At 36.1% G+C, this 134720-nt stretch overlaps 14 protein-coding genes and 1 pseudogene across 18 annotated transcripts; 6 read left to right on the forward strand and 9 right to left on the reverse strand.

The window, feature by feature from the left end:
• Positions 1-8766: 8766 nt before the first annotated feature.
• Positions 8767-12733, forward strand: LOC132187161 (uncharacterized). The gene is made up of 2 exons (XM_059601363.2): positions 8767-8960; positions 10046-12733. Exons 1-2 carry the CDS (start codon positions 8913-8915, stop codon positions 12314-12316), a joined length of 2319 nt encoding a protein of 772 aa, XP_059457346.2. The 5' UTR covers positions 8767-8912; the 3' UTR covers positions 12317-12733.
• A 767-nt stretch (positions 12734-13500) lies between these two features.
• Positions 13501-19204, reverse strand: PIF3 (phytochrome interacting factor 3). 2 transcript variants are annotated; one of them, XM_059600886.2, is made up of 8 exons: positions 18286-19202; positions 16893-18138; positions 16693-16797; positions 16500-16565; positions 15569-15634; positions 14952-15467; positions 13972-14101; positions 13501-13879 (listed from the first exon to the last, which is right to left on the reverse strand). In XM_059600886.2, the coding sequence occupies exons 1-8, from the start codon at positions 18378-18380 to the stop codon at positions 13869-13871; spliced, it is 2235 nt and encodes a 744-aa protein (XP_059456869.2). In that variant the 5' UTR covers positions 18381-19202; the 3' UTR covers positions 13501-13868. The 2 variants fall into 2 exon arrangements, with proteins under 2 accessions (XP_059456869.2, XP_059456871.2); XM_059600888.2 differs by lacking the exon at positions 13501-13879 and having other exon boundaries at positions 14018-14104; positions 18286-19204.
• Positions 19205-23455: 4251 nt separating this feature from the next.
• On the reverse strand, positions 23456-25728 carry LOC132187738 (pentatricopeptide repeat-containing protein At5g40410, mitochondrial). The gene has a single exon (XM_059602158.2). The coding sequence runs from the start codon at positions 25707-25709 to the stop codon at positions 23571-23573; it is 2139 nt and encodes a 712-aa protein (XP_059458141.2). The 5' UTR covers positions 25710-25728; the 3' UTR covers positions 23456-23570.
• Positions 25729-28687: 2959 nt separating this feature from the next.
• Positions 28688-29842, forward strand: LOC148584755 (hydrophobic protein RCI2B-like). The gene is made up of 3 exons (XM_088517443.1): positions 28688-28892; positions 29036-29131; positions 29565-29842. The coding sequence occupies exons 1-2, from the start codon at positions 28803-28805 to the stop codon at positions 29117-29119; spliced, it is 174 nt and encodes a 57-aa protein (XP_088373569.1). The 5' UTR covers positions 28688-28802; the 3' UTR covers positions 29120-29131; positions 29565-29842.
• A 5430-nt stretch (positions 29843-35272) lies between these two features.
• On the forward strand, positions 35273-36471 carry LOC148584756 (hydrophobic protein RCI2B-like). Its single transcript, XM_088517390.1, has 3 exons — positions 35273-35451; positions 35545-35640; positions 36227-36471. The coding sequence occupies exons 1-2, from the start codon at positions 35362-35364 to the stop codon at positions 35626-35628; spliced, it is 174 nt and encodes a 57-aa protein (XP_088373516.1). The 5' UTR covers positions 35273-35361; the 3' UTR covers positions 35629-35640; positions 36227-36471.
• Positions 36472-45084: 8613 nt separating this feature from the next.
• APC11 (anaphase-promoting complex/cyclosome 11) lies at positions 45085-47434 on the reverse strand. The gene is made up of 3 exons (XM_088517243.1): positions 47333-47434; positions 46804-46954; positions 45085-45590 (listed from the first exon to the last, which is right to left on the reverse strand). The coding sequence occupies exons 1-3, from the start codon at positions 47432-47434 to the stop codon at positions 45475-45477; spliced, it is 369 nt and encodes a 122-aa protein (XP_088373369.1). The 3' UTR covers positions 45085-45474.
• A 5737-nt stretch (positions 47435-53171) lies between these two features.
• On the forward strand, positions 53172-53906 carry LOC132188702 (agamous-like MADS-box protein AGL80). The gene has a single exon (XM_059603232.2). The coding sequence runs from the start codon at positions 53172-53174 to the stop codon at positions 53904-53906; it is 735 nt and encodes a 244-aa protein (XP_059459215.2).
• A 1297-nt stretch (positions 53907-55203) lies between these two features.
• LOC132188787 (receptor-like protein 44) lies at positions 55204-58996 on the reverse strand. Of its 2 annotated transcripts, XR_009440916.2 has the most exons (2): positions 57941-58996; positions 55204-55347 (listed from the first exon to the last, which is right to left on the reverse strand). XR_009440916.2 is itself a non-coding variant. In XM_059603324.2 (1 exon), exon 1 carries the CDS (start codon positions 58815-58817, stop codon positions 58011-58013), a length of 807 nt encoding a protein of 268 aa, XP_059459307.1. In that variant the 5' UTR covers positions 58818-58996; the 3' UTR covers positions 57342-58010. The 2 variants fall into 2 exon arrangements, 1 of the variants encoding a protein (XP_059459307.1); XM_059603324.2 differs by lacking the exon at positions 55204-55347 and having other exon boundaries at positions 57342-58996.
• Positions 58997-67853: 8857 nt separating this feature from the next.
• On the reverse strand, positions 67854-71690 carry ANT (Integrase-type DNA-binding superfamily protein). The gene is made up of 9 exons (XM_059603323.2): positions 70954-71690; positions 70221-70842; positions 69967-70049; positions 69785-69793; positions 69607-69695; positions 69438-69511; positions 69304-69354; positions 69112-69188; positions 67854-68725 (listed from the first exon to the last, which is right to left on the reverse strand). Exons 1-9 carry the CDS (start codon positions 71243-71245, stop codon positions 68100-68102), a joined length of 1923 nt encoding a protein of 640 aa, XP_059459306.2. The 5' UTR covers positions 71246-71690; the 3' UTR covers positions 67854-68099.
• Positions 71691-74489: 2799 nt separating this feature from the next.
• On the reverse strand, positions 74490-75348 carry LOC132186449 (short-chain dehydrogenase ptmH-like; annotated as a pseudogene).
• A 4580-nt stretch (positions 75349-79928) lies between these two features.
• LOC132188789 (Thioredoxin superfamily protein) lies at positions 79929-82588 on the reverse strand. The gene is made up of 7 exons (XM_059603325.2): positions 82251-82588; positions 82099-82145; positions 81886-82000; positions 80701-80745; positions 80545-80604; positions 80356-80451; positions 79929-80244 (listed from the first exon to the last, which is right to left on the reverse strand). The coding sequence occupies exons 1-7, from the start codon at positions 82554-82556 to the stop codon at positions 80125-80127; spliced, it is 789 nt and encodes a 262-aa protein (XP_059459308.2). The 5' UTR covers positions 82557-82588; the 3' UTR covers positions 79929-80124.
• A 3552-nt stretch (positions 82589-86140) lies between these two features.
• On the forward strand, positions 86141-89658 carry LOC132188667 (growth-regulating factor 1). Of its 2 annotated transcripts, none has more exons than XM_059603189.2 (4): positions 86141-86784; positions 87067-87291; positions 87772-88129; positions 88543-89658. In XM_059603189.2, exons 1-4 carry the CDS (start codon positions 86376-86378, stop codon positions 89345-89347), a joined length of 1797 nt encoding a protein of 598 aa, XP_059459172.2. In that variant the 5' UTR covers positions 86141-86375; the 3' UTR covers positions 89348-89658. The 2 variants fall into 2 exon arrangements, with proteins under 2 accessions (XP_059459172.2, XP_088373214.1); XM_088517088.1 differs by having other exon boundaries at positions 86696-86780.
• Positions 89659-99774: 10116 nt separating this feature from the next.
• LOC132188401 (uncharacterized) lies at positions 99775-100771 on the reverse strand. The gene has a single exon (XM_059602840.2). It carries the CDS (start codon positions 100732-100734, stop codon positions 100087-100089), a length of 648 nt encoding a protein of 215 aa, XP_059458823.2. The 5' UTR covers positions 100735-100771; the 3' UTR covers positions 99775-100086.
• An 11415-nt stretch (positions 100772-112186) lies between these two features.
• FATA (fatA acyl-ACP thioesterase) lies at positions 112187-118365 on the forward strand. Its single transcript, XM_059601092.2, has 7 exons — positions 112187-112908; positions 113684-113817; positions 113903-114016; positions 116416-116511; positions 117232-117319; positions 117393-117461; positions 117734-118365. The coding sequence occupies exons 1-7, from the start codon at positions 112573-112575 to the stop codon at positions 118019-118021; spliced, it is 1125 nt and encodes a 374-aa protein (XP_059457075.2). The 5' UTR covers positions 112187-112572; the 3' UTR covers positions 118022-118365.
• Positions 118366-127048: 8683 nt separating this feature from the next.
• LOC132188663 (RING/U-box superfamily protein) lies at positions 127049-133424 on the reverse strand. Of its 2 annotated transcripts, none has more exons than XM_059603184.2 (6): positions 133262-133424; positions 131884-132160; positions 131727-131781; positions 130390-130505; positions 128040-128285; positions 127049-127497 (listed from the first exon to the last, which is right to left on the reverse strand). In XM_059603184.2, exons 2-5 carry the CDS (start codon positions 132121-132123, stop codon positions 128064-128066), a joined length of 633 nt encoding a protein of 210 aa, XP_059459167.1. In that variant the 5' UTR covers positions 132124-132160; positions 133262-133424; the 3' UTR covers positions 127049-127497; positions 128040-128063. The 2 variants fall into 2 exon arrangements, with proteins under 2 accessions (XP_059459167.1, XP_059459166.1); XM_059603183.2 differs by having other exon boundaries at positions 127049-127500; positions 133262-133422.
• Positions 133425-134720: the final 1296 nt, after the last annotated feature.

Raw genomic sequence — 134720 nt, forward strand, 5'->3', positions numbered from 1 at the left:
CAGGTTATATCGACTATCTTTTCCATTGGCTTTTTGAGCAATTTCCCTCAATCATGATCACTTTGAAAAGTTTCATAATTCGGTACAAAGCACATATATTTCGAACATCTTTGTTAAATAAGAGGAATTGTCATTTTTCTTGGTCTTTTAATTTTTTTACTTCATGTAAGTGGCATTATATGTAATTGTGTATTAAAATGCTAAAACAAAATAAAAGAAAGGTAAACTGGCATACTCCTCATATATAAATATATATGACAACCTCAATAATGTAGTCGTCCTTTATTCATTGAGTATGCATGCATTTCCGAAAGTTGAATGGAGACAAAGGTTTGGATGAATTATTACAAGTTTACTGGTATACTCAATCCAACGACATTAATTGCACAATACCACTGATAAATCAGGCTCTTGTGGAGGCCGGTCTGAATTCGTCGAGCATATGGAAATGAATAATGTTATTTAGTAAATTGTTATTAGACTGTTATATAATTGAAATATTATTTAGTAAACTATTGTTTTCAAGGGGTAATTCAATCGGCTTGAGACCACGCCTTATAAAGCGGAAGTTACTAGTTGGAATCCACATGTCCCCTTTCCCTCCCCTTGTGAGAACCAAAAAAAAAAAAAAGATGATATGATAGTGAAAATCACTCATTAAGTCTAATAATGGGTATATTTTGTTGGATAGGGCACACAATGAAACAATGGTATCATGACATTATGGAAGTCATATTGCAAAATAATAGATCAATAAAATATACAGGCCCTTCAATATAAAGTAATATTAGAAATCACACTTTTTATCTTGCTGTTATTCTATATTTTTAATGTGACAATACTAATCAGCCCTTAGATCAACTATTGTTAAACTATAAATTCAAGAATTGATTGGTACTGCCAAGTGCCAAGGTCAATAATACCCATTTCATACCGGTTGATGTAACACATTTAAGTGACTTAAAAATACATAGTCTTATTTTAGAGGGGGATGCAAAGGTGATTATAACGGCCCTGCAAACGGACACCCAGAATACGAGTAGATGCGGCCATCTGGTGGATGAGACTAAGGTACACTTAGGCTCTTTCGTTCGTTGGCAGACTAGTCACGTGTGCAGCACTGTGAATGAAGCCGCCCACCGGCGAGTGAAGTTGGCCACTACATCAGTCATGGATAGATTGTGGAGAGATGAAACTCCTGAATGTATCTTTGATATTGTACAAGTAGAACATAATGTTTCTACTTGACTAATCTTTTGATATTAATGAGAATTGAATTATTATTCAAAAAAAAAAAAAAAAAGTGACTTAAAAATACAATAAAATTCACTTAAAACAAGATACGTCAATTAATGTGAAATGAATGTAAAGCATATCATTTCATTTAGTACAAGGTGGCCTATTACAATTAGGTCATATCAAATATCATTGAGAATATCCAAATTGGTAATTGTCACCGTTGACACATAATCACATTCAAAGGCCATTGCACCAACGGGCCATCAGCACAAGCTTGTTATTACGACTTTTATTATCAAAATGAGTTTTTTAATTCCCTGGCTTGCCTTCAATTTTATCCCCATATCATAAGGACCAGTTACTAGTCACCGACTCTCCATGTAGGGCAAAGGGCAAGCTCATCAAATAAAATAACTGATCCTTGTGATATATATATATATATATATATATATATATATATATATATATATAATTTCAACAAAATGTTAACATATATAGAAAAAGCCAAATGTGCATAAGTTTTAAACATGGCAAAAAGGCTAGTTTTTGTTTTTTGTTTTTAATTATTATTATTAAATATCTCTTGGTGAAGTTATTAAAATACATTTATATTTATAAATTTACCATTTCTTTTTCTTATATAGATCATAAAATATTATAATGTAATCAATAAAGTAATGCATGGCACACAAACATCTAGACTAGTAAATGATTTCGTCAATATTTAATAATTTCCCTGAGCACATCTATGCTTTAGAAAGAAACTTTCACCTCCATCATAATTCCCTTATAATAATTAGAATAAGAATAATAAAGATCATGCCTTTTGATAACCTGTCTCCTTGTTCTGACATTATGAAGCTTCCTTGACCTTAGCCAGTTAGCCATGTCCTAATTCAGACATCCCGTTGGGATATTGAACATTAAATAAGAACACATGAGAAGATGCTTGTGGTATCCATACCTCATCATTCGCTCCTAAGCTTATCTTTTAGCACCAAATGAGCTGTTATGTGAAGTCAACCATCGTTACATGTTTATTCCTAGCTTGCTTCTTTTTCCTTCAGATGTTACTAATTAATATGTTGGCTTTTTGTTTCTTTTCTCTTCTCATCACTTGAACCAATCAATTAAGTGGTGTTTCACCATTAATCCATTAACATGAAAATTAGTTATACATATATATTGTATACTGATTTTTTTGATTTATGCATTGGTTATGGGGAATGAATCTGTGTCTTCCAATGATTAGGAGGTGTGAACATATGATATGATAATTTAAAGTTAAGTTGACCCTGTGAGAGACATGCATATATGTACTGTTCTTTTACCTTGGTCTGTACAGGTGCGCGTCCGGGGCATAATGACAACCAAATTTTACTAAATGGGCCGGATTGTTGTTTTCACTTTCAACACTGTGTACGCATGCATGACCAAACAGCAGTCACCAAGGGTAAGAGGTTGATCGAGGGCTATTCAACACATTTTATAATTACATCCACAAAAGGCTTGGGACAAATTTAATCCTCCAGACTCACTCGTAGGTTCTGGCATGCATTTGTCTCACAAATTGCTGAGCTGGGATTCCTCAGGGAGCTTTAATATTGCTTGAAAGTTGAAACCTATAAAGGGGGATAACAACCCAGAAAAAGTGCTAATTACATCTGCAGTATTATAACTTTAAAAAAATTTGTCAATTTTGAATTCTCCTAAAATTATTTATAAAACCAATTAGTTTCACATAGTAAATAAGCAATGCGAAACTTAGCATTCATAAGTGTCTTTTATACCCAAGAGGTTGACTCAAGTAATACAGGCTTTGGTCTTGATGACATTCCCATTAGGTCTAAGATTCGAATCCCCTTGAATATAAACAATTTTTTGAGGCCAACCCAATGACAAAGTCGGAGTATTGCCCAATTCGTGTGGGAGGCGCTTTGCATGAGTCCGAGGTTTATCCGACATGGATGGGTACACGAAGTGGCTCTGCATTAAAGGGGTTTTTCGTTATCAAAAATAAAAAATAAAAGACAAAAAGTGTTTTTTATAAGTCACTCTTTATACGTAAACTATTCATCTTTTCAATATGGAACATGGGTGTTACAAAGAAGCCTTAATTCCCCAAATTTATCTGTAGCAAGAAACAAATTCAATAGCAATAGCATAAGGGGTTGCCAACTGTAGTATCATGTTATATTACCCCATGTAGACCCACGCCCTTATATCTCTTAGCTATTTAGCTAGATCCAAAGTACATTGATAAAAAAGGAGAGAACCATTTGGGTAGAGTATAGAAAGGCTTCTCTGAAATAAAAGAGTGTTTTCCGAAATCCATCTATAGCATGCCACTGCATTTGGAACCCCTACCAGAAAAAAGAAAAAAAAAAATTGTTTAGGTAACAGGAATGGCCACTTCTATGATTCGTGGACATGGGACTTTATGCAGTTGGTGACGCGGTGAGCATATATCAAGAATTGCAATTTCGGTGATCGAACTTATTATATGCACATGTACCAGATCCTGGAGACTAAAATAGAGATCTACAGAGAGCTCATAGGTAGCAAGCCTTTGCAGCTGGATTTTTAGGTGAACTGTTCAATGAATGTGAATTTAACAGTTCACTGTTATTTGGTTTCTTCTTTGGGGGTTTTTTATTGAACTGCGCGCTGTTGATGATGGCACGTATTCTGCAGAAAGAAGCCTATGTTTCTGATTAAGGTCTATACCTTGAGCAAATTGTGAGCCATCTAGTGGCAGATTTTGCTAACAACTAGCATTATTATAAAAAAAATAAAACGTTTAATTGAATGACAACATCTTAGCAAAGTGAAGCCATAGCTTGCAGCGCTTAAAAAGGCTTATAAATATCTTGTTGATGGGAAACATGTGGATTCAAATTCACGAAGAGAAAGATTTGGAAGATAATAATCAAAAAGTCATTTGAAAGAAAGGGAGACATAATCCATATGCCCTTGAAAAATGGAGATGCCTCTTCCATAATCCTTAAAGGCTAGCTAAAGCCATCTTTTCACTAAGCTGATTCAGAAACAGACAACTAATTGACAAGAAAGAGCAACTGTTACACTATTTAACGGGAAATTAAACACTTAATTGCTTAGTCCTTGTTACCTTTTTTTTTTAAAAAAAATATATATATATATATATATATATATATATATATATATATATATATATATATATATATATATATATATTTATAATTAGCCTTTGTGCTTAGTGCTTGTTACTAAAATCATCTATTGCAATTAAAATTACCATTTTACAGGTAATTGTAAGAATTCTTACCACCAATATTAATTAAGGTTATTCCAATTTGCCTCAACCTAGCTACAGTATCATCTCTTTCTCAAGTACTATATTATATTTAATTATGTCATCTCTAAGAAACTCATGAATGTCTGAAAAAATGGCAAAAGTATTGTTCTGTGATCGATCTTGTGGATTTAATCTTATTTCCTTAATTTGTTATCGTGAAAAGGGAATTAACCACCCGGCCTTCAGTAATCGTCCTAATTTAGATGACTTGGAAGTGCTATTACAGCTATGAAAAACAGAACTTTTGGGAAACACCCCACATTGTTTTGGCTGGATAACTGAAACTAATAGGATTCAGAAAGGTTCCATTTGAGATGACTTTAATGTATCCTAGCTACTCAATTGGCCCATTAACGCTAGGGGGAAACATAAGCACATGGATATCTCATAAGTTTTTGCTAATCACAACTAAGCTTAATTATCGTTTGTCTTGTCAAAGCAATGAGCGATGATGACAGAAACATGAGCATCACTATCATTATTCATGACTTTTGCTTACCATATATGGAAGCTTAAGATCTCAATAACAATCATTATAAGTTAAACACCACTATTCATTCCCCTCTAAGCTCCAGGATTAGTTAATATATATATATATATATATATATATTGGGTTTTGAAGCATGTAAAAATACCTCAAAAAGAGTTGTAGCATTAATTTTGATATTCTGTAGATCGAGTTGAAAATGAGTGGAAGGCCCAAATAACAGTGGAAATTGACTTCAAGAAGAAGGCATCATTATAAGAAGTTCAAAAAACCAATTAAGCCCATCAACAAAAGCTTAAAGCCCTTTAACCCCATCAATTATCAAAAGCTTGTCTGGTTGAAATGCTCCCCTTGTACCCCATCCTTGCATAATTACATTTCTGCTTTTGCTTTGTAGTGGGAAATGATAGTCAACTTTATAGCCACATTTGCATCATTACTTTTCATTTTGGGAGAGAGCTTATGCCCCTAAATGAACTATTCGAGATTCTAATATTGGGGATTGCTATATATCAGCGTTGAGTCTTCTCAGACATTTTGAACTTAGAGCTTGTGTCAAGCTCTCATTGGGGCATGCTTAACAGATTTCCATTAAAGTTGTCTAATCAAATTCACAAAGGAACATGCAAGAAACCCGGTGCAGACACTTTTAACATCAAATAGGTCACCCTTGGGCCAATTAGATGGCCACTCCATAATTCAATTCCTTCGCATACCTCAACAGTCCAAACCTTTTTCTTTTTCTTTTTCTTTTTTTTTTTTTTGTCCAAAAAAGTACCATTAATGTAGTACTGTGTCAAGGAGATCAACACCTAATTAAAAAGTCTTCTAATGAGATTACAATATAACATATTGGGACACCATTCAACTTAAAAGGTAAACTTTAATTTTAGGTTTAGGTATTATATACTATATTAACCACTCATATTTATGACATCTTTCTAACGTGAGACTTAAATATTTTTATATATGGTCTTCCTAAAAAAGAAAAACACTTTATATAAATTATATATATAGACGCGCATACAATTTGCTAGGCTTTGATATCACTTGTTAAGGAGATCAACATTTATGGGCTTTTTCCATTAGACTAAAATATAACATATATATATATATCGGAATGCTTTTGATCAATTCAAAAGTTTAAGTTATAAATTTGAATTAACTATATTATATTAATATAAACTTTATAAATTAATTACATATACGATTTAACCTTACGACATTACTCCTCAACAACCCTTGGGCCTATTAGATGATCACTCTAAAATTCAATTCCTTCACACACCTCAGCCGCCCCAACTTTTGGTCTCCCAAAAATATTATTATTACCTGGTCTGATGTACCCTTGCCATCATGCCATCCTCTTTTAACTCGCATGTTTACTTAAATAATTAAAGACCTAAATCAAAGGGATTATTATTTATGACAATTTTTTTTTTTCCTAACGTTAGGTTTTGTATTCGTGTCGGAAAATCCCAAATATTAATGCATGTCAACATAATTTTCCGACAGGAATACAAAACATAACTAACTTATTTTCATAAAACATATATAACACGTGATAAATTGAAAATTATAATAGAAATAAACTAATATTAAGATTGGCCCATCAAAACACCTTATTTTGTTTAAATAAATGTCTATTTTCTATATATATATATTATAATTTTGTATAATTTTAAATATTTTTTCTTTTCTAGAAAAACACTTGTTGTCTCTTTTGCTTTAAGATTCTTTAAAAAATTTAGAAACTCTCAAATTTGTTTTTGGACCTTTTAATTACGAGAAAAATTTTAAGATTGGCCCATCAAAACCCTCTCCTAATTAACTAGTTTTCTAAATTATAGAGCCCAAAATTCTAAATCGGGCTTACTACCTCGGATCCAATTAGCTATTAACTCCTCTTGGGGCTCATAAGTCATAACCAAATTAAGTCGAATGGATCAATTATGCATGAGTTTCTAAAACATCTTAAAAATGAAACGTACGAGTTGGTGGGCTTCAATAATGAAAGGATCCAAAAACCACTCAGAGTCAGTAGGAGCAATCCATCGGTCCATCTTAATTAGTTGGACTTGAGACTGAGAGCAACAAAAACGACGTCGTCCGCCACTGCATTTTAAATAGCGCCCTAGCTAGCTTCTCCCTCCCACAGAAAGATGGGAAGTGGGAATGTTTGTGTCTTTGTTATTGGTCCACTTGTCCTTTAAATCCAAGCATTGAGAATTTGAGATCCTCTGAAATCTGAATTAAGTCTTTCTGCTTCCTCTGCCAGTTTTATTTCTTTGAAATCATATGAGATCCAATGTGAATGTGATGAATAGAGATTTTCGGCTGTCTTAAACGTCAAATATTTGACCTTTTTTTTAAAAAAAAAAAATTGTTTTTTAAATTGAAGAAGAGAATATTAAAGGGAAATCCAAATTTGAGGTATTAGCACTGAATTTGAGGTGTTAGCACCAAATTTAGGATGATAAAATTCATTTTAGGTGAAATCATCCCTAAAGGGTTAACCTTACACCCTTAGGTTTTAGTTTTAAATCCAAAAATAAATTTTGAGGCATTAGAAACTAAATATTAACTCATAAAAATTTAATAAAAAAAAAAAAGGAAAAACAAAATTTTTTTTATTATTATTATTTTAATATTTGTCCTACGCTAGGCTGCCAAATTTTGGCAGTCGCATAGCAGGACTTGAATGTGATTGCTACAAATAGTTAAGAGTGAGAATCACTGGAATTAATAGTAAGCAAGAAATAAGGGTAGATTCTCTCGAAAAAAAAAAAAAAACACCCTAAAAAAAACTCTCTCATACAAGTAAATACTTAGTAAATTTAAAAACAAAATTTGAGTAAAAAGTAGACTCACCATGGCATTTAGTGTTCCTCTGGCTCCGTTGTTTGAAAGTGACCTTACTCAAAACCATTTAGTGGCTACAAAGGCACCAGCTAGATTTTGCTCACAAAATTATATACTAATATGCTTGCCAACTTTCTAGTGTTACTGTTTATCTCCTAAGTGTAGGTCGAGAATGAGTGAATTTAAGATGAATAACAAAGACAAAATTCAAACTAAGGGACCTTTGCTTTAATATCATGTTTTTTTTTTTTTTTTTTTTTTGACATGTCCGCATAAGAGGGAGAGGAGGCTTCGAATTAGTGACTTCCGCTTCATTAGGCATGATCACAACCGATTGAGCTACCTCTTGGAGACGCTTTAATATCATGTTAAACCATCATTTATTTCAAAAATTTAAACTAATATAAAATAATAAATTTAATCATTTAATACTTACTTTAACGGGAAAAGACTTTTTTTATAATGACATTTTCTAAGTAAGTGATCTGTTTCCTGCCAAGACTAACAGTTTTTGCATTGAAAATTGAGGAAATGAACCATATAATGAGATAAATTAACTCCCCTTCTATTGTACATTAGTGCTATGTATCTTCAATACATCACATATCACACAGCTTTTTATTTGACAAGAGGGCTCAAAAGTTTTTGACCGTTAAATTTAAAAGCCTCTGGTCCCCAGCTCCCCATTAAAGTTTGTCACTTTGCCACAGCAAAATGGTCGCTTTATATATTTTATTTCATTTGTAGAAAAATAATAATGATGGAATCCTAATCCTAATCCTAATCATTCATACCTGACCAGATCATCATGTGACATAGTCTGTCTGTGACACCCTGTTGTCTCTATTTTTGTAGCTCTTTTCTAAAAGTTTCATTGAGCTTTTTTGGGTTGTTGCCAGCCGTATTATTCCTTTCCCTCTTTCCTTATCTTCCTTTTCATTTCAATCTCAAAACAACTTTGAAGTGTCACCTTCTGTTTGAATTCCTATGGCTACTGAGACTGCTATCTCAGATCATACTTCTGCTACTGATGAGGTGAGTTCTTGTGGTTTCTGTTATCTCTTGAATTGTTGTGATCATACTTCTGATTCCACTGACGAATATGTCTACTTACTGGATGTAGAGTTCAAATGATCCATACTTCATAGGTTTCTTAAGTTTAATCTGTATGTCATCTTTTAACAAAACCCACTTGTGCTATTCATCAAAAAACAATTACTTGTGCTTTTGCTTTTATCTCTAAGACTACTAGATGTGAGTAAACTTTGGTCATGATCATGTATTTTTTCCATTGAGATCAGTTAGAATTTGTGGGTTGAGGGTATCTCCTAGAGTTGGTTTTTATTTATTTATTTATTTCTATGACTTCCTTCAAGACATTCTCTAATGGATAAGGATATATCTCCTATCATGACCCACTTGGATAAGGATGTATTCGGTAGCCGATTCACCATCCACTATGTGTAATATTTGGACAGCACCTTTTTTGAGTATCTATCCATAGTCATGCACGCCATGATTCCTGAGGAAACTTAATTTGTTTTTAAGGTGGTCAGAACATGCATCAAAGCACTAAAGCATGTTCGTCAAATGATGAATGCATCAAAGCACTACCTCTTTGTGCTTGTGTATTTTTTTTTCCCAGAAAGTTTAGGATTTCTGTCGGAAAAATGAAACATGTGCTAATGATTAAGATCTGTTTTGAAACCCAATAAAGATGCTAGTAAATTGTGATTATTTTTTCATTAAGCAGCATCAGGATTTGTTATATTAGCTTTAAGGATTCTCTCCAAATACCACAAGTTTTCTAGTTATGAGTTCAAAGAAAACAAACCAACTATTCACATAGAACTCCCTTCTCACTCTGAAGGCTTTGCAATGCTTTTCCTCAGATCTTATAGATCATCTGAACTGGATTTCCAAATTTCTTCTACTTGGGTCACACACACACATACATACATCATCCAATTTTGCCTCTCAAAGTTTTAATTAAACTTAGATGCTACAAATGATGATAAAACAGTGCTATTTACTGCTTTACTGTAGGCATACAGTACTAAGTGTTCAATTCACACCCCTGTTTCGAATTTCCTTCTGTGTGCTCATTCATTTGTTTACAGCAAGTTGAGAAGGTCAATGAAGTAAAAGCCATTGAGCATGATGGTGTGACTTCTTCCAAGGAAAGCGTAGAAGAAGAAAAACCCAAAGTCGAGGGATCGCCAAGTCCAGCAACCCCTGTATCTAAACCTGAAGAAGTGTCAGAGGTTGATAAGCAGATTGAGCCTCCTATGGCTGAGGTTGATAAGACTAATGATGCTCCTGTTTCGGATGTTCCAGTTGAAGACAATACGGAGGAAAAAGACAACATTCCTGAGTCACACACTCCCGCCGTACCACAGCCGGTGGCTGACACTATTAAGGTCCAATCCGAAGAGCAACCAGCTGTGGAGTCTGTTGTTAAAGAAGCACCAGAGCAACTAGCAGTTGCATCTCTCGAGAAAGGGGAAGAGGAGAAAGCAAATATAGTTGATCTTCCTGAACAAATACCCGAAACTCCTGAGAAACTAGAGGAACCAAAGGATGTGCTTCCTGCAAAAGAATCGGAAGTAGTAGGAATAGAAGAGATCAAAAGTTCACACGTGGAGAAACCAGAAGATGCAGCTATTGAAGCAGAAGAAAAGCCAAGAGAACAATCTGAACTTTTTGAAAAAGTTGAGAAAACAGATGAGGAGGTTGACACTAAGGAAAGAATGGAGAAAGCAAAAATAGTTGATGTTCCTGAACAGATACCTGAAATTCCTGAGAAACTAGGGGAACTACTGGAACCAATGGATGTGCTTCCTGCAAAAGAATCGGAAGTAGTAGGATTAGAAGAGATCAAAAGTTCACACGTGGAAAAACCAGAAGCTGCAGCTATTGAAGCAGAAGAAAAGCCAACAGAACAATCTGAACTTTTTGAAAAAGTTGAGAAAACATATGAGGAGGTTGACACTAAGGAAAGAATGGAGAAAACAAAAATAGTTGATGTTCCTGAACAGATACCTGAAACTCCTGAGAAACTAGAGGAACTAATGGATGTGCTTCCTGCAAAAGAATCGGAAGTAGTAGGATTAGAAGAGATCAAAAGTTCACACGTGGAAAAACCAGAAGCTGCAGCTATTGAAGCAGAAGAAAAGCCAAGAGAACAATCTGAACTTTTTGAAAAAGTTGAGAAAACATATGAGGAGGTTGACACTAAGGAAAGAATGGAGAAAACAAAAATAGCTGATGTTCCTGAACAGATACCTGAAACTCCTGAGAAACTAGAGGAACCACTGAATGTGCTTCCTGCAAAAGAATCGGAAGTACTAGGAACAGAAGAGATCAAAAGTTCATACGTGGAGTCCATAAAAGTGGAGAAACCAGAAGCTGCAGCTGTTGAAGCAAAAGAAGAGCCAAGAGAACAATCTGAACTTTTTGAACAAGTTGAGAAAACATATGAGGAGGTGGACTCTAAGGAAAAAGTGGAGGGTGATACAGATAAAGACACTGTGACTTCCGCTGAAAAGGTTGAGAATACCTCTTTTTTGAAGGATAAAGAGGAAGAAGAACCTAGTGTAATCAGAAGTTCTGAGCAAGTTCAGACTAATCAGGAAGCTGTAACTGATCTGAATGAAAATGAAGGGGACTTCTCTCTATCCAGTAATGATCCGGAGAAGGTTGATGCAGAAGAGAAAAAGGAGTTGAGTGGGGCTGATGTGATTGGAGAGCTATCAAAAGAGGCAGTAGTAGAGGCGGGAAAGGTTGCAGAAGAGAATGAGGCAAAGACTCTGGAAACTGAAGAAGGGAATGGAAAAAGAAATGTGAAACCCGAGGAATCAACTCCGCCAGTTAAAGAGAAGGATGCCGATACAGCTGAATTTATCGAAAAATCATTTGAGGGTAGGAGTACTGGCAGAGATGTTGAAGAGGAAAACAAAGGAGAGCAGAATGTAAAAGAAGAGACACCAGCTTTAGGCGGAACCAACAAAGATGAACACGTGGAGGAAAATCAGGCTCAAGTTACTACAGTTACTAGCAAACCAGTTGAAGAACCCAAGGAATCTGAGTTGCAAGAAAGAAATGAGGAAGCTGCAGAAACTGGTAAGGATAAGTTGGATAAAGAAAAAGTTGATGAGATTGAAAAATCTGATGTCCAGAATCTGGAGCCGTCCGTCGATGCTGGTGACGAGACAAAAACATCCCAGGACCTGCCAAAAGAACTTCCAGCCAAGTCCTCTCAAAAGCAATCAAATAACATTATATCAAAGGTAAAACAGTCGCTTGTGAAGGCAAAGAAAGCCATCATTGGGAAATCGCCAAGTTCAAAAACCCTCTCCGGTGAAACCAAGGGTGATATTAAAGTCAAATAATGGAACTCGACTATGGATGCAATTGTATAATTGTCTGCAGAAGTGGTATCTTTTCCTAATTGTTGTGTGCAACATATGTAGCTGTAACTGCTGGGTTCATCTCTGTTGCTGTTCTGTCATTCCTGCTTGCTTGCGTGTTTAATTTGTAAAGGGTGCATATAGAAGGTATAGTCCTTGCCATACTCAATATTATAAAAATTGTAAAGACGTGTTTCTGCTCCTGCCCAATTCTTTGCAGTTGTATGTATTTGTGGAGTTTGTAGTTGATTGTTTGCCAATAATGATCAGGAGATGAGAACTGAGTGCTTGTAAAGGTACTTTTGTTGATACCTCTTTTTTAATTGTTATAGTCGCATCATAAAGATTTCTCATTACTATTTTTAAATGTTCATTTGAAATTAACTTATTTTGGTTACTTATCCCAAGATACGATCAATAATGCCATGGTGAGGATGAAAGCTTACGACTATGTTTCCAGGTTATCATCATCAGAACAGTTTTCACTTCCATTGTTTTCCCCTGTTAGTGTGGATACTCTGAAAATATGGTTGCTCATTGAAAACATCCACATTTTGGTGACTGCAACACTCTGTTCGTCAAAACCGTCCAAAACAAGGGTGCCTGGTAGGGGAAGCTGACACCTTGGGAAAGGAGAGCCCTGGCATGGTAGTTTTCTTTTCTTTTCCACTGGGTGAACTACAGCACTTACAGATATGCAGCGAAACTATCAACAAATAATCACATCCATTTAAGAAATCCTGTTTTTCTTATTCTAATATGATCATTTTATAATGAACTCAATCGAAGTGTGGCAGGATTCATTTCCGCAATCATATCTCCTTTGCATCCAAATTGGAAATGGTTCACTACAAGAATATCCATGATTACACTAATAGAAAGCAGCTAAACTCCAACATGTTGGAAATACAGAATCAAGCAAGCGTGAGCTGTGTGTAAAAGAAACTTCTAAACTCAATAGATCAAAAAATGGGTTTGGCGTCTATAATCAAATACCAAATGCTCTCCCAACCACAACCCTAAGCCATTCTATTTAATAATACCCTATCACACACCAATTATCTAGATTTAGGAAGCAAAAGGAACTAAACTAGCCATCCTAACATCAAGCTTCTTTCTTCAACCAGTCACACTATATTGCATGAGAGAGAGACAGAGAGAGAGAGAATGTGTGTCAAGAGCTTATTGGAATATAATTATCATTTCATTAATTCAAAGAATTATTGTGAAAGGTTTGAAACACATTTTGAATACATAATTCCGAGATAGTTAACTCTTAGACATTGCATTGACTGCATAGGTCACTATTTGAATGTACAACTGCAAGAAAAAGATTTTGAATGATCCCCAAGGTACCAAAATCTGTGCTATTTGTAATTGTACTGTTCTTAAATTAGAATATAGATTGCTATTTAGCCTTCCTAGTTCTTCAATTGAAATTGCCAGGAGCATGAAGAAGCATGAAACAATAGGTTCAATCTCAAAAGGCCATCACAGATTTCTCTTCAATCACAAAGATCATCAGTACCGGTTGTCAATCGTAGCCTGCATGGAGAACCAGTCCTTACTTTTTCAAGCCACCAATAATTAATGTAATATAAAAATTGAAGTAATCCTAATTTCCAATATCCACTTACAAGCTGGTCTTCTACGCACAAGGTCATTTCCGTTTGCAGAGTTAATAGCTGCATTGCCAGTAACTTCTGAGGCTTGACGATTACTTTGCACCAAAGAGGACCGCTCAAATCCTGCATTTGTCGCTGGACGCTACTATTTAAAAAACAATAAAATATTAGGGGATTCTGGCAGACAAGTGGCAGAATTCAACTGAATCAAATAGAGAATAGGAAACGTTGTGTGACAAAGAATTGAAGTTTTGGGTAGTTAATTGAGTCTAATACATTTCTGTCTTGCATTAATTCATATTAACGATTTTTATGAACAAACAAAAAAAGGTGTTCTTTCAGGGCACCCTCTCTCTCTGTTGAAGACAACATCCCATGCATTGAGAACTGCTTGTCTACCAATCTAGCCAAGGATAGCCAAAGTTCAGCATCTTCGTTATGTTTCTTTCATTATCTTTTCGGGCTTTGGCTAGTAGTGCATATATAAAATATTAGGGTCTAAACTATGCCTATAATTGCATTAAAAAAAAAAAAACTATGCCTATAATGTCATCAGAGAAAAGGTAACTGAGTCATTATTTCTTCTCAAGCATCTTCTTTGAAAATAGATGTTACTCGGCAAGTATGAGAAGGTGATGCAGAAAATTTCCAGAGATCATGAACTAAGAAATATGACTGCTTAAAGACCAAAAAAAAAAAAAAACGAAAGGAGAGATAGCAAAAAGCCTCTTGTTTACACTCCTTCATTTTGCTTCTCCAAGAGAGAGAGAGATCTGGCCTCATCTAGGGAAAATTTTGCTAGTGAAATTTATAATCTAACAACTACCATTTAGGGTCTCCTTTCACGTATGTTGTCATAATTTTCTTTAGTGATACATTTAGATTTAACATGCTTAGTCTACCTTGTGGTAGAAATGAAATCCCATTTTCCAAATATCATAGGTTTCACTTTATTCACTAAGAATATGCGACTCCAAAATAAATCCCCAAACCTGACTAGATGTCTCACACATTGAGCTATTGGCACCATTGCTTTGAATCACTTGAGAATTGACATTCTGCATCGGATCCTTTGAGCTTGATGCTGGAACTGAATCAACATTTTCCAAAGGACCTACAACCCCACAGGCATTCAGTCCCATGGCTGACTTCATAAGAGGCCCTCCCGACAAAGGAATTAAGGGTGCACGTGGCATCGACATGAGAAGTCCTTGACCAGGAAGCCCAAACATCTGAAGGTTAGATCCTGCCATCCCATGCAAAGCAGTGTGTCCTGACATATGCGGCCCAGGGAAATGTGCTCCTTGCATGGGGGGCACCTGAATCATAGGGTAACCCGAAGATCCACCATTAATGTCAGGCATACCCATCCCATAACCCATTCCCAGTCCCACTCCCATTCCAACACCCATTGGAGAGAAATGGGCCATGTGAGGTGCACCCATGTGTTGCATTCCTGTTGGTAGCATCATTGGTGACATATACAAACCAGCTCCCATGGACATAATCTGCATAACAATGGGAAATAATGCCATGTTGTAATTGGATTATCCAAATTTTGTGAAAATAAGAAAAATAATTTGTGGGAGAAAGAGAAGAGAATATTTACTTGCACTTGAAGTTGAAGTGTCTTAAGATACTCAATGGCCTCATCGAGCATTGAAGCTTTGTCCACCTTATAATGCCAAAATGTGAAAGTCAGCAGAAACAACAATGCAGAAAATATCAAGATTTTTACTTGGTTATATTCAAGGTTACAAATTCTATAAGATCCATCACTGTCAAGGATTAATTAGATTGGTTAAGAAAATAAATTGATCAGAGACAAATTTTGAAAACTTGCATATGTATGAGCTTTTAGCTTTAGACCTTCATAAACATAGATACACTTTCACAAAGTCATTCCACTTCTATAAGATCAAACTTGAAGCCTAGGTTTAAGTCTTCTATTAGAATATCAATTAAATGATTAAATTCACTTTTTTCCTATGAACTTAATCTTTTGGGATAAGAGGTGATTTAATATAGTATCAGACTATGAAGTCCTAAGTTTGAACTTTATTTCCATAATTCATCTCTTATTTCAACTAAATATTCTACGCGTTGGGCTTCATTTATTAAGGGAGAGTTTGAACCCACACATGATAGAGAGTGTTAAAATATTAATTAAATGATTAAATTTTCACTATTTACTATTAGCTTAAGCTTTTGGGACAATTTGAGATTTAACATGGTATCAGAGTAGAAATCTTGATTTTGAACCTCGATTCCATAATTTACCCCTATTTTAATTAAATATTCCACATGTTAAGTCTCACTTATTGATAAAGAGTTTGATCTCACACTTGAAGGGGAGTATTAGAATATTAATTAAATTATTAAATTCACAATTTTCTATTCGCTTAAGTTTTTTGGATAAGTTGTGACAATATCTTTGATTGAAAAACTTATCAAAAACATCTTTGATTCAATTACAAAGTTAAAACAATACATGAAGTGCATCAAGCAAATCTAACAAAACTGTAATTGAAAATGTCAACCTTATTGCAGTTTGGTATGAGTTCTTGTAAAGCACGCATCTTCTCATTGATCCTATCTCTTCGCCTCTGTTCATAAAAGTCCAAAATGAGTACCAGCTAAGACCTTATAATTCAGAAACAAAGTAGTGCAGAACCATAGAAGAAACAAAGATGATCTTTATTGCAAACACTAGTCTTGAATGTTGTTGTTCACCCTTTCAGATAAGTTATGCACTTCTGCCGCTCGGCTTCTCTTAGAACCCACACCCCCTCGGGCAGGAACTGCTTTTTTCGTACCCATTGATTCCTCCTCAACATCCTGCACATGATAGTGTTTTCTTGGTAAATGGAGGAAACAGATAAAGGGAAGACCAACAAACATTGAGAAGATGTAATACCAATACTTGAACTTACTTCACTATGGCATTCAGATTCTTCAGTGTCACGATATTTTCTCTTCAAACTATGTGTTGGATCATCTGAAGCTCTCTCCACACTATTGCCTGAGCAAACAGAAGAAGAAGCAACTACAGGCTCTATGGGCTTCTCACCATCTGGCAGTCCTTTAGTTGCACTTTCACCAAGGACTTGATTAAAGCTTTTGTCATTCTTACAGGCATCCCCTTGACAAACAGCCTCAGATTGTTTAGTGGCAATTGGTTCCTCCACAGGCTTCTCCCCCAAGGGTTTTAAATCAACCTTCAATGGCACTGCAACTGGTTGGCAATGGGAACTTGATTCTCTCCGTAAACCACTACTTGAAGTGACAAGTGTTGATTCAGGAGGGTTTTCACTACTTGCAGCAGAACCTTTCTCCTTACTTGCCATCCTTTCCATGCTTGATAGACCTGAAGCAGCCATTAGGCCAATGTTCTCAAGATTAGCTTTCACAAGAGCAGCAGGTCGTGAGAAATGAGAGAAATTCATCAGATTGGAGTTACTGCTAGGCGGCATTGGATCTTTCTTCTGCATCTTTATGGTAGGAAATCCACCAGCAGCAGATGTAACCCGTGTTGAATCCCCACAAACAGCATGGTGCATTGCATTGCTCATATTATTGCCAGTGACATCCGAAACCCTTGATCTAAGGGATGGCAATGATGTTTGGCATTGCTGTGAAGACGATGGGTATAAGGGAAAACTACTGTTTCTAGGTCTTGTGGCCTCACCACCACCGACTGAAGAAACCTTTGACACATCCCCATGCCCATGTCTTAAACTCACACCATCATTTACAGAATCAGTATGGCAATCCCTATACACCATATTACAACTACTTCTTTTGTCAATAGATGCCAAATTATTCTGGGCAGATAGTTCAATTACAGTCACCCCAGATAATTCAGGCAAGAAATCAGAACAATACTCATGTTGCAAAGGTTCATCAATTGGATAATTCAACCAAGGCATCATGTCATCATCTTGACTCAAATCCATTTCATCTGATGGCACCGACATTGGGATTTCATCCAATATAGAGTCCATTCCCCCAAACTTTCCCATCTTTGAACTGGTGCCATTTCCTATATCTTTATCTCTTGTCTTAGGGGTGTGAGATGGTAAGCTGTTAGTAGTTGGGATCTTTCTAGGTCTACTGGACTGACCTTGCTTCAAAATCTGACCATTTTCCCACACCAGCTCAAAAAGGTCATCCTCAGGACTGCATTATAAACCACAAGAAAAAAGAATAATAATAACAAAAATACCTAAAAGACTCAATGGGATAATAAAACCCAACTTGATGGCATGAACCAAGAGAGCTAAGAGTGTAAAGATTCTAAAATAAAATGAGTGAAACTGAACTTACAGAAAAGATAGATCAGTCGAACATGTGGTGTTCTTCTCTCGAATAGAATCAAGCTTCCCTTTAGCCATTCGATACAGCTCGGACAGAGGCATCATGAGAAGGTGGGAAGCACTGATTGCTCCTCAGAAATGCCCCAGATTCAAGCACTCAGCCATTTTTGGTAGCATCCACACACTAGTTTTAACTTTCAAAGAAACCAAACATATAGAAATTCAACAAGGTCTTAAGACACAAGCCTGTCCAAAAACGCCACCGTAAGACAATCCCAGCCGAACTTATAGGGGGAGTAAAGGAAACGGTACTGGCACTGCTTTAAGCCTTTAACAGTCATAATTTACAGAATAAAATCTTTTTTTTAATACTAAAGTCTTTGTCAGGGAGGTACATACTATATAAAATTACAAAATTTGATTAAGAATAAAGTATCAGTCAAACCAATTCTTTAATGGCTCCAATGATACAAAAACCCTCCAAATTAAGTATAAAAATTCGATCTTTTCCACTTTCTAATCATTAAACAGCAACCCCAGAAAACCAGCAGATCGTTTAATCAAAAAGCTCGTACAAACACCGTTAATTTTCACTTAAAAACGGGGGAAAGCCATGTAACTTGTAGACCAGCTCAAAGACCTCAATTCTCGATTTTCAACATGAAAGAACTCCCGCATGATTCATTAGAAAGAAACAAGAAATCTTCGGAAACTCTGAGATCCTCGAGCCAGTCAAACTTTGCTGATCCATATGCATTAAAAACGTGAAATTTGATAGTAAATCAGAATCACTGTTTCCAGAAGTGTGAGCTTTTAAGAGTTTGTGGCTGAGAGAGGGAGAGAATCCAAGTGGACGTAGAAGACGGCGAAAGGCTTGCAGAGTTGCAGTGGACGAAGGCACAGAGAGGAAGAGAGAGAGAGAGAGAGAGAGAGAGAGAGTAATGAGCTTAACCACAGTTAAGCTTATCATCGTGGTTAGCTTCTTTTTCTCAAGGGTGTGGGCCCATGTTTCGGGTAAATTGTCCAATTCTAATCCAATAGCTGCTTGTGATTTGCTTAGAGGGAGCAATTTGTGCTGGAACTTAAAGATTTGGGTCTGATCGGAAAATAAATATAAAATTATATGGATCAATTTTAATTAAATTTATTTAACTAAATTAGTTAAATTTTGTTGAGTTTACGTTGAGTTTGCGAGTGGTATATATATATATAAAATTAACACAATTTATTTAATTAAATGAGTCAAATTTATCGATTCTAACATGTTAGATTTTATATTGAATCCGTTTCGATTTCAGTTTCACAGAAGTGATATAAAAAAATAAATAAAAGGAAATTGACAGCCATAAATTAGTTTGCCAAACTCATCTGATTTGATTATCAAACTCATTAGGTCCACCATTTATTTCACGCGCAGCGTGGTGGGGCTGTGCTGGTAAGATAGGCGCAGCGCAGCGTCCCTATTCTATGCATTTGAATAGAACAAATATATATATATTATCCTTTGGTATTATATGTTATCTTTATCAAATTAATTGGCTGTGGATTGGACTTTGTAGTTGTGCGTTGTATGGATTCAGCCATAAATCATAATGGAACACAACAATATAATGTCAATTGTCAAGGTCACTGTAATATATGCTGGAGGGTCTCTCTCCCTTTTTTCAACTTATATAATTATACTTAGCTTTGAAGATTGTGGGTTATGGGATTAATGAAGCCATTGACTTGCCCTTAATGGGTTTTGTTTTTTCTTTAAAAATGATCTTCCCCTTCATTTTTTGAGAGACTTTATGCAAATCTAAAGTCTATAGACAATAGATAATAGGCTCAATCCATGAGATCATCAATTCATCATGTTATAATCGGCTTGTTTATTTCTCCCTATGATTAAGGCAAACGAAATGTCGTCCTTGCCTATCATGTTAAGGACTTCAACATACTATCTCAAGGTCCTAATTGTCTTTTTCTTTTGCTGATAGATGTAATTTTGTTGAAAGCTACGACTCTTTAGGACTCATTAGAGCCACAAATCACTTACTTTAGATTGTTAGGACAGATGTAGGACTAGGGCCCACTAAAATAGCATGGGAAAAGTGATTAATTTAGTGGGAGATAATTCAATAAAAAGGGGAAGAATCAGAATGGGATTAGATTCGGAGCCAAGTAGATGATCAGCAGCGATTGGGTGTCTGTCTGTCTGTCTTTTATGAAGAGGATGGATTTGAGAGGCTACTCCTAATTTGTCCCAGATTTTAGAATCGGGATTAGGATTCAATGTGTACCCCCCAACAAGCCTAGACGATTGAATGAACATTGTCCACGTGGAGTAAGGGATTTGACACCATACATGCGGGGCCCCACCGTTCATTCTAGCGTCTTCTCTCTCATCCCATCCCATAAGCCATAAGGTGCATGCATGTACTGATAAACCATTAACAATTTAACATGAACATTGAGACTAGGGGGACGTGACATGGACCATGGTGTACTTTATCACTCGGAGGAAATTTTGAGGTCCCAACTAATATCGACCCATCGGCCATCAGTGAGCGAGCGGATTCTACAAGTGAAAAATTGAGTGCGACTTTTTTTTGTGTGAAGTTCACGTGACTCCTCTCTGTTTTTGTGCTCAAGGACCAGGGTGTTTACCCAATAACAAAAAATTACCTGAGCCCAGCAGGCCGGTGATTGCATCCTATGCCTACATCCCATCTATCTATTTCACTAGGCTAAATGTACGTTGGCATACTTACACTGTTTTATTCGTTGTCTTTCTTCTCTTCTCCAATCAGCAACAAACTAACAAACCATATATAGTACCGACATTAATTAATAAATATTCTTCTTCGGCTCGGCAGTAATATGACTTCATTTGGCTCCAAATTGTGTTAAAGCTAAGCTAGCCTGATTAACAACCTTAAAACATTATGAGTGGCACCATTATTATTAACCTAAAACAGCATGTCATGTAGATTAGAATATTCAATAGTGTCTAAGCATGCATGTTGGCAAGGACCTGAAGATCCCAAGTAAAATTATCAGAAACACAGATCAGATACCAGAATAAATAAAACACAGTGTCTGATACACAGAGAGAGAGAGAGAGAGAGAGAGATGTGGGAAGAACAGAGGATAATGTAAACTATTCATAGCGAACCTCCTTGGGACAATAGAGGTGGGACGGACCTCGTATAAAATAATGCCTTCTTGGCTGCGGAGCCTCATAAGTTGGACCCAAACATGAAATGTGCTCACTCCGTGTGCTAACAGTTTTTGCAGGCCATTGTCTCTGCTTCCCTGCAATCTGCACATGACCACTAGACCCATCTAACACGCGCGCACACATATTTTTATGAAGCTGAATCTTAAAATCGCTGCGTAAGAGCAGAAGCACAGAGCCAGGGTACTGTGAACAACCACCAGCCTGTTTTTATCTTTTTTCTTGTCTATAGGTGCCACCAATATCAAGTGTGTGTGTGTGTGTGTATATATATATATATATATATAAAATAAGACAAGCATTAGTATATTATTCTTTTTACTACAAGTTGGGAAAACGCCTAGAATACCACCATTTAAAAACATTTTTCTCTTTCCATTTTTTTTTTCTTCCCCCTACTCTTATTTTTGCGTGCATAGGGCATATATAGTTCAAAACATGAAGGTGTCGCAGGCATCTAAGAGTAGAAAGCGCATATAGAGGCAGCCATTATCTTTAAGATATTATAAAGACGTATATATCAGTTGCTCAGGTTTCTGAAGGGACCAAGTACTGTTTTTGTTATATTATCCCTGCCCATGACGTTCTGCAGTTGAGGATTAAAATAAGTCAACTCAGATGGTATAACCTGACAGGACAACTGTAAAAATATCATTTCATGGAACTTACAATGTCACCTGAACATTTTATGAGCAGCAAAGATGAATGATGAATGATGTGATGTGAATAAATTTCTCTGGACGTTTTTCTCAGGACCCCAAAAATAGTTAATGCGGTGGTTCTTGACATATTTCTCATTAACTTAAAGGTTGCGACCTAAACCAACCCAGAGATGCGATATATACTCCGATCCACTGTTTGATAATAATACACTTGCAATGCTTTCTTGGTTAGAACAGTAATTCTCTCTTCACTGGAAGGGTTTTATATTCTACCACTTACGTCTACAGGCTATCTATAGGTTGTATTCTAAAGGACATGAGTCATAAAGGTACTGCTACCTGCTTCTGTCACTCATCAGTACTACCAATGAGATTGTGTATAATACAATATGAATTAATTCAAAGAGATAAGACAAGTTAATGGAGTGGATGAGGTACCGTTACAGATATATGCTAGAATAGTCTTTCGATGCAACTTGATCACATGATGTTATGGCAGGTCAGAGACAAATCAAAGCATCAAATCAGGAACTACTCCAGATTTGCTAATGCAACTTGCTTTGAAAGCACAAATTCCTTCATGATTCAACGAGTATAAATGGGCTATTATTCTTTGTGTAAGGTGGAAAGTTGATTACCCTTGATTAAGTGTAATTTGTCTTCCATGTTCTCAGCATTATAAAAGTCGGTAACAAGAGACCTCCTATCTTCTGCTTCTTTTCTTCAATGAGAGCGTTCCTTGCGGCACTCCTTAGCCTGCTGGCATCATCTGGGCAGATCAAAAGAGAAATACAAAGGCACAAAAGGAGATCAGTAGGAAACAGCTAGCTTTTCGTAGATTCTAACATAATTGCTGGATAACAATATAATTACCAGCACACAACACTCTTTTTGCACATCCTCATTACAGTGTAGAAGGCTATCTATAAACTTCAAGCCTTATCACACAATGTCCTCAACGTACAGGCCTTTCTAGTCTACCAGAATGCTACGTATTTATTGAGATGAGAGAAATCATGAATAATATTTCAACCTCAAATTAGCAAATAAAAGATAGCACATACACCAAAGTGGTTTCTGATGTTTTACAGTCATTATCTGTTTAATCATGACTGCATATTCAGGGTTGAAAATGAACATACTCAAGACAAAGTAGTCCACCAAGGAATTGCAATACACGAGTGGATAAAAAGGTTTTAATAGTGAGAAATGAATTTACTTAGGCAAAACAAATCAGAAATAGATATTGTAGGTGAACGCCATAAAGAATTAAAATTTATCATTCCGAAGCTGAAATTAGCTTTTTCTGTTGCAGAAAAATTTAATAAAAATATTTTTTTTCAAAAAGGGGAAAAAGGGGGTAAAGACAAAAGATGATGTTTCTGTCGCTTCAAATTCTACAAAATCCAGTCACCAGTAATCTCTGCAGGAACACAAACCATTAGTGAACCGGTGAAACCTATTGATATCTCTTACAATAATCTCTCTCTCAAATATATCTGAAGCAAGCTTCATAACTGTATGACAATCGCCGCAAGTCCTCAGATTCTTCTTTATCCTAATTGGAGCCCCAACAGGAAGGGTCAGTAGCCCAAATGCAAGGGCTAGTTTCTCACTGTGATACCATAAGCTTTGTTCTTTGAACCCTTCCACACTGTTAATTGCAAATTGCGTTCCAGGCTCATACCCTTTCCTCTTCACCAACTCCTCCAACTTCCTCAACATCTTATAAATCTCATCCGTCCTAGGATGTGACCTGTCATGCACTGTAAACACAAAGGTGGTGTTCTTAACATCAATCCAGCTACATCCAGCTTCCTTCCTTACCCCATTGACTCCCATCAACCTTCTAACCTCATCAGCTTCCTTCAACATCCCATTACGTGCATACATGTTAGAAAGCAGCACATAATTCCCCGGATTGTCCGGTTCTAACTCATAAAGTCTCTCTGCAATCTCTCTTCCCATTTCCAGATTGCCATAATTCCTACAAGCCCCAAGCAAAGCTCCCCAAACTGTTGAGTCAGGCTTGATTGGCATTGACTCAATAAACCTCTTAGCTTCATCCAATCGACCGATGCGACCAAGCAAGTCAACCATGCAAGCATAGTGTTCAGGCCCAGGACTCATGCCATGCACCTTAGTCATGGAACGAAAGTAAACAAATCCTTCTTCAACATGCCCAGCGTGGCTACAAGCTGATAGAACAGAAACAAATGTAATGTGATCAGGGTTAATCCCCTCGCCAAGCATTTCCTCAAACAATACAATGGCTTGGTTTGCACAGCCATGTTGTTGGCAAGCTGCAATCATTGCTGTCCAACAAACCACATTTCGATCCTCAATCTCTTCAAACACCCGATGAGCATCAATCAGGCTCCCACTTTTTGCATACATTGTGATCAATGAACTTGCAACACATGCATTCTTTACAAAACCAGTTTTTATAATCTGATCATGGATCAAAATGCCTTGATTTAGTGCTGCAAGACTAGCAGAAGCATGAAGGACAGAAGAGTATGAAGCCTCATCAGGTGATATGCCTTCCCTCCTCATGACCCAAAAATAATTGCAAGCTTCCTCAAAGTTATCACTATGGACACACCCCATTATCATAACATTCCATGCAACAACATCTGTATCTCCTATGGCCTTGAACAACTTAACAGCATCACCAAGCATTCCACACTTAGAATACATGCCCATCAAAGAGTTCTTCACATAAACCAATGCTACCAGACCATGCTTAAGAGCAACTCCATGAACTTGTCTCCCAAATTCCAAGCAACCCATATTGGCACAGGCACTTAACGCACCTGAGCAACTCACTTCATCAGGACTATCCAAACTCTCACTAAGAACCTCCCTGAAAACTCCAACAGCCCGATCATAGAACTTGTTCTGCCCGAAACCCACAATCATAGAATTCCAAGAAACAAGGCTTCTATTGGGCATTTCATCAAACACTCTCTCCGCCAAGCTCATATCAGCGCACTTTGCATACATGTCAGCCAATGCACTGCCAACAAAGACATCCGTTTTGAACCCATGTTTCCAAATCAAACAATGCATTTGTTCACCGTGTGTAACTGTCATGGTGCCTGCACAAGCAGGCAAAATAGCAGAGAAGGTAAAGTCGTTTGGATAAATACCAGTGCTCCTCATTTTGTTAAAAAATGCCAAGGCCTCAAAGGGTCTGTTAAATTGGGATAATTGGTTGATAAGAGAGGTCCAAGTGACAATGTTCCTAAATCCATCATGGTTAGTTGAGAACAGTAGTAAGCTTCGGTCGACATTGCCACATTTAGCATACGAATTGAGAAGGCTGGTGAAGAGGAAAAGGAGAGAAGTGTAGTTGTTTGTGATGATTTGGGCGTGAACTTGGGCGACAAGTTTGAGGTTCTTGGTGCGGAGGAGATTGTTAAGATGGGTGGGAGTATGAGGAGATGATATTTGGTGGTATGATTTGCGAAAGAGGTTGAGAAGAGATGAAGTAGAGTGAAAGGTTGGTTTACACAGGTGAGATTTTAGAGGGTGGGGAAATTTCATAATAATACTAAAAAGTTGAGGGGGGCAGACCGGCAGAGGGAGGGAGGGCTGCTTTGTACGAGATATAGTGCCCTGGACTATGATGATTGCAGGCATTTATGCAAGTTTCTTATTGTGGTTGTCCATGTTTTTGAGTGCCTACATATTTTTAATTTTTTTTTTCTTTTTTCTTTTTTCTTTTAAAGAGTTTTGTTACAAACCCTGTTGGAGAAATTTCATGTAATTCATATTATAAAATTATCATGTATCATTTAATATGAGAGAAGTACTTGTTACTTAATATCATACAATATATATATATATATATATATATATATATATATATACAACAATTGTATAAACTAAATTAAAGAAAATTCTCACATTACAGTCTTAAAAAATAAAACAAAAAAGCTCTTTATCTTTTCATCGTTGGTTTCCCTATCAAATGGAAGTAGCCAAGTAGGAGACCATTTGCCAAGTCTCTTTGTAAAGTTTTTTTTTTTTTTTTTTTTTTTTTTTGTTGACATGTTCACACAAGAGAGGGGATGGGCGATTTGAACTAGTAACCAACGCTTCATAAGGTGCAGTCTCTAACCGATTGAGCTACCTCATAGGGACCTTTGTAAAGTATCTTTTACTCCAAACGAGAAGTGATGCCAGGCTCTGGTCAAGAAGTTAACTTATTGGGCCAACCCTAGGCAGCAATAACAGGGCAGAAGTTGGGTCGGCCACCATCATGACGTCAGGCCCATGGCCACACAAGGGGCCATGTAAAACGGCCCAATATATCGCTAGAAAGAACTACAGCACGTCTAAATGGTCTCTAATTCCCTGTTAGAATAAGTGTGCCTTATTTGTTAATGATATGCATCCCTTCTTGCTCCCAATGATTGTGATATGATCTCCATTATGCATAGTTTTTTATTTATTTATTTATTTGGCTGGGCAAATAGTGTAATGAGAAGATCCCAACAAACAAAGCAACCAGACAAAAGAGAAAAACAAAAGAAAAAGGAGCAACAACAAGGGGCCCTATCAAATAATATTGTTGCATGCCAATACTCTTGCTGATCCATATGATTTCGGTCTATCAACAATAAAACAGCCAAGTTTTTCTATGCTCATGCTTTCGTGTAAAGTTGCTTTACTTGGATAACAATATTTGATATCATATTTCAACAACGATAACACCAAATCTTCCCTTACGCCTAACATTGGTTGGGATCTTTTTTTCTCTTCGGACAACATATATTTCTCTAATATATATATTTGGATACCACCTAACCTAAAAATTTAAATATATTAATTATTCTTTTTCTCTATAAAGCAACTCATTAACAAACAGTCAATGTGTGACACAACTCATCAATAAAGAAAATATTAATATACATATCTGAATCTCTTCAATCAAAAAGTTTGAGTTAATGGGTTTGAATCTACTAAAAAAGTTCGATTCAACAAATGATATCAGAGCCAAGGTCATAGGTTCGAGTCGCAAGAGCGTCATGTTAAGGGAGTGATTGTTAAGGTTCAATAATGCCGCTATGCTCACTTAGACGGTTCTTAAAACATGTCTTGCTGTGTGCAATTTCAAATGTCATAAAAAGTTTTGACTTTATTCATTGGAGACCAATTAATTTTTAAATGAGACAGTCAAAGACTCGATGCTCTCCCATCCAATTTGTCTTAGTCTCACAAATTCAATGATAGATTTATAATTTGCAAGAGTTGAGCTAGGAGAAAAATAATCATTTACCTGCTAAGATATATTAACTATTTTTTTTTTCTTCATACTTTTATCATTTATAATAAATTATTGCATTATTTCAATGCTAATAATTAATTATTATTATTTTTTATTTCTCTGAGAAAATCAATTACTTACTTAAGAAGCAAAATAGACCTATCTGGCACACGTGGAAGGACGGCTGGAGATCAGAGATGGGCGGTTACATCACGTGCACTGTGCGTACAGTTGGGTTGGTCCTATTGGCTTCGAAGCCTCCATCGCCGCCGTTATTTATGTGGAACGCGGCATCCTATTAGCCGTCAGATTATTTCACACTCTGAAGTACTCTGGTCGGTTTGATAATTAGTTGAGCCTACAACTTACGCGCTTTATCATGGAAGTGGGAAAAAAGTCCACCCACTCTCCAGTAGCCAACCGGTAGGAATGGAGGACTTTGAAATCGATCAGTGTCTTTTCCTACATTGTTAATTTTTATATGTATAATTTTTGTAAATTTCAGATTAGTCTGCATGGGACTCATGTTTGATTGATATGGGTCACATTTTTCTTCTAAAAACCTGTAATATAAATGAGATTTTTTGAGTGAAAAATGCCATGTGCATATCAGTAAATATTATAACCACAGCAGTCACTAAATCATTAATCATTTATACCGAAATCCAATAGAAAATTAATGAAATTAAAATGAATTCATATAATCTTATACTTAATTATATCTCAAATCTAAACCAAATCTATAGGCAAACAAGTCTTTAAGTTTTAGACTTTAATTAGTTTCTAAGTAACGTCGTAAAAATATAAACCAATAAAAAGAAAAAAAGAAAATGAAGAATAAATAGTGGCCATGAAGGGGCACAAAGGGAATGGTCCTCCACTTAACTGAAAAAAAGTGGTCTAGGTACGTAAACATGTCCACACACAAGTTTAGGATTCTGAAGGCGCGTGGAGAAGATGGTGCATATGCGAAGTGGAAGGCAACAGATTTATAAATAAATAAAAGAGAAATGATAAAATGAAAATGTGCTGGCATGGCAATGGCATGTGTGTATATGTTGGCCCGATCTGAAGAAAGGGGCACATGGGAAGCCGTGTTACCCATTTATGATACTGAGCTGTTCGATTCTCAGAAAATCAAAAGGAACCGTGAATAATACGCAGTATTGCATGTATCCAATACGTGGACCACGCGTGGGGTAGCATTGGGGACTCTATATATCTACCTATCGTCCTAGCAGTTTCTCTCACACATTTTTATCTTCAGTTACGTTTACTTCTTTCCGGTTCTCAAACTCAGAAAGGCTCTACAATTTACAAACGGCTTATTAATCTTCTCTTTCAACAAAAAGTGAAGGAATAGAAAGATGGCGGACGAAGGGACAGCTAACTGCATAGACATCATCTTGGCCATCATCTTGCCTCCTCTGGGTGTCTTTCTCAAGTTTGGTTGCAAGGTTCGTGATGCGAAATCTATCTGTGTACAACAACATATATATATATATATTATTAGTATTTTATAATTTCTATATACATCCTTCCTTTGTAATTTCTCTTTCATGTCTTTGTTAATTTGATTTGGGGTGTGATTCATGATCAGGTGGAGTTTTGGATCTGTTTGTTGCTCACCCTTTTCGGCTACATTCCTGGGATTATTTATGCTGTCTATGCCATCACCAAGTGAAGTTAAATTTTTGTAAGCACCCCCGGCCCCCACATGGATCATCTCTCTTCTTATCTCTCCCTCGCTCCCCATTTTATTTTCTTTAATTTCAAAACCATTTTTCTCTACTTTTTTCTTTTCTTTTCTTTTTTCTGTCTGTTGATTTAATTTTAGAATAACAAACATGCTATATATATTCTGAGAGATTGTGGTAGCATATATCTAGATGAACAAATTATTTGTAAAGACGGGTATTGTTTTTCAAAAAAAAAAAAAAAAAGATATGACAGCGTGGTGATTCGGATAGACACTAGAAAGTGGAAACAGCCGATGATGTATGGGGTCCCGCCGATCCGCGTGACCCTGGGCGTGAACTCCGCTAATCGTGCCTTTCATATATTTTAGTGGAGTGGCAGCTTTTTCTCTAATTAATTAATTATGAATTTATCTTTTGTTTTTGAAACAGATGGATGGAGGTGTGTGAAGGGCATATATATGTCCTTTGGTTTCTGATTTCCATAACCGTTGGATGGACAGTTAATGCTTCGTTGAGACGTTCTTTTGTGTAATTTGGTTTTATCCTTTTCCCCTCTATTTTTTTTTTTATATGCTGTAAAGGTCGTGGAGTATTTGTTTTGTGGCTAAGAAAGACTATGATGATGGGTGTGAATTGTCATGTATCTTAGAACTTGTTATTTAATGTGATTGCGTTATTGTTGCTCCAAATCATCTGTGGAGGCATGATCTGTAATTGTAAGTGCTCTCTGTCGGCTGTCATTGTTATACACTGTATTCTTAGTTAGCTGAAGAACTAATCTCTCAACTTTTCTTACGTTCTCGCGTAACAAGTTTATGAACTAAGAATTTACTAGGATCATTCTTCCTCAACTTCTTTATTGTAGAAAAATTAATAAGAAAACAATTCTAATCGTAGGATTTTCGAGAAATCCTGACATCCTTTGGTTGAGCAATTAGAGAAAACAAAGACTTCTATTTAACTCCTAATTAAACACAAACTTACTTTAACATAAAGTAATTCTAATAAAAAAAGCAAACACAGAAAGAAACATAGTAAATGCAACGACAATACTCTTTATTGTTCACATTCACCTCTCCATCACTCAACTTTTAAGTGGTCTCCATCTCCACACGTAACACTCTATCCTCCTTAGGATTGTCATTGTCCTCAAGGTCAAGGATAAAATAAGGAAAACGTTCTTGAATGAGATATCCCATGTTGCATCAGGTGGAGAAAGACCCTCCCAATGGTTTAAAACCTCAACAACGCCCTTGTTAATTCGATTTTTCAGTGCAGTTTTAGGCCTTGGCAGCATATACACAACCACATTATCAACAGAGGCGGATACACACCCTTGGCAATATATATATATATATATATATATATATATATTAATTTTTCTAAAATTTTTAATTTTTAATTTTTAAATTAAAAAAAAAATTTAAATAAATTTTTTTTTTATGCCCAAATTTTCTACTAGCTCCTATAAAATAAACCCAAATTTAATATCTTTGACACTTTTAACCCTTATAAAACTCAACCCAACCCAAAGATTAGAGTAAACTGAAGGGGATCGGAGAATGTTTTACACTACTTTTTACCTACTAGGCTACCACTATTTTTTTTTTTTTTGCTTGTTCATTGTTGTTGGCTGCTACTACGCTGTGATTTTGTTTTGTAAAACAAGTGATGAAAGTTCTCCTATTTGAGCAGTGAGTCATCTTTCGCAAGCTACAACTTCATTATATTTTATTATTTTATTTATGCCCCTATTAAGATAAATTTCTGGATTTGCCACTAATTATCAACATTTGACAAGATGTTGCATTTATCATTTTTAGGCTCAGTTTGTTTTTGGCGTTAAATGATTTCTTGAAAACGTTTTCCGTATTTTCTAGTGTTTGGTGCGACGAAAATAATAGTCAATGAAAAATATTTTTCGAGTTGACCGAAAAAGCCTCTTTAATTTGGAAAATGTTTTTTATTTTTGAAAATCATAAACCATTTTTCAAGTTTGAGCATTTCATTCTCAAATTGACAGACTCCGCCAAGACTTTGTCGGGACACTGCCAGGACGTTGTCGAGACCCAAAGGGGACCCTATTAGAACACCATCAAGACCCGACCAGGAGCTCACCGAGACACTAATGGGACTTGATTAGGACAACTCGGGACTCGGTCGAGACCCAACCTTGACACCGCTAGGATTTGGTCAGGACTTGCCGGAACCCAATTAGGACATCGCAAGGACTCGGTACACTGTCAAGACTCGGAACTTAGTTGAGACATTTTCATAATTTAAAGTTTACTATCATTGAATAAAGAAATGTTTTTTTTAATAAAACAATTGTAATTTTCTGTACGTTGAAAACTTTTTTTCTTTTTCTTTTTCTTTTTTTTTTTTTTTTTTGACAAAAATGACAGAAACGAAGCCTTAGTGTTAGATGTCCTTTCCCAATTCAACAAACCTAATTCCACAAATCTGATAACGTCCTTACCTCTTTATGCACAACTACTTACATAAATTTTTACTTAATCATTGCAACAATTTAGAAAGGGAACAACTTAACACAAGCTTTCATCTTCATAATTTATATTTTTTCCAACCCTAGACCTCACATAGACAACTAAAAAGCACTATGTCTTGCGATATATATAGCAGAAGTTAGTATGTATGAGGAAGTTGAAAGCCTATTTTCTAATTGAAATCTCAAATTCACCTTTTTGCTTAATATATAGGTTGTAAGATTACGGTGTTAGTTGTATATATATTCTTCCTTCAATTATATTGTTTATTCTGGCGTCAAAGTTAAATCATTTCCTCTTTTATCGTCCAAATTTGGAATTATATATATTGGCACAGTATTGTCTAGCTAGTTGATCTTTTTTAATGATTATCAGTTGCAACAAGCTGCTTTTCGTGCAACTATATATATATATATATATACATGTTTCAAATATTCCATTTCTATGGAGAATTCCTCAACTCCATGAAGTAGGACAAATTACCCTGATCCTTTATTTAATTTATAGCCCACTGCCTACTGACTACTGGACATTAATTTCAAGAGTAATTTCAAACTTACAATTACAGTACTATTAATGTCAAAATTAAATTATGCAGATATTTTAAAGGGTTAAAGACATTTTTTTCGTACATGGAGTTTAAAGACTTTATTTTTGTGCAACTCAATGCCTACCCCTCTCCCATGGCTTAGTGATATTATTTAAAAGTTGAAAACATAAACATAAAAAAAAAAAAAAAAAAAAAAAAATAATTAATTAATTAAAAATTGAAACACTAAAAGCCGAGAGGACGATCATGGCCATTGCGGCCGAAAGAAGTCGGAGAAGCTCATAAGCAGAGCATCACCATTTCACCATGTAAATCCCCCTCCGCTTCTTCTTCTTTGACTTGGCCGTACGTGTCCTATTCAGGTTCCGGTCCAGAGGGGACCCGATTTGCTAGAATATATGGGTACGTGGAGTGTCTTCTTTAATTTGTTGAAGATGAGATCGAGCAAGTGTGGGAGTGATCGGAGAAATTGAAGTTAAAGATTGTGGTGAGAGTGAGTGGGACTGTTGAAAAGTTGGCTACTTTGGGTGTTGAGACGAATGGTTTAGGCGGCAAAGTTGTGTCAAAGAATGGAATGCAGAAGAGAAGGGATATGGGGGAGGAATTCTTTTTCCAATCGATGAGGGTCAATGCGGGTGGGCATGAGTTTCAGCCTCGATATATGGTTGCGGTAGAGAAGCACATTTAATCTCAAGCTTCAAATTACAGCCAAAACAATTGCACCAGACCCTCTCATTTGTGTGATACCCATTACCCACTCTCGAAAAACAACATAGATGATCAGATTTTAAACAAGATTCAGCACCGCCATTGGCATCAGATGATCTAATACAAGCTAGCTAGGAGAGGAAGAAGAATAGGACGAGCCACGAATAAGGAGATCGAAGGACCGATTGGCCATATCGACCCAACTACTATCCGACATGTCATCATCCACCTCTCTCTCTCTCTCTCTCTCATCCCCAGCCACCACTCCAATCTCTCTCTATATCGCTTCCCATGGCGATCAACGGCTTGATCCTTCGCCAAACTGCTACACTGTGAACGCGTCACTCACAGCACAAGCGATTGGTTTACCAATAGTTGAGAAGAGCGGTTTCGGGGTGGTGGGTGGTTCGACCAACCAGGGTTGGCCATCGAACCACCCCACAGCACCCGAACTTTTTTTTTTTTCTTCAGTTTTTCAAAATTTTTAATTTTTAATTTTTTTTAATGTTTAATTTTTAGTTTTAAAATTTTTAATGAGAAATATGGCCATGTGGCTATTTCTGATTGGGTTGACATGTACTTCCATCAACTTTATTGACAGAAAAGAACCATATTCGTTTTGAGGAGTGCTATACATCCAAATTTTCTTTTCAAAAGTTAGTTTCTAAATGATGTGTCACCATCTCATGAGATTTATTATTCGGGAAAGTGTGTCACTAACTCATGGGATGATGACACATCATTTGGAAAGAAAATTTGAGATATATAGCATTTCTCATTTGTTTTTAGTAAAAAACAAAGCATAAACGAATTGAAACCTAGGTGAGCATTTAACCCTACTTGAAATTACTTTAGGTTTTAATTGTTATTATTATTTTTAATATATATTATATTATAAAAAATGGTTATCGATTACCCAGTTATTAACTACTTTTGTCAATCCTATAACCACAATCGACATGAATGGTTATTTGGTTGTGATTATTTGCAATTATGCCGTTAAAGGTTATTAGCGATTAATAATTGTTCTGTTTGCATACACTTAGAGCATTCCCAATGGAAGAGCTAAATGTTACTTTTATCTAAAATAGCTTCTCAAATGTTTAAAAAACCTCTTACATTGGATTAGCCAAAAGAAAATGTAAAATAGATATTTGATTGGAAGAGCTAAAAAAAAAAGTTAAATATAGCAGCACTTTTCAAGGGAGCTATTTTATTTTTCCCTGTTTATCTCACCTATTTCTCTTTTTCCCAAATCTTTTTCTACTTTTTCTCGGCATGTTATCTTTTTCCTAAAACTTTTCCTATTTTTCCTCTCACATGTTCTTTTTTTTCCAAAACTTTTATTGCTTTTAATAATATTTTAACATAATAGATAGAAATATAGCTAATCGGATGTAGAGACATTTAAAAATGGCTTAACTAAACTAGATAAAAGTAAGTTTTGAGAAGTCATTTTACATAAAAATATGGCTCATCCATTGAGAATGCTCTTACTGGGTTGGTTGTATTGGCTTTAACACCTCCATCACCGCTGTTATTCTTGTGGAACACGACATTTTATATTGACCTATATAGTCTTATACACATGTTTCGACATAATCCAAACTCGACACAAAATTTAGGGTTAACAATTTTTTACACGACCTACAAACCTAACAAAAAATTGACGTGTTAAGGTTGATGGGTTTAACCCGTACTCTAAATTAATTAAATGAGTAATGCTACGCAAGACCTTTATCCCCGTTTTATTTCTCAAAGTTAATGTGTCTTTTAAAATTATTAATTGATCAAAATTCAATAGTAATTTATCTAAAATTTAATAGTGATTTTAAAAGTCATATAAATTTTTGCGAATAAAGGTGTTGTGTATCTCTTACATAAATTGTTGGAGTTAAAAATAGCATATACAACCTTATATTCATGTATAGACATAATTTAAATCGGAGATGCAAATACAGATTAACGCCTATAGAGCGAACGAGAAATTGAAGAATAAATAGTACTGGGCATGGAGGGGCAGAAGCAGAAGGGCAGAGTATATGTTGTAATTTGTAAACTTGTAATAGCAAATAGGAAATTGGAAATAGGAATAGGAGGGTATGGTCGTCCTTGCCTACAAAAAGTCGTCTGTCAACGTGGCCTGTCCATAAGTTTAGGATTCTGGAGGCGCGTGGAGGTAAGATGGGATGGTGTGCGGAGTGGAAGCCAAGAGGTTTTTAAAGAAGAATACACTTTAAAAAAAAAAAATGAAGTGATTGGCCAATTGGAAGAAAGGAGAACATGGGAAGGCTTTGATGAGATCGAGTGGACAACGCGTGGGGTTGCATGGTGATGGGGGGGGACTCTATAAATATCTACCTACCGTGCTTGCAGTTTCTCGCACACTCACACTCATTAATTGAACTCACAAAGCTAGGCTCTTCGATCAGTTTAATCAGAAAAAGAAAGTTATAGAAACATGACGCGTTCAGGCACAGCTGACTGCCTAGACATCATTTTGGCGATCATCTTGCCTCCTCTGGGTGTCTTTCTCAAGTTTGGTTGCAACGTACGTACGAGTAACATAATAGTATATTTTTTTCCCTTTGTAATTTCTGTTAATTTCATGTCTTTGTTAATTTGATTTGGGGTGATTCATCAGGTGGAGTTCTGGATCTGTTTGTTGCTCACCATTTTCGGGTACCTCCCTGGGATTATTTATGCTGTCTATATCATCACCAAGTGAAGTTCAATTTTGGTAAGCACCCACATGGATCTCTCTTCTAATTATCTTTGCCGGGTTGAGATTTTATTTTCTTTAATTTTAAAACCATTTTCCACTACTTTTTTTTTTTTCTTTGTCTGTTGATTTAATTTTAGAATAACAAACATGTTATATGCTGATGCTAGGCTATGTTTATATAAATTTTTTGTTTTCTGTTGTGAAAAAACAAACACTAACAAACAATCAAAACACAACAAACTTTTATTCAAAAAAAAAAAAAAAAAAACCTTTTATAATGAGACACTTAATATTAAACAAAGCTTCGATCCGTAGAAAGATAATGGTTTAAGTCCGGTATGAATGAATTATTATTATTTATTATAAAATAAACATGATAAATGCCGGTTTGTAAAAGTTTCTCTAAGAATAACATGGAATACTCATTTGAAAATGCTTTTTAAGTAATTAATTGTTTTCGAAGAACTTGATTCCCTTTATAAGATCTATATAAATTTGTAAACTCCGCTAATTCGTGCTTTTCATCTTTATAATTTTTTTTTTTTTATTATTATTAGTATTATCTAATTATGAAATATCTTATTGCTTTTAAATTGAACAGGTGGATGTGGAGGTGTGTGAAGATTCCATGTGTCTTTTGGTGTCTGATTTCAATTACCGATGGGTGGACAGTTGATGCTTCGTAAAATGTCTTTTGTGTATTTGGCTTATCCTTTTCCCCTCTATTTTATTATATGCTGTAAAGGTTGAATATTAGTTTTTTAAAGACTTATGATGACGGGCATCAATTGTCATTTATCTTACAACTTTGTTATTTTAATCTGATTGCGTTGTTCTTGCTCTAAATCGTCTGAGTGGAGGGCATGGTTTGTAATTGTAAGTTCTCCCTGTCGGCTGTCACTCCTGGGCCAACCACGTATTATTGTATATCGTATTATATCATTTTAACCGTTAGATGTGACAAACTTATCTTCTTGGTGGATATTTCTAGAGAGCTTTTTTTTCTTGAAATGGCCTTTTATATATATATCCTTAGGATCAGAACTTTAAGCCGCTGCCTTAACTGTCAAGCATATCATATGGCCCAGCTGGCCATCTTAGCGTAGGCTTAGTTATCCTCGAGAAGACATCATGACAACGATGTTTTTGGACAGAGAGCTGAAAGAGCAGAATAGAACAAGAAGGAAGGAAGGAAGATGCCATGCACCTCATCTAAAGCACTTTTTTAGACATGCTTTTGGTCTTTTCCTTCCTTTAGTACCTACCAGCTCTCAACCTTCAATAAATTCTGCTGCTGGCCAACGGCCTCAATCTATTGTTTAGGTATCACATATGTCATCATTCATCAAAGTAAAATTACCAATTCAAGTCTGGTTCTTCATTTTGCTCAGACTTCCCAGATGAGTGCAAATGCAGTATTTATGGTCTTAGAGCATTCACAATAAGCTTTTCAAAATTTCTCTAAATTTAAAGAAAAACATATTCGGCTTTCCTCTTTCCTTTCCCTTTAGAAGGCCTTTCAACTTTGACAGTTCTTCTTCTCGGAAGCTCAGCAGGCTCGGCAGTCGGTCTTCTCAGCACCTCGGTAGATGGTATTCTCGGTGGAGTAGCTTCTACTAACCTCGCAGGTGCAGGAGTCCACACATATAGTCTTATGTTTTCTTCGGTCATGACAGCATCGTAATCCATTTCTAATTGATTAAGCTCGGCATACCGCAAGACATCCCTTACGGTCATGACAGCATCGTAATCCATTTCTAATTGATTAAGCTCGGCATACCGCAAGACATCCCTTACGTGTGTCGTCTCTTCCCTGGTTAAGGTCGGTTCTTGTTGACCTGAAAATATACATCAAAGATTAGCTTTACTGCAAAGAAGAAAAGGGAAGAATAGATAAGTACTACGTTCGGTTTATACCTTGGTCTGAAGGGGCAATTGTTTCCCGATGGACACTCGGGTCTCTAATTACTTCAGAAGGTGAAAACTCCCAATCACCTTGAACGAAGAAAAATTCATCTTTTCACCCCTTGTTGCTGGTATAAGTGCTCCGAAAGGTGAGGAGCTTTAATTTCTTTTGGGTTTGGAAGGTGAACAGATACTCGGTCCTCGGACATTTGGTTAACCGGTAAATTTTCAAAAAATCCACTACAGTAAGGGGGTGGTCTGCCCCGAGAATCTTTGGCCAAACAACCATATAGGCGAAGAAAGTTCTCCAGCTGTTCGGCAACAGTTGGTGAGGAGCTATCCAAATGTAACTCAACAGCTCTTAGACTATCCTAAAAAACGGAAGCCTCAAACCTATCCGAAACATCTCCATGTAAACGCAGACTTCATTACTGTCGACGTCCACCACAGCTCCGACTCTCTCGTTATCAAAGCATAATCGAATCGAATCGGGAAGCTGATAGATTCGACGAATTTCAGATTCGTCATCATCTGACAGATTCGATTCCAATGTCACTAGGTGTAAAGCACCCAACGCACCAGGGGCGGCCTCGACTCTGCAACTCATTAGGTATTGGAATTCAGGGATTAGTTGGCAAGGAATGGAAGGCAGATCTTGCCGAATTAGAATGTGGGTAACACTCAAGCGAAGGTGATTGACAGGGGGTTCAATCAGGGGAAGAAGAAAGTCTAAATAGTGAAGTATGGGGCAATTGGGATGAACGAAAGGCTCGGCTGAAGGAACAGACTCAATCGAGATTCTGAAATACACTGCTCTTAAGAAGAAATACCGAGCGGAAAAGTCCGAAAGAAGGAGTGCCAGTTTTGAAAAAATCAACAAAGGCTTAAAAAGGAACACAACAATGGCTTCTGTTGGAGAAATGATGGGGGTTAACGAAGAGGGAGGCGTCTTAAAAAGACTTTCAGAAGGGGAAACCGAAGCAGCGCAATTAAAACCTTAGAGGCTAGGGTTCCTCGGAAAAGCGCCCTTTTGGTTGGTATTCTCCATGCAGGCATTGACACATGGCCTCCTAAAATTTTGACCGCAGGAAACCCAACATGTGGTCCTCAAAAGGCGGAGGAAATCATTTATCGCTCCAACAATATTTTCTTTTGAAATTCAAAATTTTAGAAATTTGAGTTTTAAGAGCCAACTCGCCTTATTTCCCCAAAACAGTACCAAACTTATAAAAGCTGACCCATTCTCAGAAATATGAAATTTTCATAATCTATTAGATTAGGAAATTGGGGGGTACTGTTGGGTCATGGATCAGCTGAGTTGGGCCCGGTAAACGAGCTGCTGGCCCATCCCTAAAGCTCGGTCAATTTTATTGTTCATTAAATTTATGCTCGGTTAATTTACGCATGCCTAAGCCCAGTACACACAATTAGGGGTGGGCAAATTAACCGGTTACCGATTACCGGCCGTGTACCGGTTTCGACCGAACCAATATTAACCGAAACCAATATACCAATATCCTTATCGGTTAAATTTTTTATACCGGTATACTTATCGGTTCGGTTCGGTCCGGTTAAAAATTTTATATCAGTTAACCGTTTAACCGATATAAACCGTTAAGTAGTGATGCCAAAACGACGTAGTTTTGAAATTATATATATACCTATGTAACCTTATCTTAATTTGGGTTTGGGTAGGTTTGATTTTTTTTAGTGATGTCATTGGATGTGATTTCTTTGCTTTTGGTGAAAGCATTTTTCATTAACTAGTTTTGTTAGTGTAATTAGCATTCATTATGTCAATTAGTCTATTTGCTTTGGAAAAATGTATTTTATAATATTAAAAAAAAAAAAAAAAAAAAAAAAGAAGTTGTGGTGGATCAATATAAAAAACCTTCAATTTTTAGCTCAAAAAACAAATATTTGGGTCTCGACAAAGAGTATTTGGGTCCTAAAATAACTCATTTTTAATAAGTTATTTTAGCTCAAAAAAAGTATTTGAACTCTCAAAAATAAAAATAAAAACTCATTTTTGGCCCAACAAAATAAATCAATATAAAACTCTCGATTAACCGGTTTAACCGTGTACCGTTATAACCGATAATTTCGGTTAAAATTCTTATTGGTTGAGTATCGGTTAATAAACTGTTTAACCGAAAATTATCGGTTAATAACCGATAAGAGTCAAAATTGGACCGTTTTGACCGATACCCAGGCCTACACACAATGCTCGGTTCTAAGGCTCGGTTTACCGAGCCTTAGCATCAACTCCCAAGGAGTACTCTTGGAATATTAGATATACCTGCATGATATATCCCACATCATCCGACACGTGAATCCTCGGTAAGTCCACAGTACCAAGTGAACAGATACAACTTGATGCCTATAAATGGGGGGCCTTATTTCAGATTTTGGAAACTTCTTTTCCTCTCCTTAACTGAATATCCTCTACTCTCTTTATCTTACACATCATCTTCAAAAGTTATATTCTCTCTTAAATCTAATGACTAACTTAGGCATCGGAGCTATCCCCCGCCGGACAACGTTGGTAGCTCTGATCCATTTTCTTGTTATTTTGTAGCTTGGTCATCCACAAATACCTAGCCATCCACAACGTTCATCTTACGTCATCATTCGGAAAACTGTTCAAACACAGTGAAAGCGTCACTCACAACACAAGCGATTGGTTTACCAATAGTTGAGAAGAGCGGTTTCGGGGTGGTGGGTGGTTCGACCAACCCTGGTTGGCCATCGAACCACCTCACGGCACCCTAACTTTTATTTATTTTTTATTTATTTTTGTTTTTTTTTCCTTCAATTTTTCAAAAAATTTAATTTTTAATTTTTTTTAATGTTTAAATTTTTTGTTTTTAACTTTTAATGAGAAATATGGCCATGTGGCTATTTCGAATTGGGTTGACATCTACTTCCATCAACTTTATTGATAGAAGTACTATATTTGTTTTGAAGAGTACCACACCTTTCAATTTTTTTTTTTGAAAAGTTAGTTTTCAAATGATGTGTCTCCATCTCATGAGATTTATTATTTTGAGAAGTGTGTCACCAACTCATAAACTTAGGTGAGCATTTAACCGAATTTTAAATTACTTTAGGTTTTAATTATTAGGGTAAAGTCCACATACCCCCCTCAAACTACCACCCAATTGACAATATCCCTCCCAAACTTTCAATTGTGACAATGTCCCCTCCAAACTATCAAAATATTGTCAATGTCTCCCCAAGACTAGCAATAAGACAAAAATGCCTTTATAGATTTCTCAATAAAACAAAAATACCCCTATAAATTCAAAAAAAAAAGATTTTTTAAAAAAACGAAATTTTTTAATTTAAAGATAATATTTATAAAAAAAAAACAATTTTTTTTAAACAATTTTTTTTTAAAAAAAAACGGTGATTTTTATTTAAAAAAAAAAACCATTTTTTTTTTTAATTTAGTTTTAAAAACAAAAAATTTCATTTTATTAAATGAAAATTATATTTTTTTAAACGTAAATTTTTATTTTAATAAAATTATAAAACGAAAAAAAAAAAAAAAAAAAAACGAAAATTTTCAATTTTTATAAAAAAAAAAAAAAATTTCTTATAAAATTGACTTTAAAAAAAAAAAATTGGCCAACGTTTGGATTTTTATTTTTATTTTTTTATTTTTTTTAGTTTTAGGTTTTTTCTAGAAGTTTTTTTTTTTTTTTTTTTTTTTTTTTAAATTTTACTAAGGGTAATTTCGTCATTAGGGGGGTGAATATTGATAATTTTTGGTAGTTTGGGGGGATATTGTCAATTGAGTGGTAATTTGAGGGGGTTATGTGGACTTTCCCTTAATTATTATTATTATTTTTAATATATATTATATTATAAAAAATGGTTACCGATTACCCAGTTATTAACTACTTTTGTCAATCCTATAACCACAATCGACTTGAATGGTTATCGGGTTGTGCTTATTGCGGTTATGCCGTTAAAGGTTATTAGCAATTAATAATCGTTATGTTTGTCTACACTTATTGGGTTGGTTGTATTGGCTTCAACACCTCCATCACCGCTGTTATTCTTGTGGAACACGACATCCTATATAGTCTTATGGTTGAGGTAATAATATATTTAATTAAATGGATCAGATTAAGGTTGAGGTTATTTCGACATAATCTAAACTCGACACAAAATTTAGGATTAACAATTTTTTACACGACTCACAAACCTAACAAAAAATTAACGTGTTAAGGTTGATAAGTTTAACTCGTACTCTTAATTAATTAAATGAGTAATGCTACGCAAGACTTTTATCTCCATTTTATCTCTCAAAGTTGATATGTCTTTTAAAATTATTAATTGATGAAAATTCAATAGTAATCTATATAAAATTTAATAGTGATTTAAAAAGTCATATAAGCTTTTGCGAATAAAGCTGGTATTGTTTATAACATTACTCTTACATAAATTGTTTGAGTTAAAAATAGCATATACAACCTTATATTCATATATAGACATAATTTAAATCGGACATACAAATACAAATTAAATTTTACTTTGTAAGTAACGGGATCAATAAAAATAGAGCGAACGAGAAATTGAAGAATAAATAGGACTGGGCATGGAGAGGCAGAAGCAGAAGGGCGCAGAGTATGTGTTGTAATTTGTAAACTTGAAATAGGAAATAGGAAATAGGAAAAAGGAATAGGAGGGTATGGTCGTCCTTGCTTACAAAAAGTCGTCTGTCTACGTGGCCTGTCCACAAGTTTAGGATTCTGGAGGCGCGTGGAGGTAAGATGGGATGGTGTGCGGAGTGGAAGCCAAGAGGTTTTTAAAGAAGAATACACTTAAAAAAAAAAAAAAAAAGAAGTTATTGGCCAATTGGAAGAAAGGAGAACTTGGGAAGGCTTTGATGAGATCGAGTGAGGTGTTTGATTCTCAGAAACCGTGCATAATACGCAGCAGAATTTCATGGATCCAATACGTGGACAACGCGTGGGGTTGCATGGTGATGGGGGGACTCTATAAATATCTACCTACCGTGCTTGCAGTTTCTCTCACACTCACACAGATTAATTGAACTCGCAAAGCTAGGCTCTTCGATCAGTTTCATCAGAAAAAAGAAAAAGTTATAGAAACATGTCGCGGGGCACAGCTAACTGCGTAGACATCATTTTGGCGATCATCTTGCCTCCTCTGGGTGTCTTTCTCAAGTTTGGTTGCAACGTACGTACGAGTAACATAATAGTATTTTTTTTTTTCCTTTGTAATTTCTCTTAGTTTCATGTCTTTGTTATATATGCAAACGTAATTTGATTTGGGGTGATTCATCAGGTGCAGTTCTGGATCTGTTTGTTGCTCACCATTCTCGGGTACCTCCCTGGGATTATTTATGCTGTCTATATCATCACCAAGTGAAGTTCAATTTTGGTAAGCACCCACATGGATCTCTCTTCTAATTATCTCTCCCCGGTTGAGATTTTATTTTCTTTAATTTCAAAACCATTTTCCACTACTTTTTTTTTTTCCCCTTTGTCTGTTGATTTAATTTTAGAATAACAAACATGTTATATATATATATATATATATATATATATGAGAAATGATATAGTGCAATAAAAAACCATTTTTGACCCATAAAAGTGTTATGTGGCAAGAGAAACATATGCTGATGCTAGGCTATGTTTATATAAATTTTTTGTTTTCTGTTGTGAAAAAACATACATTAACAAACAATCAAAACACAACAAACTTTTATTCAAAAAAAAAAAAAAACCTTTTATAATGAGACACTTAATATTAAACAAAGCTTCGATCCGTAGAAAGATAATGGTTTAAGTCCGGTATGAATGAATTATTATTATTTATTATAAAATAAACATGATAAATGCCGGTTTGTAAAAGTTTCTCTAAGAATAACATGGAATACTCATTTGAAAATGCTTTTTAAGTAATTAATTGTTTTCGAAGAACTTGATTCACTTTATAAGATCTAAATAAATTTGTGACCTCCGCTAATTCGTGCTTTTCATCTTTATAATTTTTTATTATTATTATTATTAGTATTATCTAATTATGAAATATCTTATTGCTTTTAAATTGAACAGGTGGATGTGGAGGTGTGTGAAGATTCCATATGTCTTTTGGTGTCTGATTTCAATTACCGATGGGTGGACAGTTCACAGTTGATGCTTCGTAAAATGTCTTTTGTGTATTTGGCTTATCCTTTTCCCCTCTATTTTGTTATATGCTGTAAAGGTTGCATATTAGTTTTTTGAGTAGAGACTTATGATGACGGGCATCAATTGTCATTTATCTTACAACTTTGTTATTTTAATCTGATTGCGTTGTTCTTGCTCCAAATCGTCTGAGTGGAGGGCATGGTTAGTAATTGTAAGTTCTCCCTGTCGGCTGTCACTCCTGGGCCAACCACGTATTATTTGATATCGTATTATATCATTTTAACCGTTAGATGTGACAAACTTATCTTCTTGGTGGGATATTTCTAGAGAGCTTTTATTTCTTGAAGTGGCCTTTTATGTATATATATATATATATATATATATATCCTTAGGATCGGAACTTTAAGCCGCCGCCTTAACTGTCAAGCAATAATGCAATATCATATGAGCTGCCCCAGCTGGCCATGTTAGCGTAGGCTTAGTTATCCTCGAGAAGACACCATGACAACGATGTTTTTGGACAGAGAGCTGAAAGAGCAGAATAGAACAAGAAGGAAGGAAGATGCCATGCACCTCATCTAAAGCACTTTTTTAGACATGCATTTGGTCTTTCCTTCCTTTAGTACCTACCAGCCCTCAACCTTCAATAATTTCTGCCGCTGGCCAACGGCCTCAATCTATTTATTAGGTATCACCATATGTCATCATTCATCAAAGTAAAATTACCAATTCAAGTCTGGTTCTTCATTTTGCTCAGACTTCCAAGATGAGAGCAAATGCAGTATTTATATGGTCTTAGAGCATTCACAATAACCTTTTCAAAATTTCTCTAAATTTAAAGAAAAGCTACAAGTAGAGTTCATTTATTTATTTATTTATTTTTGGATGAATTAAGGAATTCATTGTCCTGACACAAACTGTGTTGGAAAGTTAAAATTTATTGGAGCCTCAGCCCCCGGTAATAAGCAAATTCAGTATGGTTCCGATGAGATCAGTATACTTTTCATATTACAGATCAGATATGGTTAGATATTGCGTACCTAAAAAGGGATAACCTCAAAATATCAATATTCGAAATTGACTTGGGACAGAATATCTAACCATATCTAATCTATATTATTATATGAAAAGCGAACTAGGCAAAGCTCCAAGGACACAAAAAGGAATAAAAGCAGGCACACGTAGGAGCATATCATTCTAACTTTGGCACTAAGAAATCATCATCACCCACTAAACAAAAAATAATTGTCAGGATTGCATCCCGTGCCCCGTGCAGACAGGGTCTTGTATACAGAAGATGCAACCTGGGAGTGCCACATCAGTCTTTGGCAGGTTGCATCCTGTTTCTATGCACACAGGATACAAGTCAATACATATGACTCACAAGTAGAAGAACTTGACGGTGAAATGTGGAAGGCTAATCTTTTCTACAATGGCCCATGGGCAGTATGATATCGACATTCGACAATAACAAAAAGCGAAGGTAACAAGCAACCAAGCATTAGTTTCTATCAATTTGAGAAATAAAAGAGCTTACCACCACTCCCCACGTACCCCACCCCTTCAAATAAGTGCATATTAAATTCTACAAAAAGAGAGAGAAAACTGAAGCTTCCAGTTCTTAAGTGTTGCCTCACCTTACATCAACCTATGCACAACCAATATGCCAGCATTCATGCTTACGTGCTTTAGCCCATACTAGCGTGCACACAGATGCATTTCTGATTTCTCAAAGCAGATATTCAATCAAATCCTCTCTGGAACTCCAATTTTTCTCTCATCCTTTGAACTGCCATTCCCTACGGCACATGGGGCAATGTGCTTGAGAGGTCTGTGAATTCACCCATTTTAAGATGCAATGAAGATGGAATGCATGATTGCATACACCCCAAACTGCAAGATCAAAGAAGTTAAAACATTATTTCCTGCAGTAAGATTTTTCCAACTACTACAAAAAGATTCAATTATTTCTTTTTCCTAAGAGGCGCAAAAAGATCGGCCACCAAAGCAAACAGGAAGACGTGATTGTGATTCTCTACCTCTTAACATATTGTAAATTCACTCCTTATTGTGTATGAGCAATAAATATGTTAAAAATTCACATAACATGAACTACAGGGATTTCTTTTTTTTTCTTTTTTTATAATAAGTATATCAAGGACAGGTAATTAAAAATAGAAAATAATTGCATCCATCTATTCACGCCTATCTGACCTTCCACAGACATTAAGCAAATTGTATATTGCAGGCATGCAAATATACCATGAACAAGTTTAAAAAAAGAAGTAATACATACATATACTGGTTTTACTTCATCATATTCTTTGTGTTAGGGGAGCATTTTGATAGAAATGATAGAAAATACAAACAAAATTCTCAGCCTCAATTTGAATCAATCTATTAATAAGATGACATATATATGCCTTTGATTTTTTTGTCTCCATCAATCCTTGACATAATTTTGCAATAGAAGACAAATTTTGTAATTTTGGACGATTAAGCACATCAAGTTCAGAATGCTTCAACTGAAATTTCAATTGCTAAAAATATATTTTATGAGTATACAAATAAGATCCACCAAGAAACACTCACAAAGAAAAAAAAAATTGTAGTGTCAAAGCTAGGTGGACGATTTTTGGGATGGCTATTTACTAACTACTTCAAAACTTCTCCCTACTTACATAAACAAAATGAGAATTTTTTTCTAAACTTTTGTACCGATCTACATGTGGCTCTGCCACTGCTTCTCTGTGTTGGATGCAATTTGAATGATTCAATCAAAGACCAAAACCAATATTTCTGTAACAGCCAAGAATACAAAAAGAAGCAGGCGTGGTAGAAGGTGGCTTCAAGCTACTTTCAGGAAATTTATCTCAAATTATAGGTGTGTAACAGCCAAGAATACAAAAAGAAGCAGGCATGGTAGAAGGTGGCTTCAAGCTACTTTCAGGAAATTTATTTAATAATCTCAAATTATAGGCCAACACCGAGAAGCTCATTTGAAGAGTTCCTTAAACTTTGGGATCTCAACAGCAGTAGAAATAGTCGCAAAATAGTAAGATGTGAAAAGAAAGTAGAAGGTTATCAAATAAGTAATGTTACTTACTTAGTGGGCAATTATCCCCAGGGAGCTTACAATCAGGACAACAACCATCAAAAGCCATCCTACAAATCCCACATGTTTCATCCTGGGCATCCCAAGTCCAAGAAGCAACAGAGTGCCAGCTATCATTAAACAAAGGACAAGAATTATGGCTCTGCAGAAACACAGTATGAAACATCCTAATTCAATGTTTACAGTGATAGATGAGCTAAAAGAGTTGTAAAACATGAACCACCCATATCAAGCGATTAATTACAATTTAATCAACAAAATCAATAATAATAAAAGAGATAAAGAGAACATACTCTGTTTAAGAGCCCAGCAAATATTCGCAGAGAGAATTGAATCAAGGGAAAACTGTTTCCACAAATAGGCAACATATGTTACATCACCAACAAATGAACTTTAAGTTTATGTCACTAAAGTGAAAATCAATGTAATATCAGATATTCAGATCCCTTCTAAATAGAATTTAGAGAAGTTCCAATATAAAGCATGGGAAAATGGGATTGTCCTATTACTATCAAAATACTTGCTTGCTTGTTAGAGGGACAAGGATCCTCTCCAGTCCAACAGGACTGGAGAGGTCTCCAGCTAATGGCCAGGATGGCCCTAGGAAAAATCCTAGGGCCATCCTCATGCCATGTGTCCCATCCATTTATATATAATAAAATATTATTTTTTATTTTAAAAATAAATAAAAACTAAAATAATATAATTTTTTTTTTTTTTTTTTATAGGGCCCTTGGGGGTGACCGGACCACCCCCAAGGGCCACCGTTTGGCCTGGGGTGGCCGAACGGCCACCCCTTGGGGCACATGGCAGCATGATGGCCCTAGGATATTTCCTGGGGCCATCTTGGCCCTTAACTGGAGACCTCTCCAGTCCAACAGGACTGGAGAGGAGCTGGATCCTTGTTAGAGCCATCAAAACAAACAGGAAAAATGGGTATTATTGTGAATGATTTCTCTTCACTGTTAAACAATAAAATGAAGAAACATTCCTAATTTTATCCAGTCTTAAATATACAAGGATCAATGGGAATTTTCAATATGATCATTATTCACTTGACCAGAAAAGCTTATAATGTCTGGAATTCATAGTGAATAAATTTGAACTTCATATGCACAAGTGAAATATAAGCCAGGGAAATTTAATAATAATTGAAACCCATCAAATTTCTACCATAAATGATGCAGAGAATTCATATAAGCCCAGCAGACAATCAAGGAAAACATATAAGATAATAATGATTAATAGCTATATGTTTACAGTGCATGTGTATATATATATATCCAACAGAGCCGCAATATCGTGAAAAGGATACGTAAGAGCTTGACTTTCATCCTCTTCTCCTGCAAACCAAAACGTTTTCTCTGAGCAAATCATATGCAGAATATAATCACATAGTGATACTTCACTGAAGTATAGTAACACAGATATGAAACATTTTCTGAGGAACACACAAAAGGTGATCGAAAGGGAAAATGTAACAGTACCCACATTGTCAATCATTTGTGCAATTTGCAGTCAATAGATTAAATGGGGGATAATGATGTTATGGGAAACATTGCAAATCAAAACACCATCTCCCAGCTGATAAAATGTAGGAACGAAAGAGAAATCAGAATCTAGAAACTGGGTATTTTATCATTTGGGGAAATAATGCAATAGAACACGTATAGATTCAAGATTTTGATTCAATTTGTTTCTTTCATTTTCTTAGTAAACAGACAGAGGAAAAGAAATATAACAATTTCTTAGAAAAAAAGGAAGAAACAGAAACCCGCCTTTCTATCCTTGAAGCCACAAATTCTAGTAGCAAAGTAGTGAGGATTTGAAATGAAGGGTTTTGGGTTTATGCATTCCACTTTCTGTTTTTTGAAGGCCTTTGAGCTCTGAGGTGATAATCTATACACCATCCTTTTATCTGTTCCCTATCCATCTTTGCTGACGTGGCATGGTCCAGTCAACCACGGCATATCAAATACCTTTTTATAAAAAACAAAAAAAAAAATCAAACGAAAATTTCCCCCATCTTCAAGGCTGCTCCCTCTCCTCCATCCCCCATAAATCAACTAGACGAGTCAACGGATCAGCCACACAACGGACATTGAGCTTCACGCAACGTCAAGTCACAGACCATTGTACACCGGTGAGCTTCGGGCGACGCCAAATCATGGACAGAAAGCACCGTGCAATGCTGGGTCATGATCATACGCCACGAGCCCAAAAGAATTGTACACCGCCGAAGAACTACCACCACTGTACAGAGGTAACTTTTCTCTCTTTTTTTCTTTGATAGTGTGACCGTAGATATGGCTTTTCCTTGTTTTCGATTTATTTTTGGTTTGTGGGTTGTTTGTTTTTTCTAGCTATTTCCTCTAGTGTTTGTGGGCTGTTTGTTTTTTTTGGAGGGTTTTCATCTCTCTCTCTCTCTCTTACAGGCACTTCTAAGCGACCATATCCATAAAATATCTTCACATCTTTTCTTCCTCTAATGGACATTCAAAACTTCATAAAACATATGTAAAGTAATGTCTCGGCTGAAAATGGTAGGTTTACCAACTTATTTAATTAGCAGAATTTATCCACAGTTCCTTGGCATATCACCCCAATTTGGATTGTACATCAATCTTCAATTTTCATTAGATTCAAATGATCAGAACCCTTCATTATGCAAAAGACTAAGCCTCAATCATATGTAAACCACTTTTTCTGACATGCTAACAATGAGCTGAGACTGAATAATCTCTCGCTCTCTCTACAAAAGAACTGCTTTCAATTCAAACAGCATATGTTACAGGATAAAGAAAAACAGAAGACAAGATATATTTTCTGCGAATGCACAAAGATACAACGTCATTATCTATGAATTACATGAAATAGAACATGAAAACACCACAAATGCATAAAAAATAAAGGTTCAGAAAACCATAGCCAATTATAAAATCATGGTTAATCAGAGAAGTTAATTGTTTCATTGGAACAAAAAACACGGACAAAGTAGAACCTGAAAGTCCATCCTCAATGAATTTCATATGATAGTGGAACTCATAGATTTCAAAGAAGTATGAAGAATCAGAATTCTATAGGTTCAAGTTGCCGTAAGTCATAGTTAGGACTCGGAAGTGCAATTAGGATGGTAGTTTGAGAGGACAAAGTGAAATTTACATTTTTTTTTTCTTTTTTATCATTCGCGCATGCGCACATCAAAACTGATCATAGTGGAATTGACTCTAATCCAATAGGTTCTTTATTTCTAGGACTTGTTCGGTTTAAAATTTGTACAATGCAAAGCAAGCAGTGAGGCTCAATATGAGTTTAGTATAAACAAAACAAAAAATAAATCCAAAACAACAAGGGAAAGCCAGATCTGGGGTCTCACTACTGGATGAAATCAATAGAGAGAGAGAGAGAGAGAGAGAAAAGTTACCACTGTTCGGTGGTGGTGGTTCGTCCCCAGTGGTCGTGTGGTGGTTCTTCGCCGGTGCACTCGATTCGGCGTCCCCCAAAGCTCGGCGGTGTACGGTGGTTCGTGATTCGGCGTCGCACGAAGCTCAGCGTCCGTTGGGTGGCTGATCTGTCGACTCGTCCGGTCGATTTTGGGGGATGGAGGAGAGGGAGGAGCACTCCACTGAAGATGGGGGGAAAAGTTTGAAGAAAAATTTCTTTGAAGTAGAATTGAAGAGAGCTATGTTGCACAAAACCCCTATTTTATTCCCTCCAATAGAAAGATAACACGTCAACAAAAAACAAAAAAGGCGAATGACGTAAAAACACTGGATCTCTACCTTCTTGTCACTTATCGACCAATTAAAAAAAAAAAAAAACCCATCGTTAACCCATTCTCCATCACGCCTCCTAAGTCAACGAGCCTCTGACGAACACCATCTCCCACACCGCCGTCAATAGAACGTCGTCTCCCCCACACTGCCGAACCAGAACAACAAAATACCTCTATGAACCTTACAATTGCCCCATTATGCAGAAACTACAAAAAAAATAAAAACCCATACAGTACAAGAAATTGTACAAGTTACCTCTACAGGAAACAACCCATTCTGCAGAATGAGGTAGGATTTTACAACTGCCCCATTCTGCAGAAACAACCCATCTTCAGGAACAATATGCTTTAACTTTTGGAAAGGAACGAATTGGAATGGATGATAAAAGACAAACATATAAATTACCATTATTCATGAGTAATCTGAAGCTGTAAAAAAACTGAGAAGAGATGCACGGGTTCCTGCTTCGCCGCTGACGACGCCGGTGTGGGAGACGAAGGCGGAGGGTGGCATTGGCGTGGGCGGAGGCGCGTGGGCGATAGCTAGTTCTGTATACGTGATGGAGAATAGAACGATGGTTTTTTTTTTTGTGAAAGTTCAAATAACCGTCTCAAACCGTAACTTAATTGACAATGTTTTTCCGAAACTTTTAATTATGACAATGTTCCTCATAAATTATTAAAAATTGTTAATATTTTTCCAATAACGAAGTTACTCTTAGCAAAATTTAAAAAAAAAAAAACTAAAACTTCTGGAGAAAACCAAAAACTAACAAAAAAAAAAAAAATCAAATTTTAAATCAATTTTATAAGAAGAAAATTAAAAAAAATTCGATTTTTTTTTTTTTATATAAAAATTGAAAATTTTCGTTTTCTTTTTTAAAAATTTTATTTAAATAAAAATTTACGTTTAAAAAAAATAAAATTTTCTTTTAATAAAAATTTCTTTTAATTTTATTTAAATAAAAATTTACGTTTAAAAAAATAAAATTTTCTTTTAATAAAATGATTTTTTTTCTTTTTTAAAACTAAATAAAAAAAAAAATTTAAATAAAAATTTCCGTTTTAAAACAAAAAATTTTAGATGTTTTTTTTAAATGACGTTTTTAAAAAAAATATTATTTTGAAGTTAAAATTTTTTGTTTTTTTAAAAAAATCATTTTTTTTTAATTTATAGGGGTATTTTTGTCTTATTGAAAAATCTATAGGGGCATTTTTGTCTTATTGTTAGTTTTGGGAGGGACATTGATAATGTTTTGGTAGTTTGGATGGGTCATTGTCACAATTAAAAGTTTGGAGAGGGATATTGTCAATTGAGTGGTAGTTTGAGGAGAGTATATAGACTTTGTCCTTTTTTTTTTTTTTTTTTTTTAGAAATGTTATAATGCAATAAAAAATTCTTTTTAGTGGCAAGAAGTAATAAGTCTCATATAATTGTTGTGGCCTCATCACCGATAGATTTGTGACTTTTTGTCACGTAACACTTCTATTTGGTTTTTTTTGACGTACTACTTTCTTATTTGAGGACACAAGAGAGAAGTTTTGTACAACATCTTCACTGAAGTTGTTCTCGAAGGAACCGGGATAAATCATAAAATCCGGACTGGCTGATGCCAGCTCATTTATTATATTGGAAAAAAAAAAGGTTAAATATTTTTTTGCACCATATAATTTAGCAACCTTAACGAAGTCAAATGAATTTTAGTAGGTGGATGCTATATGTATGCATTATTTCATGTACTACACTCTCATTTTACTTTAATTTTTATTGAAGTGACATAGCAATAACACTAGTCTTATTTGACCTTCAATATCAATTTATCAAACACTACCAAATATTGGAATTGTATAAAAAAAAGCTTCATAAGAGAGAGATGAATCATAGAGGACTGAGGAGTGGACTCTATTATCTATTAATCTATCACTGATTTAAAATTATGATGGATAATAGGGGCATTTCAGTGTTAGTTTTTATTTTTATTTTTGATAGCACTATTATCGTTTAGATGCATTCAGATCATGATTCCCCATTAGCACGCTTCAATGTGCATATCCTTATATCATTACCTTATTAAGTAAAGATAACAGTTTCAAATTTCAATGTATGAATCAGCCTCTGTAAAAGTTATGGTTTTGATTTACTGTTGGTGTCATCCTAATTACCAACTCACCCTAGTAAATATTTTCATTCACATTATGACAAGGTTATCCTTGGCCCGGATTTCGTATAAAATCCTATTAATTAAAAACACACTTCAATTCCAAACATTGTTGTGAGCACCCCTTTTTGTATCATAATTCATATAGACAACAAAAATCCCTTCCCAAATCCCAACTAGTACCCTGGTTTCTCCGTGCTCAAACTTATTGAATTGGGGTGACCAGATCAGTGACATCCAATATAATTAATACCTCCAACGAGGATATACATCTCCACAATCTTCTTGAATTAATTTAGTATCCCTTACAGATGTATATATATATATAGAGGCTATAGCATAGCTGTTTGGGGGCAAGAATACTCAAAGGAGTTGCAATTTCCATATTGTTTTCTTATTATTTGTTATTCTATACTAAAAGAGCCATGACTAGAAAGAAGGTGAAGCTTGCGTACATCACTAATGATTCTGCAAGAAAATCAACATTTAAGAAAAGGAAGAGGGGCCTGTTGAAAAAGGTGAGTGAGCTTAGCACTCTATGTGGGATTGAAGCTTGTGCTATTATTTATAGCCCTTATGATTCTGAGCCCCAAGTTTGGCCTTCTCCTTTGGGCGTACAACGTGTGCTTGCGCGGTTCAAGGAGATGCCTGAATTGGAGCAGAGCAAGAAGATGGTGAACCAAGAGAGTTTCCTACGGCAAAGGATTGCCAAAGCCAACGAGCAGCTCAAGAAACAGCGCAAGGACAACAGGGAGAAGGAGATGACACAAGTCATGTTCCACAGCCTCATGAGTACTGCGACTGGAAAAGGGCTGCAGAATTTGAGCATCATGGATTTGAATGATCTCGGGTGGTTGATCGACCAAAACTTGAAGGAAATTTACATCAGGGTTGACAAACTCAACGAAGAGCCTGTAAACCCACCACCACCACCACCACCAACAGATGATCATGGATTAATGCCGAGGACTAGTAGTAGTGTAGACAATCATGTGCAACCTGATCATCATCAGATGAATATGGAAACCATGCACAGGCAGCGTTGGTTCATGGATTTGATGAACCCACAAGAGCACATGGGATTTGTTGGGGATGAGATGATGCTGCCTTTTGCAGATTACAACCACAATGCTCTTTGGCCCACTGCCTTCTTTCCTTGAAACAATCTGTATTAATTTGCTTCTGTTCTATATATTAAGTGAAATGAAAGAGGAGCTAGCCAATTTCAACCCTAACTTTTTATTTTTTTTTTTATTTAAAAGAGTATATGATGCCACGTTAATTATTTAAATATTTTAAAATTACTTAATAATATATATTTATCATGTGACAGTATTTATACCGTTAAATGAAACAAAATAAAATCTTAACTATAAAATGATTCATTTCAATTTCGCTTGAAATTGAGAGGATACTATTTCTACATGTATTTATGGTTTAGCTCGTGTACATAAATAACCATTCTGGGGTTATTGGTCACGTTCATGATATTTACAATCAAATGTTGATTCTTTGATTTTGGAATTGGTTTTGGATACACTTTGCACTTATGCATGTCAGAATTCTAGATTACAAGCAATTTGAATGACCGTCTAAAGGAATTCCTCATCACTGGTTTAGACACAATTTTTTTTTTCTTTTTTTTTAAATGGAAAATGTTCTTCTACTATAATTTTCTTACAAACTACTCATGCGACAGTAAATATAATTATTTAGTAGCTGATTAGGTAAACATCAAGTGAATTGTCGCTTGAGTTTACAATGAACTTATAATAGAACCTATAATAAAATAAAACAAAACAAGATTGCACTTAACAATTTTCTTCCTACTTTCTCTCTGGTCGTTAATTTTGTTTTTAGATGAATGAAATTTGTATTAACAACAAACAAACAAGAATGAAAGAATGGGAGTGCCAAGTGAATTATCAAAATTTTGAATTAAATTGAAAATCTTATAGTCTTAAATGGGACATAAACAGCTTTGGAGTTAGAAATTTGTTTGTGTAGGTGAATTTATTTAGAGATATCAAGAGGATTTCGTGTAATAATATGAATTTAATTAGATGTTGACAATATATAGTTCTCTGATTATGAAGCAGATCAGTTAATTAATAGAATCCGATGCATGCTGTAATTGGCAATTATATGTACCCAACAGAATGATGATATATAGGAGTAGGATACTCTTGAATTTGGTTAATTTTAATCATGGCCATAATTAATATGAAGGATTGCGAAATATGAAGATCTTTTTAATTAAGGTATTCATTTCATGAGTTTATAGCATTTTTTTGGTAAGATTTAATTTTTTTCCTAGAAAAGCAAGATTCTTGATTTCATCATATATAGTTGTAATATTCTTGTATTTATCGAACTCGTAAAGAACTAATTAAAATTTAGGTACAAACTTATTGAGTGTTCCAAACCGACGTAATTTATTGCTATTGAAAACTTGATTTTATCTTATATTAAAAAAATACAGAATTCATAGTTTGGCCAAATAGGAATGACAGCATGGTGTTGTACAGTGGTAAATGTTGGTTGTTATCTTCAGCTAAACCCTCCCTTGCTTGCTTGCTCCCGGTGTGGGCTGCTGTGTCTCTGCGAAATCACAATCGGATTATAAAAAGGAAAGGCATAGAAACTTATCCCTTCAATATTGTTGGATAAGGACTAAAGTGTAAAGTCTAAAGTTTAAAGCAGTAAACAGTAGGTATAAATATGATATGAATCGAAACAAACCAAATCACTCAAGAGTAGCTTGGGTGGGGCATGGGGCCCAAACCCCATGATGGAATGCATGCCATTCTCGGAGGACACATTAATGACGGGAATGAAAGCAGGTTTGACCATTTTTCACTTTCGGTGTGGAGTTGAATATTTTGCAATTCACAGCCATTAGATGAGGGCAGCTTTGATTAGACAGAGACAAGCATGGGCCTAGTGTAGTGTGGATTTGTGAACTCTGGATAAACCACCTTATATTCTTTCTTTGCTCATCCATATATCCTCATTCCTCATCGACATTTTTCATCATACATCTCCAACCAATAAGCCACAACCGGATCTTTGTCTAATTTGTCTTCAATTAAATATGTGTTTTTTTGTTTTCCCACTTTTTTGGAACACATTATTTTTTTCCTCTCTTGTTTTATATCTATTATCAAAGATATATATATATTGACGGGATACTCTATAATTAGTGAAATGATCATGATCAAAATGATATGGTTAAGAAACCAATTGCTAACTAATTATTTTACTAATTATAAATTGTCATATTAATTTGTAAGGAATTTTGTAGTAAAAATTTTTAATAGCCCCAAGCCCCTAACAACACTTTATTCGTTATGGTTAAACTCTTATGAGTATATCATTTAAGTTTTCAAAGCGCCATTTTTTATTAAGATTTTTTTTTTTTTTTTTTTTTGTATCTAACTATACGATATCATATATATATACCGTTGAATTTATAAAATAAATATTGGTTGTAAAATAAATCCTCTCTACTTTACTTTCAGATATGGAGATGAGTCATTGAAGTGATAGTAAATCTTTAAAAATTAAGGTTTCAAATTCACACATATTATTTTAGATATTTAACGTATTGATTAAGGAACACTTGTGCGGAATAGCACTTAGGAAAAGCAACAAAGTGAGCCTAAGGATGCGCACTTTAGCCAAGCTACACAATTGAAAATTGTTCCTACTGTTGTACACTTTTATCTTACTATTAGTTTAGTGCTTAGAACCCCATTAATTACGACATGTTGATGTTTATTGAAAAGACCATTCTGTTTTTATATACAAAAAAGTCATAGGCTGAGGCATGGTCTTTTTGTTTTGTTTTACCCACATGCAGCCCAAACTTTGCTTAGCTATTAATTTCCTTTAGACTTGAATTCTCAAACTTTGCTTCGCTATTAATCTCATCTCAAAGCAGGAAAATAATAATGTATATTTGAGCCACGAGTTGGGGCCAGGCACGCCGATACATGCCAAGCTTTAAAGTAAAAAACAAACACATATATTAGTATCTTAATTAGTGTCACTAATCAAAGCGAATCAAAGTTAACCCCAGTCCCAGAGAAGTTGAAAAAGAAAAAAACAAAAAAAAAAAAAAAAGAAAAAAGAAAAAAGAGAGCTGGTAGGCTAGGCCCACTTTCACCTAAAGAGAAAAAGTAAATAAATAAGAGCGGAAAGAGGACTGGGAGGCGAGAACCCAGAAAGTAATAATCAAAATACCATAATAATGTGAACCACTTGGTCCATGTTAATTAATGATTAACCCAAGGTGGGAAATCTTTTAGAATCTGGGCATACATTTTTCTTTTAGCTCTGCATAACATCATTAATGCCAAGTGTTGTTGTCGAGTATAATGCCCAATTGAATTAAACTTGAAATTGAAGTTATAATTTAATCTAAAGGCCATGGAACACAAACCCCAAGTAAAACAAAGAAGCAAAGTGCCCGGAATGTTGGCCTAAGCAGAGCAAACCACCAACATATTTAATGCAGCAGAAGTCGGCATTTTCCACACCGAGACACCACGAGGGGGAATTGGTCTCCCACTAGCTTACATTAGCAAACACTAGAACTCCCAAGTATGTAAAGTGCATTATTATTCAATGCAGCAGTTCCGGGAAATAGAATTTTTCCACCACTTGTGGTTTGTATTTATATACTCGTACTACATATATTTTAGCTCACTGCCAGACAAAATTGCACGATGCAGCTCTTCACTAAACAGACCCACCGAAGTCTCAACCTACCCTACCACACACGCAAGGAGAGACAGAGAGAGAGAGACAGAGAGTAAACAGGAAAAGCATTACAGAACAGTATGGAAACATTACTGATTACACCGTTGAGAAAATGAAAAATAGAGCTGCACTATTTCACTGATGCCTCATGTTTGAATTGTTTTATACATTGTTGATTGTTAAGAAAATAAAATATAGATAATCAACCCCCGAAAGAAAAAAGAAACTTCAAAAAAAAAAAAATTGGTTAAGACAGAAAAAAAAAAAAAAAAAAAAAAAAGAAAAAAAAAAAAAAAGAAAAACCCCTCCACCGATTAGTAAAAGAGAATACCCCAAAAGAAAAACCCATTAGAAGAGAAATACAAAAGGACTATAGCCCAAACCTCATATATCTATATATATTTATTTATATTCATATATAAAAACATACCTGAAAATCTCAATCTGTTTGTGCTCAATCATCCCAAATACACCTCGAAAGATATACGGTTTAAGGGAGCTCAATAATCAGGCATAAGCTGACTAATTTTGCCTTCCTCGAGAGCAATCTTGCGCTCAGTAACTTTGAGCCAAATACACACCCCTGTAAAACTGAGCACCAGGCTGGCGAATCCACTGCCCAATCCGATCCCAACAATGGCCATAACCGACAACCCTTTGTTCTTGAAAGGCGGCAAAGGGTAGCCATAGAGATCCTTGTTTCCTTGAAAGGAGCTGGCATTGAATCTCGGTAAATTGACGCTCCGGTTCGCCAGCGAGGAGGGTATGGGACCGGAGAGGCGGTTATTGGAAACATCAAAAGCGGAGAGGCGAACGAGAAGACCGAGTTGTTGGGGAATAAGGCCGGAGAGCAAGTTGTCGTGAAGGTCGATGACATTGAGGTAAGCGCACAATGTGAGTTGGGGGGGGATCTGGCCGGTGAGATGGTTAGAGGAGAGGTTGAGGACGGCGAGGTTGACGAGGTACTGGAGGTCGGAGGGGATGGGGCCGGTGAGGAAGTTGGAGGAGAGGTCGAGGGTCTGGAGGTTGGTGCAGTTGGAGAGGAAGGGGGAGAGAGAGCCGCGGAGAAAGAGATTGGTGAGGGAGAGCTTGTAGATGCGCCCATTGTTGCAGGTGGCGCCTTGCAGGTAGGAAGTGAATCCGGAGCATGGGTTGGCGAAGGTGGACTTGGTCCAGTTCTGGAGCAACTTGGCCGGGTCCTCCAGGGACTCGCTCAGGTGGGTCAGGCACAGCTCGTCGCTCGGATCTGACAAACAACCCGGGAGGAGAAGAGGAAGGAGAAGGAGGTGAGTCCAGAGGCCCATCATCTTCTAATTTTCTCCTTCTCTTCTTCTTCTTCTTCTTTTGGCTTTCGGGTTCTCTCCTTCTGCGGAAGAGTAGAGACGGACTGTTGGGAGTAGCTGAGAGAGAGAGAAAGGGGGAGGGGGACGGGAGACGGTCTACTGCATATTTCTTTCTTTCTTTCAACAAATATTGTTTTTATGTTAATGTGACGTGGAACCGTGGGGTGGGAGGGAGGACGAAGAAGCTAAAGAAGTCATTTTGACACGAGTGGAGAGAGAGGGTGGGGCCTTTCTGCTGGTGGGGGCGGTGACCTGCACACATGAGGCGTAAGATAGCGACCATACGGAAAGGGCGTTTTGGTCACTCTCTCGGAGGATAGCTTCAATTCCATTTCTAGGGAACCAGCGGGCATTGTTGTCCCACAGTCCCACTGCGACTGCCATTCTTTCTTTCCTTCCTACCTTCATTCATGCGTTCGAGGAAAGGGGATTTTGTTATGTTAAACAAACCACCCTCTCCGCCTCCGGTGTTTCCGTGACGATCAATTTTTTTTGTTTTTGACGGCCAATATAGTGCAAAGCACTACTCTATCCCTATGTTAACATTTTCTTTCTGTACTCTAAAAGGTATTATAGAACTTGTAAAATTGGCCTAATCAGACCATTCAATTAAAAATATACATTTCAAATTGTTTGTGCAGTCGATCGTATGCGGATGGTTATGCCAAGAGGGTGACAAGGAAAAAACGTGTAGACCTTAGAATATATATATATATATAACTTTTACTTGTAGTTGTAGGAAATTCTTGGAGTTAGTGGACCTATGGTTTCCCTGATAATTAGTATTTTTTTTTATTATGACTGCAAGGGAAAGAAGAGTGAAAGAAGATTCAAATCAATGATTTCTGTTTTATAATGTGTGATTTTCAACCGATTAATCTCCTCTTATATCATATCAAATAAATCGTGAAAAAATATTTGAAAAAACTTAAGGTGACAATACTCATTTCCTTTTTATCTCTCATTCCATCTTTGCCCTTCTACTTAATCTCGCTGCGTTTGCCATTACTCACCGCAATAATAGCTTATTAGGTATTATAGATTGACTCAACACCAAGAAGACTTTGAAAGAAATTAAAGGCGAGAGAAAAATATGCTGGACATCATTAATTTGTTCGTGCTTGTGAGCTTTCAAAGTGAATTCATCAATATTTCTTCATTTGAACATATACGACAACGACATGCATTGAATTAAGTATTGGGAATGTCTAATATGTGTGTACAATGATTAATATTACCAGGGGATTATGGTCTTCCGTTGCCAAAACGCCATCCTATTTGGAATGCGATTGACCAAATTAAACCTAATTATTTGGGGTCACTAACATTCTTTTTTTTTTTTTTTTTTTGAGATGAGGTCATTGACATTCTACTTATGAAACAAGTCTAGTAAATAATTTAACAAATGCAAATTAATCCCTAAAGCTTCATTCGATCATCAACACATTTGTCCATGTGTAAACTTATCTCTTTTTTTTTTTTTTTTTTTTATCAACAAAATATTTGTACTTGATTTTGGCACCAATTGACACCGAAGCAGGCCCCTTAACTCCGTACACTGCTTGCGAAGCAAAGATGAATAATTGAATTGAATTATATCACATGGCTTCCTGCAGTGCTAAGGTCGCAAAGTCCCTATTACCAAAAGACCTCCTTTTTGGGCGTGTCATCGAAATCCCATTTCATTTTAATATTCTTTAATTTGGCATGTCTATCCGTTAACGTCCAAGTTGGCGTGCTCGGAGCAGGATTGATTTTGTTTTAATCATCCTCAAATGGGATTACATATGGCAAGAATTGGAAGATTATTCGAGAATGGAAAAGTGACCGAGAGAAAACAACATTTGGTGTGGTGGGGTTTGTCCTAATTATCATTGATTGCTTTTCATTCCTTCTAAGATAGCAGTCAAACTCGGAGACTAATTATAAACCTAAGAAAAAGAAAAGCTTCCCATCTAATCTATCATCACTTTTGTTTAAGCAAGAATATTTTTATATCTTTTAGCTAGCGTAAATTGTATTTACTCCTCAACCCACTTCAAAAAATAACACAAGTGACAAAAATGAAGATGGTCTAAATGGGCCAGAATGAGCTTTTCAAATATCTGTGGAGACTTGGAATGAAGTTGCCGGAATGGAATTAGGAATAGGAATAGTGGAGGGGTTGTTGGTGCAAATTGTGGTCGGAAGTGAAAATAATAAAATAATACAATTTTTATTTTTTTAAGCAGTATATAGCATAGAGTGGTCCCATCAACCCAGTGTTCCTTTGGCTGCCTCGGCTCAAGTAAACAAGGGAGACAATATGAATGGCTGCACACCAACATAGTGTTGGGATGTGATTCAAGCTCTACATGGAGCAACCGAAAGCGAAGGATGTGGAGTGGACTAAAGTCTAAAGGGCCCATAATAAGTATTTTTGAGGCTCTCTAGGCTTATGGCTTTTCCACCAGTCAGTTCCGAAATAGCAGCCAGCCCAAATCCGGTCCCTCAGACAACTTAATATCTTTGCTTTGGTTGATAGCACCTTTGTCCAAACTCATCACTTCACAACAAACCTTCAAGCTCTAGTTAGCTATGTACCAGACAATTTTATATATTGTAATCCGTGTGTGTGTGTGTGTGAGAGAGAGAGAGAGAGAGATGGACGTGACTTGAGTATCATTGACCCTTCATTTGGGGCTACTTGGGTAAAATACTACTTCGTTATATATGATGGATGGGTAAGCACAATAATTTGAGGATGTGGGTTCCAACTCGCTTTTGCAAGACAATTTGACATGTATTCGTTTTCACTTAAATTAGTACTACCTAGCTACCTTTATCAACACCTTTATTAAAATAATTAATAGTGTTGATAATTGTAAGAGATGTCTCACAATGCATCTTAACTGAGTAGTAGACGAACAATTCAAAATTTATTTGGATATGCAAGTCTTATATGAGCTCTCTCACAGTGTATCTCAAGTAGTATTCTCATTAAAATAAATAAAATTAGAAAAAGACCCTCCACCATTGATATATTCCAAGTAGGTAGCTAGTACTGATCTATATTTGAAAACAAATTTATATTGATTTGATGAGATTGAATGATTCCGGCCAATTTGTAATCAATAATTTGAGTAAAGGTGCATAGATGCAACCATTATGGAGTGGGTCCTGAACAACAATATGAAACTTGTGTAGATACATATAGGTAGCGTGGGGTGGGCCAATTTGGTGATGAGCTTAATTTGATGCGAACTTTCAGAATTTGTGTAGCGTTTGAAACGGACGTGGTGGGATTATGCTCGACAACCCCCTTCTTTTTGGTCTATTTAGACGGTGATTTATAGACAAAGCTGAGACACACGTAACAACATTTTTTGAGTAATTCTAAGAGGCTTACTTGTATCCTATTAAGAATGATGTGACTATTAAAATTACTATTAAACTTTTGATTGATTATTATTGAGTTTTGATCAAAGAATAATTTTAATAGTCACATCATCCTTAGTAATACACAAATATATTATAATTACTCACATTTTCTACATAGGCACGAGAGAATGTCCAAAAAGGCATTTCTCTTCTAGTGGTTGTCATTTAAGACATTTTGTGCTGCTTGTCTCTTTACTCCGATCGATAAGGATTTGCTGGCCGGGCACGTAATAAATATTAAAATACTTAAATGATTAATCATCACTCTTTTTAATCCCTACGTTTAATAATAATAATATTGCTTTACATATTACAACCAAAAAAGAAGAAGTAAGAATTGAAATATTTGAAATGTAGAAGAGTAGGATGCAATCCCTTAGAGTACTCCTCTCACTCTCAGCTCTCTAGGGGTCAGTTTGGCAACCGGGTTGTTCCAAACACTGTTTACCATTTGACCAGTTGACCATCAACTTTAAACTTTCAACTTCAAAATTTCATACGCTTTTGATCATATTGCCCCCCCTGCGCTCCATCCTTCCTTTACTTCTTGAATTTTTTTTCTTGAAAATCCCCAAAGCACAGAATCAGGCGTCCCAAAGACCCAATAGTTGAATCCATCTTTGGGTGTATCAGAATGGTGGAAAGTTTGGGGCGTCTCATAAGAACTGTGCGGGTGGTTTATGAAAAATGGAAAATGAAATATATGAAACAGCTGAACCAAGAAGATGATAATGATGGTGCTGGTGAAGAAAAGCCAAAGAATACATTTTTCTTTGAGGGGTTGAAGATTTGAAGAGAAGGTAGAGAGAGTTGAAAAAGTTCAATATTTTTGTGTGACTAAGAAGTGAGGGATTGGTGTGTTGTTGGGCTCTGCCTCTGAGGCTTTGCGCTTTAGCTTCAACAACCAGACTCCAGGCAACCGTTTGGTGTAGGTGCCATACGTCTGAGAGAGTTGAAAACCAAAATAACGGTTATTCCAGCGAGGGTGAGCGACGCCGGTGTCCAGTGTCCGTTGGCCGAAGTGACAGAGAGGGTGAGCGAGGGAGAGAGAGCGGGAGAGGGAAATGTTTTCTGACAGAGAGGGTGAGCGACTAAGGGAAAGCGTGTAGGAGAAGAGTTTATAGACAGGAAAAGAAAATAAATAGGTAAAAAGGTCATTTTAAAAACTGGGTTTGGAAGTCACGTGTTGGAAGGCACCAAACCCCATATTGAACAGTATCTAGGCGGGCAACAACCCAGTTGCCAAACGCCACCTAGAAGTACTCCTCTAGAGTATAGAGCCAATTTGGTGGCGTTTGCTAATAATTCAATATCTCTAGAGTCTTGGGTCACCATCTAGCGTGTGCAAGGTTAGGCCTGTTGGGTATCATACTATCAGATATGACCCACGGATCAGCCATGGGCCTATATGTCCACACGGATACATGGATTTTGTGGAGCTCATCTTCCAAATTCTGGTGGTGCAATCCCAACTAATGATCATGTCAAGACAATTCTAGTTGCTTTCATTCCTCACCAACCCATTTAGAACCAGGCCTTTAAATACTAGTGGATGGATGTGGGTATATATGTACCAACCAAACATTAATTATTGAATACAATAATTTCTTTCAGCTTAATTTACCTCATATTCTAGCCTGGGAATATGCGAGGACTCTCATATTCCTGCTCAATCATCATCATATCTCTTTTTTTTTTACAGAAAAAATATTGATTGGTAAAGATGAACCGAAATAGCTAGATAAAATGTTTGTAGCATATATATATATATATATATATATATATATATATATATATATATATATAGTGTAAATAAATGGAAGTAATAAATAGGAATATGTAAAGTGTTTTTTCACATTACTTTGCTTGTAGCTTTTCCCCTCCCTCTTCCTTGTATTACTCGAGGAAAAAAAAAAAAAAAAAAAACTTGCTTGCCTAAGAGGGCCCCTAAATACTAGGTCCATGAACGTCTTCCAGATGTGGTGCTTGAGCCACTGCTCAAATGTTTAGTTTGGGCCAGAGCGATAATGTCAGAACACAAACTTCATCATTGGGTCATTTCCTTGCCCCGTGATCTTCTAACGAACTCAAAATCTTTTGGACTTGACGGCCCGTTTACTTTCAAGTGAAAATCTTGTGCGTGAAGTGTGAACTCTATGATTTGAACCTCTATATTTTATTGATTCCGAATTTAGATGCAGTGTAATAGGACTGTTCTTCACCTTTTTTATTTTTTTGGATGAATACCCATGTTGTTACCAGATCATGCTCTATAACCCATGTTATTAAGACATTAATTGTACTACTGTCACGGGAAAGTGTAACAAAATTTATGGTGAGGGTGATTTTGGGCCGGCCAGCTCGCTACCGCGATGCATTATAGCTGCTTGGGATGAATTCTATCTTTATTGTGTTATAACATCATGACAAACAGCTGAAAAGATTAGATATGAGAAAGGTGGTTTTTATATTTCGAAAATATCTGCAATTATTACATACGTCAAAGAGATGATAGTGGCTAGAAGGATGAGTTAGCAATGCTGTCCTGAAAAGACTACGAATGTCCTTAAACAGGATCATGTTTTGATTATCGATCTTCGTACTGTTAATTCAGAATCCAATCATGATTTAATCGTACCAAGAAGATATGATTATTAGTGCATGAAGATTGTAGATCGCAAGCCATGTGTGTGGGGGGGTGGGGGGGTGGGGGTGGGGTGTGAGAAAAAGGCAATGATGAACCAAGAGCCTTAGATTTTCTTTTCTTTATTTTTGTTGTCGATGTTGATTGAAGATTAGAGCGTAGCCAAGGGAGAAAGACAAGATGAATGAATAAAAGTCAAAAGGGTTTGTGATAGTCGGTGTTTGCAATTTAAATTTAAAGGTGTAAAAAAGATATGAGTTGGAGGAGCTTTTCAACAATGGAGAAATTTGGTTAAGGCAAATCACATCAAAAAGGGTAATTAATTAGAGAAAATGAGGATTGTGAAAGCTAGTGTCGCAAGTAAGCACGATCCAGGAAAGGTAGCACCGACCTTTAATGATTAATGCTTTTGAATAATGAGATGCATGCAATCCTGTTAGTTTTTACAGCTCAAGCACTAGTCATATATAATGAACCAAAATCTTTTTCCTACTGTATTTGCACCAACTTCCCTTCATATATATATATTCGGTGATTGATCAGACACACTATAGCTAGACAACTTCTCCTGCTAAGGGTTAACTCACATAATGTTGCGTTTTTTTTTTGATATGACCCATTTAATTTTCAAGGAACTCCACTAAATCCGTACATCCTTTTGCAACTAAGGACAATTTTCTTTTAACTTGCACCATCATTTCCACGGGTAGACGGGGTAGTTGTGTTCCTTTTGACCTTACCATTCATGTCTTTTTTTTCGGCTTATTTCTTTTTCCTCTTCTCCTTTTTTTCCTTTTTTTCACATTCTATCCTCGAACTATTACTTTATTATCAACATCCTCTCCATACCTTGGATTGCATCAATGTTTTTCTCATACTACCAAAAAGCGGCAATTAAAGACTATTTTTTATCTTGGAAAAAGATAAAAATTAATGTTCTTTAACAATTTTTAAAAAGACAAAAATACCTATACAAATTTTGAAAAAAGAAAAATTTGAAGACCCATAGTACCTTTTTAAATTTTTTTATTAAAAGTATTTTTGTTATCGTTGATAGTTTGGGATATTGACGCAATCTAAAATTTGAGAAGACATTGACAATTAGTGATAGAGTAATTGTGAGGCTAGTTTTTTTTTTTTTTTTTTTTTTTTTTTTTTCATGTGTGTCCTATCCTCAAAAGATCATTAATGCAGGAGATCTATCTATTACACGTGATTCAAGTCTATCTTAAGGGTGTGTTTGGCAAAAGACTTGAAAAAAGAAATAGACTGAAACTGTAGCAGATTTAATTGATGTGGAAAAAAAAAAAAAAATTTGTTTTGTAGTGATTTTTTTATTTAAATAATAATAAAAAGTGATTGATGTGATGTAAAAAATAAGAATGTTTTGGTTGATTTTGAAAGGAATTTTTTGGGGTTTTGGGTTACACCATTGATTTGGATACTGCTCTTTAATTCATTTCACATATATAAACAAAGCATCCTGACCCAATTAAAGGAATCCAAATGACTTTAATACATACCGACAATGCTTTCATTTTCCTCAGCAGGCAGGGTGCTCTTGGGTCAAAATAGGTGTGCTGTGTGTGCCTTAGCCTAACTGGATCTCTAATAAGATTTCCCTTTTGATATCAAATCCTGAAGAGAGAGTTGTTTCTGAGTGTCCAAGTTGTAACGTTGTAAACTAGTGACAGTTGTGAGTTTGCATGTGCATCATAATTGCTTACATAACAAATTCACTCACAATCATTCTTTTCATTCAAAATGCATTGAATTTCACAAAAAGTTTGGTGCTTAGTTTATGAAAAATCTGCAGCTAACAACAATGTTAACAGGTGCTGGAGTTCATGATGGAGCGCTTGTGTCATCCTCATTTTCACTCAAATGCCATATATGGCTATTCATTTGTCATCATCGTCTACTTAATATTAAGCATAAAGGTCATGGTGGAGACTCTAACTACCTCATGCATGTTCCCGCCCTGCTCGTTGCTCCCTTCAAAATACCAATACAATAATGTGCTTTCATTTCAGCAGCAAGTGAAAAGAAGAAAGAATATTAGTGAAAAGAACAGTACTTGTGATGCAAAAGCATTTGCCAGCTAGCCCGTTGGCACCCACATTGACCAAATGTGCTATTAGTAGGCAAATCTTGTTGATGGATCCGACTCTCTTTTGCTCATTCTCTAAGACTGAGTGCCAACATGTTCTTTTTCAAATTGACCATATATGTTCCCCGTTCCACATTTTGTTCATGGTGTAGAAAAATGTACAAATGGGGCATCCCAAAACATCCAACTCATACCTAAACCGAGTTGAGAGATTTCGTGCAATAACACAGCTTCATGTGAGAGTCTATTTAAACCCCACTTGCCTAGGACCCCCACATGGTGGCACGGGTGTGAAACGAGCTGATCGCAACTCCCGTGTGAACACAGCCATGGTGGAGTTTGATTGGTCATAGAAGCCCATATTAGGACATGAGATTGCTTTTCTGCCTTTCATCATTAGTTTACAGTAAGAAAGGCCTTAATGGTTTCCATCAAGAGATACTTTCCACAAAATGCAGACAAAACCTAATAACAACGGGCCATGTCATAATAAATTAAACCACCAAAAGTCCCATACGAATGCATTTCCACCTCCAACTCCCTTTTCTTTGTACTGCGGGAATGGAATATCTGTCACCTTTTGCGAAAGCTTAGATAAGAAAGGGAACAAGCAATGATGATGTTATAAACGTGAAGAACCAGGATATGATTGATTGAAGTATGGGATTATATATGGTCAAAGGCTCAAAGCAAAATATCGCATCTCTGCGTTACTGAGACACAAACTGAGCGGGTTCTGTACTTAGTAGGATCAATAAAGCTGAATTTAATTATGGGGGTAGATCATCCATCCCATATTGCTATAATCATTCCACCACGAACTTAATCAAAGCCTCTATAAACCTTAATTTCCCTCCACCATTTTTTTTTTAAAGATCTTCATTACATAGACTACGAAAATTACTGAATATTTTAGAAATCTTGTTCGCAAAAAAGAAAAAGAAAAAGATAGGCCTCCATTAACCCCCCAATATCTCAAACTAAGATACCCCACATAAAACCTCCCTCTGTTTCTCTCTCTCTCTCTCTGTTTCTCATGCAAAACATTCGCTAGTTTTATCAAAAGACAAAGTTATGTGTCTGTCCAGGCAGCAAAAACTGGCATGTGAGGCATGGAGAGTGCAGACCTCAGTTGAGGTGATGGGATCCAAGAGTTGACAGCACCAGTTGGACTAGTACTGAACAACTTGGAGGCTGACGGGGGCAATCCAAAAGGCACTGGTAAGCTTGTTTTATCCGGGCTGCCTTCTCTTGAGCTGCTCAAGCTAGTCACCAAAGATGACGCATTTGACAAATGAGTTCCCATCTTCACCGAATCTTCTACCTCTTGCTGAATCATATTGTCTGAAGCCACTGGAAAAAATTGGGTTCTGTAATTTTCCATTTTGGGTGTCTTGTGATGAAGCTCCTGGGAGGACTGATAGAGCGCCATTTTCCAATCTGATTCACATTCATCATTCTTCTTTTGGAGAATGGCTTCCCCGTTACCACTATCAGTAGAAGTAGAAGGGTTGTTCAAAGCCTTAATCGTGGATCCTGTCTCCTTATTTCTCTTAGCTAGTTCTCCAGCAAGAAGGGTACTGCTTGCCATGATACGTTCCACATCGTACCTTGTTATGTCAAAGTTTGTTACAGCACTTACGCCACGAAACTTAATAGCCGCTATGTCATACGCTTCAGCTGCTTCCTCTTGGGTACCTAAAATTTCAATTCAATGAGAACTTGAACGAGTGAGAACTACAGAGTCACAGGGTTCCAATCTATACCATTAAGATTAAAGTTGCTTTTTGTGTTTATGTTTGTGTTTGTGTCTGTGTCTGTGTCTGTGAAAGAACAGAGCCTTATCAAAAGCAATTGGTCTCACTGACCATAAGTCCGGTTTCTAGTGGCTCATGATCAGCCTTATGGTGGCCGAAAAGACATGGGTTCAAAGAGCGGGTTTCAACATTCACAAAAGCACACCCTTTAATCTCTAGATTATAAATTAAATATGGTAACACAATTGCAGATTTTACTCGGACCATTCAGTAAAATGATCAAATATTTCATTGAGGAGACTCGAGTCAAGATTCAAGAGAACTCACTAAATGTCCCAAGATAAAGATCCTTGTTTCCCGCAACCCTTCCAATCCGAGCCTGCCATCGTCCATGTTGATGGTGTCTGCCATATATGAGAACAGAAACAGAGATTTCAGGGGAAAAGAATTCATCTTTCTTAATAGGTAAGCATATTAAAGCAAAAATTACAATACTACATAAAACCAGGCTAGTAGGACCTTGTCACTCCTCTGTACATTGAAGCCCCCCTAGAGAATCCACTGCTTTTCCTGCGTAGGATAATAAAGTTGAGTGACATAATGAGCAAACAGGATGGGGCATGCACCTTAGCAGCATGAAACCAAAAAAAAACCTTCTTAGATGGGCAACATATTCCTGTCTGGTCATGTTCTTCATTTCTTCAAGTTCTTTTTGATAATTTTCCAACTACCAAAAACACATCATCACAGTTGCATTTCAGTAATCCAGATTACCGTAACCTACCTTGACAGATTGGAATATAAAAGGAAAAGAATCATTACAGGAAAATTGATGTGAGTGGAGGGTCCCCAATACTTGAGTGCTGCAAGATCGTAAGCTCTTGCTGCTTTTTCTTCCAAATCATAACCCCCTGAAATTGAATTCTTGGAATGACTTGACGAAACAATAAATGACAGAATATGTTAGTATGCTTTAGTCATTTTAAAAGAGAAGACTTACCCAGATAAACTAAGAATCATTGTTTCAATGGAAATGGCATCCCCAGCCAAGAAAGAAACACCAAAAATCAGCGACAGTATTGATCAGGAAAAAGAATTGAAAGTGACCAAAAATAGCAGAGGCATCCAAAGTAAAATATCGTAGGGGAGATTATAGATAGGTTGTTTTTTTTCTTTCCTAACCTTGCCTTCCTTTCCTGCTCTGACCTTCTTTCTTGCAACTGTTGTCCCACAGATGGGCTTCGTATCTACCCGTCCATCTATGCCTGATCATGAACAATCAGAAAAGTCAGAAAAAAATACAAGAAAATTAGGAAATAATGTGAAGAACAATTTTTAAAAAGGAAAAAATAAAAGCTTTTCAATTGAAGAAAAATAAACATAAAGACATACTATAGAGGGAGAGAGAAAAAAATCAAGAAATAGAAGAGAATTACCTTGTAACACCCCTATACTGGGAGGTTCTTTGCCCAAATGTATCCAAGGACTTCCTATGAACAATTTGCTTCTGATCCACCTTTTCAGGCCCTCTTTTCTTTGTATCCATGTCTATATAATCAGTGGCAGTGGGTGAGATGCGTTGAGAAGCTGTGACGCAGCTTGATTGGGAGCCAGGGCTCATGGACAAGCTCAAAGACTGTAAATCCCCATATGTCATTGCACCATTGTCACCCATGCAACCAATCATCTTCTGCTCCACCGAATGGTTAGCTGAATAGTTCCTTGAGACCCAGTTCTTGGCGCCATCATCTGCCATTGTTGGGAGCTGAAGATTGCAATCTGCAAACTGGGACTCCCTGGCCTCCTCTAACATCATATCATGGCTTCTAAAGCCAGAGTAATATGAATAGTGCTGTGACTGTTGTTGCTGTCGGGAATTCTGTTGGAAGTGGTCAAGGCAATTTTGGCTGTTGGCCTCATGGTCTGGGTTATGGTTGTAAAACATGCTGTCTAAGCTGAGAGCCATAGCTTCTCTGTCATTGCTTTCATAGTGATGGGTCCCCATGGTTGCACCACCAAAGAAGTCCTCCAGCTTTGGGGTTGAGGTAGTTACCATTGCTTATAAAAAAAAAAAAGAAAAAAAAGTCAAAGACGGAAGAGTCCAGAAGTTGAAGAATAAGATTTTTACCAAAGCCCAAAAGAAAAGAATAATAGACGTTTTGAGCTAACCTTGTGGTTGTGACCTGGTGAGAGCTTCCATTATACAGAGAGAACCATCTGACTTGAGTGGCATGACAGACAAGGGGGAATAGAAACCAGCATTTTCTCCTTGGGGTTCATAGTAAGCACCATAGTTAAGGTGAGGTGGGGAATGGAAAAAGCTTGTTGGGACTGCTGCAGAAACAGTAGCAGCAGCAGAGGAAGGAGGACCGTCCATGGTGATGTGCGGAGAGAGAGAGAAACCCAACCAGTTAGTGTTGTTGTTGTTGTTATCATCATCATCATTTTCCATGGATTTCATCTTCTCTCAATGTTGCTTCTTTTCCCACTAAATAGAGATTCTTGGGGAGTTTCTCTTGAGGCAAGGCAACTCAATCATTGGGAAAGATATAAACTAATCATACCAACATCTATGTGCTTCCCTCCATTTTGAAACCCGGGTGTTTTGTTTGGTAGCTGCAGCACTGATTGGACCGTATCTAACCACTCATCTAAACAAAAAGAATGAGTTCCAGCACAAGCGATGCTTGCTGGGCATCCTTCCTGCATTCCATAGGGATCTGTGTATGAGAAAGACCTCTTCTTTTGCTTTAACATACGCTCCCCCTTGCCTTCTTTTGCTTTTGTTTAAGACCACCCCCCTCAAACCGCATTAAAGATCAATAGACAAAGAAGATAAATAAAAAGACCAAAACGCTGCATTCCAACAAACCTCTCAATAGTCAATAGTCTCATTTGGATAGTCTGCTCAGTACCCAAAAAAAATATATATATCCTTCAGCTCAGCTGGCTTCAGTCATGACTCATAACCAAAGTCTCCTCTCCCTCTCTAATTTCTAAATATGTTGTTGACTCACAGACCATATTAATGTTATACTGGGCTTTGCTTTAATGGTCTCAGCCTCTGAGGCCCTGAGGGCCTTCAATTAGATTTCACGGGCAGAAGACAAACTCCCCCTCCAGTCACTTCACAACAGTCGCGCAGTAAGTAAGTGTACTGACCTACTGCTATACTTTGCAACCAGAGGATAGGTATCTACGATCTTTATCTCATAAGACAAGGCTCCACGACACCGTTTCCAAAACCCGCTTGGAAGTCAGGACAAGTGATGGCAAGTCACACACTCTGACTGTCTTCTTGGCTCTTGCCTTAGCCTGCCCTCAAGTATTCTCTGCAAAATGAGCTAAATGTTGACATTAGGGATTTTGGGGTCGTCCAATTTCAATGAACTGCAGGAATATGTAATTTTAAAAATTCGGACTCTTTATTCAAAATTAACTTCTAAATTTAATAATGTAAATAATAAAACATAAAATTAAAGTTAAAAGGGTTGTTGGACCATTATTTAAAGTAGCTGCCCTTCCAAATGTGATAGGTCAATCAATCCCTCAAAGTGTGAGGGGTGGTCGGTCACCCTAAGTGCACCATCTCCAAAGGGTGTGAGGGAGGACTCGGCTTAATGAGTAGTGCTGTAACACCCAAGTCTCACATTGAAAAAAATGAATAATCTACATAGAGATTGTGAAATTCACATTTCTTCTTTCTCTCTCAAAATCCTTTCCCAATTTTAAAATTCGTATTTCTTTCCTTGTTATAATAGAAACTTTGAGAGTGTTCTAGGTTGATTTCATTTCCTACAAAACACAATCAAATGTTTAAGGGTTTATGGGCTCCATTGTATTCTAAGTGTTTTTTTATATCCAGTGTGTACCAATTGGTCAGAATTTGTGAGAAAAAAATAATTTATTAAGAAAAGCAACTATGTTACACACCATGAGTATTTACCATTAAAAAAAAAAATGTATTAAAAATCTTGAGAAATTATTTTTGTATCCATGTCACCACAATCCTTGAGAGAACTTCTTGTTGACTTCATAAAACTCGATGTAACTTCTTTCAAAAGATGGCATAAGATTGAATTAAGATCCATTTCTTTTGAGCCAAGTGAACCTTTTGAATGAGAATATATATGCTCGAATTATTGGTTGTTTAATGTATGTAAATGAAATACACACGATATGGGTATAAGACTATATAAATTAATATTAAGTTGACTTATTTAATTAAATGGGTCAAGCTCCTCAACCCTAACCCACTAATTTCGTGTAGAAGTCGTGTCAAAAATTGTCAACGCTAAATAAAAGTATTAACTTGTGTAGTGCAAGCACATAATAAAAATGCTCCATAGTGGCTTTGTGATAATTAAGCAGAATATTAAACAAGGGGGCCATTCAATCAGTAGGGGTTGCCCCATTTATTATAGAAAGCTTGGACCCCAGTTGGCCTTAATAAACGTCATCATAGATTTGCATGCAAATTTGCATGACCAAGTTCATGGAGACAGATTTTCTGGAGGGAATGATTTGGTATGAAAAGAGAGTGGGGGAGTGAAAGTTGTAGCAAAGGACGGGGGAGAATGTAGGGAGACTCTCTTTTTGATTGCAGTAATGATGAGTAAATCCACTCACCAAAGCACCGAGGCCAATAAAATTTTACTAGAAATAGTGCATTGCCTAACAAAAGACCAACTCTGTACTCCCTCGATCGGCAAAAGTTGCTTTCTTTATTTTTTCACCATTCTTTTGGTGGGAAGCAGATGGGGAAGGATTGGCAGTGCCTCTTTTCTCTGCAATATTGTCTTGTTTTGATTCGACCTGTCATTAACTTTTTGTTAGCAACGTGGTTATAAGTCCTTTTGCCTTCACTAAATATGGACCGTTATGCCCTTTGGGAGTCGTCCTATATATATATATATATATATAAATCCCCTCCTGTTCAATAATTTATTCATAAACACTTTTGAGCATGCTCTGAAGTTTAGTTTGCTTGTTAATTGTTAATTATATAACTTTTTGTTGGAGTCAAGATTGGTTTTATCGGAGTCTGAGATAATTGAATACAAACTATTTTGATTTTGATTTTTCTGTCAATTTATCTGGAGGCCACAAATGAAAATCTTGCTGCAGCATCTATCTAGTATGCAAGTATCAAGTAGCATCTAGTGAGTTTTCAAATCTAAAGCCTAGTAATTGTTGGATCTCGATCCTGCTTCAATTCCCGACAGTAGTGAGATGCTTGAAGAAGAGAAATGGGAATCTTTCAATTAAGTTGGTACGTACTGTCTGTTGAATACCCTTTTTCTAGTGCACGAAAGCAGATGCTCCCTAGTCCCTCCCAAGCTCTGCTGCTGCTGTCTCTGGAATTTCCTCTTATAGAGCATGAAAGCTAGCAGCATCTAACTTACTTAGGGGACTCGTCTGACTTTTTCATTTTCTTGGAAGAGTACGGTGGGTGTGGGAGGCACTCTATCAAGCTACTATTTTGAATCTAGTGACCGGTCTTTGACACAAACTAACTACACCTCATCAAGCAATTGAACCAAAATAAATAAATAAATAAAACAACGTACTATATATATATATATATATTTTGTCATTTATTTTATTTTTGTTTCATTTAAAAGCTAGCTAGGCTATCAATTAAAGGGCCGGCCTTATTAAGAAATGGTAATATATATTTCCTAAATAAAATATTCAAGATTCAACTATACAAGACCGACCTTCTTGTTGAGGTTGAAACGAGTTGAAAAGAAGAGATCTCTCACCCAAAGCGGAGACCATGTAAGCATGGCAAACAACCCCGTCATGTGCCCAAATATGATATGCTTTGGTGGTCTAGGACTCAAAACTTTCTTCACTACATGTCTTGCAAATTAATAACGTAGCATCAGTGGCTTTACCACCCTGTGAAGCCCTAGCTCGGTCTACAATGGCCTCATCGAATTCTTTATAAAGTTTCCAATCATGATTTCTCAATCCCTCCATATTTGCACTGCCAAAGTTTGATCTTACGGCCCCAGGCATTAGTAGCACAACATTGATACCAAAAGGCCTTAATTCAAGCCGCAAAGTGTTAGACATGGCATGCACCGCAGCCTTGGTAGCACAATAGGATCCTGCCCATGGGGTTGGAACCCGGCCCACAATGCTCCCAACATTCACAATGCTCCCACTACGCCGGGAAGCCATGTAGGGGACCACTTGTTGCACCAGCCTTAATTGCCCCAAGGTGTTAATTTCCCAGGCTTTTCTAATCGTGTCCAGTGGAAGCTCAGCCAAAGGGCCGCTACTTCCAACTCCAGCATTGTTGATTAGAATGTCAATGTGACCACACTTGGATATAATAGTGTCAACGGCAGATGCTACACTCTCATCAGAACCGACATCAAGTTCGAGTGTCTCGATGTTGTCTGATGGCAGCAGGTCTAACATGTCGTGCATGCGTTGGGAGATGTCAGAGGCAAAGACACGGCAATTTTGCTCCGCAAATGCCTTGCAATATTCATAACCAATGCCACCTTTAGCACAGCCAGTGACTAAAACAACTTTATTCATGTCACCCATGTTTGTTTTTCTTTTCCTCACTCCTCACCTCACCACTCTTAATTATATATAGGTTCAGAAATGAAGTAACTATATAGAGATCTCCGTCAAGCTAGCTATGCGTTCCTTGTTCATGGATTAATTCGATCAATTAGCTCTGCCTCTAGCTAGCTGGCTGTTGAATGAATATGCTCCAAATTAAGAATATGCTTTTTCCATCAAGATCGGCCGGCTATATATAACTGGGGCCTTCTTCACTTTTCAGTTGTATGCTGCATGCGGTACTACTCTTTAGCGTCACAAACGATGTGATCTTTGGAATGTTCATCGGTGCATATATATATATTATTCATATGCCAGGTAATTTTATATATATATATATATATATCTATCTATATATATATATATATATATATATGTTGATCATATGTTATTTTTTAAAAAATACAACTGATGATAGCTAGGGAATAGAGCTAGGCTCGTGGGCCAACAACGACGTACAAGCTGCAAGAAGCAGCAAATTAAACATGCATAAAGCAGCAGGCAAAATACAAAGGACTATCGAGTAGGCAGTAGCTAGTACTGTTTAACATATTTGTTGAAATATCCCAGACTTCACCCACCACCTATTTTTAGACGACCCAAACCTGCTTGTAAACTCAACAGATGGGAGATAAATAAGAAGAGCTTTTCAGATATTATTTCCAGGTAAATGATAAGTCATTTTCATCTTCTGGGTCAATGTAGAATAAGCATTAACTATTTAATTAATATATAAGAGACCCAAGCATTTTCCTTAGGCTAGCCAAAAAAAATTAATAATATGATTCTCTCTTATTTTTAAGAATAGTAAAAAAACATAAAGAAATAATTAATATTTTAAACAAAATAATTAAAATGCTGAATTGAATATAGTGCTTTATAGGGGTGAAATAGCGGTTGCGGTTAGCGGTTAGTGGCTAAAACCGCTAACCGCAACCGCCTAGGCGGTTAGTAAATTTTACTAACCGCCTCCGCTAACCGGGTAGCGGTTAACCGCCCGGTTAGCGGTTAACCGCTTTGGAATAACCGCTTTTTTTCTAACCGCTTTTTTGGGGCTTTTTTTGGGCTTTTTTCTTTGGACCGATTTTGGGCCGGGTTTGGACCGGGTTTGGGCCGGTTTTGGGCTCACTTTAAACATTTTTTTTCTCATTTTAAACATTTGTTTTTTCCCTTTTCATGGCCATTTTAGCATTAAAAATTGCTATATACCAAAATCTTGTTAGCCACCTTCTACAAATCTACACATCATATAATATACAAATAAAATTACAACAAAATCATCACTTCACTTGTAGTCTTATACATAAACTCACAAGCAAGTTCATACACTCACACATAGAAATTAAATAAAACACAAACAAATTCATAAACTCACAAGCAACAAAAAAACCAACATATATGGTTAAACTTGAAGCTTGAGACCCATTTCAATCAACCAAAAAAAACTCATAAACTCACAACTTATTGTTATTATATATATATATATATATATATATATATATATAACATAAATATATATTATATTTAAAAAAAAAAACGGTTAGCGGGTAGCGGTTAGCGGTTAGCGGATTTTCAAAACCCACTAACCGCTAACCGCAACCGCCTAGGCGGTTAGCGGTTTTTACTAACCGCTTTCAAAGCGGTTAGGCAGTTAGGCGGATAGCGGTTAACGGTTATAGCGGTTAGCGGTTAGGCGGTTTTAAATTTCACCCCTAGTGCTTTATAAATAATAAACTAAAGAAAAACATTTGTTGGTCCATGTGAATGCTAACTCGGACAATAGAATGCGCATAAATTAAGTGAAAATCACTAATTTAAATTATCTAAATTAACCTAGAGCATTCACAATGGATGAGCCATATTTTTATGTAAAATGGCTTCTCAAAACTCACTTTTATCTAGTTTAGCTAAGCCATTTTTAAATGTCTCTACATCCAATTAGCTATATTTTTATCTATTCTATTAAAATATTATTAAAAGCAATAAAAGTTTTGGAAAAAAGAGAACATGTAAGAGGAAAAATGGGAAAAGTTTTGGAAAAAAAAGAACATATAGAGAAAAAGTAAGAAAAGATTTGGGAAAAAGAGAAAATAGGTGAAAGAAACAATGAAAAATAAAATAGCTCCCTTGAAAAGTGCAGCTACATTTAGTTTTATTTTTAGCTCTTCTAATCAAATATCTGTTTTACATTTTTTTTTTTTTTTTAAACATTTAAAAAGGCATTTTAGATAAAAGTAACATTTAGCTCTTCCATTGAGAATGCTCTAACGCGGACATGTAAAGAAAAGAAAAGAAAAAACATTAAAATGGGGGTGTTAATGGTATTTCAGGTGGGAACATAAAAAGCCAAACAAAATCTAAAAAAGATCCCTGAAATGGCCAACAGGTCAACAGAAAAAGTAATTCATGGATAGCAACGTAGCTAAGTGAGAGCGACCACAGAAGAGTGTTTGTGCTATGCTATACTTATTACATGGATGAATGGGGACTATAAGGTCAAGAGAGAGAGACTACCCTTCTCGATCAGTCTCACCATTAAAGTGCTTCCTCCATCAACCCAATGCCATTTTTCTGCAACTCTCATCGGCATTAATGTCTTTTACCCTTCTCTCTCTCTCTCGCCCCCAAATGCGCCATCTCACGTTCAAAAGTAAGATTCTCTCCACACCTAGCCTAGCTTCGTACTTTGGTCACTGCATCATCCAGTAAATTCATATAAAAAAAAAAAAAAAAAGAAAAAGAAAACAATTGGAAGAAAATACACGTAGGATAGGATCCGTTTACTCTTTCGCATAGTTACGAGGTCATCGGGTGGGATGAAGGCTGGGACTAGTCGATCTTTATGTTAGGCCTGTAGCCTAGGCTTAACCCAAGAGACCCTACTAGATTTTCTTTCACAGACAAGGAAACCCCAAAAGATATAGGAGGAAAGCAAGCAATTGCCAAACCGATTTCCTATTAACTTATTCAACTCACCAAAATATCCACATTCCTGTGACCCCGGCCTATATTGTCTCAAACTGAAAGATACTAGCTAGTGCAAACAGAGAAACTTCTGTACAAAGTTTGAATATAACTAACATGGAGATTGGTGCCTGGTGGGGTTTCTTCCAAAGAAGAATCCAAAACCTTTCACACACCTTGCTCTCAATTTAGCTCCTCCAAATATGGTTTAATTTGCTTTCTAATTTTTCTTTGTCTAGTTCACTACAGCACAACATGTGAGCTAAGTGATCTCCGTGTTTTTTTTTTTTATTAATGGCATTTGGGCATTCTGTTTAGAGAATGTAAAGACATCGAAAAGGACAGCCACCCCTAACAGGTTTAACTTAATTATTGGCACGGTCACCAGCTTAATATTCCACATAATTCACCCAAAAGGAGGATATTATCAGCCTAGTCTGCAACTGTGTCTGTACAAGGAGGGGATTGGCATTTCAAGATCAACATATTAGAAATTAACACGGTATTACGTTAATTTGCCACATGCTTACAAGAAATTAACATTCAATCAGCAAGTTGTAAAAGAATGTAGGTATAATATTAGTACATAAGGATTAATGCAATTCTTCATACTCATCTAAAAAAAAAACTACTTATAACATGAAATGGATGTAAGGATAGAAGATTTTTTTAAAAATAAAATAAAATAATTATAAGTGAATATCCTAATAAATAAAATAAAATTTAAGGGGACATGGCTGGGGAGCTGGGTTTATTTTGAAAGTCCATAGGCCAAGGGCTGGCTTTGTACCACGGCCAGGCCCACAAGTGCGGTTTCTTCGTACTGTGACGTAGCACCATGGTAGAAGGTAATTAGCAACCTAATAAACTGCAAGCTTAAAAGTTAAATTGGGCCAGCTCGCATGGTGGCGGTAGACCCTAAGTGATTACCAGTATCACTCTTTATGTCAGGCCCATAACCAATTCATTAAAGCCTGCCCGCAATACAGATATAAACCAGGCCGTCCTGTGTATCATAACAAATCATTTGTGGAAGACCAGAGTACCTGACCTCCTACAAATGTCTTCTTCGTCTTTATTTCATTTGTGACGTGACTAGCGTAATAATGGTCCATCTAATCCACTTACAAGGATTAGTGGGCTTGGGTATTCAGTTAGTAGTTGGTTGTAGAACTAGATAGGCCCATTTAGTTGCTTTTTGCTTATAGTTGTGTTAAAAAGGCCCAAAAGCAAGATAGTAAATCAATGACCCAAAAAAAAAAAAAAAAAAAACCTGATTTTCCTTCTTTACAACATTTCTTTTTTTCTTTTTCATTATTATTATTTATACTTTTTGCTACTCTTTTTTAAGACGTTGCTAGAAAAATATTTTTAAATTAAATTATAATGAAATAGGCTACTTTCACTAGTGCACACTGCATAGTATTTATCAGCATAACAACTTTGAACCAGAAGGCTAATTACACTTCAACTAGTTGAATCATTAGCATGAAATTATTGCAAAAAAATATCATGTTTACTTACTAAATTTGATTATGGTTTAATTTTGTTCTAGTGGTCAGCAACCCATACAAACAACTCAGGATCCCCCTATCATCACAAAAGACTACATACATGCATTTAAGCAGCTATGCAGATATACATATAATATAGGCGATACTACATAATTGCTGTCGGCAGATATTATTGGATTATAGATATTGACCGCATTTCAATTTATGCTTCATCAGATCAGACATAGAAGCAAAAATTCACACGGTATCTGGAAGAGCGATCCATTGTAAAGCTTCTTCATGCAGCTGGAACCCTGCAGCAGACATCAAATATATCATCTAAAGGGGCATGATCGCCTGTTCCTTCGTCTTTCCGCGCATACAACAATTCTTTCCCTTTAAAGACAAACATCCCTCCCTAATATAAGCGAAAACAGAAAGATCAATACATGGAAATAATGCCTAAGAGTAAACAAATTTGAGGACATACAGGAAAACAATCCTTGATTATTAGACAGAATAACCTAACCTGTTGCAGTACACCACTTCTATCATCTGGGGTGGCTTCAATGGTATAGTTCTTCAAAGCCTTCTGCAGAGCCTCAAATCTTGAAAACACCTTGGCCTGTCACGTCACAGTTAATTCATAAAACATCATCGTATACACCATGCAAAATGTACAGCTAAAACCATTTTGCAGAAAGCAGAAGATGTTTACACTAGCCGGACTGAAAAATGTACGCCCAAAACCATGGTATAAGCCCAAAATGTCATATGCCTGAAATAAATTTTGTTTGAGTCAGAATTTACAATCACTAAATGATAAAAAATCACGTATGGGCATCATTAATGTATGTACTAAACAACATATTACCGTACGGTCAGGATCAGCATACAGGCAATCCACTGGAAATGGTAGCTGAATATCATGGAGAAGAATCAGCTCCAAAAATCAAGTAAAAGCCAATGGTAGAACTATACAAAGACAATACAAAATGCAATGATGGCTTTGGATCCCCCTGGAAATCAACTGACATATCGCAATTTCCATTGTAGTAGAACAATCTGCTGGAAATTATGTCTCCAGTCTGAAAGATTCAGCTAGAATCTATAGCCTAGATTGTAGTTCAACCACTGCCAATGAAACTTTAACATATCCAACAATGACCAAATATCTGTTTAAGTGGGCAAACTGATTTCCTTTTTCAGGATGAGGAGAAATAATTGTCGTTGGATTGAGGCAGAAAACAACCACATGTGATTAGTGTAACATACACAGTTAGCCTAAATTCTCAAGTTGTGCAAAATTCTGTTTTTTTTGTACCTCCATTTCACCAACAGTCAAGGTACTAGGTATATTAAAAGGACATAAGCCCTTACTTAAGATGAGATTAATAATTTGTCCATTAATCAAAGTTTCTCTGCTACTGGGGCAAGGCAGGAGTGATTCCATCCAATAAGAGAATAGGAAGAAAAATTATTTATAGAAAGTCTATTAAAGATCAATGACAAAAATGCTTATACATAGCTAAAGAATATAAATTTGTTCAGACTAGCTACAATCTGTCTAAAATCAACTTAGGATAAAGTACAAAATGGGGAATTTCAGCTGGGTTTGTTCATATTTTATCAAAACCACAACTTTTCAGACGTGAGTTCATGGGTATGTCGGCAAAGCTTCCAATTTTCTCAATAGAAACAGATTAAAGTAAAATAGGGTGAATTGGAGTACAAAATTTCAATTTTCATAACAGAAACAGATTCATGTAGAATATTGTTAAAATAAAATATAAAATATAAAATATAAAAAGAGAATGCGGCTACATTTTGTTTATATTAATTTATTGTTTACATTGGTAAGGTCAAGGTGTAACAAAAAAAGGCAAGAAGTGGAAAACAGGGCAATGTGTAAATAAGGTAAAGGTGGGATGTGCTGAACAACGCAACCTAACAAGAAAAATATAAATGAATTCTTTTAACAAATCGTGTGAATGGAGGAGTATAAACTGCTGCTGAAAACAAAGTGGGGTAACATATGAAGGGAAAGAAACAGACCCACCCGGTCAGCGAGAATCCGAGCTTTATTAGGAGTGCCAACACCAACAGCAACTAATTTCACACCCGCTGCATCAAATCTCTGTTTGGATTCTTTCAAAGTAGAAGCAAGTTCCCAACTTTGAAAGAAGAAGAAGCAAAGCAAATGACCAATCAAAACAAAGTCCAGCTTTTTCTGATAACAAATTAGAATAATACTAATGCAATCCACAATTACCAGCAAGGGCACCCAAAGTGCCTCAAAAGTGCAACAACAGCTATTCCCTGGAAGAAAAATGGATTCATAAGCAACAATCTTAGGGTTTAAAAAAAAAAAAAAAAGAGTAAAGGTTGAAGGAGGAAATTAAAGGAGTGAGAAATATGGGGTACGTTGTCCTGGTCCCATAGGTGCTTGAACAAGACGGGGTCACCAGCAGCGTTGAAAATCGTAACATCACCGAGGACATGACCAACGTTAGGGACAAATTCGGAAGTGGAGGCCCTCGCCACGACACGAAGCGATGTTCTACTACCAACGCCGTTGGGGCTTGTTGCTTTCAACGACTGGTAAAAGGTAGCAGTGGAGGGACGAAGATGGGACTTTGGGCCGACGAGAGATGCTGGAGTAGTCGTTCGTCGCAGGCTCAGGCTGGTGGTTTGTAAGGTTTGAAGAGGTACTGTCAAATTCAAGGCCATGGCTTCGGGGAGAGAGAGACTTAGCAAGAGTACTAATTAATGGTTGGCCGTTATTTTATTTTCTTTTTAAAATAAGTAATGCAAGGGGAGGAAAATTTGGAATCAGGTCCCTCTCTCTCTTAATTCCAACGATTCAGGCCACTAATTCATTTCGAAAACCAATGACTTGGATTAAGCTATATTTCATCAATTTTTTTTCTTTTAATAATATATGGCATTGTTCCTTATAAGGTGGTGCGACCACCTCTAAAAATTCGGGGTGGTCAACCTATTTTAATTATGCTATCAGATAATCAATTACCCCTAGAAGAAGATGAGGATGGTCCGAGCATGTATGTGATATTTTTATTTTATTTTATTTTAACATAGCTCACAGAACGTGTTGGATCTTTAAAATTGCATAATCTATTTCAGGAAAAATTAGAAGGGAAGGTCCAGTAAGAGAGAAGCCGATCCGCTTTAACATAGAGGTAGAATTATCCAAAAATATTTTTTTAACAATTTTAACCCTACGTGAACAAAGACTAAATCCATAGGATCCAAATTCATATCTCATTAGCCATTTGGTATGGGATGTACATACTACATAGCATAGTTGTCTCTCATTGGGCTTGGGTTGTTGTGACCCCAATATAATTAAACAGTAGAATGGACTATACTTGGGTTATGGGCCTCAAAAGCCCAACCTAAATTGATCCAATCCAACCCAACCTAGCAGTTTGCAGAGTCGATTGAGCCCCTATGATTCCAACACGATTGTTCGCTTGACAGCCTTGACTGCGTTCTATTATCCATATACTATTTTCAGACCTTGAGAATAATCCCCTTTTTTTTTTTAGCAGGGATTCTGAAATTCAGAGTGGATTAACTTGAAATTTGTCCTCCAACGTTTTATTTATACCCCGTCGGGTGGCTTATTTATTAATTATTATGGATATAAATAATTATTAGAGGCCTACTCAAACTGCATCTACCCAAAAAAAATAAAGTTAAATACTATTTTAGTACATGTGGTTTGCACTAAAATAAAATAACCACCTAAAATTTTTAAAATATCGCAAATGGTACATGTGGTAAGCCAATAAACACATTTGGTATCTCTGTCAAAATTCTGTTAAGTTTTTTAACGGAATGCCACGTCTAAACGTGGGTGCCATGGTCAGCCCCAAGGGCAAACGATTTAAAAATAAAATATGACGTAGCACCCAAAAACTCAGGTACCACACCACGTGACACCCACGTTTAGACGTGGACCACCCCCAAGGTCAAACAATTTTTTTTTTTTAGTTTGGCCATAGGGGGTGACCGGACCACCCCCAAGGGCCATGGGGTGGTCCGGCCACCCTTGGCCGGCCATTGGGAGTGGCTCTCAAGCCACCCTAGCTAAAATGGGGTGGTCTGGCCACCCCTTATGGCCAAGATGGGGTGGCCAACCACCCCTTATTTTTTATTATTTATTATTATTTTTTGTTAGTGAAACAAGTCTCATTTGTGGTTTTATGATTTTTTTAAAAAAAATTCTTGTCATGCTATTCATTTTGGACTAGAGAGGATCCTACTCCTTTGAAGGTCGCAGGATCCTCTTCATTTCATATAAACTGGAGAATATGCAGTTAGTTATTGTGGATAAGTATTTCTTTTCACTTTTTAATGGCACAAAAATACTCATCAACTATAACTAAATGATATAAACTATTAATGACATTGAATGCACATTAATAAATAGATTGTAGGAAGAAGGAAAAGGATAAGGATGTGGCTCCTAATTTTCATTGAAGGACTTTGAGAATATATAGTGCATCAGTTTTAGGCCATTAAGTACAAGTCTGCTACACGCTTTCCTTCCTATTAAGCACAATTTACAGGATCAGCATTTGCTGAAATTTTTAGAAAATTTTGGTTTATAAAATTTTTAAAGAAATTTTAGTTTTTAAAATTTTTAATTCAAAGCTATTCATTTTTTATCTAATGGTTATTGTTCTATCACATGTCCTACTACTAATACAATAATAAATATTTATTATTTTATTATTTTATTAATAGTAGAACACGTGGCATAACAATAATTTTTTTGATAGAAAATAGACGATCTAAATCTAAAATTTCAGAAACTGAAATTTCTTTAAGAAATTCAGTAAATCCAGATCGAGATCCCAATTTACAACCACTTGAGTCAAATCATATAATTAATGTGGTTCCGAGTATGGTAAAATTCAAGATTTGCATCCCATGGAGATGGAGAGGTGGCCCAGCCGCCCAGGTGGGCATCTGTCATCTGGGGGGCTAGATCTAGATAGCCTAGATTTGGGCGTGCGGTCACGTGGCAATGCATCTAGCCTCATGCACGCCAATGCCCCTGCACTGTCCTCAATAGCGATGGATAAGGACCCAATTTTTGAAACCGCTAGCGGACTTTGTATTGTAACCCAAGATGACCCAAAGAAAAGGAGTGATACATATTTAATTTTTTTTAAAAGTTAATTTTTAAATGATGTGTCATTAATTTATGAGATTTATTATTTTGGAAAGATTGTTACCAACTCATGGGATAATAACACATTATTTAAAAATTAACTTTTAAGAAAAAAAATTAAAAAATGTATCAATGCCATTCTCTATTCTAAAATGGACTATAAAATCATTTTAATAGCTCAAACAAAATAAAAGAAATTACCCACTTGACTTGTGGGGATGATTGATGGGGCTTGGTTTGTTAAAATTATCTTCCTCTTTTTATTTATTTATTATCTTATATTAATTTTTTTTCAAATAAAAAGTAAAAAATATCCTACAAAACACATTAACAAATATCACAAAAGCAATGTTTGTTTGTATTTTTATTTTAAAGATGATGTATTAATGAACAACTCAAAACAGAAAAAAAAATACCAACAAAATAATTGACTTAGCCACTTAGGGGTATCAACTTTCTTTTTTAATACATTCTCAAATTTGTTTTTGGCCAGGTTAAGGAAATTTTTGTAACTTCTTTTTCTTAATAATAGTAATTGTTTGCTTATTTTTTGTTTAGTAAGAAGGAAGAAACTGATGCAGATAGGATAAAGCTGGTAGAATGCTTTCTTCGAAATCCCGTTCGAATTGTCATATGTTATTTTGATGTTTTTACGTTTTACGTATGTGGCTATTCGGACGGCCATAAGTCCCGTTTGGACGGGCGTTGTAGCTTTATTTTATTTAAGTCGCCTTTATTTCATGTTTTATTAAATTTAGGGTTTTGAGAGTCTTTATTTCGTATTTTATTAGGTTTTGGATTTTGGGGTCTATAAATATTTACTTATAACTTCCATAAATGGAAATTATTGTTTATGATTTAGTTTTATCAATGAGAATATTTTGAGTTGAGTTTATTCTTCTTTTTCTTTTAAACTTTAAATAAACGCTATTATTTTAAGAAAATTTCTCAAATTATTGATAGAATTCAAATTTAAAATTATTTATGCGGTTCCTTATTGATATATCCACTACAGCCGACTAAATCGCGCTACATCCGAAACGTGGATAAACTTGTCCTACTGCATACTAAGCACAGTATGTTTGAGATGTGGAGTGTTTGGTTTAGTAATTGCTTGGTCTGCTGCTCCGTTTCAAGTTTCAACTCTCTCTCTCTCTCTCTCTCTCTCTCCAATTATTTTCTCAGCCCTTTTAAATACTCAGCTCAGCAAAGTACAAAGCCCACCCTCCAGATGCGTTCCTCTGTCTCTCTTTCTTCTGTCTATCGGAAGCTTATCCTCCCTCCGGTTCATGAACTCATGCTTAATTAGTAGAGTTATTGTAGATTGGTGGTATCTCCAAAATTAAATGGATTTTGGGGCGGGGGGTTTGGAGGGTTTGATGTGGCCTGAGGGGGGAGGGGGAGCTTCTTCCAAGGTCTCAAACCCTGAAACCAAGCCAAAGGGTCTTGGATCTGGGTTGGTGAAGCAAAAGAAGTCTGGGCCTCCTGAAGATGACTGGAAGAGTTCAAAAATTGCCAAAAGTGAAAGTCTTTCGGCCTACAAGACAATGCCGTTGCACCAGGCCACTCCTTTGCTGAGATCTAATGCTTTATCCACTGCTGATACTCGGCAGCAAGAGCATATGCTGAGCTTCTCTTCGGTTAAACCAGAGGTTCCCTTTCTCAGGAAGGATGGTGGGCTAGTAGAGAAAAGCACCCACAACTCAGTTTTTCCTTATTACCATCGCACACCTTCTGCTTACACTAGAAATGTTGGTAATCAGTACTACCTCTGCAATTTGTTCTCTCTTTTTTTTTTTTTTTTTTTTTTTTCACCCGGTGGGGTGGGGGTGTAAGGCGTGTGAGTCACATTGGGATGTGGAAATGTGACTTTAAAAGGGTGAGATTTAAGCACATCATTGTGCAGAAAAACGGGCTTTTACACTTGTTTGGGTTTCTTTGTTTTGATTATTGTTTCTTATTTTCATTTTTAATTTTCCATAATATGCGTGACTCCCATAAATGTTAGGGGCAAGTTATTTACATTGTCTTGTTCAGGATATGGTTCTGGAAGCTTGAATGCAAGCATGCATGTGACCTTTGCTGGGGTTAGCGGACCATTTACTCCATCTCAGTGGATTGAACTAGAGCATCAGGCCTTGATCTACAAGTACATCACTTCAAATGTGCCTGTGCCATCCAATTTGCTCATCCCTCTTAGGAGATCCCTCTACCCTTATGGCTTGTCCGGCTCAACTGCTGGATCCTTGCCTCACAATTCATGTAAGTTTGTTATTTCCTTAACGACACGCTGGGTACATAAATTTATATCTTGCGCAAGACATGCATAACTGACAACCATGTTTAGATGTTGCGTGCGAGTGTGGGTATGTGTTTCCCTAGTGGAGTTGTGAAAGACGAGGGGTGGGGGGTGGGTGGATTTGATGCAGGCGGCTGCTATTTCTTATTTATTCATAAAATTATGGAACCCCATATGTCTATGCCACCTTACTTTATTGTTGGTAACATGGAATTTCCAATTTACGTTGTTCCATGTTACAGTATCAGCAATGATGTCCAAGTTTTTAGCAGGCGGAAAGGTTAATCCAATATCCAGGATGTGCTTACAAAAAAAAAAAAAAAAAAATATCCAGGATGTGCAGTGTTTTTATATATAAAGTGACTGGCTTGGGTGCCTAATTCAAATTTTTTTCCCACTTTAGTCTGTTTAATCTTTTCATTAGTCCCTTTCTTGTTATACAGTGGAGTGGGGCTCTTTCCATCTGGGTTTCTCCGGCAATGCTGATCCTGAGCCTGGGAGGTGTCGTCGAACAGATGGAAAGAAATGGCGGTGCTCCAGAGACGCTGTTGCTGACCAGAAGTACTGTGAAAGACACATAAACAGGGGCCGCCATCGTTCAAGAAAGCCTGTGGAAGTGATACAGACTGGCCATGCCGTCACTGGGACCACTAATCCGAAAGTGATACCGATGACTTCTGTGTCATCATCGGTAATTCCTAGTGGTGGTGCATCCAACAGCCTCACCATCACGCAGCACCAGTTCAAGAACTTGCAGCCTGGTGGTGCTGCCAATCCTTCTGCAGATGCCCTTGTTGGCAGGTAACGGAGCATGCACTTTATGCATTAGAGCTTCTTATATCTGTTTAGTTCTTATAATCCCCTTTGAGCTTTATAAAATCATATTGATCTAACACAGTTTGCATACGTACACTTTTACTTCATTTGCTTTACTTTAAAGTAGACCCCGTCTTTCATCTTTACTTTGGTGAAAGAGACTAGTCCTTATAGTCGAAACTTAGGATTCCTTTTCTAGGGACATATCATTAAATGTGCCCTTTCCAATTTCTTTGGATAATGGAATTGAGGCCTTTATGGTAGAAATTATACTTAATTATAGAGGCTACAGGTTCTGCATAATTCTACTGATAATTGTAAGCTTTTTATTTTTTGGGGGGGGCCTTTGATTAGTCAATATTTCTACTTTTCTGAATTAGAGAGAATGTGTGTGGCAGAATGCAAGACCCACGGGGCCACTCTATGATGTCTTCCACGACCAGCCTGAAATCTAATGAATCTACTTTTACCATTTCAAAACCAGAGATCCCATTAGAAGAATTATCTCAGTCCTTGTTTGGACTAGTTTCTACTGATTCCCTCCATAATCCTTCACTTAGGGCCTCTAGCATAAATTCAAAAAACTATTGTTCGTTTCTAGACTTCAATGATCAGGAAACCCAAGACCAAAATCCACTTCGCCAATTTATTGATGACTGGCCAAAGGACCAATCGAATCGCTCAGTCATTTCTTGGCCTGAAGAACTCAGATCAGACTGTACCCAGCTCTCCATGTCAATACCTATGGCCTCGGACTTTTCATCATCCTCATCCTCACCAACAGAAGATAAACTTTCGGTTTCACCTCTAAGGTTATCTCGTGCATTTGAGCCAATTCAAATGAACTTGGGGATGAGCACTGAGCTTATTGAACCGACCCAGAATCAAACTAACTGGATGCCAATCTCTTGGGGTACTTCAGTGGGGGGTCCTTTAGGTGAGGTCTTGACCAACACCACAAACTCTGTAAAAGCCTGCAAGAACTCATCAGCTCTTAACCTCTTGATTGAAGGGTGGGATGGCAGCCCTCAGTTGGGTTCTTCCCCCACCGGTGTCTTGCAAAAGGCGCCTTTCAGTTCACTCTCAAATAGCAGTTCAGGCAGCAGCCCAGGAGCTGAGAACAAAAGGAGCCGTGAGGGAGCTAGTCTCTTTGACGATGTGCTTGGTTCAACTCTCGCAAGTTCCTCAATTCCATCCCTGTAAATCAAGGACAGACCTGGGCTAAAACAGGATTGAGATGGAGTTAACTAGTGAAGGAGAATCGAGATGCATGAAGTAACTGTTTTTCAGATGAATATCTTCTGTTTTTTCTTTTTCTTTTTCTTGTGGACGGTTATTTTAAAGTAGGGACTTGGCTGATTCTAGTTTCAATAGGTAGGTGTTGACGACTTTGGCTGTTGAGGACTTGCTGTCAACTATAGTTTTTGTTTTTGTTTTTTGGTTTTTTGGTTTTGGGTTATTAAAAGCAACCTGTGCTGTTTTAATGTCAGATATAATATGAGCTATTTGGATTTTCTCTGCTCTACAACAATTTGATTATTCACACAGGAACAAGTTTCATAAGTAGAAGGGCAAAACATCAGAATTGTGATATGTATATTCTTGAGAAAGTGAAAAAAAGAAAAAAAAGAAAGGAAAGTAATAATACCACGAGCTGTGAAGAGGATCTATGCGGGCTAGCTCCCAAAACAGTGGGGACAGGATAGGGCAATGATGGTGGCGAAGCTTCCAAAACAAATATTGATCATTGAGACATTTGACCCGCTGAAATCTAAATCGCAGCCATTCCTTTGATAGACCCCACTTCCTCCAACCTTCTTTCAGCTGGATGATTGCTCTCAACAGTATCTGCGTAATAAAAATCAGACTAGTGAAGTAGGTTGGAGTACCCTGAACTCCAGACAGGAGCCACACTTGTGGCCTGCCCGTCTGGCAGACCGCGCCATTGCCCTCTGCATAGTTATTGCCTATGGGGCCATGGGATGAGACTGCACCAACCACTGACAAAAGTTTCCATTATTTGGGTCTTAGCTGAAGGTCAGCTTGACGAAGTGTTAGATTTAATTTAGCTTAAAATATGACTTTGGTGTCTCAACTGGCCATGGGGGAGTTGAAGCTAACCTCATTTGGCCCACTGGCACATCTGAAAGAAGTTGAAATTATAGCATTCTATGTGATAAAGAGTAAAAACTTAGCCACTCATAGTTTTAAAGTACATTACAATATATAAATAAAAAGACATGGAAAAGAGATGGATTAAATCCACTGCATGAAAATCCACACTTCTTCCACTCTTCTCCTCTGCCGCTCCTTTTCTTTTTCTTTCTGCTTTCTCTCAAACGCCCAAATGGGCGCTCTCTGGCTCTCTGTTGACTGTCCGTGTGACTTCTGTTAGGGTTATCCCACATCAGTTGTGGAAGGGGCTGGTGGTCGGTTTATAAGTGTGAGAGAAAACCTCACATTTTGAGCTAGCTTTTGGGGTTGAGATAGGCCCAAAACTACTTAACACTGGTATCATAGCTCAGGTTTATCAACAAGTCTCGGCCTAACAGTCCACCCGAGAAACGGGTTGTCACTGCTCTGACCCAATGCCCGATGTGTGAGGGGGAGATTGTTGGGGTTATCTCACATCAGTTGTGGAAGGGGCTGGTGGTCGGTTTATAAGTGTGAGGATCACCTCTTGAGCTAGCTTTTGGGGTTGAAATAGGCCCAAGACCACCTAACAACTTCTATATATATATATATATATATATATATGAAAAAAAAAAAAAAAAAAAACCGTTCTTTTCTTTGGTGTCAGGTTTTTTGAGGGAAGGATTTTCTTTGATTTGTCGAGCTTGAAACAAAACCATTTCCTTCTTTACTTTGTACATCCGCCTCTTCTCTTTGTTAATTTTTTTTTAGTGGGTAAAGTTCACTTAGCCCTTTCAAACTATCATTTTAATGACAATTTATTTCTCAAACTACCAAAACAATGACAATGTATCTCCAATTTTAATAAAATGACGAAATTACCCTTACTAAAATAAAAACAAAAATACGAAAATTTAATTTTTTTAAAAAAATTTGTATGAGTATTTTTGTCTTATTAAAAATTTTATAAGGGTAATTTCATCATTTTGCTAGCATTGGGGGGTACATTGTCATTGTTTTGGTAGTTTAGGGAGTAAATTGTCGTAATTGATAGTTTGAGAGGGTACATTATCATTGGAGTAGTAGTTGATGAAAATAAAATTCTTTCCTCTTGCCGTTTCTACCCCCACAAGCCTTGGTTCAGATTGCTCCATTCTCTTGATTCTTTGTTTTTCTTTTCTTTTATTTTTCTTTGGCTGGTCCCACGTTGCTCACTTCTCCAACATTTTCCTTTTACTGCAATGCATTGAAAACTTGGCTTCTTGTTTTTTCATTGCTGCGATTTTACCAATCCCTTCAAAATGTAATTCTTGCTTTAATATATCAAATTAAGTTCAAAATTAATAATTAAACAATATCCCACAATTAAATATAAAATGCAAGAATTAAAAACAAAACATAGTATGATATTACTTATTTTAATAGAGAAAAATAAGCACATTTAAGCTATTATCAACCCGCTGCTCATTCTTTTTCGCGGGAGTGTTTGCTGGAGAGATGAATGATTTTTCGGCCTGGTTTGATGGTTCTTACTATGGCGGATGGGAAACTGTGGTGTTATCACTCTATTTCCTTTCTTGAAATTTCTTTCTCCCTAACCGAATAAATGTGCAAAAGTAATATAATACTGGAACGGCCAAAATTGATCTTGCTAACTGCCATTAAAGATTTGAAGTTGTTATCATGGATTCTTCTTCTCTACCTCTGGGGCCATCGGGTTACAGGTTCCGGCCAACGAAAAACAAACTTGTGTGATTTTTCCTTCGCCCCAAGATACTTGCTATCTTAGGGGTGGCCAAACCACCCCCATGGCTATAGGGGTGGCCCCAATTTTTTTTTTTAAAAAAAAAAAATTAATTAAATATAAATTTTAATGTTTTTAATTTTTTTAAAAAAATTATTTTTTTAATTAATTAATTATATGGACACTTGTCAAATTATGAATGGTGCTGATGTGGTGTTCCGTCAAATTTTAGATGAAATTTTGACGGATGGACTATCTCCATTTATAGAGGCAAACCAGATGGACCTCTTGTAATAAAAAATAAACTCTAAAAATAAAAAAATAAAGAAGTTAAATCACATGAGTGAATAAAATATTTAACCGTAATAATAATAATAATTCTTTAATTGGAATGCGGCACTACGCAACCCATATGATGATTTTTTTTTTTTTTTTTTTTTTTTTTGTTGAGCAAATACAAACAAAAGGGAAGGGTTACAAAGGGGGATTCTTCGATTGGGTGTGCAGAACCCATAAGATGATTGGATGTGCAGTGTCGTTGGACCTTGACTTCAATTTTCGTTTTATTCTGATCTGAGCAGAACCTTCCTTACACTTGACTCCATATATAGAAAATGATTTATTGTAACCATCTAGTGAGCCGGCATATATATATATGGTGATCGGTTGCAGTCATATGTTCATTATGTTGAACTTGAACCTCAACTGCCCTGTCACATTAATTTGACGAAAATGGAAATGAGCATTTCATTTCAACGTTTGGTATGATTTTCTTACAGTCTATCCCCACCCACCGCGTACAGTACAAAGAAGGATTAAGCTGATCCAACGCCTTCAAATTAACAACTACTTTAAACTTAATTCTGTATATTGTGCTTAATTAGTTGTGATGCATGCAAGCTCAAGCCTCACGCATTAATTCGATCGGCGACTATACAGAAAGTCAAACGTATATGTAATAATATTAGGATCAATAATCACATGCATGAAAGAAGCTCTCGAATCTAGCTCGATCAATCAATCATGATAATGTTTAACCAAGTGCACATGTACCGACAAGACATGCATGTATACTAATTTAAAGAGAAAGGGCCGGTTAAGACATCTTTAATTTGTTGTTGATGTGTCACTGTTGGACCTCAAAAAGGCATGGATGCCATGCCATGTACAATAATCACTTGAGACCTTTTTGTTCACATTACGTTAGTTATTGAATGCATCATCCACTGATCTACCAACCCAATAATGTGCATCATTGAATTTAAAGACATATGTCCATCAACTCTGCCAAATAATTAATGGGCATCAAGATTCAAGAACATCCTATTTTTCAGCTCTCTCATGATCTGCTTTCTTGAATTCGTTCAACCAGCTTCCTCTTCACGTTTTACTTGCTTGCCGTTTGTATCTCTGCCGTTGAAGAGTGCAAAGTACATGAAGACAGCTCTATATAAGACAGCTCTCTCTCTATATATATATATGTTCGATTCCGTGCACTCTCCTATAATTAAAAGTTATTGTTTTGAAAGATGGGTCACAGAAAGGTATATTCACAAGGAAGCGTTCCCTTCTCATGGGAGGACCAGCCTGGGGTCTGCAAGGCCACCCATCAAGAGTGCCCTATCGGTATAAGACTACATGCCCTTAAACCAACATCATCGCAGTCACCTAGTGCTCCTGCCAAGGTCTCAGCTGATGACATAAAGAATATCCCTCTACCTCCATGCCCAATACAGCCTCCGCGCAGAAGCAATTCAAAGAAGCAGGAAGAGGTGGACCCTTTTCTTGTGGCTTACAAGGAGTGCACAAAAGTTAACGTCAAGAGTGGTAAGGCGTCAAGTGAAAGTAAGAAAGGTAATTGTACTCTTGGTTCCAAACTAAGGAAGACCAAGTCTATCTTTTCGTGCAAGAATTCGTTTGAAGTTGAACAAGGTAACATTTTGAAGCTCTCTCAGCTCCCTTCTCTTCCTAGATACAATAATATTTACGGTGTGTCAAGACAAGAATGTTTGAGGGAACACAAACCATGACACCTTATTGGCTTCTGCGTACGTTATAAAGTTCTAGATTTGATTTGATTTAGTATATATGTATGTGTGAAGACAATAATTATGATAAAATATTGGATAATTTGGATATGAAGATTTTAGCTAGCCTCAATTTTCTGCTAGCTGGTGTATTAATTAATTAGCCTCCTTACAGCTGCATGCTTATATTAATCAGCCTCCTATTTCTTTATCTATCTTATTAATGCATATGATCTCTTTCTATATATATATATATATATATAGAAACATCATCAACCAACATTGTCGCAGAAATTCGAAAATAAAAATGCATTCTCCCTCAGATCGAGCCATGCAGCAAGCTCAAATGGACGCCTGCCGTCCTAACCCTCCTAATTTCTAGACTCATGTGATCCCAAAATTAGAATTTTGTTTGTGTTCCGCCTGCTGAATTTGCTCATATATATATATATATATAGGTAGTGCTATAGAAATTGGGTATAGTTGAATTGAATGATTGCATATATATTCTTTGGTGGAAATTGGCCAGTGCAGTGTAATTCATGACCTAGCTAGAATGAGCCGCAAAATTAACATTGCCTTGAGTCAATAATATATATAGAAGTTTGCTAGTAGAACCATATTTTTTTTTTTTTTTTTTTTTTTTTTTTTAATCAAATGCGGGAAAAGGTTACAAGGGTAGTAGAACCATATTTACACGACAAGGGAGCGAGCATGTCAGTTGTTGTCTGTTCTGTACCATATATAGTATATTTTGTATAGTATCAAAACAATTTAGTTGTCATGAGTTAGGGATAATTTCAAATCATTATGTGATTACTAGTTCTTTTTTTGTAATACAAATACAATTGCCTTTTGTTTCTGAGTCCCATTTGACTGCTGCCTCCTTATATCATGGTAATGTTAATCCACATTAATTAGTAAGTAAATCCATGTCTAATTAAGCATGGAGTACTTCTACGTACCCGGCCAATAGAGTTCGTCAAATTTTATCCATTAGTTTGAAAATAAATGATTGAGATTTTGTTATATCTACAGCTATATAACTTCCAAAACATGGACAATAATATGACAAAATCTCAGCCATTGAATTCCAAACCAATGGTTAAGATTTGAAGAATTCTAATCAGTAAAATATCTTAAAAAATTCTAATTAAGGAATCTCAATCCATTGCTTCACATTGAAGACTAATGCATGGTTGTGGGCTTGAGCCATCTCCTGAATCCATGATCCATCAATCACTAACTGATGATTCATTAAGAGGGGCTATTAGCTAGCAGTAGAGTTTGATATTCCAAAATGTAACAGACCTAGGCGGCTTTCACGAATTGTTTCTTGTATTTGTATTGGAAATGGTGATGTAATTAAATGAAAATATAAAACAAAATGGATGAATATTGTATTGAAATGAATTCAAGTAAAAATTAGCCTCCAAGAAAGGAATCACAGTTTTGAGTAAATTAAAATCTTCAATGCCAAAAAATTTGGTAATTGGACTTATTTATAATAGCCCAGATCTCATGTGTACAGCTCAGCTCAGCTCACTCACTTACTAACTATAAACTACCCAACACAAAGTCCAACCCAAACTTAACTATTAAACTCATTGCATGGACCCGATCATTTCTGGGCTCTGAAAGATGACTTGACTGATCACCGACTGGCTTCCGATTTCTTGTAATTTAGAATTTATTTACACCTACCTCTTTTTCTTTTAATATCACACAAACAAATATATTTTCTTATTGAAATATTAATCAAATAATTAAATTTACCCCTTTTTTTTTATCGATTTAAATTTGTAAAATAAATGGTAATTTGACATAGTATCAATTTAGGTTCCAATCTAATTAACTCTATATCTAATTAATCCAATTTCATATATATATATATATATATATACACTTTTCCCCAAAAAGAATTTTCCGAAAATATTTTAATATATATTCCAATTAATTTTTTGTGGATGGAGTAATATTTCATAGACAGAATATCTATAATTAATGCTAATTAATAATAGCCAATAGGCAGGTCTGACATGCAGCAGCCCTAAGGGAAGGGGACCAGAAGCAAAAAAATTGAAGAAATAAAAGAGCAAGAGTTTTAGGTAGAGGAGTAGTTTCACGTCTCCATCCAACATCACGCTTAGAACAGGTTTAAGAAAAGCTTAGCTGCTATTTTCCAAGTTTTAGTTGACAACCTTTCCGTCATTCCCCACTTAATTGAAAAGAGAGATCCAAGTGTGACTTTGAAGTGTCGTAAGGAAAATGCTCATTAATATTACATCTAATTCTCATCCGATGGAGAAAGTTTAACCTCTTCCATTTAATTGCTACTTTAAAACTCTCAATTTGTGATTTCATGAATACCAATAATTCATGTGTCAAAAGTCGTAGATTCTGGGAAAGTACTTTAGTTAAATTAGTTCCATCACCTAATATATATATATATAGTTGAAAGGTGCATTATAGATCCATATATGGATCGAATATTCGGTTTGATTAATATTCTAATTCTTAACTTCACGTACATGTAAGCTCAAACTCAATCTCTCTCTTAAATAAGTGTGATCATTCAACATGTAAAATATTTAATTGAAAATAGGAAATCAACGGACAGAAACAATGCTTAGGTCTTTTACAAAGGACAAAGATCTAATAATATTGTTTTTGCTACAATTTTCTTAACTGATATTTTTATATCAAAAGTAAGAATCATATATAAAAATGTAGTGGCGGGATCGTAATAATTAATTAATCAGTCTTTTAGGAAAGATTGTTCCATCGATCCCCACAGCTTGGTCAAAGAGTAGTGTAAGATCGATGGCTTTTTAAATTTGGTTGTTCTTTTTTTTCTAATTTAAATTTGGTTGTTCTTAAGATCGATGTTGAATATCATATATTCTATCACAAGCCCCGCAGCGCGCATCAGTAAGACACTAATTAATTTAGACTATGATTAAATAAACTTTCATGTGATTAATTCATGCACCTCGATCTCAGGCAGAAAGAAACTGCATGCCATCTCTTTATTTAACATACAATTTCGGAAACAAGAGAATATTCGTTTGGCATGCGAAGCACTTGATCAATCATTGAAGCTGCTATATATATAGCTTTCCTGCCACGTAGTCCCAAAAGATGTGGACTTAAAGACGAAGTACTTCTCGGGCTTTAATTGAAAGAGAAATATTGTGGACCCTATATAATTATAATGAGTGATGAAAGGAGAGTGGGGTTTGTAAATCTATAAATATAATCTTGTGATTCACGTCATTAGTCTTAAGCAATAATGCCCGGCCCCTAATGCAAAGTGAAGATCCAGCTTTGGAGCTATATATATATATATATATATGTATGGCCCAACTAGATTATTTACAATTAATGCGATTTGTCTTGAAATCTTCTTCATATTCATATTACTATTAGGACTAATAGTGTTAAGGGAGAATCTGGTAAAATACATGTATTATAATTAGCTATAATTAATTGGTTTGTTTAATTTTGTGTAGAATATGTAGAAAGCGTGGGAGTGCAGACATGGGAACCAATGACTACCCATGTGCCACGCGTCCATCTTCTTTTTATCAGCAAAACAAAGTTGTCGTCTTTATAACTTACAAGTGAAGAAAGGAAGAGACAATAACAAGCTAAAGATGATTAAAGGAGATAGACAATGACCGACACCTTCATATGCACCCTTGAAAACAATATTGCTTTTCAAAGCGATTGATATCGGGTTGGGTCCATATATACCTATGTCCACCGCTATCTACCAACTGGACCAACCCTCCCCTGCCCAGAGATCGAGACTACCTTTTCATCTTCCACTTGAAAGCTTCTAGTTACGTGCTGGCTAGCTAGCTGATCTAAAACAAGTACAAATGTTGAAACTGCTTAGTATTTTTTTTTTTTTTTTTTTTTGAATAAGATTCGACATCAATGATTATCGATTTCAACTTCTTAATTAATTTCCACCTTTTAATCACATAACTCAAAACAAATAAATGCATATATAAAAGCTAGTTCTCATCACCGTCTAGCAATTGAGATCATGAGTACATTAAATACAATTTTAGATTCAACATATAAAATATTTAATTATAATAAGATGTAAATAATAAAGACAAAATTCAAATTCATTTGAGTTTCTAATCTCTTTAATTAATGCAACGTTAAGTGTGTCGAATACTAGTGCATAGTTAAAATTATTACACTAGTTGCATCTTTGCTTTCTTGTTTTTTTTTTGGCTGGACTTAGTGGCCGGTGCATATTTAATAATGTAAGTTGCGGGAAATTTCCATTGCACCTCTAGAAAGTGCCATTTGGGTTGATCACTAAAATAATGGGCATAAAAATAACAAAAGCTTGAGAGTTAAAATTAAATATTATTTTTCGTCTATTATTAAAACTATACTTTTATTGGAACGCAATCAAAATGGGGTGACGTAGGCATCTCTCTGTGAAGCGTATTGGATTACGTTTTTCGACACCATTTGTGGCCCCCCGTTTCCTCAAACTAAGTATAAAGTCATTAGCCACTTTATTATTATACACTAAACCTCCCGTCTTCATTCAAAATTAATCCAAAACCTATCGAGTTTTGTAAAGAAAAAGTGTGGCTGAAAGGAACTTAATTGCTTTATAAGTGAAATTGGAAAGCGACGTCATATTTAGATAAATTTATATCACACTATTTAATATAATGTTGTGTTTTAACTGATTTATACTTTTTTTTTTTTTTTTTAAGTGGTTGATAATATTGTAAGATCACTTTAAAAATATGTCATAGTAATTAGTATGACATGAAAGTGATAAATGAGTATGAAGTGTAATTTTTTTTATTTATTATTATATATGTTTTACATTTATCTGATGATTAATTACATAATGATTAGATAGAATGACATAAAGTGATGAGTACTAGCCAATTTATTATTATTACGAGAATATGCATTTTACCCCTTTTTGTTAGCCCATAAAACAGGGACCATGCAATATATGTTTAGCTTAAAAGTCTAAAATGGGCTTGTCCAATCTATAATGTCCAATCACACTATAGCTATGCCACGTTATGAATGAATTATATATTTTTACTATCATTGTTATCCTGAATAGCAGCATTTTTAAAATTTATTTCTTAATTAAGAGTGAATTAGTGTTAGAATATTGAGTGAATATATGTGCAAAAATGTTCAACGACATGATATTTTCTGATTGGATAGAAGATATTATGTAGTTTGTATGTCAATTTGAACACTTTAAACACTGATAACTAGAAGATTATAAGTATTACAAGCTAAAATATTTCATGTTTTATGTTTGAAGATAACTAGATAAGAGAGTTATATATATATATATTCCTTTTTTCCTTTATTCCAAGTAGTACTATTATTATTGCCACCTGTATGGTGTAGCATGGATAATGTTTGCAGGCATTGGCTGCCCGTTCTTTGTAAAAAATGCAAAAAGCTGGTGGAATCTAAGGTAAATAAAACTTTAATATACATATATATTGCTTCACTATTGGTTTTGGAATGTTCAACTTATGGAGGATATTATTGCTTTCGAGATTGCCTTAATTATTATAAACACACTTCTCAAATCACATACCATCATGGCACGAACTTTTGGCAACATTTCGATACACGCGCGCATATATATGTTTGGGTGAGTGTGCACTATATGTGGCCCAGATCGCAATTGGCATTGATTAGATTGAAGCTTTAGTGTACCATATTCATTTTAACACTAGACAAAGAGCAAAATAATAAAATATATGCTTTAATACACCAAACACTAACTAAAGTTTTTACACAACATTATAATAACCCTAGTTTCGCAGAAGACTGACATTTTCTCCAAACCATTCTTTCCCAAAAATCGCACTGACTACCCCACCATTTTCTTTAATTTAACAGCTGATATACACAGAGAGAGAGAGAGAGAGAGAGAGAGAGATAAGAGGGAGACTAGAGGACTCTTTGTTCTCGTTTTTAGGTTCAACTGATCAATCCGTTATTATATATAGTTAAGATCATGCAATTAATGGTGGGATTGGTTCGGACGTAGCAGTGTTGCATGGCCATGCAGTTGTGGATTGTTGCAGTCGCCGGAAGGCCAAAATTCGACTTATCTCAAACAGTTTGTGTCGGAGCACGTGGGATTCGGACCGGAGCTGATTGTTCTCTGTCTGTACGCGGTGCCAGTGATACAAAAAGAAGCGCAAGCGGTTCGAAAGGTCCCGGTTTTCGATCCTAAACCGGTTCACCTGGTTCCTTAGGTTTTCTAAGTGCTTCTGTTTACGCATGCGTGACCTCCTGGCCGATTCCCGGTTCGATATCATCCGCCTCCGTTTCCGCTCGTCCACAGGAGGCACATCTCGTCTAGGTTTCGGCTCGTCCGAACCGGAACCGGAACCGGAATTGGAATTGGAATTCACATGATTCGGGGTTTGGTTTGGGTCCGGATCATCCGAACCGGAACTAGAAATGACCGGTTTGGAAGAATGAAAAGCATCCGGTTCCCATGTGGGAGAACCGCAGTTCGAAATGACAGGTTCAGGGGATTGGATGGTTGGCAAGAATTGGGGGCAGTCCCAGGGCGTAAAGCCGGCATCGAAAGCCGAAAATGGGTTTCCGAACATGGTATCCACCGGCAAGGGGACCCGATATGCGGACAACATTTGCTAAAGACTCAGAATGTTGGTAAAACAGAAAGGAGGAGGGAGGAAGGAGGGAGAAAGGGAAGAAATGAGGCATAGGGGGCTTGTATTTATGGGCAAAACAAAGAAGGGGTATTTTGGTCCAATAACGCGTGTTTAGGAGAAAGCCGAGTAAACACTGTGCGTGCAGGGAATAGCTTTTGAGTCAGGTGGCACTATAGTGGGGTTATGTGTTATGTGTGACACTAACTTTTTTTTTTTTTTTTTTTTTTTTAACTTGGGTGGGGTCCCTGAAAAAGATTGGGTTTTAAGCTTACTCACGAAGAAACAAACTAGCTGGGGACCCACTTTCTGCCACACGTATGAGTAGCCACTCCGCTCCGGCTAGCCCTAGCCGAGCCCCCATTCACTTTTACTTTTCAGTGTCAATAATGAATAATGTGTCATCAATGGATTGGATGGGCTCATCAGCTCATGAGAGATGAGCCGGTTACTGTTGAGCCAATGAGCTATATATATCATATATGGACTGATCACTCGTGGCTCGTGAAAAATTCTGTGCCCCAATTGCAGTTTTTTATAGGGAGAATGGTTTACGAATGAATTTCTGACATCTTCTATGGAAGATTTGTTGGTCACGGCACATGTCAGGGGAGTAATTTAGTGTTGAAGATAGTGACATCCTCGGTTAATTATTACTACTTACGTCTGCAAGTTTTTTTTTTTTTTTTTTGGTTCTTTTTGAAAATAAAATAAAAAATTAATTAATTTTCTTTTGTTTTTTGGACTTGAAAATTTTCCATCTGACGACACGATTGCTGTCAAAAATCGCAATGGAAGATCTATAGAACCACATAGATATAGTAACATATTTGCCCTCGAAGACTAGGTTCTTTTCTCCTCTTATTCTTCTCTTTGTTTTTTTTTCTTTGGCTTTTGGATATCGGGAAGGGGGTTACGAGACAGACAGAATGGTTATTATAAAAGTGAGGTGGGCAAAAGGATTTGAAGCTGGGAGTTGATAGAATATATATATATATCGTCATTCATGTGGAGGAGATTTCAGCGTGAAAATAAACATATATAGGGCTCAAAGTTTCCGGAGTAGCTGGGGAATCTATAGCTTCCTAGAACCATGTTTGCATGTGGTTGGAAATTAAAGGAATTGAAGTTATATATATATATGAAACAAAAGAAACAAAGCGAATTAAGCTGATCATGATCATGGGGTTGTTGCAAGACCAATGGTTAGCACGAGGCCGACACCTAAAAGTTGTGCTCTAATCACAAATCATGGGCAAAAAGCATGCACATGTTTTTCTTTTAATTTTTTTCCTCTTTCTGATCTCTTATAATAATCCACATTCGATCTCTATCAACAATTAAGGTAGCAGGGATCGAATACGTACACTATTAATTACTAGTTTGATTCCCTTTGTAAATTATAATCTTAATTATTCACCAGTACTACTCCATTCCTTTAATAATGAAATGGGGGAATATTCTTTTAATTATCAAAGCTATATTTTAGAGGGAAGAGATGGAAGGATCCAAAATTAATAAAGAGACCATGTGGGCGTTTGGAAATGTCCAACAGTTTCTAGTTAAGAGAGTAGATTGCATAATGGCGATATATATTCGGCAAAATTAAGTCCAACATATGCATCCCAATCGTATGTAGAGGAAGGGGATAAAGGAAAAGCCGGCCGACACATATTTTAGAAAACATCAGTGCAAAAAGCGATTTCAAGGGTTGCTTTTCCTTTTGCTTAATTATTAGTCTTTCTAATTAGGATGGACCCCAAACTATCCATCACATGGAAAATATTCAAAGAAATTAGGCAATGGGGCTTTACGAATTCACGTACCCCTCAAAAGTGGTATGCGCCACCGCCATGCCTGCCGCCTGCCGAGCTAGCTAGGTATATATGTATGGACCCACCCCATATAGCCAATGAAGTAGCCATGGACCATGAGCTACAGTCTTCGACTCTTCACCTAACCAATTCTAATTTTCTGCTCAATTAAAGCTGGTAGTACTGGACCATGAAATCACATGGAAAAAAGTTTGGACGGACGCTAGCTAGGGCCGGGACACTAATTGAAATCGAACCACTCTATCTACCGTAGTTTCTTTTTTCCTCATATGGGCCATCTCATAATTTCCTAATATTTTTCTTCCAATTTTTAATTTTAAGTATCACACATGCATGATTAATTGTTGCATATATATATATATATATGCCCGTGGGGATCAGTGTGTTTACACACATGCACCTTATCTTTCTGCAGTGAAGTTAGGAATAATAATTTCTCTTTATAGTTTCCTTGCACTCTTTCCATGCATCAGGTTCCGTTCGGGGTTTCTTATAAGTTATTCTCTCGTTGAAGAAAGTATATTTCTTCTGTGTTTCAGACCCCACAATCAAACATGCATTCCCATGTAAGCATAGAAATTAGGAATTATTGTCGATGAAAAGAAAATGGTTGCATGATAAAATGGAGTGACTTTAATTAACTGGTAGTGCATTCCAGACGTGCGTATCTTTTCAGACAACGACTCCAATAAAAATGAAATCTCGAGAGCTGTTTTATACCGAACAAGAACATTTTCTTTTGTATGGTGGAAAAGGATTTACGGAAAATAGTTCTTCACTATTAAGTGTAGATAATTTTGTTCGAACCAGATTTGCAATGATCCCATTGGTCGAATGGGAGGACCAAGACATCAACCGACCGTTTTGAATTTTTGTCTGGTGCGACATGTAGTTTGTGAACATGTCAAAAAAAAAAAAAATGTAGTTTAAATGAGACATGTGATGCATCCAACCCTCGGTCGAACGGTAATCAACTGAGTACGTACTTTTCGCATATATTTAAAAAACAATATTTGAATGCAACTTGGTATACATTATATTTCTTCTAACACCTCAAATAGACTTTAATTTTAAAGAATAGTATTTACTACGTCAATAAAAAAATAAAATAAAAAATAAAAAAAATTGTTGAAAAATCCTTAGAAAAGTTGCCATAGTAAGCAGCACTTTCCAAGATATTACTGTCCAAACACTTGTTTCCACCTCAGCCATTGTAATTCTGGAAAGCTGCAACTATTTCAAAGCAATGTGACTAGAAATATCATCTACTCATATGACAACATAAATAAAACTGATCAGGTGAGCTATGCGGCAACACACATTTTTCTCTCAAAATTTCACAAAGAAACCTAGGGATTGTATTGTTTTGAAAAATTAATGGAAAACACAAATAAAGTTGAAAGGTATATATGAACGATCTTCTCCCTTAAAACTAGATATATTTCCATTTGCAATTCCCTAACTCATAGTAAGTACTCTACATATTTGACAAATTTATTCCTGGAAAAGCCCAGTAAAAAGGTAGGTAGATATAGCACTCCAAATTATATGAGTGGAGAGACTTACCAATTTTTTTTTACTTGTCCCCCAAAAAGAAAGATCATACATATGAGTGGCTGCAAACTAGCGTATCTGCTCAAGAAAGGAGTGGTTGTAGAAGTTATTCGATCCCAGAGCCATCAGTCTCGTTGCCGAGTTACAGAAATTCACCTTCTTTTTGGGCAAATATACACATCGATCTCCTGTGGAATTGAAGGAAGTCGTACAAACCATTTTGAAAAATGTTATTTCCATAATGTATATATATCCATTACAATAGATATTATACTAACGAGTCAATTCGATCGCTTTATTTTTCCTTACTTATGGCAATAATAATGATGTAAACATTTTACCAAATGAAGCACGTAATATTTACTAGTTGAATTTCCATCCTAAGCTTGTTCTTGATATACCCCACTAAATATTTTCCCTTTCCAATTTACCCAGGACTTCCAACCCCACCGTCCTCCTCGAGCCCGTCGTTAATGCAAATCAGTGAAGAGTAGTAATCAGAATCATCAGGCTCGTCTTTAGTGTCAATATAAAAGCACGCGCACCACTGAAGAGATGTGAAAAAGGCAGTTGCAATACTTTGAAAGAGCAATGCAGCCGCACCTTCAATCTTTCTGGATGGAGAACTGCAGCCAGGGCTCGAAAATGTATGGACCCTCGGCTCAATCAGGCTTGCTTTACAATAGCACAAGTTGGTGCAGCTCACGCAGGTGGAAGTATCACCCATTGGATTGGAGTGAAGATAGATGTCTCTAGCGGCACCTAGAGTGGTGGGATAGGATTTTAGGGGTATGAATTAACAATTCCCAATTGTAGTATTTTAATGATTTGGGCTTGCTTGGGTTGGAGGATTATATATATATATATATATATATATATATATATAAAGAGAGAGAGAGAGAGAGAGAGAGAGAAGAAAACGATATATGGCCGGGATCGAAATGGACTATATATATATATATATATATATATATATATATATTGCTCTATGCATGCATGTATTTAGTGGGCAAGGATCACCTATCTCTCTGTTTATAGGATTTCCCAACGTAAGCGTGTTATGGCATGACGTGAAAGGGAAGCATTTTGTTCCTATTGGATTGATTGGCTCCGTTGTATTTTACATGGCATTCATTGCAGCAGACATTTGGTTAGGTAACATCGTTATATTGCACATGATCCATGAATTTCTATTTAAAATCTATATACAATCATCTTGATGGTGACTGCTACTCTCTAGAATCTTGTTTTATTTCTTTCTATATATATATAATGATCAGGAAAATCCAACTCTTTTAAAGCTAGCTACGGTCATGATGCACTACCCCACCTGGAAATTAAACCCCTGCATATAGAGGATGAATCGATGGTAAGGGAATTATGTTCAATCATTGGCTATGGTCCTATGGAGAATTGGATTTCATGCGTGCGCTTCAAGTTGCGAGTGGTTAGTGTAAAGAATCAAGAAAGGGATATAGAGCTTAATTATTTTCAGCGTTGTGTGTAAAGTATTTACGCAAGAATCTAACACCACGAATTTTGGCTAAGGAAAGACTAGTATGAAGCAATACCTTTCCCACAAAGTGATTTAAGAATCCAAGCGCGCAGCATAAACGACTAATAATTAGCTATTGCAATTATTGAAGTGAATACAAAATTAAGGATCTTCTTTAATTGTAATTGTAAGGTACGTCAAAGGGTATATATGGTTGTCAACAAAGGAGATTATGGTGGTGATTTTTGGAATCCGCTAGCTATTAAAGTCTCTAGGATGATTAACGAGATGCACAAAAGGATCAGACCCTTTCATAAATCATAATATTGTTTAAGATAATGCATAATTGATGTACAACAAAGGCATCAGACCACATGTTTAGAGAGGATAATTAGGAATTTTCATCTTCATTGCCCATCATGATCAATAATACGTCAATTTTTATATTGTCAATTTAAAGTATAGGATTAAGAATTGTGAGATAGATATACAATTAAGCATGTTTTGGAGTAATCATATTTCAATGATTCGTTTTTGTTTTGTATATATGTATGTATAAGAAGCTCACAGGATATATGACACGTGTTTTTAAATTATTCTTCAGCCAATTGCATTATTGCAATATGTCACTTTTAGGACTTAGTCTATTCCCAGACAAGTTATAACTGGTCGGTTGGAGAAAACTCCCATGAATCGCGCGACAAAGAATGAAAGGAGCAGCCGATTGGTTGGACCGTGCGGGCCATATTTGCAGAGTGGAATTTGGCAAATAATGAGAAAGTCAGAATGCTAGATTTCTAGTATCTTTCTTCTTTTATTTTTTAATCTCGATCTCTTCATTTGGTTGGAGATGAGTTTGACATGGGTCGAGTGAAAATATTATTAGTGATTTTCTCTAAACTAATAAACACTGAAGATTACACCAATGGAAAAATAATTAGGCTCTCTTCCAATCATTCCATCTCTATTGTTTATTTATTTTTCCAATAAATATTTACTGATTTTTTCACTAGAAGCAGCCAAACTCATCAGAAAAGTACTGTAGCTTAGTTTGTTAACATTTTTTTTCTTAGAAAAGAAAAGAAAATATGTTAGCAAATAACCTAAATACAAAACACTCTTAAAAATACAAAAATAGTTTTCATATTTATATTTCATGATAACATTTTTTTCAAACTAAAAATAAAAAATAAGAGAAACTTCACTTAATCCCATGAATTGTCGTTGCTTTTGCAATTACTCCCCATAAACTTAAAAGAACTCTCAATTTAGTGTATTAATCTTTCAATTGTTTTCAATTTCACCCATCTGTTATGATTTTTTGTTAAATACTGTCAAAATTTTCAAAATACCCCTATTTAAAAAAAAATCATATATTAAAACTTTTTCAAAGATTTATGCGTGAGAATTTTTGTAAATTTCGTTGTTAAATCCAGACTAACGCCTAAATCCTTGAAATTGTATTTTTTTTTTTTTAAAAAAAAAGAAAAATTAATATACTAAGTTAAAAGTTTTTTAAGTTTAATTGCTGATAAAAGTTCAAAAAGGTTAAATAAAGTTTTCAAAAAAAAAAAAAAAAAAAAGTATCAAAAACACATTAACAAATAAAGCCCTCATCCACATGAGTTGTAGACTTGTAGTCTTCTAAGCTTGTGTGCCCAGTTGGGCTGGAAATGTTGGGAACCAAGTACGAAGTCCAATCTTCCGGCAAGCCCAAGATTGTCAAATATAAGCCCAAGGTTGGGAATTGGATGTACTAGTCTTCGTCCACCACAATGCTAACTATTCAAGACCGACACCCACTTCCACTGGACCAATAAACCACTCATTGAAGGCGAAACCCACGTCCATGCCAAATGTTTCTTCAAAAACAGACTCATTTATGATCTCTTTGACTTTCTTTCCCCTCAAATATCAATCTCCAAATTAACCTCAATCATTCAAATTATTGCTCCTTCATCACACTATTGCCTTGGACAATACACAGCTTCCTAACTCTTCATTGCATACTTGACAAGAAAAATCAACCGTGTTTCCGCCGACAATTGCAGGCCGGGAGGACAGGTGCATGGTCATTAAACACCATTCTTCTGTATAGATCCTTCCACGCAGTTCAAGCAAAGAGTAGCTTTCAGAAATTACATTATATTCAGACAAGAAAATAAAGTTAAAGCCCCACGTACGTGTCTTAATTTGTATAAAACGGACTCTATTGCTATATTAATCAAATCATTAAATTCATTTTTTTTTAAAAAAAATAAGCAGATTTTTAAACATGTTGTATGAATTCATGAGCGATGAATTTTCGTTTAGTAAATATGGATTAATTCTGAAGAAATATATAATAGTGGGAAAAAGGTTGTACCAATACCATGCATATATATATGCATATGAATTTTCTTTTACTCTTGAATTAAAAGCAACTCCAATTTTGAGTCTAATCTAATAATTGAGGACAGAGAAGATAACATATCACGTCATTCTCTTGTTGCTTTTTTTTTTTTTTTAAACTTATTCTCTTGTTGCTTTTCAGTTGCTAGATCTTTGACTGATTTGCTTGTAATAACTTTCAGTTCTTAATGCAAAAAAAAATTACTTATTCATAAAAATAAATAAATAAAATATTTCATGTCATTCTTTGTGTGAACATGGATCAAGTTAAAGGCTTAATGCCTCAACACGTACGTACGTTTACATCTATTTTCAGCGTATGACAATTGTAATAGGTAAGTCATTGGTAGATATTATTATATATTTATATTGCTTAGTGGCCTCATGGCCGAGGGCTGAGATTTCAACAAATTAATTTGTTATTCGAATTCAATAGATATGAGAAAATTCTTATGGGAGCTTACTTGTCCAAGTAAGTCTTAAATAGATGAGTTTCATAAAAACTCTCTCATATTTATTGACGAAATTACTAATAATTCGAATACTAAGATTACTAAAACTTTACATCTCACTGCTGACCATGTATTTTTATTGGATTGCGCCTATAGGTTGACATAGTTTGTAATGTTAGAAATTCTAGTACAAAAAATAGAATAAAGTATATATTCTTCTAGCTAGCTAGTCTATAAGACTTGATGATCTAATTAGCTTGAGTTTTATAATATTTTTATAAAGGGTAGGATAGAGACACTTTTTCAAATTAAAATTATTTATCACAATATTCCTTCCATGCATGCATCAAATTAAGAATAATATACCTACTTTTAATTGACAACCACTGTTAGGGCTCTAATAAAAAGTCCATATTATTTTGATCGATCTACTATTTATTAAGTAGCCATTTTTATTATCACTCATAACTAAAATAAAACTCGATCGTAGTGCATGCATGCTCAATTGTGGATATATATACATGCACGCAAAGGATGGCGGGAGAGAGGTACACAATCTTCTCAAAGTATAAGTTGGAATATATATATATATATATAGACCAAGAAATCTGAACTTTCACTTTGCCTACCGAAAGAATTCCAGCTGACAAATCTTTTTGACTCCATCGTTCAAGCATCGGCTTTCGGTTACACATAAATTCCTTTACAAGAACATGCCTAATTCTCTTTTTGCCTTTCCCGCTGCGTTTTTCAAGTATTCTCGATCTTCTTCCTTTTTGAATATAGGCCCATTATTGTCTTTGGTCAACCTCCGTGAACAACGTCGATCCTTTGGCTCCATATATTTCTTCTGCACCAGCTAGCGTACATGGCTCCATTATATATATAACGCTAGCTGCTTCTTTTGGTCAAATATTTCATTTTAAAATTGTCGTCTTCTTTTGCTGCATGTTGCCAATCTTCCAAATTAATTTCACAGAACCCTCGTCCAATTCTGAGTATCACACCTTCTAGTGCTAACCAATTTCACTGGTAATTAACATTTTACAATATAAATATATAATAGCCAGACATAATTAGCGGTATGTGTCAAAAGTTCTCAACTGAACTTCTTGTAATTCGGGGCAAATTTATCAGTCATGTCTGCAAATGGTTAATCATCCCGATGATTAAATTTAAATTATTACTTATTTTAAAAGTTTAAATTAATAAGATTTATTAATTTAATAATTTAATTAATACTTTAACACTCACATTCACACATGGTTTCAAACTTCTTCTCAATAAATAAAGCTCAAGACATTGAATATTTAATGCATGCATGCACATCCACAGTTGAGTACTCAAGATGAAGATATTTGATATATCAACTAGCTGCGACTATGATGTTTTATTAAAAAAATAAATGCAAATATAAATCAGAAACGAAGTAAACGAAACAAGTAGAAAGTGAGTTTGGTGGAACTGTTTGTGGGTTTAAATTTTAATGGTGGCTTCTCACCCTGGCCTCCTAGCCTCCTCTTCTTCCTCTCTTCAGAATTCAATGTAAACAATCACTGGAGTTTTGAGTTCAGTTGGGAAGATTAGAAATAACTCAAAGGTACGTACATGTCGTTGAAATGATCAGTTGACAGTTGAGAATGACATAAATTTGATTGTGTGTGAGCCATGAAAATAAATGTAAGTCCTTCAAAAAAAAAAAAAAAAAACTACTCGTCATCAGCAAAATTCCTTCCTAGAAAAGTAGAGGATGATGGAGGTTTTGGACCTCAATATAGGCCCCCTTGCTTGCTTTTGACTGCTATCGTCCCATTCTCAATTTAATTTTTTTAAATAACGTGGCAATCCTAAATGACGTTAAATACTATAAAATCTAATCGAGACTATGAAATCATTTCTCTCCATTGAGCTTCCAAAATTCGATTAGATGCTATAATGCGCTGCATGCTCAAGAATAAGCCCATATCCAAGCTCACTTTCGATTAATTGGACAATTTCTAACATTGCATCAAAACTAATACTCATGCTCATAAATAAGTAATTTCCCCTTTCTTAACAAATGAATGTTAAACTGACTCATGGGAAGGGTAGATTACCTCACTAAACAGCCGCCTAGCTTAGTATCATCAAACCCAACATTCGTATTGGTTCTGCACATTTAAATAAGATGTATGCGTTGTCACGCAATAAACTTATTTCTTATTTGAACTTATTTTTCTTACAGTTATATTGTAAACTAGTTGACGAAGTATATTAGTTAAAAATAAAAAGAAATGGATGTGCTAGCTATTGGAGAAAGTTCATTTTTGAAAGAGGTCTCCTAAGAATAGGACGACAAATATGTTCAATTATTCATGAATCACTCGACTGGGTCAGGGTGCATGGGCCTCCAACTTAAATGAGGGCAAAGAATCAAGAACGTCAGCCCAAAAGACTGGTCTTCACCACACAATTAATGGGCCGTTCTAACTCTCTTTAATATCCTGGGTCCAAAATTGCAATCGATCCAACACCCCACGCTTGAAAACCCATAACCCGAAAAGCACACAAAATCAAGACAAGAAAACGAAAACCACCCAAATCCCTATTATTCCATTGAAGAATGAAGGGTGCATTCGATCCGCTCAATAAAATGTTTAGTTAAAATTTGTTTTTGTTTAGTTTTTTTGTTTTTAATAAAAAATACCTGCATTATTATGGCCATGATGTTTTTTGATCTAAAATGCCAAAATAAAAACTAAACCGTTCAATTGATTACAGAAAATGTCCAACTAATACCTTTCACCGAATGTAAACTGAATTCATATACAGCTATATACACTTGAGATGTCCCAATAGAAAAGTACAAATTATAATAAAATTATGAAAGTAACAATGTATTGGGTTGATATGTCAAGTAGGAACCTAATAACAACTATGAGCGAGTGGTAGCTGTTTCTTAGACAAAACTTAAGAGTTATAGTGGGCTATGTTACTTGAATTTTACATAATTATATAAAAAAATAATAATAATAATAATAAAAAGTTAATATAAGTGGGTAGATGAACCTCACACATATTTCAATAGATACACGTGTGAGACCCACCTACCCTCTCACATTAGAAGTAACTGTATGTATTGTATACAATATAAATCACCCAATCTTATCCCGTAACTTAACGTAACTTAATGGTTAATTGCATAGGTTAGGGCTGCTGGAAGCTACACATCTTCCGTAAGAGGGCAAAAGTCTCTGGACTTTTTTTTATTTTTATTTTTATTTTCCACTCTCTTTTCTCTGAGAAAATTAATAAGCAACAAGTATTATAAAGAGAAACGTAACCCACTTTGATGATATGATTACCAAGGTGGACTTTGTAAAATGCTTTGATTTGCTGGTGGAAGGAGCTTTGGACTCTTCTGTAAGAGTCCAAAAGTCTCTGGACCTTTTTTTTTTCCCCTGAGGAAGTTGGGATCGAACAAATATTATTATAAAAGAGAAACAATAATAGGAATACTTTGTAAAATGCTTTTATTTTATATCCTTTAAACCCACCCCGAGTTAATTAAATCTGAAGTTGCCTTTTTTATCGGACCTAGCGGAGCAGGTCAAAAGCTTTCGTGTTTTTGTTTTCCTAGGTTTCTGTTTTTAAAACAGACTAGGACTGCAAATCGCAGTGGAATCTGTCGTGGTAAAAACGGTTTTGCTGTTTTGGAAACAGAAAAACGCCAACACCGGAAAAGTGAAAACCCACACCCACACCCACACCCACACCCCCACTGGAACGAGTATTTACTACTACGCGTGGACGGTGGACCAATGGACCAAAACCACCACGTGGTCAACACAAATAACCTACTGTCTCCCACCGCCTCCCGAATCCCGATCCATCGATCCATCCAGACAAAAGCCAATTAGCTCATTGGAGTGGCATCCTCGTTATTTCTTCCCAATCCGCGTGGCATTTTTACCTGTCCTCAAACTCCCTCGGTACCATCGACTAAAGCCAGAGTTCCCCGTACCTTTTAAAAACACAGAAATCTAAGCAAAACACACCCGCAGTCGCAGACACAAAACGCGAACTGGTTTTGGGAGAGAGAGACTGAGAGATGTTGAAGGTCTCGTGCAATGTGGGCATGGACCAAATAGCCCTAGCCCAATGCGGCTTCCTGGGCCGGCCCATGCCCTTGCCCGCTTTCACTCCCCGGAGAAACCCCGCCGTTTCGGGCCGTCCGCTCAGTAAAGCTCCAGTCCTGGCCGTCGTCTCGGACCGGGGCGGCTTGGGGCGGGCGATCGTGTCCGGGTCGGAGAGCCTGGCAGACCGGTTGAGACTGGGGAGCTTGACGGAGAACGGGTTGTCTTATAAGGAGAGGTTCGTAGTGAGGAGCTACGAGGTCGGGATCAACAAGACCGCTACAGTTGAAACCATTGCAAATCTCTTGCAGGTTCAAAAGAAAACCAGAAAGTTCATATTTTGATTCAACTGGGTTTGATTTAATTTCAACTCTTTGGTGGTTTTATGGGCCATTTTTGGGTCTTTGGCATCTGGGTTTGTTGGTGATATTCTCTGTCACAAACATTTGCTAGTGTTTTGTTTTGAATTTTGGAGGTCGTAGTTGAACTTTTGTAGGGATTGTTTGGTATTGTTGGTTTTGCTCTTCTCTCATTTATACTACATTTTTCTTTTAAATCTAATAGATATCAAATCTTGGATTCTCAGCAATTGGGATATGTTATAAATGTCCATATCTGTCTCTGTCCATTTATTTTTCATGGGAAAGTTATGTGGGTGTCAATTCTATTGATTTTTGGCAAATTTCTGGATTTTACCGCCGGGTATGTTGCATGGCTTTGTTATTGACTTGCTTAGACCGGTCACTCTGCTCTAAAACTATCGATGTCTGAACATCTTCATCTGCTTTCTATTACTCTGTCAAGTCCCTTGTTGGGCTGTAGACTCTGCATTCATTTCATTTGCTTCCATAATAGAATTTGAATTCTTTTTATTTGCTCTTATTTGATTTCTATATAAACTGTGGAATGCTACAATAAGTGTGTAAATTCTCAACTACTATCAGTTAGGGAACTGCTGATAATTTTTACTTCCAAAGATTAGTATTTGAAGTTTAGGTTCTATTCTCTTTGAAGCTTCCCATATAAATGATTGGCTTTTCTCAAAGAATTTCAATATAACTATTTGCTTGGAAATTTGTGATGTAGGAGGTTGGATGTAACCATGCTCAGAGTGTTGGATTTTCAACAGATGGTTTTGCAACGACCCCCACTATGAGGAAATTACATCTCATATGGGTGACTGCTCGCATGCACATTGAAATCTACAAATACCCAGCTTGGTATTTTTTTTGTTTATATTACAATTTTGGTTTCGAATTCTTACATGATGAATTTTATTTTGATACACATGGGCGTGTGGGACAGGAGTGATGTAGTTGAAATTGAAACGTGGTGCCAAGGCGATGGAAGAATTGGAACCAGACGTGATTGGATAATCAAGGACTGTGCTACTGGTCAAGTAATTGGAAGAGCGACAAGGTAAATACTAAGCTACTCTTTCTTTTTTACTTTCTTTGCTTTGCAAGCAACAATTGTAAGTTTAAATAAACAGAGTGACGAAATATAATGAAAGCACATCTTTCTTATACTTCTGAATGGGGCAATTTTATACATGCATCACTAATTTGACCAGATATCACCCATACTTCCATTATCTGATATTCAAGTTCTGAGTGTCACTTCTTTGAGGATTATTGGATGTACTTCTGGATGGTTTTGGGGAAACACCCTCATTTTCCGTTGCAGTGTTATCTACTCTTGAAAGCATCTTGGATATAAATCTCGTATTTTCTGTAGCTGAAAGTTTTAGTCAAACTATTACTAAGCGTAGCTTGTTTTCTTTGGGGGAGCATGTTTGCAAATAGAAAGTTGTGGAACTTCTCTGCTTGTCCATGAACGAAAAAAAGGGTCAGATATATTTATCTTTATCATATATGGTAAGAATCATGCATCATAGCTTATGTCAGATTGCTGCAAGATGTAGTTGTTTATGCTTTAATACGTGCAGAGACCAGTTAAGAGTACCCAATGCATTACCGTGTATATTGTCACAAATGTTGCACCTGTGGAGTAGAGTTTAATAGTTAAATGGTATTATGTTGGTGCCTTGCAGATACCTTAATAAGAATAGCTAGGCTACATTGGACCTGGTTGTGTAACAGAACATCCCTTTTTCAGTGTGGGATTCTATACCCTTCTGACCTTGTCAAGAATAATGCTGCAAATTGTAATTCCATATCTGGTTTCTGGTAGATGGAAAGTTAGAAATATGGAAAGTTATCAAAAAAAAAAAAAAGATGGAAAGTTAGAAATATTATCTGTCAAAATGGGTTCTAATATATTGTGTAGATTATAGAATGATAAGGGTATAAAATTACTGAAATTTCCAAGAAAAAAACAATTGAGATGCCTTTAAAGGAGTAGAAGAACAATTGAGCTTAATGTTTCATTATGATGTTACCATGTTAATTTATTATATTGATAATAATTATCCAGGAATAATGTGATGTATATAACATTATTCTTTGCCTAAACTTGCCATGATAGAACATATATTATGGGATGTGTCATCATGGATTTATGTGCATTTTGTTGAACTACAACAATTCTTAGATTTTTTTTTTTTCCTTCTCTCACTTTTCTATTTTAAAAAATATAGGGTTGGTTTGGTAAGGGTTTTGAAAGGAATTTTGGTAAAAGTGAAAATTGAGAATTATTTTTGTGGGCTACTTTTGAAAAGGTGTTGTTTGTGGGGTCAACAAAAGAAATTTTGTTTGGTTAGGTGTTTTTGGAAAGCAAAAAACTTAAAATTTGAGTTTACGGGAGCTTGCATCCATGTGAAGCCTTCCAAACAAATTCGGCAGCCACCACGGGCCACCATCAGAGTGGCTACCAAACATAAATAGGCTGCCAAACAGATTGACAACCACCGTGGTGGCGACCACAATGGCTGCCAGAAACGACCCCATGGTAGTCGCCATGCAAATATAGTGACCACCGCAGGGCCGTCACGTAGTTGCCAGACAGATTTGGCAGCCCTACATTGGCCATCATGCTCATTTGACGGCGGCCACCACGGGGCTGCTGCACAAATCGGTGGCCACTTGGTAGCCTCTATCTGTAGAAGTCATCCTCCACTTTTTTAATTTTTTATAAATAACACGATGGGCCTTCACCCTTGAAAATAAGTATGTATCTTTTTTTATAAAAAAAAATCCTATGTAAAGGTGTGGAACCTTTTTAAAAAGTGTTTTGTGATTTTTTTTTAGCATGTTTGTGCATTATGTTTTGCTTTTTGAGAAGTGTTTTGGTATTTGTTTCGAATAGTGTGGTAATGGTGAGGGCTACATTTGAAAATCTGTTTTGGTAACTTTTTTCTGAAGAGTGTTTTGCAAATTTTGAAAATTGACAAGTGTTTTTGAAAACTTTACAATATATTCTACATAGACTTTAAAATTCTACTACAACAACTTTCAATTTCTTACTATAGTAGGATCTATGCGAATCAGAAAATAAATGAAGCCACTTAGATAGGTCAAGAGTTATCCTGTTGGAACAAAACTAGTTGTTAAACCTGATGGTTCTCTTGACCATTGACATATGGTAGTCTGGCTGTGTGCTACAATGTGCTTGCTTCAATTATCCACCTTGATCTTTTCCTTCTTTTTGTTTTTTGTTTTTTGTTTTTTTTTTTAAAAAAAAAAAACTTTGTTCAGTACTTTATCAATCTAATAAAAATTTTGCGGAAGCTATCAAACATCTGTTGTCAGATGAACTCAACAACATGACTTCTTAGCAATGCTTGACGTTATGTCTGACTTTGTCTATCTGATTTGAGATGTATTGTCAAAGTTTAACGTGGGAACCTTATGTTTCAGCAAGTGGGTCATGATGAACCAAGACACCAGACGACTTCAGAAAATTAGTGATGACGTCCGTGAAGAGTATTTAGTTCATTGTCCGCGTGAACCCAGGTAGAGATTTTTGTTTGCTCTAGGCCTAAGATATCGGATTTTCTCATTAATAGTTGTATTTTGTTATTAACATGTAATGCATGTGGAATATTGGCTGTGTCATAATTGACGGTTGCAAGATGACATGGTTTTTCTTGGCGTAATTTGTTGTCTGATTGTTGAAACCCTTTTGCTCACTGCTTTGTCATATGTGTGACTGGACTGGGCAGCTTAAATTAGCTTAAGACATTATAAATATACAGATATTATTCATCAATATATTGAATTGGAACGAACTAATTTATTTACTGAGCTGTGGAGGAATAGATAGTTTAAGGATACATAGGTTTGAGGTGCTTTCTTTTCTGTATTTTTGTCTTCACAGTACTATGATTTCTGTACAAAGAAATGAGAGACATTTTGAAAGTATAGATGAAGCAGTGGCTATTTCTGTTTTCTCTTTTGTGGGGAGGTGTAGGGGTTGGGTTTTGGGAGAAGGACCTATTTTCATGTCTCACGAAAGATTTTGAAACTCCAAAAGATTGCTAGATATTGATTGATACATTACACTATATGATTGAAAAAATTCCAATGGACACAGCGTTTATAGCTTAAGTCAATAAGTTCTGCTCAACTTTAAAGTCCTAAATGTCATCCTATTCTTATTCACATTATGGATTTTATGGATTTTGAGTGGCATATTTTTCATTTCATTTAATTGGTCTTGTTTGGCTTTTATAGATTGGCAATTCCAGAGGAGGACAGTAGTAGCTTGAGAAAAATACCAAAACTGGAAGATCCTGCTCATTCTTCGAAACTGGGACTTGTGGTAAGATCATTTGTTTCATCTAAATTCTTTGCACAGTTTTCCAAGTTCTCAGTATGCTTTTGGTTTTCTGCAGCCCAGAAGAGCCGATCTGGACATGAATCAGCATGTTAATAATGTCACCTACATCGGATGGGTTCTGGAGGTTGGAGGCTCTTTCACTTTACAGCAATTATTCTTGCCTAATGGAGCATTTCTTTGCTTTCTTGGGATGATTAATTCTTTGCTGATCGATTTGTTAAAAGTAAAATAAGAAACAGAAAAACAAGCATAAAAAGAAAAGCTGATAGATTAGTAATCTTTTCTTCCCCACTAAACTATAAGTTCGATTCTTATAATGACTCTTGTTTGTCTTGTTGCTGATACTTCATGTCGATCTTATAAAGCTGATAGATTAACATATTCTCTCTACGGCAGAGCATTCCTCAAGAAATCATTGACAGCCATGAACTGCAAACTATTACCTTAGATTACAGGCGGGAGTGCCAACATAACGACGTAGTCGATTCACTTACAAGTGTGGAACCAGTTGGGGAAGCTGAAGCAGTGTCTAAGCTTCAAGGAACTAATGGGTCTACCGCTGGTGTGGAAAAGAAAGAAGATTTACGTCAGTTTTTACATTTATTGAGATTGTCAGGTGATGGGCTTGAAATAAATCGAGGACGCACCGAGTGGAGAAAGAAACCTGCCAGAAGATATAATTGAGTCGGCTCCACCACCTTTTCTTGCTTTAACCAGTTTTCCTAGTGTTCTTTCTTCTCATGTCTTCTTCCTTTTCTAGCGCCAAAGTTGTGCCATTTTCAGGAGCTGTCTATAAACTCTCATTGCATCATGCATACAGATTGTCATTGGAGACTCCAAATTTTCGGTTAGGTTGAGAGAGGAAGATGGACTTTTGATTTTTCGTACAACTTCCTCAAACTTCACGAGTCAATTTTTGTATTTTTTTTTTCTTTATCATGTGTTACTTGTATTTAAACCTACACTCCATTGATGAATTATTAGCCTTGCTTTCTGTGAGTAAAATGCTTTGAGTATTACAGTTTTTACTACAATTTTTCTACAAAGTGACGTTCTTACTCCTAGCCCAAAGAGATTTCGTGACATCAATGCCTTCTTTTCCCTGAACTTTGTCCGATGGACTGAATGAAAAGAAAACCTATTCTCTGTGGATGCTGAAACAGTTGAGCTTTTATATTGAGGACAATGTTTTCCTTCAAACTAGCTTCAAAGAATTATTGAATTAACTTGTATTTTTAGAGCATTTAATTTTAATATACATTTTTAAAAATGCATGTGATTCTAATGAAAGGTTCGGGAGTAATACAGTAATACATCACTCCCTCATAATTCCCTCCCATCCTTCCAAAGCTTATGTTGCATGGTTCCTAACCTTTTAGCGCAAGAAAATTGGTCTTTTAGTTAGAAGAACTGCCTCACATAAACTTTGGAAGAATTGGAGGGGCATAGGGTTGACGTGTAACATTAACTCAAGGCTCGATATCTCATATGCAAATTCCATGATTCCAAATTGTTAGACTTATGTGGCGCAAAATATGAATATAATCAGAAGTCTAAGTAGTGGGAAAAAAAAAAAAAAAAAAACTAATTTTAAAGGGTTAGTATTATAAAATTATAAAAAAATTTAAATTTGAAGGAGAATGGTGCTATGAACTCTTAAGGTGAGAGTAGTTCCGCCTTTGCATAGTAAGCTCTGTCATGTACACTTACTTCATTCAATATACATGCACATCAACACATTCATATTTTTAGTTTGTGGATTCTTTGTCATGAATTTGTGAGCAACCTCCTCCTATCTTCAACTTTTCCTCTAATGGTCAAAATTTTTCACTTACAAGCAATCAGAAATTCTATTTTAAAAGCAAATTATGTACAAATATCATTTTCATCCATTTAATCCAAGGGGTCATGAGCCACCAAAAAAACTACTAATTTTATCTATTTCCAGCAGCCAACATTATCACAAGAACAATAAAAGAAAGCATGGCCCATGCATAATTAAACACCATAATTTCAATGGATCACCATCATATTCAAGTTGTTAATTAGGTTTATTGAACACGCCTAGTTTTTCTTTTAATAAAAAAATATTATAAGCTTAACATGTACTCTGCACTAACTCAAGATCGGTCTAGACAACATGTTTCATAAACTTCAAGCATGAATATGGCTGGGTTAGTTGAGCTTGACATAGAACAAGAACAACAACTATGCCATCTTCAACAAGACATGAAAACAAAAGCATAATGTTTCTTTTTTTTTTTTTTTTTTTTTTTTGCAAGATGGAAAGAGTATATATATATATATATATGTGTGTGTGTGTGTGTGTGTGTGTGTGCAATTAGGTATCACAATATTATTTCTTGTCTTCACAATTTAGCTAGGGTTGAATTTGCATACGAAAACTATGAATTTAATTATGATCTGACAAATATTTCTTTGTGAACCAAACTTCTTATTACTGCAAAAACTTGACAAAATAGGTTATTTGCGTATGTCCGCAGTCTACAATTGTTTAGATTTGTCAGCCACCACACCACACCATATAGCTCCACCTACTCAACCAACCTCTCTACTTATATGGTATAACCCATCCGATCATTCTACTTAAAAAGGTAATGCTTCAAAATGATTTCACAATGCAATCCATTTTATTCATTGGGTCATGATAGCGCCACTAACTTATTCCCATTTATGAGTATCAGAAGATTCAGAACAACCTAATATCAAAACAATCAAAGAAATTATGGGCCATGCAAAATTAAAGACTAGATGATCACCATGGGCCGGCCACCGTATCCTTCTTTTCTCTAACAACCATTTAATTAATTTCATTCCTAGACCACGTACAAAGGGTGCATTCATTTTCACTATAAATTAGGGTGGCCTTTGAAGTAATTTTCTCCATGCAAAACGTAGTTAATTAATCATTAAGACTGCAGAGATAGAGATCATGAGTATGGAGAAGAGTACTACTAAGGCATCGCTCTTTTTTGCCCTCTTGCTTATGGCATTCTTGATTGGTACGGAAGGAGGAAGGGATGTTCCAAAGAAAGATATGGTCTACTCTCCTCAGACTTTCTTGGGCTTAGGCCTTGGTTGGCCATTTCTTGGGGGATGGCCTTGGCCTCTTTTTGGATTCCCCGGTGCTTTTGGTGGTGTAGGCAAAGGCAGCCCTCCTGCTCTCGGCCCTGGTCTCGGAGGCCTTATTCCTGGTATCGGAGGAGGCGGCCCTAAAGGTGCTGGGAGCATCCCTAATATTGCTGATATTAATGGAACTGAAGCCACATCTCCATGACCAAATGCTACTGCTATATATATATATGAATGTTTCTATGGTGTCTTTACAAAATAAAGTAGAATAAATAACGAGCCTTGAATGGTCATGCAGTGGCCTCTTTGGAGGTGTTCAGCCAATATCTCTACATATGGCTAGTGCTAAGTAATGGTCTATATATGAGTAATCAAATAAATGTGTTACAGCGCTATATATACATGTTGCCTCTCTCTCTCTCTCTCTCTCTCTCTCTCTCTCTCTCTATGATTGATGACGATCCGTACGTAGGCGAGTGCTTAATTGCAAAATATATATATATGCACACGATTAACTCCCTGAAGAATGCGAAGAAGATAATTTACATGTGTGTAAGAGCGACTGCCCATTAATCCTCACCCTTAAGGAAAAAGAAAGTATAGTTACATAAAGGTTAAACTCCTACAATTTTCTTATTCACTAAAAATTAAAGACTTAAGAAATATTCAAGCTTGGTTGGTATATTTCCTTTTCCAAGTTTAATGGGCATTAGTGTTAAAGATATATAGAAGACACAAGTATCTCAAATACAAGTAAGCAACCCAACAGTCACAATTGTCCCATAATTCACGCACAACAACTGCTACTCAGTCCCATGATTCACGTTGAATATTCATGCCCAACATGCATGATTTATGGGATGCATTCCCCTTCATACGTACGTCTATATATTGTCCTCTCTTGTAACCAAAATAGATTGAACAAAAATAAGATAAAATGCAGTCTTTACTTTCACCTTCGTTGTTCTTCGCACCATCTCACCTTCCTTCTTAAAATCACAAGAACATTTTTAGTTGTTTGAAGATTCATACTTTGCTCCAAAGTCACGCATGCATCATGCAATATGCTTCAGCTAATTTTCATTTTTGGAAAAGATGATGGGGTTAGCCATCAGAATATTATAAATTAGCCCTTGAAAAATTTACGCATAAATAAACCATTTGTTTTAATGGCCTTTCCACGTGACGCACCTCTAAACATATATTACAAGCCATCATTAATGTCTATGAAATTTATCTAGCTAGCAACTTCCTGAGGTTAATTAATAGGCCACTCCAAGTGACGGGAGATTTAGGTGAGCTTTACATATGCTGAAATTTTACATGCTCCTTCATGTATAGGCTCAAAATCTATTTTTATAGATAAGACGTAACAAGTAAAATATTTAATTTTAAATGGGAATGAATTGCGGAGTCGGTGTTCAGATGCATGACATCTGACTTTAATATATCATGTTAAATCACAATTTTTTTTTCTAAAAGCTTAAGCATATAGGTAATGGTAAACTTAAGCATTTAATTAATATTTTAACATATCACCTCACGTGTGGCTCAAACTACATCTTAATAGGTGATACCCAACACATTAAATATTTAGTTTTAAATGAGGGAGTGAATTCATGTGGAGTCAAGGTTCAAAATCATAACATCTAGTTCTGATACAATGTTAAATAACTAATTATATCAAAAATTTAAGCTGATAGAATAAAATAAATTTAATTATTTAACCAATACGTTAACATCTTCAACTGTTCCTCAACTTTTCCACTAATGGTAAAAAAATTTCACTTACAAGCAATTAGAAAATTCCACTTTAAAAGCAAACTATATACAAAAGTCATTTTCATCCATTTAACCCAAGGGGTCATGATGCCACCAAAAAATTTACTAATTTCATATATTCCCATCGGACAACGTTATCACAATTAGAACAATAAAAGAAATCATGGCCCTTGTAAAATTAAACACCACAATTTCAATGGACCATCATATTCAAGTTGTTAGGTTATAATTATTTGAGTACGTGTACTCAAGACCTAGCTATATATATATATCCGTGGTCTACAATTTTTTAGGTTAATTTTTCAGTCACCACACCATATAATATATTTATATATATGGCTCCACCTACTTAACCAACCTCTCTACTTAAGGTATAAATATAACTCATCAGATCATTCCACTTAAAAGGTAATGCTTCAAAATGATGAATTCTCAACCCGATCCATTTTATTCATTGGGTCATGATGGCACTGCTAAATTATTCCCATTTGTGAGTATCAGAAGATTCAGAACAACCTAATATCAAAACAATCAAAGAAATTATGAGCCATGTAAAATTAAACACTAGATGCTCACCATGGGCCGGCCACCTTATCCTTCTTTTCTCTAACAACCATTTAATTAATTTCATTCCTAGACCACGTAACAAAGGGTGCACTCATTTTCACTATAAATTAGGGTGGGGTTGAAGCAATTCTCTCCATGCAAAAACACAGCTAATTAATCATTAAGACTGCAGATCGAGACAGAGATGAGTATGGAGAAGACCACTAAGGCATCGATCTTTTTCGCCCTCTTGCTTACGACATTCTTGATTGGTACGGAAGGAGGAAGGGATGTTCCAAAGAAAGATATGGTCTACTCTCCTCAGACTTTCTTGGGCTTAGGCCTTGGTTGGCCATTTCTTGGAGGATGCCCTTTTTCCGGATTTCCAGGTGGTTTTGATCTCGGAGGCCTTATTCCTGGTCTCGGAGGCCTTATTCCTGGTCTTGGAGGCATTATTCCAGGTCTTGGAGGCCTTATTCCTGGTATCGGAGGCCTAGGCCCTAAAGCTAATATTCATGGAGTTGAAAGCACACCTCCATGACCAAATGCACCTGCTATATATATATGCATGTTAATTTCTATATATGGTGCCTAATGTAATGGTGCCTTTGCAAATTGATGTAGAAAAAATAATGAGCCTTGAACGGGCAATGGCCTCGATCTTTGGGGTTGTTCAGCCATCTCTACATGTGGCTAGTGCTAAGTAATGGCATATGAGTAATCAAATAATTAATATATGTGTTATAGCTAAACGTTGCCTCTCTCTCTCCCTCTATGATTGATGACGATCCAATTAACTCCTGAAGAATGCGATTCTTACAGTCTTATTAAAACTAGAAGCCAGAATATTACATGCATGTGTATAAGAGTGATTGCCCAATAATCCTCAGCTTTGAGGAAAATAAAGTATAGTTTCAAGCTTGGTTGGTATATTTTGTTTTCCCGGCCAGTTTAATGAGCAAAGTGTTACAGTGATGATAGAGGACGTACACAAGTATCATAAATACAAGTAAGCAACCCAACAGCTACAATTGTCCCATAATTCTCAGTCCCAGGATTCACGCTGATATGTCCATCTATGGTGCAATCAGCCATTCATTGATTGTGTTCCTCATAATTAACGTTAAAATAATCAGGGCTAATAATGTATGTCCACAACCTGTTTTTGTGCCATTTAATATTATAAGTTGTGATTTTAAAGCAATGACTTGTGATACAAAACCGTAGCCTCAGCTGACCTGAGAAATGATGCGTGCAAGTTTTCGAGCATACGAGTTATAATAAAATAATAATAATTCATATTGGATTGTTTCAATATCGGATGAAAGCAATTTTGGTGACGTTAGAAAGCTTATTGATAGGGCTATGAATATGAAGATTTTATATTCATAACATAAATTCATTGTATCATCCGAATGAGATCGCTGGGTGTTTTTTATATAATCTAATAAGGACAGCCTTGACCGCAGTTTAAAAGGTTGATTTTTATTATTATTATTATTATTATTATTATTATTTATCTCAATCTCTTGATTTAATTTTTGGTTTTGGAAAGAGTTGTGAATTGTGCATTGTTGAGGGTTTTTTTTTTTTTTTGTTAATGACGGAGAACCTCATAAGACATGGTCACTTGATGTATTTACCCTTGAAGGGCAAACTTCTCCCTCTCCCCTCCCATGAAACACACACAAATCGGGTTGCGAGCATAGTCCTAAAAAATTGTTTACACCCCCAAGAGATTCAGATCTTAGACATGGTAGAGATCAATGCCACCAAGTCCAAAGCCTTCACTACTTGAATCAACCCAAGAACAATTTTATTTGATTTTTACGATTCACTACATCTTACTCTGCATCAATTGGTAACAAAGCCAAAGTGCGCTGCATAGAAAAGCATACATTTGTGTGCCGTTATGTAGATGCAAATACGTACGTAGGTGGGTTTCTTGGCCTCCTACCTCGATCGGCCGTCTGCTAAAGTTCTATAATGGTCCAGTTTTTGACTTGCAAGCAATCGAAGTTGTTCTGCGTAAATGATAATGCTTCAAAAGCATTTCCCTTTCTTGACCCAAATCCATTTATTCATCTTTTTTATTGTTGCTTTGAGTCATGAAGCCATTAATGAAGTTACCATATATTCCTATATATCAATCAGAGTAACTCAATATATACGACAATAATACAAGAGATCATACAGGCCAAGCAAACTTAATTAAATACCATTCCTTGAGGATTGAATTCATGAGGCCGGCCAGATCATGAAACTTAAATTTAAATTGAGTTTTGAATAACAACGAAGCCAGCTTCCCCACATATATGCTTCTGTTCAAGTACTGCGATGACAACTGCTGACTCTTAGAATTTTTGCACAGAGAAAACCAATTAAACTACTTATTTAGCACCTTCAAATCAATTAGTTTATTATATATTAATCAGAGGATTACCGTAAAAAAAACAGTATATGTTATTATATTTTTCTGCAACTGAGCTTCCATTGAGATTGAACATCTAGCTATATAAATGATACAGCTATGATTAAGCCTATATCTTTTGATTTATCATTAGTTTTTGTTTAATGTATATATGCATTATTTTAAGCCGTACGTGAGAGCATGTCTATCCTTCTACTTTCAGCTTGTCTATTCCTTCACACCATGATATTCAACGTAAAAGGCAAACTTTAAACCACCATATTAATTAGTCCACGGGACCACGGGCCACCTAATTAATTGTATCAACAACAATCGAAACGAGGAAGCGCCCCATGCAGAGACCATTTAATTTGGTTGCCAAACCGAGTATGAAAAGGGTGCCGTCATTTTCACCACTTGCACTATAAATTGAAACAATTCTCCTCCATCCAAAACACAAATTAAGTGACAAAATCAAAGAGATTTCCATGAAGAGCACAAGCACTACCACTACTAAAGCGTGGCTGATTTTGATTCTCTTTCTCATGGCATTTCTTGTTACAACTAAAGGAGGACAAGAAAAGCCTATCAAAGATGGGACTCATGACCACTCTGATAACCATCCTATCTTTGGTTCGCCATTTTTTCCATGCCCTTTTTTTACTACTTGTTGTGTTTTCTTTCCTGGTCTTGGTCCCGGTCCTTATGGAGGCCCTCCTCCTGGTCCTGGTCCTTATGGAGGTCCTCCTCCTTGTTCCGAAGGCATCCCAAGCCCTGGTTGGCCAAAACCCGATGGACCTAAACCTCATGAGCCCAAGGATAACTGCGCTGGCGGGCACGAAGACACTCCTAAAGGTGATGGTGAACCGGGTGAACAATACCCATAACCAAAATGGGAGCATGCATGTGTTTGTGCTCTCTGGCTACTATATAAGTAAATAAAATGAAGAGCAACAATATATATATATATACCTAAAAGTAAAATAATGAGCCTTGGAGAATAAGGCTTGACCTGTTGTGGGCATGTATCATTTACGTGGCTTGTGCTGTGTAATGGTTCAGTACTAAAATAAATGTGCATTTTCTATGTTTTAAACTTTTAACTCTCTCTCTCCCCCTCTCTCCCTCCAACTATGCTATGCTATTGATTTGTATCATAATGGAAGGGAAGATTATACAAAATAGGTACCTGCTTCAGGATCTGAAAATTGGAAAAAAAAAAAAAAAAAAAATGAAGAAGATTACAAGATTATACATCCAAAATGGGCCCAAATGCTACTGATCAGATCCAACCCACCTTAGGTTGATGTCCTCTCTTCTAGGAATTTCCCTCCCCCTGGGCCCTGACTCATGATCTCTTAGCCTCAGCAAAACCCAACCCACCCCTCCTATCCAAAACCTCTCTCCCCCTCCGTCAACCATCGGAAATACCCCTCTTTTAGTCTTTTACGACCTTTGTTAGGCTACAAGGCTCATCCAAAAGTGTTGAGCCTACCCTATGGAATTTGCCTTGATTTACCCTTGTCCCATTGGAAACAAGTTGCAGCAATCCAATTCAGAAGCCCAACATCACCACGATGGGTCAAGATATTCTTTCGACCGAACCTCAAGCCCACTCCCAATTCCATGCTTCCCACTTACGGTTTGACGATGAGAACCTACATTCCCTACCATTTATTCGGTTTGTTCTTATCTTGCCCCCCGTTTTTAAGGGGACAAAAATAAAAAAGAAAGAAAGCAGCTTTGAAATGAACCAACAATGAAAATGAAAACCAAGTCCTAGCGTTGAGAAGAGCAGGAGGGGTGGCGAATCATTTTCATACACAGCTTTATGCCACTGATTCAAATAGTGATTTTCAAAATAATTTTTGAAGAAATGATAAAACAGAAATAACAGGTTAAATAGAAAACAAGATAGACTGTTACAGGACATGAACCGTTATTAGTGAGTGGCAACTAAATCAGGGTAAGGCCATTAAAACTGCTCTAACCCCAGGAGCGTTTATATAATTCGGCCTAACTCCACTGCCCCAGTCCGAACGCCAACTCCCATTAATACCTAATTAAGCCAGACAGCGTATTATACGTTACAGACACTTGAGCATCTAACAACAACAACAGAGATAAATAAACATGTTTTAGGGGTTCAATCTGACGACTACTTCACCCATATAACTTTGTTCTTGACCAAAACCCAACACAGTCATTAGGTATATATTAGTAGCTTCAACTGCAAAATATTATCACCACAAGTATGAACAAGTTGTCTACTGCCATGCCCAAACAATTGTTCCATTTCCCTTTCACTTGAAGCAGTTCGTACAAAACCCTGCTGTAGCCATAAGAGAAATAAATTAGTGTTATTGATAGAAAAATGCAGATCCCTCCTACACTACAAGTAAATACGGGCGGAAAACACTACAACTGTCTAGAATCTAAAGAGGAAACAAGAAGTCAACCTTTTTGTATTATCATTCTCATCACTCGCTCAATAAAGTTCAAAAAATAAACCTTTGAAAAGTTTCAATTCTCATCACTATCGTACATGAACATGACATTGAAATTCTCATCACTTAAACATCAGGTGTTGGGTCAATCATACAAATAAAAATTAGATTTCCAAGTAATTTAGTGCCCTGAACAACTTCAAATAATTACACACCTATTTGTCCTGAAAATGGTGAATATTTGTCAATGCACCAAAAGACCCTCCCAAGTGGGTTTTAAACCGCAACTTCTTGTTCACAATGTTTATTTCCTTTCAAGTGTGTACTTGTTCTCCAAACTTGCACAGTACCACAGGCATGCATTGTCCTAATCTACTACTACTATTATACATTCAGAGAGATAAAGCGCCTGAAAAACACTTACATAATCAGTTATCAAGCCTGAGCCTCAACTGGTTGAAGGAAGGAAGATTCTAATGAGTTCTCTCACTGTGACGTTTTTCCTACAGGTGGGGCATTTGCTCTGTGTACTTATTGCGGTCTTAATACATGTCTTACAGAATATGTGACCACACCTTGTCGACATTTCCTCGACTAATGGACCCATGCAAATTGGACAGCTAAAGGTAGGCTCCTTTGGCGGTGAAGGTAGCTTTGTCACATTCTCTCTCTGCCAAAAAGACATTAAAATTAGTTCTGAACCGCACAGAGATACACACAGTATATCCAATCACATCCTTCAGTTTCAAGATCGTTTACGGACTTCTTGTCCAAAAGGTGACATGAGACTTCATTAAATAACATAGAGCATGGCTCATGGCCAATGCAAGAGTAATTGCAAAATAGGCACCACTATCAACAGAGTAATCATAACATGTATCAAACATTCCATGAAGACAATGAATGCATCATGCCACTTCAAACCTGCATGCTACTGAAATAAATGTGACAACAAAGGAAATCTAATAAACAAGAGCAGAACACCAAGAGCACCTGTGCTGGTGCCATATTATTTGTTATAAAAACTACTTCAAAATAATAAGTGAAGTAACCACGTCATACATGGCACAATATGGCAGGTGCTATAGGGATAATGCCAGGCACAATTCCAGATGTGTGATACATATTCCAACCTTCATAGGCTTCATTTGTTATTTATGAAGCATATTCCAAATAACATGCTTCTAATGTAGGAAAAAAATTCCAGCCAAAGGCCATCAGTGTACCCTATAAAACAGGTTCAAATCTCATTGGTGAGTGAACTAATTGCCAGGCCAAACAAAAAGGGCATAATTTGTAGGTAGGGGTGTCAAAAATTACCGGAAAACCAGAACCGGAACTGGGAAACCAGGGACCCAGTTCCGGTTCCGGTTTGAAAAATCCAAAAACCAGGAAACTGAGTTTCCATTTTATATATATATATGCTAAGTTGAAATTTTCAAACAGTCAATTTGGAGAGTAGGAAAAATGAAAAACAAAGAAATATATTGTTTGAATATTTATATACATATATATTTATTGTTGGTAGTTTATATTTATAGTTGTAATATTTATATATATTGTTACTTTAGTGTATAATATTAACATCTAAACAAGATTTATGGAATTCTGGTGTTGGGTTTATTGGGTTGATTGTAGTAGTTGTTCATTTTCTGATGTTGGGGTCTTAAGCATCTGAAAATTTGGTCAATTAGGTCACTTATTTGACGCATTTCTTTGAATAAAGTTTGGTTCTTACAATTTCTTAGGCTCACGATGAAATATACTGTTTGAATATATATAAAGTATTTATTGTTGGTAGTTTATATTTATTGTTGTCATAATTATTTGAAACAATCACAACAAAGCTCCATTAATTTAGACAAAAAAGACTAATAGATTTTTTAAAAAAATGAGCCAACTTAGGAAAAAATAAAAGGGGGGGGGCTTATTTTAGGCCCAATACCTAAAATAAGCCCAAAAAATAATTTTCTTAAAAAACCGGTTACAGGACCGGGTAAAACCGGAACCGGCCGGTAACCGGGGTCCCGGTTCTGGTTCCGGTTTCTCAAAACCGAGAACCGGGGTACTCCGGTTCCGGTTCCCGATTTTGGCCAAAAACCGGGAAACCGGACCGGGTTGACATCCCTATTTGTAGGCATATACTTCAATTCACTAGCGCAGAATGCAGTATATATTTGATAAGCTCCTCTTGGCTGCAAAAAAAAGATATAAAAATAAAAAAATAAAAAAAATAAAAAGACCCCATCTACCATATTCTATTTACAGAAATCTCACAAGTAATCCAATCCACAGGACAAGATGCAATATAGTAAATTAATTTCAAAAATGCCAAGCAATTGTACCCTGCAGTTGCAATGTGTCATGAAACAAAAGCTTGGAGTTGGGTCAAAATCCAAGTAACTAAACATCTGTTTTTTAAGAAAAAAGGCATTCAACTTTTTGTAACAAATATCAATTTTAAAATGCTAACCACTTTACCTCCTTGAATTCAATAACAGTCTAATGGATCTAAAAGCCATACCTGTATGTATTTAATTTAGGCATGTTTAGCTGTATGGCAGGTTCAGTTATATTAACTTTTAAGTCTTTTATTTTGTTCTTTGAAAAAAGGAAATGATTATGTGGACGTCTTTATCAAGCATAAAAGTTTCAGCAAATAGAGGAAAGAATTACCGTCAGATATGAAAGAGAAACATCAATTATTACTATTAGTTATCCATCCAATGACCCAAACACATAAAATAAACAACGTATTGAAGGATTGCTTTTACCGTAGAATTGCTACTGCTTTCCAAATTTATGTAATAGTCACAATTAATAATTGTTTGGTTGGGTGGAGCTCTTCTACGCTTGTTGCGGTTATTCTGGGTAACCCTAGTCCTTTCGTCTGCAATGATCACAGGTAAGAGAGAGAGAGAGAGATGTGAGCAAGCAACACTTGAAATACCAAATAAATGCATGGATTCAGCTAAGAACAAAGGATATGAAACAGAATAAAACAAAATGACAAATAGACCATTTGGCTGCCCAAGAATAAAATTCATACAAGAAAAATGGGGCAACTACAACTTGCTAGAATAAGGTCCAGCTCATTCTTTAGAGATAAAGCAGAATCTTGAAAGAACAACCACCAATAAAATTAAAAAGAAATTAATAGTGATAACACATTTTCTCCAAGATTATACAGGGTAGTCTAATATGACTGATAGGTTTTTTAATTCAAACCTCAGATTTTCTCCCACCAAAAGCACACAAAAAAAAAGAAGGAAACCCAAGGATTCCACCCTTGTTCCCACAAGTTGCACAATTTACATGAAGTTCCATCAATGGTACAACAAAAAGTGTTAGTGACACAAGACACATGCATACAACACACGCACGCAAACAAACAAACAAGAAAGATGTGAGGTTTCCATAATACCTCCAATATACTTTTGAACAAGATCTATCTCGCTAGAATGTTAACTAAGTCCAACTACTGAATTCCTACAACAGCATATTCCACAGAAGATGCTCTTTGAAACCTTCTTGGTTCCCTTGAATTTTGGAATTAGAGCATACTCAACTTATTTTCATAAAATAGCCATTTTCTTTTTCTCCAGTTAAGATTCTCCTCTTCGTATATTCAGCTCCCCTCCTAGCTAAATCCTTCTCCACGATTACAATTTAAAAAATATAAAAACCGAAAGCACGATTCTGCATTTTTTTGTTCTAAAGATTGAGCTCCTGTATCCACTCACCGTGCCACTTCATAAAATCATCCACTAGTCACCAATACTAAATAAACTTTCAACAATTATTTTTGTATATATGGGACCTAAAGCAGATAGCTTCTAAAGATTGAGCTCCCTCATCCACTCATCATTAAGAACTCAGCATAAATTAACAGGCAACATACTGCCAAAAAGAAAACTCAATTTTCTAAGAGAAATCACCAGACCCCACAGCGACAAATACAATGATGAACCAATAAAGTCGACCCTCAAGGAAAGAACATTGAAAAATAAAGAGCATATTTTGCAGGGGGGAAACAGACATGAAAATAAACCCAAATATCCAGAAGCTCCCAGTTATGAAAGAAAACAAATAACAGAATTAATGAGGTTACCTATATCCACATCCACTATAGTCCTTCCACCATTCCGTCTAGAATTGTTTTTGGCCTAACATTACATAAACAGGGTTTATAAGATTAATTACAACAGCAGCAAAGCACATAGTGATATCAAAATGAAACAAACTTCTATAAAATTAAAGAGCCATACTTCAGCAAAAGCCCTGGGGGATGATTCAATGACATCATCATCAATGGCTTCAACATCAATCATAGCAGGTACAGACCGCCCAAGTTGGCCAGTTTCAATTTCATTAGGCACCACTTGAGTCGAAGTCCCCTCCTGATCCCGACTGTCACTTGGTGGTGCAGTGTTGAGATCTAAGTCCAGTATCGCCTTCCTACGACGATACCCTCTTACAGGAGCCCCCCTGGCCGCCCGAGTGCTCATGCTAAAAACAATGAGATTCCTATCCAAGTTTCAAAGCCTGAAAAACATAAAGGAGAAGAATAAGATCAATTTTCTCTTCCACAATATCAAGAATAGAAGATACATGTTTAAAGTATAAGCTATTCATAAAGGTCACATACATAACTGCGTCCACATGTCTAGACTTTAGGAGTTGTGCATCTTCACAAATCACACACAACCCCAAGACATCAATGTCCCCATAATTAATAGATTCAAACGTAAACCTTTTACCCAAGATTTTGGCATTATGCTATATGCTACTACCGTGACACCAATGTACACATACGTCTTTTCTTTTTTTAATTTCTACCTAAATATACAAGTAATTCACGAATGTGCAGCGTTGATCCCACATTCCCATTTAAAAAAGAATAAATCCAGAACTTTTTCTAAAGTTCCACATACCTAATCTAAACATTTATATGTACAGAACACAACCATCTTATGTAACTAAAAGAATAAGAGTTGACCAAGTGACCCTCATGTTTCGAATAATACAGTTCCAAAAAATTGAACTTGAATCTTCACACACTTAAAAAGATAAAAAGATTATCAACTTCATACAACTGAAGTTTTAAATCAACTCTACTATGTCACGCCAAACAAGGCTCAACTCTGACGGCACAAGATAACATTATAATTGAAAAACAGAAAAAGAAACCATATCCCAACCGAAGAAGGCTTAAGAAAACCATATCACAATATTTATCTAAAGAAAAATAAAATAAAATATATTAAAAATTTCAGTCATACTATGAGCAAAACAATAAAATTACGATTTCTTTTAACGAAAAAATCGACCTTTCCTAAAGATTTTTAAGCCCCAAACACAAACACTCAAATTGCCACAACTTCAGCTAGCATCGGACTCTGCCATCGAAAAATGAATCGATTTTTCCCCCAAAAAAAAAAAAATAAAAAAAAAATAAAATCCTAAATCCCTAACATCACAAAAGATCAGATATCAAAAATCGTAACAAAACATAGCAATCAAACCCCCTGACCTGATCGATTCACACAATGCTATCCAAACAAAAACCCTAATCGATTACTTAAAACAGAAAAAGGGGAATATTCAAAAAGAAAATGGAGATTTCGATTCAAACAAAAAACGTACCTTTAATCGGCGAGTTTCGGAAGCAACACAAAATGATCAAATTGTGAAACTTTCTTCGTATATAAATACGTATATGTATTCCAAAAGTTTTAGGGAGAGAGAGAGAGGGCTTCAACACAAGAAAGTAGCATATAAGCCATAAGGGAGAGTGCAACAAAAGAGGTAGGGGCCGGGGAGAGGAACAGGCTGTGACAGAGTTTCATTGTGACAGACGTGGGCAATGAGGATGCGTCCACGTAGGCCCAGCCGCGTTTGATGGACACGTGTAGGCATAAGAATGGTACAAAGAGCGTGTATTCCGACACGTGCGGTCATGGGCTCCGTGTTTCAGTCTAATTTGAATTTTATAATAGGCGGAAATTCAGAATATTAACGTATGCCGTGACGGTGAATAATGATTACTCGTGGACCTCTCGGTTTGAATAGAAACGAAGTCGTTTCAATGGCTTGTGCGTCTTGATTGGTTTATACCGCCACCACTGAAAGCTATACAAAACCCGCTTCCAGCATTACCTACTGAGGTGTAAACAGAAGAAACCAGAGGAAGAGAAAGAAATCAAAGATTGAGCATTGACCATCGCCTCCACTTCACGGAACTGCCGCCTGCCGGTGGCTAACTCCCCTCAAATTTTTCTTTTTGTCTATTCCCTTTTATTTAAGGTCTACGATTGAGTCTGTTATTGATAATTAATCAGACGGTCCAAACTAAGGCTCTTCAAATAGCCAAATTCATGACAAAAGAACGAAACAAATAGGCACTCGTGTTTCATTTGTGTTGACACTTGAAAGAAGATGATTGTATTATAAGAGCATTGCTATTCTACATCATGGATTCTTTATATTGATGCCAACTGTAGATGTTTTGTTTTAAGAACTTCAACTGAAAGGTTTATTTTTTGAAAGGTTTAATTCAACCATTTTTTTTTTCATTAACAATTGTACTTGTTTACTAAGAGTGCATCATTTATAAATCTAACAATTTAATAAGGATCTGATGTCTTTTACGTCCTCTAATTGAGAGTTAACATGTTAAGCATGGAACACAATACCGAAATGCACATCCACACCAAATCAAGTCTACCTTATTTGGAAAAACCCATTATTTTGGAAGGGTTGGTCGCACAATAATGGCCTTTTAGGACCCAGATTGCACCATCATTGTTGAAGATATTCTCAATAGTTTTCAATTGGCAAATAAAACCATAAAAGGTTAGTACTTGAGGATGTAATAATACAACAAAAGAATTAAGACAAGGTTGCAAGGATATTTCCCTGAAATTAGAATTCCATCAAACGATTTAAGTATCTTTATAAAATTTTAATATCTTTCTTTTTTATTGGCAATAACTTTTGGATATGGGGGAACTAATATCAAAATCCAAATTTGGTATGCCAGATTTTCAAACCTTTTTTGATCACATGGTTTCACCTATATAATTGTAAGGTAGTAGAGAAAGCT

This window comes from Corylus avellana, chromosome 6 (assembly GCF_965113065.1).
Source record: "Corylus avellana chromosome 6, dhCorAvel1.hap1.2, whole genome shotgun sequence".
Classification (NCBI taxonomy): Eukaryota; Viridiplantae; Streptophyta; class Magnoliopsida; order Fagales; family Betulaceae; genus Corylus; species Corylus avellana.

Bases quoted from the DNA above. Each gene is read 5' to 3' on its own strand.
- LOC132187161 (XM_059601363.2), top strand. From the start codon at position 8,913: ATGGCTACTGAGACTGCTATCTCAGATCATACTTCTGCTACTGATGAG. The intron at 8,961-10,045 runs GTGAGTTCTTGT...ATTTGTTTACAG, and splicing joins ATACTTCTGCTACTGATGAG to CAAGTTGAGAAGGTCAATGA.
- PIF3 (XM_059600886.2), bottom strand. From the start codon at position 18,380: ATGATGCCTCTGTCCGAGCTGTATCGAATGGCTAAAGGGAAGCTTGAT. The intron at 16,566-16,692 runs GTGAACAACAAC...TTTTATGAACAG, and splicing joins TGCATAACTTATCTGAAAGG to AGGCGAAGAGATAGGATCAA. The intron at 14,102-14,951 runs GTTTGGGGATTT...TTTAAATAGTAG, and splicing joins TGTGTGAGACATCTAGTCAG to CGTCCAGCGACAAATGCAGG.
- LOC132187738 (XM_059602158.2), bottom strand. From the start codon at position 25,709: ATGAAATTTCCCCACCCTCTAAAATCTCACCTGTGTAAACCAACCTTT.
- LOC148584755 (XM_088517443.1), top strand. From the start codon at position 28,803: ATGGCGGACGAAGGGACAGCTAACTGCATAGACATCATCTTGGCCATC. The intron at 28,893-29,035 runs GTTCGTGATGCG...ATTCATGATCAG, and splicing joins TTCTCAAGTTTGGTTGCAAG to GTGGAGTTTTGGATCTGTTT.
- LOC148584756 (XM_088517390.1), top strand. From the start codon at position 35,362: ATGACGCGTTCAGGCACAGCTGACTGCCTAGACATCATTTTGGCGATC. The intron at 35,452-35,544 runs GTACGTACGAGT...GTGATTCATCAG, and splicing joins TTCTCAAGTTTGGTTGCAAC to GTGGAGTTCTGGATCTGTTT.
- APC11 (XM_088517243.1), bottom strand. From the start codon at position 47,434: ATGGCCCTAGGATTTTTCCTAGGGCCATCCTGGCCATTAGCTGGAGAC. The intron at 46,955-47,332 runs GTATTTTGATAG...GTGTTTCTGCAG, and splicing joins TCCCTCTAACAAGCAAGCAA to AGCCATAATTCTTGTCCTTT. The intron at 45,591-46,803 runs GTAAGTAACATT...TTGATCTTGCAG, and splicing joins TGGGGATAATTGCCCACTAA to TTTGGGGTGTATGCAATCAT.
- LOC132188702 (XM_059603232.2), top strand. From the start codon at position 53,172: ATGACTAGAAAGAAGGTGAAGCTTGCGTACATCACTAATGATTCTGCA.
- LOC132188787 (XM_059603324.2), bottom strand. From the start codon at position 58,817: ATGATGGGCCTCTGGACTCACCTCCTTCTCCTTCCTCTTCTCCTCCCG.
- ANT (XM_059603323.2), bottom strand. From the start codon at position 71,245: ATGAAATCCATGGAAAATGATGATGATGATAACAACAACAACAACACT. The intron at 70,843-70,953 runs GTTAGCTCAAAA...TTTTTTTATAAG, and splicing joins CACCAGGTCACAACCACAAG to CAATGGTAACTACCTCAACC. The intron at 69,189-69,303 runs GTCCTACTAGCC...CATATATGGCAG, and splicing joins ATGTACAGAGGAGTGACAAG to ACACCATCAACATGGACGAT.
- LOC132188789 (XM_059603325.2), bottom strand. From the start codon at position 82,556: ATGGCCTTGAATTTGACAGTACCTCTTCAAACCTTACAAACCACCAGC. The intron at 80,452-80,544 runs GTAAACATCTTC...GTGACGTGACAG, and splicing joins CATTTTTCAGTCCGGCTAGT to GCCAAGGTGTTTTCAAGATT. The intron at 80,245-80,355 runs GTTAGGTTATTC...CGCTTATATTAG, and splicing joins GAAGTGGTGTACTGCAACAG to GGAGGGATGTTTGTCTTTAA.
- LOC132188667 (XM_059603189.2), top strand. From the start codon at position 86,376: ATGGATTTTGGGGCGGGGGGTTTGGAGGGTTTGATGTGGCCTGAGGGG. The intron at 87,292-87,771 runs GTAAGTTTGTTA...CTTGTTATACAG, and splicing joins ATCCTTGCCTCACAATTCAT to TGGAGTGGGGCTCTTTCCAT. The intron at 88,130-88,542 runs GTAACGGAGCAT...TGTGTGTGGCAG, and splicing joins GCAGATGCCCTTGTTGGCAG to AATGCAAGACCCACGGGGCC.
- LOC132188401 (XM_059602840.2), bottom strand. From the start codon at position 100,734: ATGTTGTCCGCATATCGGGTCCCCTTGCCGGTGGATACCATGTTCGGA.
- FATA (XM_059601092.2), top strand. From the start codon at position 112,573: ATGTTGAAGGTCTCGTGCAATGTGGGCATGGACCAAATAGCCCTAGCC. The intron at 117,320-117,392 runs GTAAGATCATTT...GGTTTTCTGCAG, and splicing joins CTTCGAAACTGGGACTTGTG to CCCAGAAGAGCCGATCTGGA. The intron at 117,462-117,733 runs GTTGGAGGCTCT...TCTCTACGGCAG, and splicing joins ACATCGGATGGGTTCTGGAG to AGCATTCCTCAAGAAATCAT.
- LOC132188663 (XM_059603184.2), bottom strand. From the start codon at position 132,123: ATGAGCACTCGGGCGGCCAGGGGGGCTCCTGTAAGAGGGTATCGTCGT. The intron at 131,782-131,883 runs GTATGGCTCTTT...ATGTAATGTTAG, and splicing joins CCCCCAGGGCTTTTGCTGAA to GCCAAAAACAATTCTAGACG. The intron at 130,506-131,726 runs GTAACCTCATTA...TGATCATTGCAG, and splicing joins TATAGTGGATGTGGATATAG to ACGAAAGGACTAGGGTTACC.